At 40.8% G+C, this 144179-nt stretch overlaps 1 protein-coding gene across 2 annotated transcripts; it reads left to right on the top strand.

Annotated features, from left to right (window-relative positions):
- The first annotated feature begins 32562 nt into the window (after positions 1–32562).
- Positions 32563–101434, top strand: RB1CC1 (RB1 inducible coiled-coil 1). 2 transcript variants are annotated; one of them, XM_063130715.1, is made up of 24 exons: positions 32563–32673; positions 42047–42168; positions 44161–44290; positions 44844–44970; positions 45060–45230; positions 47987–48189; positions 49327–49762; positions 52633–52803; positions 56345–56529; positions 59930–60116; positions 60238–60319; positions 61757–61818; positions 65062–65165; positions 67950–68076; positions 71613–73525; positions 83377–83530; positions 84405–84513; positions 84611–84851; positions 87444–87495; positions 89717–89764; positions 95141–95199; positions 96935–97071; positions 98218–98288; positions 100464–101434. In XM_063130715.1, the coding sequence occupies exons 3-24, from the start codon at positions 44220–44222 to the stop codon at positions 100539–100541; spliced, it is 4788 nt and encodes a 1595-aa protein (XP_062986785.1). In that variant the 5' UTR covers positions 32563–32673; positions 42047–42168; positions 44161–44219; the 3' UTR covers positions 100542–101434. The 2 variants fall into 2 exon arrangements, with proteins under 2 accessions (XP_062986785.1, XP_062986786.1); XM_063130716.1 differs by having other exon boundaries at positions 32564–32673; positions 96935–97062.
- The last annotated feature ends 42745 nt before the right edge of the window (positions 101435–144179 follow it).

Here is a 144179-nt window from a genome sequence, read left to right as displayed (position 1 = left end):
CCATAAACCTGGATTGTCCGCAACCCCATGCAGCCCGACTTTGTCTTCCTTGCCTGCTGTGCCAATATGGAATGGCAAGAATAAATCATTAAGGCTGCAATCCTATTTTCACTTAGCTGGGACTTACTTCTAAGGAGGCATGTATAGGATTGCACTGTTAGAATGCAATCCTATATACACTTACCTAGGAGTAAGTCCCATAGAACTAAATGGGACTTGCTTCAGAGAAGCCGTGTATAGAATTGCACTGCAAGACAGCAAAACAACAATAAATATTAAAATCTAAAGGACAAGTAAAGGAGACAGGGCAAGGGAAGAAAAAAAAACATCAGAAGGGAATGGGGGGAAAGCAGGGCCGGTGCTACCATAGAGGCCACTCAGGCGGCCAGCCGCCTAGAGCGCCAAGCTAATAGGGGCGCCAGGCGCAGCACAGCACTCACTTGCGTTGGCTGTGAGCCGGCCCGGCCCGAGGATTCAGCTGGGCCTGGGTGGGCGAGATGGCACCCCGCGCCCGCCCAGCTGAAGTGAAGCCAGGGACGCTGGGGTGGGGGTGGGGTGGCTCCACGTTCAGACTTCCAGAATGCGTCCAGAAGAGAGAGAGAAAAAGAGAGATAATGTATGGGTGAATGGGGTGCATGGGGTCTTTGAGTGAATGTATATGTTCATGTGTGTGTTTGTTTGGAGTGAGTGATGCTGAGCGTGTGTGCGCGCACATGCGGGAGTTGGGGGGGATGATTTGGAGGTGACATTCATATTAAATAATGCATTTTTGACCCATAGACATTCCTTTCCAATTTGTTTGCTATAATTGGCATGATGTATTTCTTGCACTTTAAAATAAATTCAGCAGTTTCAAGTTTTGTGCTTCTTATTTTTTCCAGGAAACATCTGTTCTTAAAAATCAAAGCTGGCATTTTTGGGGCTGGGTGGGTGGGTGTGAAAGTAGCTCACCTTGCCGAGGGCGCAAAATAGTCTGGCACCGGCCCTGGGGGAAAGCAGTCCACACACACACCCTGCATTGATTTCTAGTAGTTTAGGGCTCCTTTTTCAAGCAATTTTTCTTAGTCATTATGCTATAAGTATTCTTCAATCATTTTGCCCTGCAAAGTCTGAGTACTTCATGTTAAAAACTCTTTTGAAGAGGGCTCATCATTTGGGCCATTTAGAATCAGTTCAACTCTACAAAATGTCAGTTCTGGTTAAACTTTCTTTCAGTTTTTGGCAAGGAATGCTAACAACATCCCCCAAAGAGCTGATAAAGAAATCTGCTAACCACATGGATTTAATAAATCCTCCTGCAGACCTGTACAACCTCACTATGACAGTTAGTCTGAGGAAACTCAGCTGCATTATTGGAGTTTTCCAGTGAAACGTTTCTGTTTTCTTCAAAATAGACCACCTGAACATGAAATAAAACAGGGGTGGGCAACATGTGGCCCACAGAGGCTGCCTATGGGCCCCACTGCAGGTGACCTGTAACTCCAATCCCCCCTCCCCCAACATGCTGCTTCTCACTACACAGGGTGCACAAGGAGGAGAATCTTCCCTCTGCACCGTAAGTAACTCCTAAATTGGGCTGTGCCAGCCCACCCATGGAGGGCTGTTGGGAGCCCAATTCTGCGGGAAAATGGGTGTGCAAGGAAGACTATCCTCATGTGCCTGTTTCCCAGTGGAATCAGTCCCCACCCCACCAGACTTTCAAATATCTGCATGGTGAGCTGATGGTAGGGATGTATTGCCTCATCTAGAGTATTGCGTCCAGTTCTGGGCTCCACAATTCAAGAAGGATGCAGACAAGCTGGAGCGTGTTCAGAGGAGGGCAACCAGGATGATCACGGGTCTGGAAACAAAGCCCTATGAAGAGAGACTGAAAGAACTGGGCATGTTTAGCCTGGAGAAGATAAGATTGAGGGCAGACATGATAGCACTCTTCAAATACTTAAAAGGTTGTCACACAGAGGAGGGCCAGGATCTCTTCTCGAGCCTCCCATAGTGCAGGACATGGAATAACGGGCTCAAGTTAAAGGAAGCCAGATTCCAGCTGGACATCAGGAAAAACTTCCTGACTGTTAGAGCAGTACGACAATGGAATCAGTTACCTAGGAAGGTTGTGGGCTCTCCCACACTAGAGGCATTCAAGAGGCAGCTGGACAAGCATCTGTCGGGGATGCTTTAGGGTGGATTCCTGCATTGAGCAGGGGGTTGGACTCGATGGCCTTGTAGGCCCCTTCCAACTCTGCTATTCTATGATTCTATGATTCTATGAATTTTGTTAAACATGTTCCATCTGTGTTTGGCAGATTTGTCAAGTATCTTTAGTTCCATCCTTTACAGAATTGGAGTTTTTAAAGAGATGTATGAGAATGTTGTTCTTGTTTGGTCACTGGCACACCTAGGGGTGACCATATTACACTAACATTAAAATCATTTCACTTGCTGCCAATTAGTTTCTGGGCAAAGTACAAAGTGTTGGTTATTACCTTTAAAACCCTATGTGGTTTAGGTCCAGGTTACCTTCAGGATCGCCTTCCCCCATATAATCTGCCCCACACATCCAGCCAGCCAAAACTAAGCTGACAACTGTTACCCAGATGACCTTTTCTTCTGCTGCACAAAGACTGTGGAATGGCCTGCAGGAAGAGATTCATCAACTTAACACTCTCTCTGAGTTTAAGACAGCCATAAAGACTAATCTCTTCTGGCAGGCCTACCCAGATGAATTTTAAACCTAAGAATTTAAAGATGTTGTGATTGTTATTTTAATATTGTATCAGATTTTTATGCTCTTTTAACCAGTTTTATGAATTGTATTGTTCTATCTAATGTTGTTCCCCCCTCGAGCCAGAGTGAGAGGTGGGTAAGAAATAAATATATTATTATTGTTTACAAATTTGTATTTGTGCTAATGCACAAGTGTGCATTTGCACAAATCCCTCCAAAAAAAAATTTTTTTTTTTTTAAAAAGAGCTCCACAAAACTTCTATGAGAAGATATGGTGATGGTCGCCAATTTAGTGGGCTCTAAAAGGGGATTTGACAAATTTATGGAAAATAAAGATATGGTGACTAATGGCTATGAGTCATGATGGCTATATACTACCTCCAGGATCAGAGTTATCAGGCTTCTGAACCCTAGTTGCTAGTCCTTCTGGTTGCCTTCCAAGAGGCATTTGGTTGGCCACTATGGGAAACAGGGTGCTGCACTACATATGCCTTTGGTTTGATTCTTCTTGTGTTCTAATGAAAGCTCTTTCTGATTCTGTGAGCTCCTTCAGACAGAGAGGGGAATTTGCAGTCCCTTAGCATGGCTCTGCTTCCTGCATCTCTTCTGCTTCTACAACAAGCTGTATTTACATGAGGAAGGCAGCAGGGACTACATGGCTTATACAGCCTCAATGCATTTGAATGGGACACCACCCTCTAGTGGGCATATTATGTATTTATTTATTTTATTTATTTAAAACATTTGTATCCTGCCCTATATCACTAGGATCTCAGGGCAGTGTACAGATAAAATCATACAATATAAAACAATAAATATGCACAGCTAAAAACCAAATTAAACCATTAATCAAGTTAAAACCAGTATATAATTTAAAAGCAGTAAAAACAGTTAAAACAATATGCAAGCCAAGTGAATTTAACTATTAAATGCTTTGTTAAAAAGCCAATTTTTTTACTTGGCGCCAGAATAAAGTCAGCGTTGGTGCCAGTCGGGCCTCCAAGGGGAGGGCATTCCACAGTCGGGGTGCCACAACAGAGAAGGCCCTCTCCCATGTCCCACCATATGCGTTGCATTGGTGGAATGCAGAGGAGGGATCCTCCAACAGATCTCAAGTCTCAGGCAGGCATATATAAGGAGAGGCAGTCCCTCAAGTATCCCAAGCCATTTAGGGCTTTAAACATCATTACCAGCACCGTGAATTCCGACCGGAAGCATATAGGCAGCCAGTGCACCGTATTATGTGGTGCCTGTAAGATGTGCCTGCCAGCAGTCTAGTTGCTGCATTTTGCACTAGCTGCAACTTCTGAGTCATCTTCAAGGGCAGCCCCACATAGAGTGCATTGCAGTAGTCTAATTGGGAAGTTACCAGTGCATGCACCACTGTGGCTAGGTTTAGGAAAGGGCGTAGCTGGCAGGTCAGCTGAAGCTGGCCCCAGGTTCTGGCCTCGGGTACTCCGCGCCACAGAGTCTACCTGGGCCTCCAGGGACAAGGATGGATCTAGGAGTACTCCCAAGCTACGCACCTGCTCCTTCAGAGGAAGTGCAACCCCATCCAGAACAGGTCACTTACCCAATTCCAAGATTCAGGAACCCCCAATCTGCATACAGTTTTTATAGTTTTAAAAACAGAACTCAGGGAAGCTTGGATCAAATTTTAATAACACAATAGCAATATTTTATAAAAACAAATTAAACAATAAAAGAAACAATGCAAAAATAACTCTATCCAAGTTTCAACCGTTCTTTTTCCTGCACTTCCCAAACCATTAGAAATTGAAGTGGAAAGATGATACTACTCCTTGGGCTGCAATACTAAATGCACTTGCTGGGTGGGGAGTGAGCCCCATTGAACACAGGAAGGCTTATATCTGATATGCACAGGATAAACACATGCTTTCAAAGTGATATGAAATGCATTTTCCACACCATGAAACATTTATGAAATATCTTTCCTATTCTCAAAAGTAGCATTCCAGTTTCTGCAAAGTACATGCCAGTCAGAGGATATGCCTATTCTATTCTATTTTACAAAACGTGTTCCCATTAAGAAAGGATATTAAAAATAAATAGAAACTGGCTATGGTTGTTTACCACAGACTTGCTGAGTAGCCAGGCTATTTACAGCAAATGATTTTAGGTTGTTGTTTATTGACTTCATTGATATAAAGTGCTTAATCAGCTTTTAAAAATTTGAACAGATCGCAGCTAAGGGGAAAAAACCCACTCTATTCCACAGAAATGCTTCACAAATACATTTCCCTTTTCTTATGATTTCTATCAGCCAATTCAGACTTTTATATATTACTCCCTGAAGCTGTGAGTTGCTCAATATATGCTTTCTGTTGGTTTTGGGACAACGGTGTGTGGGGTGGCATGGGGTATAAGCACAGGAAACAAAGTTAATAAGTAGGTGATATTGCTTTTCCTCATCATATCCCCATACAAGAACAAGATGAACTCTCCTCTTCAGAGGATTCCAGCGTTGGCCTTAACATGCCTGAAGATCAAGTGAAAACAGACAAACTGCCTGAGATGATCATGTAGAACGGCTATAATTTCAGGGACCTCAACGCATTCTAAGTGGTCCCACCTTCTAGTTTTCCGTATTTACTCTGAGGACAGCAGGAGCAGAAACAGAGATGGGCCTAAGAGGAAGCCCAGAGGCTCTGCAATGCTATCTATAAAGCTCATCCTTCAATGCTGAGCTACTGCTGATAAAACAGTTACTTTAGCATCCTGTAACCTGTTGGACAGCTCCTCTCCTCTTGAGGGACCCTTGCTTCCAGATCTGTTGAACAGCTCCCTGGTCTAACTGCTAAGTGAAGAATCTAAGCCACACCATAATGGCAGTGAGAATGGGAGAGATGGGGACTGACAGGCAAGACTTGGGCCGTTTCTACACCTGCCTTTTCCCCGGGATCGTTCCTGTGCATCCAAATGGCGCACAGGGGATCCCAGGAGCAGGCAGGGACGATCCCTCCATTTTCCTGGGATAACCCTTAGGTGTAGAAAGGGCCTTGGGGAAGGAAATACTGGGAAAGCTTTATGTGGGTAAAGGGCAGCCAGATGCTACTAGGAAGATGCATATGAAGTACGAGGCTCAGAGTAAGCCAGGCATTTGCAGTTGGATTTACGTATAGCATTGTCATGGCTTAAATTGAGGAAGCAACATGTTTTAACTCTACAGCCCCTCTTCCCATCATCGTATCTTCCTATCAAATAATATAGAAACAACATGAAATAATATTACAATATGTAACAACATTTCAAGAACTGATGTTGTGAAGATAAGGGTAGCAAATGCCTAGCCTAATATTTCCCTGCCCATCTTTCTAACCTCCCCACACCCACTCCAATTGAGAACAGGGGTAGTACTTGGGCAGACATTGTCAGTAACTATACTTCAGTCCAAATGTAGACAGAAGAGGATGGCTAATTCTGTTTTTCCTATCTCTATGATAAGCATAGCCCATGTGGATGCAGTCAGGAAGGGGTGAGGGGCTCCAGAAGTGGCAAGCAAACACCACTCACAGTCCCGACTCAGAGAGCAGGGTTGGCAGGCACCATTTCCCTATTGGCATTGCAAGTGGAGAATGAATCCCTAGAAATAAAACCTTGGGATAAACTAGGGCCTCTTTATTTAAACAGGGGAATTCTCCCCTCCATGGATCTGTGAGTGAACATGTGGGAATCTAGTTCATTTGACTTTAAGCAACTAGCCTGCCAATCAGGGCGAGCCACTCAGTTGAACACAGGGGTCGGGTGACCCAGCCCCTTTTTCCAACTACACTTGAATGTTTGGGGAGACCGACCTGCGTCATATCCACTCAGTGCTGTACAGCTCTGAGTAGATGAGACAAGAAGGCCCCCAAAGGCACACCATATCCTGACACAAAAGCTGCACATCCCCCGAGGAGCAGGACTTCTGGATTGCTATTCACCATAAAGGTTGCCAGAGTACTCACTGTCTCTATTCTCACTTCCCAAAATCCCCACACAACCCTGCCTCAACGATTGACCTACTGACCTCCACTTTTAAAGATTAAATCCAGTATGGAGCACGCAAAAACCTGTACATCACTAAATGATAGGGGGAATAAAAACTTGAAGGGCACTCCAGATTGTATTTGATGATTTATTTATTGAAATAATCACTTGTCTGACCATTCAGATTAAAATAGGTTTATGAAGTTGTCTTGCTTTTTATTTATTTAGAAGGGAATATATTCATTACAGAAATAATAATTGGTAGAATACAGCATAATTAATCTTGACTGTGAGTATGGCCTTACAGATTTTGGAAATTAAAATGAAAAAAGCCAATAACTTAGCAAGAAAAAGTTTTGGGGAAAATATTAGGTAATGTTCTCTTCAAGTTTTAAAAGGATCAATATATTGACACTTGTATTTAATTTTTGGTGATATTTAGAAATGCAGAGACCCATGAAATACTTACACTACTATGCAAAAAGTAATTGCCAGGGGAGTCTGTCAGTCTTCAGATTTATTATTGCTTATTCTTTCCCATTTCAAATATGTTTAAATGCAGTTGGAATCTTGAGCAAAAGATTTGCTGTTTTGCTTATCTTGCTGCTACAGAATGAATTATCTCTGGAGAAGCTTCTGCAGCAAAAAAGAATATTATTTGAGGAAGATCAACCATCACTTTAATATATTCGTTTGTTCCCCTATGTTGCAAAAAGTAAACCAAGTTTGATTGCCCAAGATCGTTGGGCAATCTTCATTTTGGAACAGAGAAAATCCTGTTTGTCAAAAGCGACATGATCTGGCAGACAGCTGCACTTATTTTCTTTCTTGCAAATCATTTGAAATGGTCACTTTGTTGAAAATATTTTCATTCGTTTGTACTTGATGGGAAGTAGGTCCAGATTTTCCAAGAGATTACCTATACTTTATGAAATATGGCCTCGGATTTCCTCTTCCCCCTCAGGTCCTTGACTGACATGCTAATTGTCTATTCATTAGACTAGGGTGGGCAGCAAGTAGATTCACATCTACTGGTAAATCTCGGAGTGATTTTGCAGTAAATTGGCCAGGCTTTCTGTCTCCCAGTTGTAAAATTGCCAGGTGCTTTTTTTAAAAGCATCTCTCCCATGGCTGACCTTGTACTAATTGCTACAGTGATCCTTACCTGTCTGCATTAATGGGTTGCCGTTGTCCTGGGCTATGTGGAGCCCTACTGGCTAGTTCTTTAAAATCCTTGATCCGTAGTGACTCGGGGCCAAAACAGACATTAGTTTAAATCTGTTTCTAGCTACATCTTTCTTCTTCCTCTTTTTAAAAACATTTTATTCTAGAGTAAGCACAGAGGCCCCAATATGGATCTTAACACCACCACCCATGCTTATTGGTGGGAAGAGAGGGACCATGGATCCAATGGCCTCTCAGACCCTGACCATGCCCACAGTACAGAGGAGGAAGTTAGAGATCCACCTAACAGAAATTCCTTTTCAGGTGAATGGGGAGGCAAGATATGCCTCTGCCATTCCTCCTCCCATGCCAGCAAGAGCCCAGCAGGGCTTCGGATGGATGGAAGCCCCTGAAAAGTTTTGTGAACTTGTTTTATGACAGCGTGCTTCCTTTTGACATGTTATTGTATTGTTTTATTATATATTTATTGTTTACCAGCCTGATATTTGATGAAGTGTAGTTTATAAATATCCAAATAAATAAGCAAATATACTGTTGCCTAAGATCAGTAATGTTCTCGCTATTAACTGATTCACTTGTAAAATCTCTCAAAGAGTTCCAGGGCAGGATCTACACTACTGCTTATAATGGTTTATAAGGGTTATGAAAACTGTTCAGGCCCAGGACACATTACATATACTGTTTTCATACTGTTTTAAAATTGTTATATCCTGCTTGGTGTAGATCAGCCTCCAGTCTAAAAAAAATTCAGTTTAAAAGAATTTCAAGTGATCTCTGTTATACATGTACATATTATGTCATTGTACAGGCTAAATTCTGAAAGAAGTCATTTGAGCAGATTAAAATTCCACCTCTGGATATCACACTGACCGACTTGCCTTTTCTAAAGTCTACCACAGCTTATTTCATAGGGTGGATAGTTTGTTTGATTTGATCAGCACACAAGGAGAGACAACATAGAGCAGCAGTGTAATCTTATGCATGTTTACTCAGAAGTAAGTCGTACAGAATTAAGTCATAATGAAATAATTGCAATGACATTTTCTCCCTGGTAACTATTTATAGGTTTGCAGACTTAATCTTTTCACCAGCTCATCTGTGCATGTCTAAGACCTTCTGGTTGTCCATTTGTTGTACACTTTTTATTTGTAAAGATGCTTAAACATCTCTGTCCAACATCTGAAATGGCAGTATCATGTCAGGGTATTAATTCCAATAGAATCATGCATCTCACTTCTGAAACTACCTTGGCATTCCTTAAGTGGCTGCTGCTGCTGCTTTGCCATGAACACCCTATTTTCTCCACCATTCTTTCAATTTCACTGCTCCGTATCTAAAATAAGTCCTCCAAGTTCAGTCCATTGGAGTCAATGTGTCCAGTCTATAAATCAGAAAGTTTTCTCTTGTTTTAGGGATTGCTGGATTAGATGGTTGAAAATATTGCCATGTCTGAAAGGCTGTGGCCATCAGAAGTAAAATGTGCTCATTCAGTCTTCTTTGTTATTTTAACTGACTTGTAGTTTCTGAATCTTATATGAAGATCAGTTGTGGTTTTGCCAACAGACTGCATGTGGCAACAAGAGCATCTACACTCGATATGTATCACAGTGTTAGATTTTCAGGTGATGTTCTGCTTAATAAGATAGATCTTTCCAGTCATTGTGCTTTTGAAAATTGTTGTTTCAGACAGATCAGAGCAGGTAATGCAGCACCTGGATGTATAATAGTGTGATCCTGTGTGATGTATATTCACTTCCTCTCCATTACCTCCATTGTCCTTTGTGGTTCTCAACCTTCCTAATGCCACGACCCTTTAATACAGTTCCTCATGTTGTGGTGACCCCCAACCATAAAATTATTTTCGTTGCTACTTCATAACTGTAATTTTGCTACTGTTATGAATCGTAATGTAAATATCTGATATGCAGGATGTATTTTCATTGTTACAAATTGAACATAATTAAAGCATAGTGATTAATCACAAAAACAATATTTAATTATATATTGTGAAATATTTATTTCTAATTACAAATAAATGAAATTTTGTCTTGAAGCATGGTGTAGCATGGGTAACACTCTTAATATAACAACAGTAAACTACATTGCTACATTTTGCGACAGTATGTGTAAAAAGCCAACGTCAGATAGAGGAGCGGTGTCTCGGTTCCTAAGACCATCGGAAATATGTGTTTTCCGATGGTCTTAGGCGACCCCTGTGAAAGGGTCATTTGACCCCCAAAGGGGTCGCGACCCACAGGTTGAGAACCGCTGGGTTAGAAGGACTATGTGAATTCATGAGTTGCTACACAGCTTTACATTTAATGGTTATGCTAGGGTTACCATATGAAAAGGAGGACAATGTTCCTGTATCTTTAACAGTTGCATAGAAAAGGGAATTTCAGCTGGTGTCATTTGTATGCAGATAGTGGCTGGTGAAATTCCCTCTTCATCACAACAGTTAAAGCTGCAGGAGTCCTGCCCTCTTTTGTATCTGGTCACTCTAATATAGCTCCTGCAGCTTTAACTGCTGAAATTCCCTTTTCTATGTGATGGTTAAAGATACAGGAGCCCTGTCCTCTTTTTCATATGGTCACCCTAGTTATGCTCATAGAACTAAAAATGTGTTTGAACTTGTGGCAATATTACTAATAAAATGTGAACTGATGCTTCAGCTGTGGACTTGCTACTCTGACCTTGAAGTTACTCGCTCCCCAGTTCTGGTAAATAATTCAACACACTTTTATAATTTAATTTTGAAAAGAAATCTCACTACTGTTGGCTTTTTGACAGCACTTTAAATTCCACAGCTACTCCCTTTAACCTGAAATGTATTACTACAAGCTGCATGAGAATGATGCTTTTCTATTTAGCTGGGGTCCGGGTGGGGTGTGTGTGTGTGAGAGAGAGAGAGCATATAATTGACACACAGGATAGCAGGATGCAGTCTAGAAACAGAATTTGAGATATCTGGATTTCTAAAAGAGTGTGTGGGCAGTGTAAAAGAAGATATAGCATTAGGGTGAACATATGAAAAGGAGGACAGGGCTCCTGTATCTTCAATAGTTGAATAGAAAAGGGAATTTCATCAGTTGTCATTTTCATACATGCAGCACCTGGTGAAATTCCCTCTTCATCACAACAGTTAAGGACTCAGGACCCCTGCCTTCTTTTGTATCTGGTCAAGTAGGAAGGGCTCCTGCAGCTTTAACTGTTGTGATGAAGAGGGAATTTCACCAGGTGCTGCATGCATACCAATGGCACCTGCTGAAATTCCCTTTTCTATATGACTGTTAAAGATACAGGAGCTCTGTCCTCCTTTCCATATGGTCACTCTAAGGGGGCATTTTTGTTTTTTCTGAAATTGCCTCTCCAGTGTTTGGAAGCTCACCACTGTGAAGGGGCAGTCCTTTAAAGATCTCAATTATCCAGCAAGAATAGGGAAGGCACAGTTAGTTCATGCCTGTCTGTCCCCTGTTCTGACTGTCTGCTTTCTCTAGACTCTGCTGGTGGTGGGCTTATCTAGGCCAGGACTGGACAGTTGAGAAAATAGCGTAGCTGAGCAGAAGGCCTAGTTAGCCAGGCCAAGGAATACAAATGTCTTCATTTCTAAACAAGCACTGAGGAATAAATGAAGATGATAGTATTGTAAACATTGACAGTTACGTATGAGGATATCGAAACCAAAATAATGGAGAGGTTTGAAAAAGAAAGAACTGTTCAAGGAAGTGTCTCAATAAAGTAAAGAAACATTAGGGCCAGCCATCCTATCAAAGAAACAGGTGTTTTTGGTTTTAAAAATACAACAAAAAAAGTAAAGTGGGTGAAAAAGAAAAAAAATAGAGGAAGGAAATCAAACAAAAAGTATAAGTGCAATTTATATGTTTTAATTAATGTTATCCAAAACGAACCTTAAATGTATCCAATACACAATGTAAACTAATGATGAAATCAGTTTTTAAAATGACAGAACATTGTACTTAGGGTTGTTGTTTATAGTTAAAAGGGCAGATGCATGAGATGTAACAAAAAGAATAGGCGCAAAATACACAAGCTATGACACTTTATTCACAGATCTAGACTTGCAAATATATATATATATATATTGCTAATGCATAGTGATATGTTGTCTCAATTCAATATATAGGAACATTTTGCTGAGATACCCCCCACAAAAAAACACCACAATTAGACATATAAGAGAGAATCAATCCTTAATTCCCTGGGCTCACATTCGCTCTCTTACAAGAGAATGCAGTTTAAGACTCAGAATTTTTTTTAGCTCAGATAAATGAACCATAAGAAGAAATGTAATTACATATAGCAGTCAGCAAAAAAGTGGTTTATGATTTTAAAAAATTCTACTTTTCCCCATAATATTTAAAAGCTGTACTAGGTTGACTCATAATTTAGTATATGGCAATGAGGACTACTGTTCTTATAATATAATTCTTGATCACATAATGTGTATTAGCATCTAGGCTTAATAACTTTAAGCACTGGAAGTATTTTTCCATCTATTTTTCAGCAGTATCAAAGAATGTGGAAGTTAACTGTTATGGCTTTGGAATAGGGGACGTTTCTCCCCACTGGTGGACCCTGTTTTGCAAAAGTTCTCAAACAAAGAAAAAAGAAAAGAATTATGATCAGCAGCCGTTGGTCAGGATGAACTTCCTGACACACTCAAGTCTGTTGAACTGTGGGACTTCTAAGCTCATCTGCTAAAGAACATGAGGAACAATTCGGGAAATTATGAAGAAAGCCATGAAATCAGGAATCTCCTTGAGAATGAGAAACACTTGAGACAGCAATAGGCAACTGGCACATCTTCATACAACTTCACATGATAACCCAATAAAGACACATTATTTTCATACGGTTGATAAAAAGGCAACTTCAAATACCTTCTCTGTAAGCCATCATGACTTCTATTTGACTTCAGCAAAGTTTTAGTCAGCAAATCTGAAGAATTGCTCACATATTATCTCAACTCCCTTGAGAAGACTAGGGCAGCGGTGTCAATCTGACATAGCTTGTCCTTTCAAATAAATATTTTTTCAAGATCCTGAAAGGCATCATCTTTAAATTAAAGTTCTGCTAGGCTCCCTGTAGATTTCTGCTGTCCTTTGACTGGGTATAAAACAATTTTGCTAGGTTTTAAGCCTCATAAATAGGCCCCAGACGTGAATGGAACCAATCCTGCTACGATATACATGCTTACCTGGGAGTAAGTCTTGTTCAGACTTACTTCTGAATAAACATGTTTAGAATTGTGCTGTAAGCCTGCTAAAATACAACTGTTTTCTGCAGTTTTCATGGAACAAAACCATTTGTTCTCCTGGATTTTTTCTTTCTTTTTTTCACTACATTTCTATCAGTTTCCTTCAAACCAGTAACCCACTAGCTCAGAGCTGGGCAACATTCAGTGTGTGAAGGTCTTCATTGGCCCACCTGGAATCCTGCATGGCCACACCCCTCTTTCATCACCAGCAGAAGTGGCCACCACCACTGCAATCCCAGTGATTCTACTGGGAAACAAGGTGCACATTGAGGGCATGGCTTGTTTCCATAACGGTGCTGGGGCATGCACACCCTATTTCCCAACAGAATCGGGCTCTCATCAGCCTGACACGCAGCTGTTTGATGGGCAGAGGGAAGCACTCCCCATCCACCTTTTCCCACCCAGCTGGAATTTCAGGGGTGGTGACAGCACTGGAAACGGTGGTAGAGGCAGGGACCAGGTAGGGACCATATGAATAGCCTTGCTGAGCTGTAGGTGGCCCGAGAGTTACCTGCCCCTACCTTAGCTTCAACTAAGCTTCTTTTACAAAGATACAGATAAGAAGATTGAAATGTGGCCAAGACGGGGTCCTGATCCATTTTATAAAGACAGTTTGTCAACAGCCTGAGACATTAAAAAGAAAATGCACTGTTCCATGTCCACTCTTGTCCCATCTGTTCCATTTACAGAGGCCTTGATGACAAACCTCCAGTCTGTTCTTTTAGACTTATGGGCATTTAAAAAGCAATGCAAGAATTTGGAAGAGGGAGCCCCTAGGAAGGAAGCTCACAATATAATTCCAGTTTATGTAAATAACTGTGCAAGCTTCTGGACTGCAGTCATTGCTTAATGAGAACTAAGTATATTAAGCCAGCAAAGTTATTAAAGGAGACTGCAGTTTATTTTCAGCAACAGACCACCTACCTATGCCCAAAATTGAACTTACTGAACTATGCCATGTATGAGTCTATTTGTTTTAATCCTGCAGTTTCTTATTGCTTTAATCTGAATCAGGGACCTCAGAAGGATGAAGATGGGAGGGCGCAAGGGAGTCCAATGTTAAATTGAACATTAAATTAAAAGTGTTCCAAACTTAACACATAATTTTCAGATACGTTATGCTGACTTCTTAATTTATATTTTTGTTTTTGTCAGGTCTTAGTTTAAGTTTATCTCATCTTCATGTAAGTATATCAAATTTATATGTTAACACATTTGTTAACATAACCGTATCATTTACCTTTCATCATTTACCATTGACAAGTAAAATTTTAAGTATACCTTTTATCTTGAATGATAGATTGACCATCCAACAAACTTCAACCTCTGACTATTGACTGTTCAAATAATCCTTTGATCCTGAGATAGATTTTTAACTCAGTCTCAGACTACAGCCATTTCTACACCTGCCTTTTCCCCCAGGATTGTTCCCTCTTTCCTGTGCATGCAAATACCATGCAGGGGATGCTGGGAGCAGGCAGGGACAATCCCTCCATTTTCCTGGGATAACCCTTAGGTGTAGAAAGGGCCTGCCTCATGCATATATGTCTACACAAGTTAGCCAGAATTCATTATGAACCTGCTTGTGTCTTTCCTACACACACACACACACACACACACACACACACACACACACACACACTTCTGCAAATTCCTAATTATTTCTCATGAGGCATTTTCAATTTTCCTGGTATTTCACTCACCTATTGATTACATTTATATCCCACCTTTCTTTCATTGTGGAACTCAAGGTGGTCACATCCGGTGCCCAGGAGGTCTCTCCCCTCCAAGCACTGACCAGACCCAAACCTGCTTAGCTTCAGCAAGGTGGCTGCTTCATGTGCCTTTTGACCATGTCATGGGTTCTGTGGCTTCCTTTTTAAAATAAGACATATTCTGTTTCTTGATTGGAGATGAATTAGTGCAGCCTTCAGTAGACATTCCCAACAATGCCAGTAAAGTTAAATCAATGATTCTCTTAGAATCCATATCAGGAGGAACACTGCAAACATGTCAGTGGATCTCCCTTTACTGGTGGAGCTGTTTCACCAGAGAACATAACTGCTGGAATGGCTAAAGCATGGCAGAGTGATGAGACATGGGAGGAGCGCACTTACACGTACCTTATGCATCATCAATTCATAGTAACTGATAGCACAACTTTACACCAGCGATTTGTCCCAAACAATTTCTCTCTTCAATGGGAAAGATGTATTTTTAAAAACCATTGCTGACTGCCCTGTCCTGCCCTGCCCTGCCCACATTACCATGACTGAGCATAGGATATAGTGTGACTCAATACCCAAATCACAGCACACTCCTACCAGTATATAATAAACCTCACACAGGGAAACCACAATGCAGAAGATAGGGTGTGCAGCATGGGCTACATCTCTCTGCCTTCATGTCATGCACACTCTGCCTCTTTTTTTCTTTTTTTTCTTTGTGTGTGTGTGTGTGTAGGATCATTCCCACCAATATTTTCATGTAGTCTGTGAGTTGCATGACAGACAACAGTGCTTTAACAGTGGCCAGATCTGCACCAAACAGGATGTGACACTTTGAAAACTGTATATGGCATGTGTCCTGGGCCCCAACAGTTGTCACTACTGTTATCACTTGAGTGCGTGATTCTGTGCTTCATGGGACAGAACTGCTAGTGTCCATTTACCTGAGCAGGATCTACACTACTGCTTTTAAATGGTTTATAACAGTATTGACAACTGTTGGGGCCCAGGACACATTTCATATACCATTTTCAAACAGTTTTCAAAGTGTCATATCCTGCTTGGTGTAGATCTGGCCCTGGCCAAATGAGTTATTTCTTGTACAGCCTGCTAATTCACTAGCTAGCCAGCCTCTCATTTCTCTGTGGGAAATGCTCTGCACAGTAGCTCTTAAAAATTTCACCCGCATAGCAGTGAGGGTCAGCTTCAGTGTCGCTCCGTTGCGCAGAAGGGTGGGACTTGCTTGAAGAGTCTGAGTTAGGAAAGGAGGTCTCCTGTTGCTGGGCAGGCCTGGCTTTCTTTGGGAAGCTTTCCAGCAAAAGAACAGAGCAAGGAAGTAATTAAAGATTCATTCTCTTTGATTGATAGCTTTCCTTAATTAATGCTACGAGGACGTCCGGGCACATGCCTTCTTGTCTGACAGCTAAAACCATGTCGGTTTTTAAGACAGACATTTATATGATCCGTATAAAACAATCCACATCTGTGAATTGGATTGGACGTTATTAATCTTGTGTGTGTGTGTGTGTTTTACACACTTTTACACAATCTCTCTAATATTGTTCATTAAGTGGGAATAAAATGCCACTGTTCTCCTCCCAGCACAATATAATCTGGTGAACCTTTGGCCAGAGTTTTTTAGATGAACAAATTACCCACCATTCGGAAAACGCATTAGAGCACTTCCTAAAGCACCCTGAAAATCTGAACATGCATTGGGTCAGAAAGGAGACACGCTAATGAATAATGCATGTGTTTGTTTCGTTGGACCTCGTGGGTCAGCCACGGTCCCAACACTAGGGGATTTGTGAGAACTTTGATTGGCTCCTTTCCTCCCTTCCCCATTACTACCCTGTTAATGACTCATATCTCTGTAATGGATGCAATATCACTGGGGAACGTAAGTGTTGTTGTTGTTGTTGTTCTGGTTGCAGTTGTTTTTGCAGGCAATTATTTTGAAAGGAAGACATTGTTATTGTTATCATTGTCTTATTCAGAGTCATAAAACAATATGAAACAGATGACGGAGTGCAGATGGAGCGGGGGGCGGTGGTGGAAATGGGACAAGTCATGCCAAACACAGCAGGGGTGCAAAACTGCTTTCACCTCAAGGGCTGAATTCCATTTTGGAGAAGCTCTGGGGAGGCTGCTTTCCACGGGTGGGTGGGGCTGAAGGGAGCAAAACTGCAAAATGCCACCATGTTTTAGCTTAAAGCTCTTATTGCCTGTAACAAAGCCTTAGGAGAGGCATTGGAACCTTTTAGAAGGGGGGGGGGGTGCAGAAAAGCTGGGAAACCCCCCAATGATTGGTGAGTGGGTGAAGGGGTGGGGCCAGGGGAAGGAGGTGTCACCTTTGTGGGGGGGCTCTGGAGGGGCAGATTTGGCTTCCAGGCGAGAGGTTCTGCATCCCTGAAACACAGAGCAATTTAAAGAGTCTTCTGTGGCAGTGGTGGTATGGAAAGGAATTTACTTCTGTACAGGCCCAGCCCAAGCCCTGTTGTTGCCTGAAGCAAGCTCCAGCTGCTGCTGCCGCTGCCCTGCTTCTTTTTCTTTGGCCACCTCATGGCCACCCTCCCACTAGCTTGCTTGGTGGCCAGCTAGCCCAGCTGGCTGCTCCTGCCTGCTTGCTTCCTGCTCACTTGACCTGCTTGAGCAGCCAACTTACACCTTTTGGTGCACGCGTATGCTTGCCCACTTAACCATCATTCCCACCCGTCCATTATTTCTGCCTCATGCGATAGCTGCGGGACGCCTGAGAGAGGTTGGCCAAAGTATCACGAGAATTCCACGGCCTCTCCCGACAGTTCCGGGCCAACGTCTTCCAGAAGCTTCATGGGTTGGGGACAAGGTCAGAGTGGTGGATTGGCTGGCAGGCAGGAGCGAGTGGCCACTTGTTGATCCTACTGGCTGGCTGCAAGGCAGGACCAAGAAGCTCTACAGGTCAGATGCAGAACCTCTGTGGGCCAGAGGATCCGCTTTCCTGGTGTGTTTATTTATTTCATCTCTATAACGCCCAATAGATGAAGCTCTCTGGGGAGTTTAGAAAAATACATCCGATCACCTGTTGTATCAGGGGATGATTCCATTTTGGATGCTACTTCTCTTCTTAAGCAGATTTAGTCAGATAATCTCAGGGCTTTGCTAGATGAAGGTTTCAGCCCGGGCTGACCCCAGGCTCACCTCTGTGCATCCAGATGATGCACAGGGGATCCCGGGGTCAGCCAGGGCTGAAACCTCTTTTGGCCTGGGCTAACCGGAACCTCTTTTGGCCCAGCATTACCCGCAGCCTTGGGCTGAGCCCGAGACTGTGGGTGTCTAGCTCGTTCCGATGCTTTTCCCGGCTACTGCACTTATTTGTGAGTAGCCGGGACAAGCAGTAGAGCCCGGGGGAGATGGGGGGGAGATCGGAGGCAGGGGGAAGGGGGCTGGCAGGCGGGCAACGGAGCTGGCGGGAGGGGGGGACTCATGGCCAGGGAGAGGGGAGCGGGGAGAAGTTTTATTTATTTATTTTTTAAAGAAAGGCCCTTACCTAAGTGCAGGAGCATTCCTGTGTCTGGCCCCTTTAAAAAAAAAATTAAAAATGGCGGACGCGATGGGGCTTTGCTTTCCCCCATCATGTCCATGTCTAGCAAGGCGTGACAGCCTGTGCTACTTGTAGCACAGGCTTGCTGCTCCTCCCGCCCGGATTAGGCAGTAGGTCTAGCAAAGCCCTAAGTGACATTACATTAGCATAGAACTGGAATAAAGAGGAAAATATCTTTTAAAGTACATTTTGCTTTATTCTGAAATGGAGAGCAAACAGGCTGCTGTTTGTTTGTTTGTTTTGCCCGTGGCTACTTGACATCAGTGCATTCAGTAAGGTCAGATATTTACTCCTCAATATGAGCCAAACATTCAGGCAGGATATTGCAGCCTGAAGCCTTCTGTGCCCATATCTATATTTGATATTAAACAAAACACAGTGCAAAGATGACAAAGCTAGTCAGCTTGTCAAGGATCATTAAATCCTTACCTGAGAGCAGAACAAAAATGCACAAATGTTAATGTTGCTGCTAGACAGTTAAATCATAACCTGAGTATAGAAGGCTAAAAAAACCTTTGCTTCAGACTAAATTAGGCCACTGAGAATTGTGTTTTATTGCCATTCTGTCCAAAAGATTTCAGCTGCAATCCTATAAACACTTACATGGGAGTGTCCCATGCAACACAATGGGGCTTACATCTGAGTAGCTATGTATAGGATTGCGCTATCCATGTGTTCCTTTAGTAAGCCATTCACCATTTTACTTCTCTCCCCCGCCCCTTCAAATTCAACAAAGAAATAACAGCGCTGCAGCTTCATTTCAGTGACGTTGGCAAAAGCACCATATTGTTAAAGATTTTACCCGCTGCTGGATTTTAATTTGTCTGATGCTATTCATGCTGTGGCTGATCGATATTTTGAACTTGCTCCAAATTGCTTTTTATTGTTTTAGAACGGGTCTTTGGATTTTATATGCAGTTCTTTGTTGCTGTCATATTGGACTTCAAGGGGTTTGGTTTTGTAAATTCTTAAAATAAACAAACCTCCTTGAATGAAAAAGGAAAGCAGAGAAGCCCCAGAGACTGCATGTACAGGCTGCTGAACATCACAGAAGCCTATCAGGACTGACCCATGTCCAGTCCACTCTTCTCCTTTGCCAGAGAAGATAAAATAGCTCAAGCTGCTCAGGAACTACTTTATATATTTTGGGAGTGGGGGGGAACCTGGGGTCCTCAAGAACAGGGCCATTTCCTGGTGAGAAGATGACAAACAGGGAGACTGCTTGGCGGCAAAATTGTGCGGATGGCAGGTGCATTGGCTGTATGGTGGTGCAGCCGTGTGCCACCACACACATGTGGTGGTGGCAGCCGGTGATGGCAGCTCTCCAGGTCCTCCTAGCTGTTACTGGGAGATACAGCCACATGCACCCCTGCTCCCAGGAAGACCATGCATGGAGTGGAGGCGCTGAGAGGTTTCTGAGTGAGGCATTGGTCCGCCTGGTGCTTCTGAGAGCTGCATCGGGTGCTCTCCCGCTGGAAAATGCTCAGCACAGCTCTCTGGAGCACCACCTGACCCATGCCTAGCTCTGAGAACTCCTTAGAGCTAGGCCCAGAGTGGGGTAGGCAATCCAGGAAGCCTCACCAGCTGCTTCCCTCCTGTGGTAAATTCCACAGCAGAAAAATGGCTAGCCAGGCTCTGCAGAGAGCTTGCCCTGCAGCAGCAGCAGCCCAAATGCCTCAGTGTCAGGGGTCCTTCCTCATGTTGAAGCATTCTGGGTGAGGTGGCTTTGGAGACAGTCTCTGCCATGGCAGCACAGGCAATCTCCAGGGCTCTCTCACCCAGACTGAGCCACTAGCATCGCCCAGAATGTGAGCGAGCGAGGCAGTCAGTCAGCTGCAGTCAGGGAGAAAGCCAGAACAGTAGGGGAAGGTCATGGCAGGGAGGGGTAGGGGAAAGGGGAAAAGAAGAGATGTCATGTCTCCCTCGGATTCATCCAAGAATGAAGAGGAAGGACAGGTGGCCGATCCAGGTGAGGGTCCCAGCACAGAAATAGCTCCAGAGCCCTCATTGCCAGTTAATGACCAGAGCCCTCTGTCTGATTCAGAGGAGCAGGTTCCATTGACCCCTGCAGAGCGAAGGAGGCTTAATGTAAAAGAGCAATGGAGAAGAGTGTCGGCCCATTTAACGGAAAAAGCCTGCCAGGAGACTGGGGACTGATTAACAGCAGCTGCTCCAGGACGCTGGAGATAAAGCTACTGGAACTCCACAGGCCGGCACTGAAGTGCAACATCAGATCAACCCTTCACCTGTTCCTAGACCTTGAACCTCACCCTATCTGGACACTGTGACGTCTTTGGATTTTGGACCCTGGACTGCCTTAGTGAATTGGCTTCGAAGACTCGGTAAACTCCCAAGCCCTGCTTTGTCTCATCTCTCTCTCTTGTCTCCCCTGGCCTTGATGGGTTTATTGTCAGTTATTGGCAGGAGATTTATGGCCATTCCTTGGAAGATAGCATTGGTCAGCTGGCAAAGCCTGACAAGAGGAGGAGGACGCAAGGAGGAATGCATGGGAAAGCAAAGAGGAGGTGATGGCGGCAGCCAGCATGGATAGGGAAGGGAAAGAGAGAAGGACGAGGAGGAGGAGGTGAAAGCAGAGAAGGCAGTGTTTCCACCTCCTCCGTGGGTAGGAGGGAGGTGGGTGGTGGCAGTAGTGACAATTGTGTGTGGGGGGAAGCCAAGAAAGAGGAAGGTAGTGGCAGTGGTACTGGTGGCAGCTGCCACCAAGATGAGAAAGGGAGTGGGGCACCAAAACACCACCTTGCCAAAAGTGCCAATGTAGGTTGAAAGGGTCCTTCTCAAGACAGCCGTCTTCTTGGGGGCATTGCATTCTCCAGGTACAATTTTTCTCTTAAGGGGCCCTTTGGAACCATGGCCCATTAAAATGTATGATGTGAACAGAATCTCCCTATAAGAGTTGTATCAAAAAGACTTGGTGGAGCTCATTGGGAATTTTGTGCACGTGCTCGATCAAGCCACATGACATCTGGCCCCAAGTCTGGCAGATATCCAAGAGTGTCATCACACATAGGAAAATTGTGTTTGCTTACTGTCACTTCTCCGCCTGCACATTTGTCCCTCATTACTTCTTTTTTGAAAGCGGACGTAAACAACTTGCACATGGCCCATTCAGTGGGCCATTTTGATTGCGCTGCTTCTCCTGCACACAGCAAGAGAAAGCAGCAATTTCTGTCTTTAAAATAAGTCAGACTTACTGGGGTGTTTGTTACGCAAAGAAGGCTTGAAGGGTTGGGAGGCGGGCAGGAGGCAGAGGGACCTGTGAAAATCTGTGAGTGCCCAGTAACAAGCGTGCAATAAAACGCTCATCTGATGGAGCTCTAAATCTGACTTCTTTATTCAGTACTTTCCCTATATCACAAGGTGTAACTCTAAATCAATATAATTTCATTTTTTGCTATGTGGTCCTTGCAGTGGCCACCTGGCATGTTCAGCATTGTTTTACTAAAGCATTTATTTGCCACCACCAGCTAAGAAGAGGGAGAATGGGGGATGTGCGCGTGCTCCCATTTAATATGGTTCTAGATTTCATGCCAAAGTTCCCTTTCCTGCCAACAAGCCCAGGGGCCAATCGGCACCAAGCAAGATATAACACTTTTAAAACGGTATGAAAACTGTATATGTAATGTGTCCTGGGCCTGAACAGTTGCCATAACCATTATAAACCATTATAAGCAGTAGTGTAGATCCTGCCCAGGCAATGAAACAGAACACCGCAACTGGGGTGGGACAAACTGACTATAGGGGACAGGCAAGATCGTGTGGGGAAGAGGTGCAGAACCTCAGGATTACAAGCCAAATCTGGCTAGGATGACCCTATGGAAAGGAGGACAGGGCTCCTGAATCATTAACAGCTGCATAGAAAAGGGAATTTCAGCAGGTGTCATTTGTATGCCTGCAGCCCCTGATGAAATTCCCTCTTCATCACAACAGTTAAAGCTGCAGGAGACCTGCCCTCTTGACCAGATACAAAAATCCAGCACTCTGGGATTCCCCAGGAAGCCACACCCCTTGCCACCAACCACTGACCACTTGGTGGGTTTTCCAGACTTTTGTGGAGTCTTCCCGCTGTTTTTTTTAAAAATGAAATGCCTCTCCTACTGCTTAGTTATGGGCAATAAGAGATGTAAACTGAAGTATGCTGGTAGTTTTTTTGTGTGTTTTGGCCCCCTCCCTCTTTGCCTACAAGTGAGCTTCCAAGAGCTTCCCTGAAATGGATTTTGGCCTTTGGGCTGAAAGCTGTTCAACACCCCTGATATAGGGGGAGATGGTCCTCAAGGTTTCCTGACCCTAAACCGTTTAGGACTTCGGAAGTGAAAACCAGCTTCTTAAATTGTGCTCTCAGATGAACCACCAGCCACTAGAGGCAGTACAAGAGACTCACTCCCTAATTTGATTCCTGCTAAAATTCTACAATGATTTTTATTTATTTTTTGTACACCTTTATTTAGAAGAATCAAGGGAGATGAACACCCAAAGCAGGTCAGAAAAGAGAGAAACAGCTTCACAGGATGCAAAATAGATTTCTTGACAAGAAGCTTCATCCTTAATTTTAAGTTTTTAATGCCAATCCGTATGGATAGGCCTTGTGGCAGTATGACTATTAGCAGAAATATGTTTTGATAGTACCACGTTATTTCATTGTACTCTATTCTATTATTAAAGCTACAGCCCCCTGAAGAAGGCCTTAAAATAAAGGTCAGGCTGAAATGCGTCAGGCTTCTTGACAATAAATCTGTTTTGCATTCTGAGAACTCAATTCTCTCCTTTTTGACCAGCTTTATTTAGAATAATATGAACATACAAGGATATGGAGAATACTAGTAGTGAGGGGAAATTATACCATTCATGCTTCTTATATAAGTTGGCTGTTGTGTTATATGTCATTTGTAACATTGCATTCAATGGCACTTGTAACATTGTATTAAATGGCAAAGTACATTTATAACCAGGTTGTGGGGGCACCTGTCCCTCAAACATGCAGTAAACAAAGAATCATTTCAACAAATTCTGATGTGTGCATTTTATCACCAGAAAAGTGTTGTTATCAAATCTTTTATATCTTCTCCGCAAATGGTTCCATTAAAACGAAATAACATGGAAATCATGGTTTGAAGTGTCCTCTGGTGGAGATTTGGAAGTGTTGCACTTTGTACAAGAAAAATCACATAATAGTTTGGCTGCAATAACTTGATAAGGAGGAAACCAAGGCGTGGATGTGGCATTATTTCCCAGAAAAGGGAGAGTCAGTTTGGGATGCTATATCTCACAAATATATTAAGTTTGTGTTCAGCACTTAAAATCAGGAAGCTTGAGCAGGGTTTAGGGCAGGGTTTAGGGCAGGGTTCGCATACCAGCAGTGGTCTGGGCCACAGCCCAAATGGATAGGACAGCAACCCCTGCTGGCATGAGCCCCCAACACACTCCCACCCCTCACACGCATGTGCTACACACACACACACCTCTGCCATACCACAAAGAGCTGGCTCAAGCAGCAGCTTACCTGGGCTGATAAATGGCAGATGGAGGAGCTGTTTTGCTCCCTGTCTCCTTCCTTAAGGGAAGAGCAAAGCCAACTGAGCTGTAGTCATGTGAAGAACTTCTTGAGGCAGGGTTCACTTTCTCTTCTGCACCCTCTCCCTTCTCTGAATTGTGACTGGGCTTTGAGGAGGGGCCTTCACAGGCTGGACAGCATGGTCTAGCAGGTCAAATTTGGCCTGTGGACCAGAGCTTCTTTATTCCTGCTTTGGGGACACTGCACTGTTGTACAACTACTGCCATAAGTGTAGATCAGGGGATGAAAAGAGAGAAGTAAGGTCTTCACAGGTTAAACTGACCAAAAACATTCCAGTGATGTCGGATACTTTGCAAGGGTATCCCATGTAAGTCATGTGAATGGGGACACTTGCTGGTGAAGACGCAGATGCTTACACCTCTGTCAGCATAGGGTTGGAATCAATTGGAAACGCCACTTGATTGCTCCAGTGCTCAAAATACAAGGGAAAAGGTAGCATAGGCTTAAAGAAATGTACAAATCCTGCATACCGACTCTTTCTAACTTTAGCCAAATCACATTCCTTTAGCTTTGTAAAAGCAGTAGCTAAGAGAGCCATCAGAAAACAGTCTCCAGTACTGGAGACATTAGGCCTGCATGGCTCTTCTTACATTCTTATTGTATGGACGGTGGAACTGAAAACTGTGTGATGTATGGGGCAAGGCTAAAGGAGCAATCCCCTTTCAACATAGTCGGCCCATTGACATTGTTTATATTTGTTTTGTTTTTTATGCTGCCAGCTGTCTTGGGAAGACTATGGTCTTGATAGGTGGCTAAGTGATTGAGTAAATAAATGAATGCATTCCTCCAAGTAACATGAGAAGAGGGCTATGGTTTTAGGTGGTCATGTGAAGCCAGCCAGCATGGCCTTTAACCAAGGTCACAAGCAATGGCTTATTTCTATGTGCAACTAAGAAAAAAGAGTGGCAAGGGAAAAACTGATCTTCTCCAGATAAATATGAAGCTGTAAGGCAACCACCTGTTCAACAACTTTAGCCATTTATTTTTTTGGAGATTTTTGCTGGCCAACTACTAGGCATGTGCTCCACTCCTATTAGAAGCGCAGAAGCAGGAGTGAATTGGCCTGCTCCGCCTTGCCCAGAGGCGGAGTAGAAGCGGACCGCGGACCCCTAGAAGCAAGGCGAAGAGAAGCGCCCATTTTTTGGAGCTCCTCTTTCAGGCGGACCGCTCCGATCGCCATCTTGAAACATTTCGCCCATAGATAACTGGGTTGTTTTTGAAGCTATTGTTCTGAAAATTCTTGTGCTTAGACAGTCGTGGATGGGGGTAATTTTGAGACTACTCTCACCTCTCTGCGTCGTGCGGGTCGCGTGCTATTTTTTTTTTTAAATCGGGTAAACGAACATTACAAACAGGGACAGCGCAGGTCAAACGGCGGTTTTCGCCCATAGGATTGCATTGCGGAAAAGAATCGGGGATAACTGGGTTGTTTTTTAAGCTATCGTTCTGAAAATTCTTGTGCTTAGACAGTCGTGGATGGGGGTCATTTTGAGACTACTCTCACCTCTCTGCGTGGTGCGGGTCGCGCACTAGAATTTTTTAAAAAGTAGGGTAAAGGCGGGAAAAAGATTACCTTTTCGATTGCTGAGGGGCAGAGTCAACTCCCGGTCATGATCACATGATCCCAAAGTTGGAGGAGGGGATAGGCAAAACGAGTAACTTGGGATTCTGGGAAACTTCTCTTTCTTAGTCTGAACGGACTTTTCCCAGTGTTTTTTAAAACAGTAGCCCCACCAAATGCACAAACACAACCTGTGAAATCATATACTAAGCCAATAATAAGAGATAGAAACACAGCACTGCTACCCACCCTAACTTTGGGGAACAACTGAAAAGATGTGGTGCAAGGGGATGAGCTCCCCTAGGGCATCTCATTGTGGACATGCCCCCACTCTCTCCTGTACTTGGAAGGCCATCAGAGCCTTCCAAAGAGAGTAACCCAATGGAGCAATGCCTATCATGAGTTGAAGTGAGTGGTCTACTTCTCTTAGTGGTGGAGCGATGCCTATCATGAGTTGAAGTGACAGTTCCACTTCTTAGCGGTGGAGCAATGGCTTTCATGAGTTGAACTGACAGCCTTGCTTCTTAAAAGACTGGTCACTACTAGGACCAGTCAAATTGGCAGCTGCTTCCCCCTCCCCCGGGCACGTCCCCCTATTACTGGTAAAAGACAGATATAACCTTTTTTTAAAAGTTCTTCTTGTTGTTTATTCAGCAACACTGCTGCTTTTAATTCCACCCCTCCTTCGTTTATTTATTTATTTATTTATTCCATTTTATATGCATTACTGGCTTATCCTTGGCTCACTTCCTTATGCCCCCAGAAATGTCTGCTGCCTGCCTGCCTTCCCTCTCTCCTCCCCTGCCCGCCTTGCAGGGATGTTGTGTGTGTCTGGCTTTGACTCAGGGGGGAGAAGTCCTTCCTGCGCTCACTTGGAGTTTTGGAAGTTCCAAATCCATTTTTCAAGTGTGGAAGAAGATTCATACTCCCCAATTCATGGCATGTTGGGATTTCCTTTGAAATGGCCCCATAGAGAGGTCTGCAGGTTTAAGCCCCGCCAAAAAACAGGGGATGATGGGACTGCCTTGAGTCTTGGCGTGCGGCGTATGTATCCCTGGATAAGCTGTCATGGTGGTGAGTTTGAGGTTTCTAACGTGCAAATTGACGGAGCTATCGAAAGGGGTCTGAATGGGGTGCCCGATTTTCAAAAATTCCCCAAAAATCAGGGGATGATGGGATTTCCTTGAAACTTGGCGTCCATGTGGACACGTGGATAAGCTATCATGGTGCCGAGTTTGAGGTTTCTAACGTGCAAATTGACGGAGCTATCGAAAGGGGTGTGACTTAGGGTTATGGGCGGTGCATTAGAGGTTAGAGCCCCGCCAAAAATCAGGGGATGATGGGACTGCCTTGAGTCTGGGCGTCCATGTGGACACATGGATAAGCTGTCATGGTGGCGAGTTTGAGGTTTCTAACGTGCAAATTGACGGAGCTATCCCAAGGGGTCTGAATGGGGTGCCCGATTTTCATAAATTCCCCAAAAATCAGGGGATGATGGGATTGCCTTGAAACTTGGCGTGCGTGTGTATACGCCCATGAGGTGTCATGGTGCCAAACGTGAGGTTTCTAACTTGAACCAAAAAAAAGTTGTTTACTTTTTTAGCTTTCAATGCAACCCTATGGGGGGGAAAAACGGAGCTCTGATCCGGATCCGGAGCTCCGAGCGGAGCGGAGCGGAGCGGAAATGGGCGGAGCGGGGGTGGGGCAAAGCGGCCCGATCCGAAAATCGCGGATCTGGAAGTGAAGCGGAGCTGGGGGTCCATGCACACCCCTACCAACTACCTTCTCTCTCCCCCCCCCCCATAAAAAAGATCCAAGTGAGAATTTTATGTCCTATTAGTATTTTCTGTTCACATAGAGAAAACTAGATAAAGAGAAAAGGACAACATTAGAATTGGCAAGCAGACGTAAAACAAAACAAAACATGCAGGGACATGATTGTCATTGGCGCTATTGCTTCTCTGTTGATTGTGTCAGCCAACAGACTTAATCTGGCAATTGCAAAACAAACAAACAAATTCCACCAGGAACTCTATTGCATATTCCCTGTACATTTGCTTTATATACTTGCTGGACAATTGCACCACAGTCATACAGAAAACAAAGTGAATCAATGCTCATGGCTGATGTATATAAAATTCATGTGCCGCTGAAACTGAGGATTACCAGAGGAACTTTGCATCATTTGAACACATCTTCTGGAATAGACAAATTGCACATCTGTTTATATTCCCATTTGCCTAGATCAACCCAGCTTTTCTGGATGCTCTTCAGTCACCTGCAGACTTGATTGCCTTTTGCCAAGATATTATTGTTGATATTACCTAGAACTAGGATATGACTGCAGACACACATGAGTAATGACCGTCTTCCCTAGCATCTGTGTAGTCCTCCCTGGCACCTGCAGATATGCATAAAAAACCCTCACCACGTGCAGCTGCTACAATTTTTTTTGCAGAAATGTGACTTCTAATATTTCATATCTTCTTCAGTGACTACTTGTATCTTTCATTTTTAGTAAACCTTTTAATCTTTGCATTATCATGTGCATCAGTGATGCTTTATTTAGAGTAAGGGTGGGCAACGCGTGGGCCGTGTGTGCCCCCCTCTCCCCATGCTGCCAAATGTATTGCCGAAATTTGGCAGCGCACTGGTGGCAAAAAAAAGCAACCATTTCTCTTTTAGACAAGGTGTGTGGGGAGTGACAATTTTGGCAGTAGCAAGGATGGGTGCAGCCCCCATTGAGTTCTGGGGATGGTGGAAACTGACCTCTAGACCACTGAAAGTTCCCCATTCCTGATTTAGAGCATTTGGGGAAAGAAAACTTTTTGACCTGGAGATTTGAACTCATTCTAAGAAATTAGGTGTTCCTTGACCATTTGTTTATCAGTCTCAAACTGCAATCCTTCCCCTTCAGCTTGTACTTCACATAGACCCACTTTTGGAAGAAGACTGAGCCAAAGTTGGCATTCAGCATTTCAGCCTTTTCTTTGTGGTTATCAATTTTCCATCCTCATTAAGCAGTTGAACCACCATTTCTTTCCCCTTTTGCTATACACATACCTGAAGAAAGCTTTTTTGTTGCTTTTAGCATTCCTCGCTAGCCTCAGCTCATTCTCAGCTTTAGCCTTCATGCCTTTCCTGCAATTCTGTGCTATGTGTCTGTACTCTTCCTTCGTAGCCTGGCATTCCTCCCACCTCCTATATGTGTACTTCTTTGTTTTCAGGTCACCTCTAAGCCTTTTGTTTCTTCTGTTGTCTTCTATCTTTTTCCTTGTTGGAATTGTTTGGAATTGTGCCTTTAAAATTTCATTTTTTTTAAAAAAAAAACCCCACCCATCTTGGACTCCTTTTCTCATTAGGGCCACTTGCCATGGGGCCTTATTATCATAGTTCTGAGTTTATTAAAACCAACTTTCCTAAAATCCAGAGTATGTTTATGGCTACACTCAGCTTTTGCTTCCTTTAAAATCAAGAACTCAAATATGATGAGTTCCCAATCTCCTCCTATCTCCTCACCCCCCTGTAGCCACCTGCTCCCTTGAAAAGTTTTTGCAGAGGATCAGGGGCTCTCTGAAGAAAGTGTGTGATGGGGCAGAAGGAAGGGGGCTGGAGGGAGATGGTAAATGTTCCCTTGAGGTCACAATCCAATGTATGTTTAGAGAGAAATCAGTCCCAAAATTCCCAGCTTTCCCCAGCTAAGTGGGAGTTGTAGGACCGATTTCTGTACCAACATGGTTAGGATTGCAACTTAAGTTATTTTGGGATCCAAGTTTGATTATTGGATGTTAAGAGGAATTGCTCCATCCCACATTGTTAAGAGGACTTCCTGATCTCCCAGACAGGCTTTTCAGAACACAGTTGGCTGAAGGGAGATTGGAGGATGGGAAATTTCCCTTATCTTAGGATCCAAGCCAGTATGTTCAGCTTATACTAAGCACTTTTTTCGGCTTTTTCTATTTTGGCATCTGTTTAGGTAAGCCTTTTATTTTTTATTTTCTAAGATGACTCTAACCCTCTGTAGAATAAGTGTGATTGTTATTTCATGGAATGAAAGAAAATGTACACATTCTTTCTACCTTTTACTTAAAGGTAATTTCTCATGACCGTAACATATATAGAAATTGAAGGGAGTATGAAACAATATTCTATTTTAGAAGAACAGACAGCATCCAGACCTTAAATAGGCAGTGCCCTTTATTTCAGGCATCAGAGTTCATAAAAGGTAATGTATTTTCATCCTTCAAACAAAAGGGAGAATATTTGCTGTAAATGAAAGGTGGGCAAAATATAAGATAAAATTTAAGGCACAAGCATTACATCATAGTAAACTCAGCTCCACTGAGCAACATCTACAATATACTATGCCCTAACCTCACACCTTCAGATATTATTCACACATAATGTAAATTGGAAACTCTCTGGACTGCGACTTTGTCACTTGAGTGGGGTGTTTTGCTATCCATAATGTGTCCCCTGCCCACAACTTCCTTATTCATTTGGTTTTTACATTGGCATATATTAGCAGCAAATCAGTTTTGATGGGACAGGCCTAAGCAGATGAGCTCCACTATCTTCTCTGTCCTGAAAACCTCTAAAGCAACACTTCAGTTTCCAATCAAACCATCTAAAAGACTCTTTCTGCAACAAAATTTATCTAGTTATTGGAACAAGTTTAAAGTAATAAAGATGATCCAATCAACTTTCCATGCAGATCAACACCTATGTACAGCCACTCACCCTTTTTGTATAAATGTTTTTATTTGAAGACAGCCAGTACTCAGGGTTGGTTTGTGTGTCTGGGTGCTTCTGGACAAAGCTTTTTTCGCACAATCATTCCGCCTCATTCATGGATGTTTATGGTGTGTGTGTGTGTGTCTAAATGTTGTTATCTTCCACTGGGAACCCTCACATTTTTCGACCACTTCTTTTTCCTTACCACAGAAAATCTGTTAAATCTGGAGAAAAACACAGAATAGCTTCTGAGTGATAGCCCTAGGACCCTTATGTCTGGAAGCAGCCTGAGGAACAAGCATTGCCCTATGACTGATAATAGCCTTCACTCAGAGTATAGTTTGACCTCCTATCCCTCTCTCACTAAATCAGACAACATGCAGTTACAGACTGGTAATCAAACCCTGCATTACATGTTGTCATTGCAAGAAGTGAAAGTGGTAACAGTGAAAAGCAGTGGCGCTAAAGGTTTAGAACAATCAGCCTTTAGACAAGAGGAAGTGTTGTTTTCAGTATGGATGGTAGAACTTCAAAAAATAACGATCAGCGGGTGTTTGGTTGACTTATAGTGCTCTTTCTATAATTATTATTTCCTGCTTTGTTCTATGATTTTGCTGTCTTCTTTAAAAAAATTAGACTGTGTCATAAACATTTAAAATAAACTCAATCTTTTAGATTGTAAGCCTGTGGGCAGGGACTGTCAAGAAATACTTTTGTAAGCCGCCGTGAGAGCCTTTTTTGGCTGAATGGCAGCATAAAAATCCTTAAATAAATAAAAATAAATAAATGGGAATAGAATCATAGAGCTGGAAGGGGACATTTAGGCCAACTCCCTGCTCAGTGCAGGAATCCAGTTTGAAGTATCCCAGACAGATGGCTGTCCAATTTTTGATTGAATACCTCCAGTGATGGAGGGCCACAACTTCCCTAGGCAGTTGGCTCCATTGCCTGACTCCTGACCATTTCCCTGATATTCAGCCAAAATTTGCCTTCCTGTAACTTAAGTCACAATCCTATGGAGACAGTAGTCAGCCCTCAAACTTGGAGGCTGATGACTATAAAGTGCAGGGTCTCCTCCATGTTTCAGGCAAATTTGCCTGTCTAGCCAAGGAGATTTGTAGTGGGAGGGAAGCTGTGCAGCACATAGGAAGCTGCCGTGGTCTCCTCCCCTCCTCCAGGACCGCCCTGTTTCCCACCTCAGCACTCAGTTTCCAAGCGGGAAGACAGGGAAGAAATGTGCTGTATGCCAGGGGGAAGGGAGCACAGTTTCTGGGAACCACAGTCAGAGGCCTGGCTCTGACCTCGGTTCCCATAAACTGAAAAATCTGATGGCAGTGTCTAGTGGTCATAGGAGTGTGCCCTTAAGCCTGTTATTTTGTGTCCTACAGTCTTCTCATGGATAAACATACCCAGCTCCTTCCATCTTTCCTCATAGGCTTTAGTTACTAGTCATCTCTGAACTGTTTCAAGTCTATTTGAATCCTTCTTAAAGTCTAGTATCCAGAGGTGAGGTTTGATCAGCACAGAATATTACTTCCCATGACTTAGAAACTATGTTTCTATTGACGCAACCTAAAATTGCATTTGCCGTTTCTACAGCCACATCCCACAGCTGACTGATATTCAGCTCGTGAACATCCCCAAGACCCTTTTCACACATACTATTGCCAAGCCAGGTATCCCCCCATCTTCTATTTGTGCCTTTGAGGACTATGGGAAGTACAGGTGTGTCGAAAGAGGCTCCTGGCCTCTTTGTGCTGCTTTTTTCCTGGCTGATACCCTTTTCCTGCCCTTCTTGCAACATTCCCCTCCAGCTGCGAGGAGCGATCCCGCCGGCATCTCAAGGCGTGAGCTGCACGTACGCCCAGGTCCCGCTTCTTCGGCGGCCTCCTTCGGTGCCGCTCTCTCCGCCCTCTCCTCTCTATGGTCGCCTACCCTCCCCGCCCGCTCATCCGGCCTGTGACTTACCCAGCGTGCACTGCGGCGGAAGAGAGTGACGACAATAACAAACAGCGGCGGCGAGGGCCGCGCGTAAGCGAGTGGGCCCCCCCGAGAAGAGCCAGGGCTCCCTGGCCGCTCCCCCCCCCGCGCCGCCGGTTCTCCCGCTCGTCCGGGGCCCCGCCGCCCCTCGCTCCTGCCGTTGGGGTCTCTTCCGCCGCCCTCGCTTCCGGACGGCAGACCCTGAAGCTGCCCCTGTGGAGCCGCAGCGGAGGGGAGGAGCTTCCGCGGCCGCCGGTCACCGGCGCGGGATGGTGCGCGGGGCCGCCCAGCTGTTGCTGCGGCTGTTGCTGCGGCCTCCTTCGGGTGAGTCGCGGGGCGGGGGGAGAAGCGGCGCGTCGAAGGGCGGAGGCAGCGGCTGTCAGCGGGGCGACCGACGCTCGGCCGAATGGGCAGGCGCGGGGAAGGAGCGCGGAGGGAGGAGGGCCTGCCGCTCTCCGTAAGCCGGGGGGCGCCTGTGGGGGCGCCTGTGGCGGAGGAAGCCGCCTCTGTCGAGGGGCGCTCTCCGCGTGTGTGGACGCGCCTAGAGACGGCGGTGCTAAAACCCCGGGCTCGCCTTCATCCCCCCACGCATCCCCCCTACGCGAGGTCTGGTGCCTCGCGTAGCCCGCTCGGAGGGGGACGGACTCTCTTCTTGAAGTTAACTCCAAGGGGGATGACTCAGCCCGTCAGCACTTTGCCAGTCCCGCCCACAACACCTTGTTATGAAAAGCAGGCAACGTGGTTTTAGGGTGGTGGTGGTTTTCCTTCTCTCCCTACTACGTGCCATCTGAGTTAAAGTTGTTGTTTCTGCGGGCGTCAGTGAGGAGTTTTCCCCAAACTTTTCCTTCCGCCTTGATCCCTTTTGCTTTGAAGGCCGTATGTGAATCCCAACTCGCACCCGATTTGTATTGTCTTCCGCCTCGGGCGGCTTTGGCCTAAACTATTTATTTATTTTATTTATTTATTTAAAGCATTTTTATAGCGCTGCCTCACCATTTCTGGCATCGAGGCGCTTTACAATAACATATAAAACAATTCCATTAAAACCCTCAACCCGCATTAAGACAATTCCTTTAAAACTAACCTCTTCCCCCCCTTCGTTTGTTTGTTTGTTTGTTTGTTTTTAGTTATGGTTAAAGCTTGCCAAAGGGTGATTTTGCACACCCTCACGGCGGAGACATTGGGGATCTGTTTACAAAATACACCCTTTTATTTCCCCCAGATGTCAACAGATATTTGAGAATTAAAAAGTTATACAGCAGAAAATAAGCATCACACAGTAAATAAATGTTTCATGATCCCTAGATACTAGCCTGTCTAATTCTGTTTGACTTCATTGGAGCAAGTTTAGGTGAAATCAGGTTATGCTGGGACTCTACAAAATCATCAGCAATTTTTGGCTGAAAAATAGGAGTTTTAGGGGTATCTCTCAATGTGATGGGCTTTTTCATTGGTTTTCTATTTAATGAGTTTTGACACTGACTTTTTAAAACCTTTCTTGTGTCCTTAATTTCCAGCCTTTGAGGTACATGTTGAACTTTAACAGATATAGAATGTGAAGATAAGCCTTCTCAACCAATGTTGAGAACTACATTTACTTCTCTGGACCAGTCCTCTACAGTGTGATGCTCAAATGAATTCCATAGTTTTTATGCACTATTTAGTGGACAGGTATTTGAATTTATAAAACCAATGAGTTTAGTACATTCAATGTGCATTTTAAAGAGAATAGTAATACAATTTTCTGAGAAATGTATCTTTTTTCTGTATTGATTAACAGGCACACTGTTGTTTACAGGATAAAAAGTAAATCTGTTTCCCCTCTGTTCAGTACTAAAATCTTAAACCTACAGTATGTTTTTGTAATTAAAAGAACTGGACCAGTTACTGTCATATACAAAGCTCCATGCTATAGTACCTTCTTAATGTAATGTAGACCAATATATAGCAGTTGCATAATTATTTGTCACTGAAGTTGTTTTAGCATTTAATGAATCTTCTTGGTATTTAGGGCAGGGGAAGTACTGAAATATTTCTTGAGCGTTGTATGTTGGTTGACAGGGGAATTATTTGCGCTGTGTGCTTATTGATTAGACTTTTTATTTTTGCATTGTAGCAGAAAATGTTATAACTGTTACAGCAATGTAGTTGCCACAATACAGGAAGGTGTTGATATAATCAGCATGAATTTGTTGCTGCACAGTTGTACCATATGCTATACTCTCTTGGTATTTACATTAACTGTGTGGATAGAGAGCTGGAAGTCTCATAGTCTTAAATATTTCTCTAATTTATGAGATATTTCTTTTGTTAAAAGAAATAGCATAGTAGTATGGAAAGCCAATACTCCATACCCATGTTAGGTAATCTGTACTCCATGTTTGTATATACTAATCTTCTCCAACCTGGTGCCTTCCAGATGCTTTAGTCTACGACTTCAATCACTTCCAGCCAATGGGCAGGAATCCTGGGAATTTTAGTCCAAACAATCTGGAGGACAGTAAGGCTGGTGTATGCTGTGGCTTTCATGCTCTTTAGTGGCAGTAAATATTTGATGAGTGTTCATGGATTCCATACATGGGTTTCTTTCATACAAGTCTTTTTTAATATCAGCATGAACTAAGAGATATTTTCATTCAAGCATATTTTACATTGATCCATAACTGCTTTTGGGGTGTTTAAAATCCCTAATATAAACAAAAGGTACAATCCTATGTTCACTTACCTGGCAGTAAGTCCCATTGATCTCAAACAGATTTTTGTTTGAGTAGAGATGTGTAGGAGCATGCTGTTAATCTCCCAATAGGTGCTAAATTTTAAAGTTAAATATGCTTTCCATTGACCGTGGCAATAGGAGAGTTTGGGATTACATATAAACATAATGTTGGCATGGGAGTGGGAGGAAACTATACCTGATCTTAAAATCCCTGCAAATGTCAGTTATTGGTAATACACCTTACTTATGGATGAACATTCAGAACACCTCCGTCTTTCTCTAACCCTCACAACAATTTTCTATGTTGGCTGTTTGCAAAATGCAAACGAGATTACAGATGATAAAATATTGACTTGCCCAGGACTAACAAATGAATTCTTAGCCTACTCACAATTTTGAAATTGATTTCTAGTTCCTGTCTTATCCATTGGACCATGTTCACCCTACATGATGAAGCATAGTCTTCTGTAATATGCTTAGTTCTTTGTGTTCCAAAACAGCAAAGCAATATTAATAGCAATGTTAATATTTTACTGTTAGGAAAAAATGGAAATTTCTTAACTACAGCATTATATTTTAGTACTTGAAATGTTAGGTACCTATTCTGTATATGCCTGGGGAAATTTCCTAGTTCCTCTCAAGAAATGCTTGGATGCATGAGATTTATCCAGCTCTCCTTGAGTTTTCATTGCTTCTATTTAGACATGCCCTCAGAACAGTGCTGGTTTGCACAATCAAAATAGGCACCGTGGGCTGTGGAGCATGCTGGGTGGGATTTGAATATTCAGTGCCCAGCCATGGCTTCTCATGTCATGGGAACCTGGGTGGGGGTTGCACGAGGGTTAAACAACTCTTTCATAATCCATGTCTGTTGTTGGGTTATGCGGGCTGTTGTTAACCCTTGCACAAGACCCACTGCCTGGCTTTGCACGATACAAGCCAGACATTGAATATTCGAAATGGCTGCCTCTATGTGCTGCAGTCCTCCGTGGTTTAAATAAGCTACAGTGGGTTGTTTTGATTGTGCAAACTGGGTAACTGTGGAGTACCTCAAAGGAAAACTTGGGACATGTCACTGCATAAGAGTAGAGCAGTGTAAAGATGAAAAGTAAAATATTTCTGTATGAAGAGCAACATTTGAAAAGATGGAAAGACCAAGAGAAAACTTTTTTTTAAATAATAATTTCTCACTAGAATTTGTCAGCAAAATGTGATTTATCCTTTTTCTTGTTTTTATTTCTTATATTAAGATATGTAGAAACTGACCATCAACTAATAATTCCTTTCAAGAAATATTGTTTCCTTTTCACCAGTGATAGGAATGGCATTTGGTCATAGATTATGCAATTAAAAGTATGCCTCTTAAGAAGGTGAAGCAAACTTTATTTGTATAAAGTTTTAGCATTATATAATTGATTGGTGTATGTGACAGCTACAGTTAAAGAACCTCGTTATCCGAACTTTAAAAATAGTTTTGCCCAAACTCTTTTATGGGATCAGATTATCATGCCATAAAGGGGTGGCATGAAACAAAAGTGACTAGATGTACGTAACCGTAAGTGTGCAGTGATGTGATACTATTGTAGTAAACTGGAAAGGGGAATGCTTGGCATGGCAATCTTGTGATCTACACTGGAGTTTATATTGGTGTAAATAGCAAGGATTGTATTATGTATTATTTTATTTAATGTATATCCCATATTTCTGTTGAAAAATGGCAATCAATATGGCTGACAATAATCTGGATTAAAAACTAAATCTTAATTAAAATATAGCATAAAAACAAATAAATTAAAAACATAGTTAAGAACACAAGAACAATGAAGAAATGGGCAGCACCAACCAAGTCGCCAAGCATTTTATATGCCAAAGGCCTGCCTAAATAGAATAATCTTTGCTTAGAGGTAGGAGGACAACAGATAAGGGGCCAACCTAGCCTCCCTCAGAAGGGAGTTCCAGAGCCTTAGAGTAGCCGTATTAATATTTATTTCATTTCTAATAGCCAAATCTCTGAGCAGTTTACAGATGTACATAAGATAAAATACAGCATAAATATACAAAATTTAAAACAATTTAGACAACTAAAAACAGTTTCAATAGAATACTAGACCTGTTTAGATGGCTGGCATAAGTGCCCCATCATATGCTGTTCAATGCTCAGGAGTAGAGGACAGTCTTAACCTGGCACTGAAAATATGTTGACGCCAGGCGGGTCTCAGTGGGGAGCTCATGGAGAAGACCTTCTTTCATGTCTATTAAATATGCCTCTGATGGTGGTGTATTGAAAGAAGGGCCTCCCCAGAAGATCTTAAAACTTGGGCAGGCTTGTATGGGAGGCCAAGTGGCTAGGAGGCCAGCATGTCTCTGTGTTTCCCTAGTAGTAACATCTAAAGCATAGTAATAGCATTTCAACCACAGGCAGTATGGCAGTGATAGAACATTGTACCAAGGAGTTGTCACCAATTGTCATTGCTCCTGATGATGCTTCTACATTAGCCATGCATGGTAGGCACCAATCAGCATGTGAGAGCAGGATCATTGAAATGATGTCACCGAAATAATTTTATATACAACATTCAAGCATGCAGCAAGGAAATGACTCGAGCAGAGTATCTCAGTGGAGAGAGGGCAGTAACTGGTACCTGCAGCCACAACCTTCTGGGGCCCCTCCCTGGGTACTCCACACATTTATTTATTTGTTTATTGCATTTTTATATTGCCCAATACCCAAAGCGCTCTGGTCGCTTTACAAGTAACTCATTTGCTGGTGGAAATTGTATTGACAGTTAGGGAAGGATAGATTGCCATTCCTTTCACAGTGGTCAGCCAGTATCATGGCCAAGTGGCTAAGAGGCCTGCATGTAGAACCCATTTGTGATATGTTGTCTAGGAAAAGGGTTAGAATCCTGCTGCAGGTTCCACAAAGACAGTTTACATATGCCTACATACAACAGGTACAAAAGAGATGTGCAAACACATAAAGCTTTTACACTTAAAGGTAGTCTAAAAATAATTTAAAGTAAAAAATAAAGAAAAAAATGTCTGTTAATGTCTGTGTGATGGGAACAAGCATTTTGCAAGGGAAAGGATGGGGTCCACAAAGTTAAACAATGCATACTAGTAGTCCTCAGCTGGTGGGTCACAACCCAAAAGTGGATCGCGAGATCAGTCCAGATGGGTTGCAGCAATGCTGTTGTCGCCACATTGTGCAATTGTGAAAGTGGTTGGTTTCCAGCTCCTTGCATTCTTAAAGAAATACTTGTGATTTGGGGCTTTTGTTGAATTTGTTCCCTAGTGAGTTCTTGTTTATTTTCTACATTTGATCAGATTTTCTTACTTTCTATTGATTACTTTTTATGACTAATATAGCGATTTAACTACACTGACTTCCTTAACATAGCTATTGCACTACTCTTGCAGCCTTTTTAACTTATTCCCATCCCATACATTTATCTGAGCTTTTATTGTAGTGATTTTAATCTGTCTCCAACATTCCTAATAGTATTTAGGTCTCCAGACTTTCCCCTTCAAGTTCCTTTTAACAAATTACCCCATGTTTGAGAACTTGCCTCTTCTGAAATGAAATGTGACTGTGCTGAGCATCCTATGCAGTTCTCCAATCATATGTATGCTGAACTGGATAGGGTTGATTATTTAAGTTTTGTAATCCTGATGTCATTAATTGGATTCCTGGACACTGCTCAGGAGTGAGTGAAAGATTACTGTTCGTCTTTGGCTGCATCACTAACAATTCCCAAATCTTCTAACCTATACCTTGAAAGGTTATCCCTTTGTCATAACCTGGATATGCATTTAATCCAGCCTACATAATAATGGTAGTGGCAGCAGTTTCATGTTTTGGCTATTTTCTTAATTTTATTTCTTAACCTCAAAATCACCAGCAAAGCTTTGGTCTGAGTCAGATTGAGGGGAGCGGGGGAATATGATTTTCCCAGTCCAATTTTCAACCCATAGTTCTGTGAATAAATTTGTTTCCCATAAGGTTTCTACTTTATTGTTCTCAATGCCCTGCATTACACACAGAATGCCATTTCAAATGACATTGCAACCGGGGTCATTGCAACCAACGCTATCCTTTCAGTAGATTTAATATACAAGAATTACTTCATCCAGTTAATTATTACCATTCCCCCAATTTATTTATGTCGTCAGCATATTTATATTTTCTTCTAATATCAAACATCTTACCCATCTGAGGTGTCTAGCATATAAAAGTCTTGATGTTCTTCTTTATATGACATTATTGCATGTTTTTTGTTCTGGTTTTGACTGTTTAGTTCTCTGTTTCCTTTCTATCTTTAGACTATGGTGGACAATCTGTGGCCCTGCAGATCTTGTAGGACTCAAGTTCCATCAGCTCAAGCCAGCGTGGTCAGTGGTTGAAGAGGGTGGGGTTTGTAGTACACATTTCCCCCGCTCCTGCTTTAGACCTTTATCCAGTTCAGGATGGTAGTTATTTAGAAGATCTGATCTGAGGCAGAGGTTTATCCCCAAGTAGCCTGTCTTCCTTTGCTTACCTGTGTGATGTGCCTTGTCTTTGCATCCTCAGTTGCAGAAAAAGAGCCAAGGTTTCTGTTGGCTGTTTGTATCTGACATTCTGAGACAGAGTACCTATTAGGCAGCTTTCCCTAACCTGGTGCCCTCCGGATATTTTGGACTGCAACTTCCAGAATTGTTGATCATTGGCCGTGCTGGTTGGGATTGGAATTTGAAGAGTACCAAGTTGGTGAATGCTGCTGTACAGGGTTTGAGATTAAAAGAATTATCCATCTGCCTGTACTACTTTGTTAGTCTTGGGTGTAAATCATTTGTGCATAGCTCTCGCTTGTGTATTCTAAATTCTCTAAACATGAGGGCAGAGTGAAGTGGCCCTGTTTGTACCTTATGAGTGCTGTTTCTTTACTGAGGTGCATATACTACTGGTGTGGTGTATTTGAATACAGTGTTAGTCAAGATTCTATATGGCTGTGTGTGGGAGGGAAAATAAAGGAGGTGTGTGTGTTCTCAGTGTCTTTAGTGGGTGTGTATTAATCGTGACAGCTGCTTTGCTGACATGACAGCAGTATAAGCATGATCTAGGCCTGGTGGAGGATAGGATGCCAACTAAGCTGGTCACTCCTCTATTCCCCACTAAACTCCCATTTTTCTGCCCATTTCCCTGGGTTGTGAACTGTATGCATTTAAAACAATGTTGATAGAAATTTCTAGTGGTGTAACAATGTCATATCATTGTATTTTCACTACACTGATATAACCTGGAAATGCGCTAGTATAGAGGACATAGCTACAATCCTATCATTATCTGGACAATATAACTTGAGGATAGAATTGCACTGGTAATCTCTTTATATTCTTTATTATGACCCTAAGCACAATAACTCATTGAATGAGTCTGACAAAGAGTGTTGGAAACGATGATGGAAGCAAAATCAGGTAATGTTGAAGACAGTGTTTCCATCATGCAGCAGAAATACATGGTGAAATTAACCATAGTTTAGGTGTGACGTCTAAAATGGAGTGAAATTTGTACTCTGAACATGGCGTAGCTATGATATTGTAGTCTATTTGTTGTATATGCTAAATACTTCTGAAAACAAATTCTGAACACTTTACAAGTTAAAAATGTTGAAGAAATGTAATAAACATACAGATTCAAAGCAAAATATTGGTCATAAATCCACATTGTGTGTAAACTGTGACTCGTTGAACGTAGTGGCAACCTATGGAATTGGGCCGTGAGTGAGCACACTACTTCCCACTCACTTGCAGCTTTGCGTCCAGTTCAGTAAGCAACCCAAGAACTCCCCCATTCCTGGCTTGTTTGTGGCAATGTCTGAACCCAAAGCTCTGGAATGTTGAGGAAGAATCAACCCAGGCTTTTTACCCAACAAAAATCATGTGCACTTGGCCCTGACTAACCATGGATTAATTAATTAATCCATGATAAGTCATTATGTGCAAATTGGGTGTATTCTGTGGTTTTAAAATAAAAGAATTTCAATAAATGTATGGGCTATGTGCTACCTCCTGAATCAGAAGCAATAAGCCTATATATACCAGTTGCTGGGGGACATGAGCGGGAGGGTGCTATTCCACCGTGTCCTGCTTGTGGGTCCCTGGTCGACAGTTGGTTGGCCACTGTGAGAACCAAGTGTTGGACTAAATGGACCATTGTTCTTATCTAGCATGCCTGTTCTTACGTTTTGACCTTAACACAGCCCAAATCATACAGCATTGCTTATGTGGTCTAAAATGATCTAGTGTTAACTTATTTTAATGTTGCCACTTTCTATAATATCAAACAGAACTTTTTCTATACTGTCACACAGATTAACAAACTGGGAATGATCAACTGTTATAATTGCTAGTTTCGTCAGAAACTTTGTTCCAGATACAGTTATGTAACCACTTTACAAGGAGATTCCATTTAGTTACCTTAGCTAATAATGGTTGGTTGATCCAGCTCCATGCAATCTTCATGAAAAATCTCTGCCTCAATCACTGAAGAACTACTTTGTCAATACTGGATGGATCTTACTGGTCTTACTAATTAGTCTTACTGTCGCTTCCTTCTGAATTCCTCTATGCAGTAAATTAGGCATAGGTATGTGTCAGCAATAGGCTGACTTACAAAGTTGAATTTGCTATTTTAACTTTGGTAAAATTGTTGCATTGGTCATGCAGTGCTGAAATAACTTCATTGATATTTTCAGTGTTAGTGTTCGTTAGTCTCCCACTTGTCACCTGTCTACTCCACCTAATGTATATTGCAAATGTTCTGGGCAGGGGCTCTATGGTACTATTTTAGTTCTATACAGCATAACAAGTTTACCATTGGCAGTAAATAAATGAGCTGTAGTAGTAGTTTCTGAAGTGTAGTGGTGTGTTGCTTATTTGAATTGTCATTGTTAACTAACTACACAATTACACACAACTGTCTTCCTTCTTTTCACTTTACAGGTCTTTGATGCTCTGCATTTAATAGAAGTTTCACTCTCTTGCCAAAGTCAATTGAGGAAAATAAGTTGTTTTGAAATCCGTCTGTTCTTAAAAACAGTGGTACCTCCATGCAGTGCCTGAAGGTAAATGTTTCACGCAGCAGAACAAAGACTTCAAAATAAAACTCATTAACATATGATTCACAACAGCTTTTTTTTTTAGGATTTCATGTTAAGTTTTGTTTTATTGTTGGAAAGTCTCAGTTGGTGTCCTGTTTCCGTATTAATTAAACAAATAATTAATTAAACAAATAATGATTCCGCCTGACTGTTTGGGCATGGCAGTGACTCTGGCCAGCATATATCAGGGATTCCTCTTAGGTCTTCAACATGTGGCTTAAGTGAACTACATGTGCCCACATTGTGGAGTGATGTTGGAAGTGTCACAGCAAGAACTACAGATAGACTAGTGTGGGTTAGAAATGCCCACAGCTGTTACTTTGTACAGCCCACAGAGTTTGGCTTGGTATACGGCAAGCATCTAGTCATGGAAAGCTAACCAATATCACCATACAGCCCATCTGCTGGGGCAAACATTGATGGGTCTGTCAAAAAGCTTTGGCTCCTTGGTGCAAATGGATATTGTGAACTGTTCCTGCAGCCTGGGAGTGTGGCCGGCATCCTATCACCTGAGCGGAGGCCTTGAGGCACACCCCAATATCGCTTAAGTGGATCTCTCGCTGGGAAACCCTTTCCATTGAATCTCTGGTATGGATTTGACCCAATGCTGCAGTGCCCATACAGAATTATCAACAATGCAATTAAATGAGGCCACCAGTGAGGGAGGAAGCAGCAGCCAGGCACCTCTCCATCGTGCCTGGGTCCAGCTCCAGCTGAGAGCCCCCTCCCTCCTGCTACCAACTGTCAACTGTAACTGCTGAACTTCGCAACTAAGATTGTAGTGCCTGAATTTGCTTTCCTTCCCCCCCCTCCTCCTCCCAATCCCCTTTCCTTTTGTGTCATGTCTTTTAGATTGTAAGCCTGTGGGCAGGGACTGTCAAGAAATACTTTTGTAAGCTGCTGTGAGAGCCTTTTTTGGCTGAATGGCAGCATAAAAATGCTTAAATAAATAAATAACAAACTGCTAATGTTGCTATCAGGAATACCCACACCCTTATGAGAGCAATTGTGAATGTGGGTAAAATTCCTTCCAGGCCCTGTCAAATAGCAGTAACAAATATTCAAACTTTGGCAGGTGGATGGCAGAGTCAGCGAGGGCAAAGTCAAAGATCTGTGCTAAGCATACTATTTATGCCCCCAGGGAAAAAGGTTCTCTCACTAGTCTACCCTGAAGCCCCACCCATAGGAGTCAACCAGTGCAGTTTGGCTGGGCAGTAATCCCACTCAGAAGGAGTAATAGGGAGTCCTCTTGCTCCCCTGCAGACCCACACATGCTGGAAACAACGAGGGGTTAATTTTTGGTAGTGGGACCATGAAGAAAGGTTTTGTTTTTGGTTTTTTATTGAGAAAATTGGTGTTATTCAACACTGTTATTAGCAGACTTGCCCAGAAAGGCAAATATGTGGAAGTAATGCAAACACTCAACGTGTAGAATCTGCTATTGGTGTGTGTGTGTGTTTATATCCTGCTTCCAACCAGCAAGGATAACACACACATGGAGCTTTGCATATACTATCCACCCCTCCCAGATGACATCTAGTTACCAGGGTCTGGGTCAGACATTGTGTGAACACAAGAGTCTAAGATGGAAGAGGCGGGATAGATTGGTAATACAGTAAAACTCTAGCTCCTATAACTGTACTGGTTTTTAGATTCAGGGTGATCATTAATACAAAAGATTCTGACTTTCCAGTTCCCAGTATGTAACAGTTGAACCCATAATTCCTATCAGAGATTACCACACACATACTGTGTCTTGGATCTATCCCCTACTCTAAGTTTGTCAGGGGCTGCATACACACACACACACACACACATTTCGCAATTCATAGCTGCACGTTAGGATTTCCTGCCCCCTGCATGAATGGTCTTGCCTTAAGTATTGATACTGTGAGGGCCTTTCAAGTTGACAATGATTTTTATATTTATGAAACTAATACTTGGTTTTCTTTGCAGTTCCTAAATAATAAACACAAAGTCAAAGGTGTAAACTTCAGGAACCTAAAGAAGTCAACATGAAGTTATATGTATTTCTGGTCAACACTGGAACTACCCTTACTTTTGACACGGAACTTGCAGTACAGAAGTAAGAACATCTGGTCTTCTAAGAGAAGCCTGTTGCTAGACTGATCATAGCAAAACTATCTCAAAGTTACAGTATATGCTGTGTCTGGGACTTAGAGCAAAACTACTGTTAGAGTGCACCTATAGATGTAGTGTGAGAACTTTTCTATAGGGCTTGGGAAATATCAAAACCTGTTGAATAAGTGCACTTTCTGTTAAGATGAGATGTCGTAAGCTTTGGTAGAACCCATCTCCTTTGTCTTTGCTTGAGCTTCTTTATCCTCTATCAATATCTCTGTAAAGCAAGGAAGATGGTGCTGTAGTTAAGGCAGGGGAACTGCATTGGTTACAATTTGTTTTTAAACAGTTGGGGTGGCTAGTTGGATAGAATGGCAATTCCAGTGGGTGAATTCTTTGGCACTGCCCTTAATTTTCTGTAAGAAACTAATGTTTGGATAGCTGAAATTAAGCATTATCTGTATTATGTATTTAATATTTAAGTATTAGTTAATGCAACTTTTATGAAAATCAGTGGAATATACTCAGACTTCATTTTGTTTAATCTTTTTACATAGTGTGGCAGATCTTAAACAGGCAATCCAAACCAAGTACAAGATTGCTATTCAGCATCAGGTACTGGTTGTCAATGGAGGAGAGTGTATGGCAGCTGATAGGAAAGTCTGTAGTTACAGTGCTGGAACGGTAAATATTCACTTCTGCTTTCATTCTTTCATTTCAAAACAAATTCTGAAAAAGACAAGGAAACAATAATATTTTTTATTTTAACGCAGGATACAAATCCGATTTTTCTCTTCAACAAAGAAATGATCTTATGTGAACGTCCTCCAGCTATCCCCAAAACGACATTTTCAGCAGAAAATGAGATGGAATTAAAAGTTGAAGAATCTCTTATGATGCCTGCAGTTTTTCACACGGTAGCTTCACGGACACAGCTTGCTGTGGTAAGCAACTTCATATATGTTTAAAACAACTGAACTTTATTAAAGCATTGAGTACTCAGTAAAATTTCCAAATAGAAAATAGTCTGAGTGTGTGTTAAAGCATAATTTCATGATACAAATATTTTACTTTTGGTGCTCTTCTGTTTCATTTTGTGAGGGTTAAATTAATAAAGTTTAATGTCTCTTAGATATAATGACAAGCCAGGGTATCATAAGACAGGTTAAACTTGTGTGGATGAAGGGATGGACTATGTAGTTGGTGGGAAAAGTGTGGTCTCATGGAATTGTGATCCTTTAATCCTGATTAATAGCAACCGAACACTGCGTCTGCACCAGTCCTTAGCAGTTCCATTTTCTTTCATAGTATCTTCTTTTCTGAATTATGTTTTTTTTTTAAATGGATGCCCACCCGATGCTTGCAATAGTGATGCATCAAAAAATGTGGGGGTGGGGTTGTGGGGAGAGGAGTGGGGAAACTGCATATGCAATGCAAATGCTCTCTGCTATTTATGGGAGTAAGAGATGCCTGGGTTGTATCAACACTATATAAGTTTTTCATGTGGTTGCAGAACTGAGAAACTTGGCTATGCATTTTACATGCTTAGATAAGAGTAGCTGTCATACATTTTTTCTTGATTGGGTGGGTAAAATCATTGGGAACAGGGTATGCAGTTCTGGATCAAACCAAAAGTCCATCTAGTCCAGCACTAAAAGTAGCCAGTCTGATGCTTCAGAGAAACTTGAAAAGCAGCACATGATGAATAGGAATCATAGCTCAATGGGAGAGACAGAGCTTTGACTGTAGAATGTCCCAGTTCAGTCCCAGGCATCTCCAGGTAAAAAGATCAGGTGATGCGTGGAGGAAACGGCCTCAGACCCTGGACAGTTGTTGCTCCTGGAGACAATACTTAGCTAGATAGAAAAATGGTATAAAGCAGCTTCCTCTCTTCCTAAATGGCCACACTCCTGTTGTTTCCCCCTGATATCTAGTAATAAAAGATTAAGCTGTCTCTGAATATGACAAAATTTCCTATGTGTATTTGTTTACTCCTTGATATCATAATGTCCTATGGCAATGAATTTCATAATTTAATTCACTATTGGAAAAGTACTTTCCCTACTTGTCCTGTGCTTGCTGCTAGTCAGTTCCATTTGCAGACCCTGGACATCCTGATTGAGAGATGATCGTTTCTCATATTCAGTGTAATCTACTCGAGAGAGCAGCTGCAAAGTAAATAAGTGGGTAGTCACTGCTTTTAAAATAAGTTTTTGAGTATTACATAGATTCATTGGTAATATGCTACAAAGTAACAAAGAACAAATAAAACATTTCCACCAGTAGCTGTAGTTGAGTTTATATTCCTATATGTGGAAATTGCTTCTCTTCAGGGTATGCCATCAAAGGTTTTTACACTGGGATGGGTATATCTGACAGCCTCTTCATTGTAGCAGAGCTTAATGTAATGTGGAATGTGTAACAACTTATAACCTTCCAACATTGCACATCAGACTTTTTTTGGCTGCTTTTTAATGATTGCTCATTTGCTATGTATTTTTTAAGAGACTGAGTTGCATCAGAATTCTTAAACGAAGATGTTTTAAATATAGGGTATCCAAGAATTTTGGGTTACTGTTATTTTCTTTCATGGCACAAAGTCCTTCAGCAAGCCCAAAGGGTTTGAAACTGTTACAAATAGCTTGCGGCCTCTGAAAATTTCTTTTTTTAAAATTGCACAGTTACTATTCCTGCACACATCTCTAACATCTTGCCTATTCCTAGTCTAATCTTTGTAAGGACAGAAGGTGGAAATGACTCTGCTTTAGTGTACTCTGTTGTTGTATTATCATGGCGTTTTTGGCCAACTTCAATTATGGGGGATGCAGGCTGCTAAGATTGACTTCAGGAGCCTGGGGTACATTTAATAGAAATTTTATTTTCTTTAAAGCATTTGTTTTCCTCTGCAGCCCCAAAGATCATTAACAAACTGAGATTGTAGGCCTGCAGGCCTACAATCTAAAAAAAAAAAAAGGCACAAAGGACAAGGGAATGGGGGAGGGAGAAGGTTAAAAAAAGAAGAAGCAAATTTAGGCACCAGTTCTAATGACCCATTAACACTCATTTGCATCCAGCAAGGTTAGTGACCTCCTTCCCAAATATGTACATGGCCTCTTGTACTGTGCACCTTTTCACACTAGCCATCTGTAGTGAGAAACCTAAATTCTTAGCATCTATATTCCCTTGCCCTTTCTTGATTTGGGGGATGGGGACACAAGTGGGAATCCTGTTTAAGATTTTGAAAAGAAATCCTGTACAGAAACAATGGAGTTCATTGTTTGTTGAGTTTGTCATATGCATATTCTGGAAGTCTTAGACTTACTAGCCAGTGGGTGAGAACCAAACCCAGCATAGACAGCCAATGGGGAAATACTCAAAATGGCAGAGGGGTATGCTTTCTTCTCATCTAATCTCTTCCTCTGCTGTTGTGTAATTAAACATGGTGGCTTTCTGAATTGTGTGTATTTTAGCATATAATCTTTTAATATGCTTTTGCAGGTCCTTAAAAGTGCACATCTTGTATAAAGTCTTTGCAGCTAAGAATCACATTCTTCCTGCTAAGAAGTATCCATTATATGATTTCAGTATTCCATATTGCTTCTTTTGGAAATGTCTGTTATTTTGCATCAGTTCCGCAACAAGTAAATATGAATGTCTGGTGTGATAACCCTTTGATATTTGTAATGTTATTTTGGTACAGGAAATGTATGAGATTGCCAAGAAACTTTGTTCCTTCTGTGAAGGTCTGGTCCATGATGAACATCTACAGCACCAAGGCTGGGCTGCCATAATGGCAAATTTGGAAGATTGCACATATTCTTACCAAAAGCTGCTTTTCAAGTTTGAAAATGCGTATTCAAGTTACCTGCAGTCCATAGATGATATTAAGCTGAAACTTACACAGTAGGTTTGCCATTAGACTCCTCAATAAGAAGCTACTTCTGCGCTGTCGCTTTACTGAAAACGAAGGTTTTATGATTTTGTACATTTTTAGTAAATTTAATTTTAACACAATTGTTATGATGTCAAGGGGGGTTGTACTAGGTGAAATTATAAATAATGCTAACAGTAATATACAAATACCTGATTCTGTAGGAATTAAGGCTACATTCCTATGTACACTTCCTTGGGAGTAAGTGTCATTGAATTCAGTATATATAGCATCACACTGGAAGAAATGCAATTTTTTCCTATTTTTTTCCTTCAATTAAGAAGCAAGTAGGATGCTTCTTAATTGAGTAAGTGTTGGCTGCATTTGTGGGCAAATATTTAGAAACCTCTTCATGTAACTGGTTGAATAAAATTACACAATGCTATATATGTCTATTCAGAATTTCTATCAGGCTTACTCACCAGAGTGTATAGGATCGCAGCCTTCACTTTTTAATTTCAAAGTGTTCTCTCAAGCAATGCACAATTCATGTTTAAGTGATTTGTGATCTACTCTTCAGATTTTTTTGTACATATTCCTTGGACAAATAATTAAAGAATAATAAAAAATAGGCTGTTGGGATGGCATCTTGAAAAATTGAATTACTGTGTATTCAACAATACTTTCTATACCATGTGTATTGACAAAATCCTGCAATGATAAAATTTAATCTTGTTCCAACTGTGCAAATATTTATAAATCACTACTTGGTTTCCTGATTTTACATATAGATATACATCTCAAATTTTTTGATAAGTAGTGTTTCTGATATGTATGTAGTCAAAACTAAGGACTATATACAACATTATGCGACTGGACTTCTACTTGTGCACATAGAATTTCTCTTCCCCTCCTTCCCTTCCCCAATACCCTAATTTGTTTTAAGAGGGTCCCCAAATCCTCTGAATAATTTTGGATGGGTACAACCCAATGTCATAGTGTAGTTGGAAATACACTTCAGTACTTGATCATATGGGAATTACTTAATTTGTTTGAATTTGGTAGACTTGAGTGTAAAATTGTAATGGAGACATGTTAGAGAGCATATTGTGGCACTGTGGTTTTGATTGTTTATACTTAATATGGGTTTCTGTGTTCTTTTTCCCAAGCTTAGGGGCTGCTGTTTCTATTATGGCCAAGATCCCACTGCTGGAGTGCCTAACCAGACATAGTTACAGGGAATGTTTAGAACGACTGGATTCTTCTACTGAACATGGAGGGACAGAAAGTGAAGACACTGAGAATGAGAAGTCTGCTGAAGCGATGCATTCTCCTGATATGCTTAAAATGAACAAGAAATCTCTATTGGCATCATTTTGCAAATCAGTAGAACACCCAGCCCCAGATGGCACACTTTCTGAAAAAGTGAATGAAAATAGGGAAGCCAGTCCAAATCCTTCAGTCCAGGACAGTGATGCTTCAGTGGAGCTTAAAGAGAATGATCTGCCTTCTTTCAATGTCTCCCTTTTAGACTGGATAAATGTTCAAGATAGACCTAATGATGTTGAATCTTTGGTCAGAAAATGTTTTGATTCTATGAGCAGAGTAAGTTAACACTTCTAAGAATGGCATTGTGTTCTCTTACAGTGTTTTGAATTATGGCTTTCCGTCATGATACTAGCTGTAACTATTTTTCTTAGAAATAAAGGGGGCTAGATCCAGTTTTTCCCTTCCATAAATGGAAAGGCTCCTTTTCTTCAAGATGGGACATAAATCCAGCAGAGCCTTTCGCTGGAGGAAGTAGGGAGGTAACTTTTGTTGATCTCCCCCCCCCCCCCCAACCGGCTGCCTCCCGAGCAACCTTCCAGTTCCAGATATTTGAGGAATACAGGGGGGTGCCGGGGAAAGGAGCAATCGGCAAAAATCACCCTCATGTCACAGGAGCATCCCATTAGCAGAGTTCCACTCACTGCTTCTGAATCAAGCCCATTGGAAAATTCGTACCTGGAGCTCTGAATGAGTCATAGTTGCACACTCCTCTTTCTGCATCTTTTCATGGAATGTATTGTGTTGTGTAACATGTTGCTGTTCTCATTAAAAAAAAAGGAAAAAAAGAAGCAAAGCTCATGAACAGAGATTGTTTTCAATCAGAGACGGTCATTTCCCTTTCACGATCAGCTGATCACCTGAGACCCCAGGTGGGGCCACTGGCTGCTATTGTTGCCATCAGAAAATGGAAGGCAATATTGGGACCACTTAAGATTTGACTATGTTATCACAACACATGAACTCCTAAACTATAGGGTTGCATCCAGATTCACTCTTCTGCCAACAGGAGGGCATTAGATCCAGCAGAGGCTCCTGCTGGAGGAAGGGTGGAATGAGATGCACTTTTTGTTGATTTTGCACACATACACACCCAGCTTCCAGAGGGTTTCCTAAATTTCCAGAAGAGTTTTTAGGGGAACATAGGGGAGCTTCTACTCCATAGTTCCATCCAATTTTGTGCTGGCAGGAGGGAGTTTGTGGAAATGCATTTCTCTGTCAGCTCCCAGAAGCCCCTGAAAATGCTGCACAAAGGATTGGAGGATCGTCCTGAATAGTGTGAGTTGTGGTGTAGGAGGAAGGGGAAACCTGAAGATTAGGGTGAGGTGCTCCCTATGAATGGGAGCTCAGCCTGCTAGTGGAATGACAGTGTTGGATGCAACCTGCTGTTTTTTATTAACCACAGTCTCCCATTATGCCCAAACATTGTTTCAGGACCGCAGTTAGAATAATTACATTTAGAATAAGCCAGTTTCCTGGCTTATGACTTCTGACATAATTCACATGTAAAAACAAACTAATTGGTTGTCAGAGATGTATGGCCCCTAGTCCACTTTACAGCATGATCGAGTCCTCCATAGGTAGCATAGCATGGCAAGCAAACCCAGGCTGCTGGGTCGTTTAGGGGTTAGGGTTAACCCCTAAACCCCAGCAGTTAATCCCTCAGCCCTATTGGAAGTTGTTTCTTGATGTTATTCGTGGGTTAACCTACTGTTACTTAAGTTAATTTTGGGTTGTTTAACCCACAAATAACCCCTAGTCTGTGCATTGTGAAACAACCTCAAATTGGAGGTTGGTTATGCAAAGTAGCAGCAGCTCACGCACAGCAAGCGACCCAGCAAATCGTGGTTTAATTAACCCATAATTTGCTGCCATGATGTGCAAAGAGGGCCATTCTCGCTGCAAAAGCCTAGCCTTTGTAGTAATGTGGCAAATAATCTAACATTTACTTTTGTTTGTGTTTTTTTCTACTCCATTTGGGGTGGGGGTAGGGGGGAACTAAAGTCTGGAAGTCAGATATCTTCCTGGATTCTTTTAGCATTTACTGAAACAAATCAAAATGTTTCTGTTTAGAACTGTAATACTTCAGGATTGTAATTTATTTGAGTGTCTCAGAGGCATTGCTTGCATGACATCTTGTTAAATGTCTTCGGTATTAATCAGGGGTAGTATAATTGGTTGTATGAGTGGAAGACAGATTGCACAACCTGTTTCTTTCCCTTTATCCCCTGAAAACCCTCTCCGGTGTGGGTGGGAGTGGAGCCTTCCTGAAAAGTAGAAGCTGTATCATACAGGCTGCAGTGCAAGTGAGGAATTGTCTGCAGTTTGATGGAGGGATATTGTGCCCTTGCACTGCAGCCCTGCACAACAGCCTGCACTGTTCAGAAGGGCCACCAAACCAGGGAGAGGAGGAAAATAGTGATTCACAAGCTGCCTTTTGTTTGGTCAGTCCCTGGATGCAACCAGTACAACTTGGAAGGTAAAAGTAAATTTTGTATTGTATTTAAACTGCCCACAGAATGTCTCTTGATGGGTGGTCATATAAATTTAATAAGTAAATTAAATAAATGCGTGGCCACAGGGCCTTCTGTGTGGTGGCACAGATGTGTATCTTTACACATAACTAACTTTGACTAAGTAGGGCCAATGCAAAACATGGATCAGAAGAGATACTATGAATCTTCCAAATCACAATCCTGGAAACTTAGGTCTGTTTTACCAGTTACTTGGGGTTGTAAAAGGCATGATGGGCACATGGTCTAGAAATGGTAAATATATGAGGACTGACTTAACCCAAAAGACCAGAAGAAATAAATATTTTAAAGAGACCATTGTTTTGTTAAAAAGAAACAAAGGCTGAAGTCCTCTGCACACTTTCCTGGGAGTAAGCTCCGTTGAACGCATTGAGACTTCCAGAAAAGTATGCTTTAGGATTACACTGTTACTCAAAGCACTAATTAGAGTATTTGTTTTTTCCTAATTAGTTTAAAATTGTTTAACATTTGCAGGCTTTCACACCATATTGTATTTTTCACAGACAAAGCCTAAATGAATTTGAAACGTTACATATATAGATTTTTTTACCTCCGTTTGTAGTATCTTTTACATTAAAAGTGATTATTCATACCATTTACCTTCTTGTTTTTCAGCTTGATCCAAGGATTCTTCAGTCCTTTTTGGCAGACTGTCGACAAACGATTGCCAAATTAGATAATCAGAACATGAAGGCCATTAAGGGACTTGAGGACAGGCTTTATGCATTGGACCAGATGATAGCTAGCTGTAGCAGACTGGTAAATGAACAAAAAGAACTTGCTCAGGTAACATTACTGATAAAAAAAAAATTAGCACAACAGGTGGAGATGCACTGTTTCTCTACATTGTGTTAAAATCTTTCTGTAACATCACAAAATTCATACTTTAGAATTAAATTCTAGATTACATCTGTTTATTCCAGGCAGTGTGTTGGTTTGTATTAGAACATGTATTTGAAGTCCCGTCTTTCTTACGGTAAACATGGGTAACCTGAATAACAGTTATCAGAAGACTAGTTAAACTAGACCTGATCGTTGGGGATGAGGGAATACTTCTCCAATGGGAAAATGCTCTTCTCTTCATGTCTGTGCATGAAGAGAAACACATTAAACAAAACACAGTGATATGCTGATATAGGAAATGTTCATTGGCAAGGAAGTACCCAGTGCGGAGTTGGAGCTTGACCACCCACAAGAGCTTTTCCATTTATTTTCTTGGAAAGACTCACTCTTTGCATTCATTACTTCATTGATTACTCAATGTAATCACAGTAACTTGGACTGGACAATAATGCAAAATAGTATGAGCGATGTCAGAGCATTCCCAATGGTGTTGTTTTAGTTCCCAGTTCTGCAGAGTACTAGACAAAGGTGGCAATCAGTTCCCTGCCCCTCCCCTCAACAACAATATTGCTTTGGTTGATTTATTGTCCTTTAGGTAGCAGTATTGTTTAACTATTTAGTTCAGAGGTGGGCAATCTGCGGCTCTTAGCCTAATTTCTTGCATCCCTTGATTTGTGATTGGTTTAGGCCTCTGACGAGAGCCATCTGTTCTTTCCTGCTTAGTGGACTGCTAGGGAAGGAAGACAGGGAGAGAAAAAAGGGGATAGCAGAAACGGAGAGAAAAGAAGGTAGCAGAATGAGCCGAGTGTCCCACCCACTTTTGGTTCTGGCCCTGCCCTCTGACAACTTGCGCCCCTTGACAGATTTCTCATGAGGAATGTGGCCCTCCACAGAAAAAGGGTTGCCCACCTCTGATTTACTTCCTTTGCAACAATGAGTTTGCACTGCATTGGTTTTTTTGTAAGCGAGGGTGGAGTTAAGATGGTCCTGCCTTAAGGCAGAAAGGAAGATTGGATGTAAACTCATTATGTACAACTTGTTGGCATTGATAAGGCGTTGTTCTCGTGATTTAAATTCTCCAATCCTAATTTCTAGTCTCAAGTTTTTTGCAGCCTTCTTTCATTCAAGTTTAGATTATTATTCTGAATGCTTGTTGACATCCCTTTGCAGACATCCAGTGTCCAGACTCAATATGCAGATAGCAGGGTGTGTGTCTGTGTGTACTTATGTATGAGAGAGAGAGAGATTTTAAGGTGGGTTTAGTAGTTGCAGTCCTGTTCCACCTCCTGCACGTAGAACATAATTTCTAAACAGGACAATGGAGGGGTGCTGTCTCACTCTTACCCGTCCTTGTTTAGTGATGCTGTTCTTTGGATGCTGGCTGAAGTAATTTTAGAGTATAATGTCGAGATATTAACTTAATTCAATGTAATAATTTAATAATAATAATAATAATAATAATAATAATAATAATAATAATAATAATAATAGTTACCCACCTCTCCCTCTGGATCTATGAATTTTAGTTTACTTAGTGATTGAAATAATTGGGGAAATGACATTTGAAATATCAGGCAGAGACCAATAATACACCTTTAATGAAAATACTATTTTCTATATAGAGATGCCAGTTGTGCATAGTTCAAACAGAAGAAAAATATATGTATACAGCGTATTAAGTCCTTATTGTATAATTAAATTTGTGCCTTATGGTTTGATTGATATGGTCAGTAGGTGGCAATACATCATAAGGCTACTTTTACTCAACTTGTAAATCTAATGCAAAGTGGATAAAAAGCCGGCGCCTTCTTACTTTGGTTGTGTTTTAATTGAAAATATGGTTATTTTGATTTTCTTTAAACCTCTATTTGTTTGAATGTATGAAATTACCTTATTCCTAGTCAGACCACAGAGTACTAGAGTATTATCTGTGACTCACCAATCTTGGGGACAGGAGTCATTTTAAACTTTTTGACTGGTAGTGCCAGGGTTTGAACCTGGGTCTCTGACCAAAGCTTCCTCCCTATTCAGAGGCCCATCTCCAGAACTACTGAAGGAGTGATAAATAAGAATAATTCATATGTCCAGTTAACAACCCGGTCATGTGTCAGCAGTCCGACCATTGTCAGCTGTGTCCGCAATTGACACACATCACATACGTTTTCAACAACCAGGCTGTTTGTGTTAATTAAAATAACTGTGTGAATGTCATTGTTGAAGAACATTGATCTTCAGCTTCATGCTATAAATATAAAATGATTTCAGATGTAGTTCTACATGTCTACTGTCCAGTGTGGATGAGTAAATTTTGAGGGAAATACTTTTCGGTGGTGGCTCCCAAGTGATGGAATGCTATCTCTCAGACACAATTTGCTGCCTTCTTTGCTAGCTTTTTGGCATCAGGTGAAGACAATTTTATTTTCCTGAGCTTTAAATTGACAATTTTATTCTCGCTGTTTTTATTGTGGGCCTGTGGATTTTTTTTTATTGTTAACTACCTTGGAAGCCTTTAGTGAGAAATGTAATTAATCAATTCTACTCTGTATAGATAAATGCTTTTTATGGCATTCAGACTTATTCATTATATGCATGCAAGTCGCTTTTCTAAAATACATTATTCAAAACAACTTAATAAAAACAAATGCTTGAAGTAAAAAGTACAATTCAAATACATGCAATAATAATTTGCTAAAACAGATTAAAGTCCTTTAAAGAGCAAGGAAAACACATGTAAATATATCTTTTTTGGTTTGTATGAGGTGATAGTATTCTTCATTAGCAATTGGCTGATTTTAATATCTTGGTTATACTGTTATTAGTTTTAATAAACCAGGCTTTTACTCAAGGTGCAGTTGTTTATTCTCATTTAACTGGAAGTAACCATGTTGAACCTAATGAGACTTATTTCTGAGTAGACAAGTATAGGATTCTTTTGAATTTGTGGTTTGCACAACATTTGTCCATTTTGCATGGAGCATTGTCCTTGTTTTGAGTGTGTGAAGCAGCTACAACATGACATTTAACAAGGTATTCATGTGACAAAGTTTGAAAGTGCCTAATTTAGATAGATTTTTATTTTTGCATACATATGACTACTAGTTTGCAGTCTCTTTTTGTCTATTTAGTCTCTGGTGGGAGGTGGAGGAGTTGAGTGCAGTAGCAGAGCTGAGGAGGAGGAGGAAATCCTAGGGGGTCTACCGTGCATATCTAGGGGTCCTGGTAGGTGTCTGTGCCCATGACTGTTGGGTGCTGGCCCCCAGTCTATTGGCATGCATTACTATATATACCGTAGAGTATCTAATTTTATATTTGAGAGCATAAAGAATTTATACTGGTTTTCTTGCTATTTGGAGACGGCCAGGTCTGAGCTGTAGGAGATCAATTAAGATTACCATAAGATCTGTGCGTAGTGATTTCATTTGATAGGAAATATTTGTTTTTATGTTGACATACCTGTGAACTTTAAAATTCTTTTTTCTCATAGGGATTTTTGGCTAATCAGAAGAGAGCAGAGAACTTGAAGGATCCTTCTGTATTACCTGATTTGTGTTTGAGTCATGCAAATCAGTTGATGATTATGTTAACTAACCACAGGAAACTTTTAGATATTAAACAGAAATGTACTACTGCCAAACAAGAACTTGCAAATAACCTACAAGTCCGACTGAAGTAAGTGATGCTCCTGAGATGCTTTATTCCCCCCGCAACATGTTTCTTGTAATTTTTGTAACTTTGTCATGCATTCAGAACTGCTAAAATAATTCACTCAGTGTTATGCCTCAGATGTTTCTATGCATTCTTGGATGGGGTTGTACAGAGGACGTGTGAGTCTTCTTTTTCACGTCCCATCACTTTAGTCTCAAGTGTTTCCTGCAAAATCCAGGAAGGAGAACTTCCTTCTTAATTATATTTAGGAAGTCGGTAGGATTGTGTTTCTCTCTGTTGTAATATCTGTTCTTGGTGAGGCACCAACACAAATAGGAAACAACTCAATACAAAAAGTTACATCTGCATGTGAGGTTTGGGTGTGGTTTCTACGGCGGGGGGTGGGTGGGGGTTGCTTCTTCAGAAAAGGTGGATTAGGAACAGTTTTCAGAGTACCGAAGTGGTTTTATTTGTGTCCCTCATGGAGTGTTCATCTTACCACTAACCTGCAACAGGCTCTTTTGACTTTCTCCTCTGCTAACTCATTTTGGCCAATATGTGAAGTTACTTTGAAATTGTAGTATATTACCACACTGTAAACTATTCATGTGTAGGGCTGCTCCACATCAAGTTTTTTACTGCCAAAGTAGACAAATATGGGAGCCAAATATGTTTATTCATGTGACAATCATGTTTACATATAAAGTAGTCTGATAGAGTGGGAGTGGAGTTTGACTAAGCAGAGGAAAATGTCAAAGGAGCCCTTTGTTGCAGGTTGATGTTAAGAGAAATGCCCTTGAAGAAGGAAGTTTGTTCTGAAACATATTTGGCATGGAGAAATGATTGTGTTACTCTGAGAACAGTTTCCCTTTTGTCTGCCCCCCCTCCCCGAATTCAGTGCCACTGCTCTCACCCCATCCTGCCCCTCTTTGTTAGTTGACCATCAGATCAGCCAAGCACTGATCAGGGGATGAAAGGCTTGAGAATTCGTCTTACGTCTGTTTTACTGCCCCTGGTTTTGTCAGTTTGAGGTCCTTGGCCTTAGCTTAGGTATAAAATGACTGCAGAATTGGGAGCAGAGACCTTAGGCCAATATTCCTCAGATCTGTTTGCCACAATCACATAACCATCAGTCACTGTCCGTGGCCTATGTTGTCCAGGGTTTTTTAAAGGTATGTTGTGTGTGTAAACAAGCAATCGCTCTCGCTGTTCACACTCTTTCGTTAGAAAGAAAATTGAAATGACAACTTCTAGCACTAGGTCATTTTGAGAGTCATGTTTTTAGACTTTTACCAGAAGGATATTTACTTGGCACGTGGCAGAAGACAGAAGAACTGTGTTTAGTCTTACTTTCTTAATCTCAGGGTTCATTTTTTAAAATTCACAGAAGCAGAATAAATTATGCAGAATAAGCAAATATAGATTTGTGGTGGTGATCCCTGCTGTATAGAACTCTTTCCCATGAGCTATAAAGCTGCTTCCATTCGTTGTTCTTGCGAGTTTTAAAAGTTTACTTGTTTCTTTTGGTTTTTAATTTAAAGGTTTTATTATATATGTTGTTCTAGTTACTGTTTCAGTTTTAAATTGGTTTTAAAATAAATTTATAATTGCATCAACTTCTAATACTGATAGGGCAGTTTCCCATATTGTCACTGTGCTCCCACTCATCCTGTTGCACCAGCAAGTTCCACAGTTAGGGCTACAGGAAGCTAGCACTCCCTAATTGAATTCTGGAAACAAGTCAAAATGCTGGTTTCTAGAACAGGCAGGTCAGTGGAGCTCCCTTCTCAAGCTGTGCTGATTGCTTTAGGAACTGGTAGGTTCCCCTTGTGCTAGCAGTAGGTTCTGCTGGTGTGCAGGCAGCATTAAGTACTGTCCATAGAACTGTGTGTTTTGTATTATAAACCATTTCTGTAAGCCACTGCAGTCTTTAAAGGCAGCCGAGGAATGCATTCATACTATAAAACAAATAAGTTAATTAAAATACAATAAATAACTTTATACAGCTATTCCCTACAGCAAATTTTTAGTTTAGTTATATCTTCGGCCAATAATTGAAATAAACGTAACCATCTAGCGATCATTATTGGGTAGTATGCAATGCAACACTACCTCTAATGTAAGCTATTTTGCGTTAGCGTAAGGGACCTCTAGCACACAGCCAAGAGTGTTAGCTGGTGCAATGGGGTTCCCCACAAAACTTATTGTGCCACTTAATGCAATTGGAGGATATTAACAATTATAGGCCGATGGCTAACATCCCTTTCCTGGGCAAAGTGCTTGAGCGGGTGGTTGCAGGACAACTCCAGGCACTCTTGAATGAAACATATTATCTAGACCATTTCAATCAGGCTTCAGACCTGGTTTTGGAACAGAAACTGCCTTGGTCGGCCTGTGGGATGACCTTTGCTGGGAGAGGGTCAGGGAGAGTGCGACCCTGTTGATTCTCTTGGACCTCTCAGTGGTTTTTGATACCATCGACCATGGTATCATTCTGGATGGGTTGGCTGGGCTGGAAGTTGGAGGCACTGTATTGCAGTGGTTCCGTTCCTTCTTGGATGGCCGACTCCAGAAGGTGGTGCTTGGGGGATTATTGCTTGGCATCTAGGCCATGGGGTTCCACAGGGCTCTATTTTATTCTCTGTGATATTCAACATCTACATGAAACCGCTGGGAGAGGTTATCTGGAGATGTGGGTTGAGGTGTCATCAATATGTGGATGACACCAGCTCTACCTCTCCTTTTCATAAAACCCAGGTGAGGCAGTGGCTGTTCCGAAACACTGCCTGAGCACGGTAATGGACTGGATGAGGGCCAACAAACTGAAACTCAGTCCAGACGTGACGGAGGTACTGTTAACGGGTGGTTCTGTCCAGCTGGTGATGTTTACCCTGTTCTGGGGTGGGTTTTTTGCACTTTGGGGGTGCTCCTGAATCCAGAACTTTCACTTCAGGCGTAGGTGGACTCAGTTTTACTCTGGTTGTACTTTTATATATTATTTTATTGTGTTTTTATACTATTGTTTGTTTTATACTTTGATGCTAACCTGCTCTACTAGTCTGATGGTTTTAACTTTTGTGAACTACCCAGAGAGCTTCAGCTATTGGGTGGTATAAAAATGCAATAAATAATTGCCTTATACTAGTACAGGGTTGGGCAACCTTTGGCCTTCCATATGTTTTGGCCTACAGCTACTGTCAGCCCTAGCCAGCAGAGCCAATGGTGAGACGTGATGGGAGTTGTAGGCTAAAACATCGAGAGGGCCACAAGTTGCCCAACCCTGCAGTATGCAACATAATTGACATTAGTGCTCATGTTGCACTAAGCTGAGAAAAGTGAGTTTTCAGGTTGAAATATTCAGTAGACAACTTTTTCTTATTTGATATGAGTTCTGTATGTTACAGTTCAATTTTATGCTCCATAGATGGTGCTGCTTTGTAATGCTTCACGCTGATCAGGATGGAGAGAAACTACAGGCTTTGCTTCGTCTTGTAACAGAGCTGCTAGAGAGAGTGAAGATTGTAGAGAAACTTAGCAATGTCCCTCAGATGTACTGTTTGGCTGTTGTTGAAGTTGTAAGGAGAAAAATGTTTGTAAAACACTACAGGGAGGTAAGTGACTTGAGTAGATAATTTAAACTTCAAACCTTTGAATAACTAAAGGAGATGTCATGGCCTCTGTGTATATGTGCATATATGTATATATTTAACATAAATATGTTTTTTCTTATAGTGGGCTGGTGCTTTAATAAAAGATGGGAAACATCTTTATGATGCAGAGAAGGCCAAAAGAGAATCTTTTGGGAAATTATTTAGTAAGTATTTAGTAAGTTTCAGGGGCGCACACAAAAATGTAACATTCGCACTAACAACACTTCTGCCCTTGAATGAAGACTAATTTATACGTTACGCCTACCACATGGAGGCTGCTTTAAATTGTAGCATGTGGTGACTATTTACTCACATTGAACCACTGGAGTGCAGTGGCTACTCAAGCAAACTAGATGTCCCAGTATCAGCCACATTTTTTCATATATCTGCTCTTAATCATGCATAATCATATACTTGAAAAAGGTGGGTAGGAATATGTAGGAACCATTTCTTCTCCCTTGCTGGACCTCCGATGGTGCCATTGCCCAGGGCACTTTTCTCCCAACTTTTACCTCACTTCATTTATTATAATTAAGCTAGGAGAAAGGTGCATGGTGTAGCAGAGCAGTGGAAGGCAAAAGTGGGTGGGTGTGCTGGGGGATGGCTGGATGGTTCGTCTGTTTTTATTTTTAAAAAAGTTGCCCCTACTTTATCAGACTACTTTATATGAACAGCACTATCACATGAATAAACACATTTGGCTCCCAGTCGTGTCTACTTTGGTTTCATAGATTAGGCAATTTTCGCTGTGCCACAGTCATGGAGCTTTGCACATGGATATCTTACAGTGACTGGGTCAAGATGAGCTTCAGTGCCCGTGGGTGCCAAGTTAAATATGCAACCTCCACTCAGGAATTGTCTTGTTGCGCAAACCTGGCAACAGTGGGTTAAACAATCCTCTATAACCCTAAAACAGATCATGGATTATGTGAGGGTTGTTTCACCAGGTTCCCATGACGTGATAACCCCCACGCGGGGGTTGCATACTGTATGCAAAGTGTATATTCACATGCTGCAGCCTGTTGTGTCATGCAAACAGCTCCAATTTGTAACAGCAACTGCAGAGTGCAATTTCAAATCAGATATTGGCTGTGTAAGCAGGCTCCTAATTTAAAGTTTTACTTAGTTATTTTTTCTACATTTTAGGGTTCATTATGTTTTAAGTACATATACTGACATCTGTTTAATGTTTATGAGAGTTTAAATAAGAATTATAACATCAAATATTTTCTTGAAACTTATTGGAAAAGGCAAGAAGGAGACCTCTAAGTGTGTAAGAAAAACATTGGGCTTGAGGGCACTATGAATGTAAACAAAATGCAGCTATATTGCAAGGTATTGGTGTAGATTTTAATAATGAAGTAAATGAATAGATTTTACACTGCTTACATGCATAGCGCTCTTGAGTGTAAAATGTATTAGCCTCTTTTTCCTGCATTTGGTGCCTTTTCACTTTTCTTCTTTGAGAATCTATTCAACTGGTAAATGAGATCTGAAGAGAATATAATTCCACATGTGAATGGCCATTGTGTCACACTTTTATATTATTAGAGGGTCTTGCAGAAATGGTTTAAAGAAGTAACATACATTTCATTGCACAGGGAAATCTTTTCTAAGAAATCGTTTGTTCAGGGGACTTGATGCCTGGCCTCCATCCTTTTGTGTGAGTATTTTATGTTCATTTTTAATGAAGACATCTAATGAGTACATAGTATGATGTAAATCTAGGAAGAAACCCATAGCTACTCTTAGTATTGACAAACTTCTATTAAAGGGGTATTTTGGTTCTTTGTGCCATAGAATTATTGCTTTGTCTTCTAGGGCAAATTGTGATCATATTAATATAAAAGACAGAGAAATACTTCAGCTGATCTGTTTATCCTGGGTCACCTCCTCTGTTCACATTTTTAATTAAATCTGTAGATAGATCATTCAGACTTGTGAATTGCTATTTACTTTGCTGTTGCAAAAAAAAAAAAAAACCTTGAAAATAACCAGACAAAAAAACTTTACATAACTTGGTTCTTGCTTCCTTAGGAATACCTGGTCAAGCAAAAATATTTGTGTTCAAGCAGAATTTGATAATCCTGCTCTCCACAGCGAGAGAGGAGCCAGGCTATGGCAAGCAAAATGAGCCCTAGACTTCCTCTGAACCTGGAGCTAAATAGTAATGAGGAACCGTTTCTGAGACCCAAAGTTCAGCTGAAGCTTCAGATTTGTTTTAGCTCGGCATTTGTTTTAGCTCAAAGCTGTAATACGCTTGGAGGTATGTGGGTGCCCAAGGGACATTCTGAGGTTGGAGTGCCTGCCGGGTGTGCAGACTCAGCTGTCTTCCACTTACTGATATAGGGAAATAGAAAATATCACAATGGTCTTGTTCTGAAACATATAACTGAAGGTTAAAGTGTCGAATTAACCTTGTGCTTCCACACTGGCTGTTATGCCAGTGGTATAAATAAAGATCAATGAAGTTAAACAAATGTAAGAATAGCAGCAGAAATGAGAGCAAATGCAACAGTGCAGGCAGTCTTCCCTCCCTAGTGGCAGGGTGTCTAGGGTAGTCAACCCTGCGCAGTCAGACTTAAATGGGAGTGTTACAAGTTTTGACACCCATTTCAGAGAAGTGCCATTATAACAGCACAGGGCATAGGAATGAGCCTGAGTGAGCTTAGGGTTCAAGCTGAGCCCTGGTCTTCTCTACTGTGCCTTCATGCTGCACAACTGCTGGTGGCCTGCTGGTGTGGCAGTTCTGTTAGCCTAATTGTGCACTGCAACAGTATAAAGGGATTTTTAAATGGTTCTATGTCCGCCTAGCAGGAGTAAGTCAGGGATTGGATCCCATTATAAGGGTCTGATGAGAAGAGCTTTTTTGAGTCAGGGGCGTTATCTCGACCAGTTCCTGTCTTTCTCACAGCAGCCAGCCAGATGCTTATGAGAAGTCCACAAGCAGTGCATAAAAGCAACTGCCATATTGCATTACTTATCCTAGCAAATGGTATTTAGAGGCATGTTGCCTCCAAAGATTTCATTTAACTTGATAGGGATATTTTTTCATGAATTTGGCTTATTCTTTTTAAAGTCCTCTAAAACAATTCTATTATCTCAATTTATGGCATAAGTTAATGATGTGTTGTGTGAAGATGTGCTTTCTTTTGACTGTCCTAAATCTGTTGTAAATCAGTATAATATAGTGAGAACAGGAGAAAAATGATTCCCCATACTATTCATTTTCTAGTCTTTTTATATAAAAACTAAAATCATAAAAGCAAACAGGAAAATCAACAAAACAATAAGAGCTTTTAATATAATGATAAATGTTACCTTGAAACATACTGTTCCATAACATAATAAAAACTGGCCACTTCTTAACAAATTTGTTTTCTGAAAGGCAGCTTTTGAGAAAAAAATATTTTAATTGTTAAAGTGATATTCCAGATTTTTAAAAAATGAGGTGCAGGCAGTTTGTGACCCTTCAAATGTGTTGTCCTACAGCTCACACTAGCCTTAGCCAGCATAGCCAATGGCAAAGGATGAGGGGCGTTGTAGGCCAAAACATCTGGAGGGTCACAAGTTGCCAGCTGTGTTTCAAATGCAGGTGTTTGTGGCAGTTAATAAACTTATTACTAGATCCATTATATCAACATCTTTTTTTCAAACAATGCAGCACATTCTTTTTAGATTTTGGATCGAGTATTCTCCAGTATTGGAAATCAATTTGAGTATGTTTTTCCAAAATGTTTGTATAACCATGAAGAAACAGAATATCTATATACAATCCACTTGTGGCACTGAGCACATCTAACATTTATCCAGTAAATTGTCGTAAATGCATTGCACTTTTATAAGGAGTTAAATACTATTGATTTATTTTAAAGAAACCTACCTTCAAGTCAGCTGCAGTCATTGTAGGAACATGCAATTTGTAACTTTTTTTTAAAAAAAAAACCACTATATTGTGTCCCCTCTCTTCTCCCCGCTTTTGTGTTGCAATCCTGCAGCCACTTTCTAGGACATTCGCCCCCATTCAACTCAGCGGAATTTACTTCTGCATAGGTGTGACTAGGATTGTGCTGCCATCTGTTTTTGTTTCCCTGTAAATTAAAAGGCCACAGATGTGTTAGTCTTTCCTCATAGGGAACTTGTTAGCCCATTTTGGTTTCCCCTTTCTGCAAAGTCCACAGCTCTACAATATACTGTTCAAGATGGGGCAGCAAGAACTGTATACAGTGATGGCTATGCTAAGAATTCTCTAAAATGAATTATGATAGTCATTGTTTTATATTCCACCTTTAATGTGGGATTTTCTGCTGTGCACTGTCAGCTTTTATTAAACTCACCACCATGACCCAAAGATTTCTTTCCCAGATAGAGCAGTTCAGATCCAATCAGAGTACTTGCGGTTACTACGTTTTCCCTTGGTGTGCATCGTTTTACACTTAAATGGATCATATTCTGTGTTAAAATATTTTTCTTGTGACTTGACTTGATCTCATCTTAATTGCATCAGTGTTGATAGCATCTAGGTTGGGTCTCATCACTTTGTGAACTCTCACAGAAAATATTTCTGATGTAGTTTTTCAGTGCTCCTCTTGAACATTTTATGATAATAGCTTGAACAGTATGATATAACATTGTAGAGAAATCTTTAGTAGAGTTAATACCTTAATCTTCATTTTTCAGTCTGGTTTTTGCCTACAATTCCTTGCATCATAACTGATGATGAATCCTGAGAATGAAAACACAATAAAGATGAAAGTATATTTTTAAACATGGAATATTATACTACTATATGAAACATAATTTCCAGTTAAAGCAATCTATTAAACTGTATAACTAATATTTATACTTTAAATGTTCAATCATTTACCTGTTTATGATATTCATATATAATTTGTTTTACATACAGACCCGAAAACCTCGCAGGTTTGATGGTGAACTTCCTGATATCTCATTATCTGACCTGCAATTCCTGCAGTCATTTTGTCCTTCAGAAGTACAACCATTACTCAGGTAAAATTAATTCCATCATATGGGGCAGGCAGAAGGTAGATCAGGATCTATTGGTAGATCCCTGAGTGATTTCTAGTTGATTAGCCAGGGTTTCGGGTTCCCACTACATAAATGATAGCATGTAAAATTGTGGAATAGTGGGTCAGAGAAAAAAGTACATGATTTGAGTCGGCTGTCCTTGTGCTAATTGCTTAGAGTCTCAGTATTCATCACCTGTACACTTTTAAATTGCTTAGATTTAAGCTGTCTTCTGTTGACAGAAGAGTTCTACTCTTAGAAGCTGCCTCTGATTGGTGCCTCAGGGACCCCCCATTTCTTCCCCCCTGCCCACACCAGTACATCACCCCGTACACACAGCTCACCTCATTCAGCAGGAACCCGGATGCTCTGTGTAGCATTTTCAAAGGGATGGAGGAGGTGCTGTTGGGAGGAGTGGGCAACATTTGCTTTTATCAGCCCTGTTGCACAAACTAAATCTGGGTCCAAGCAAGTCTTTGTGCAGCTCTGCTGGCCCAGTTTTAGAGTTTTCTGTTAGAATTCTTGATGTGTTTAAAGAAGAGGCATATTGGATCAGACTAAGGTCCATCTAGTTCACGCAGTGGCCAACCAGCGCCCAAAAGAAAACCCACAAGTAGGACATGAATGCAACAGCACCCTTCCTCTCGTGTTCAGAGAAAGAAAGCAGCTGTAACCAACTGACAAGACACATTACAGCTGCACCTTCTGTTGGAGCTGACTTTTGACACTAATACATAGATCTAGCTGTGAACATCAGAATATAAGGAGAGTGGTGCTGGTTCAAACCAAAGGCCTGTGTAGTTCAGCATTCTGTTCCCACAGTGGCCATCAAAACCTATGGGAAACCCAAAACCGGATTCAAGTGCAGTAACACCGTCTTGCCTGTTGTATTGGGATGGATACTGCTTCTGATACTGGAGGACAAAATGGAAAAAAAGGACTGTGTAAGCTGCCTTGAATTCTGCCATGCGAAGAAGAAAAAAGGTGGAATATAAATAAAATAATAAAAAATAGCCACCATGAGAAGTACCATTTATAGTCTTACCTTCCATGAAATTGTCTAATCCCCTGTTAAAGCATTTCACATTGGTGGCATCTTTTGATATCAAAATCCATAGTTTTGTGGTGTACCATGAGAAGGAGTACTTCCTTTTATCTGTTCTGAATCTCCCACCATTCAGCTTCATGGCATGACCCTGGAAAACAAGCTATAATTCCAGCTGCTATTGGAGCAGATGAATGGGACCTGAGTCAGTAATGCATAGATGTAATTATACCCTGCAGTTGCTTGTCTATGTTTAAGACAGCCTTGGTACTTAGAGTCTACTTTACAGTACATAGCATTTCCTTTGGTCCTGGTATCTAGCCTACATCCCAATACCTAGTGTTACTTGACACTGATGGTCTTGGCAGTCATTCCATGCCTCATGTTCTGGTGATCTTTTTTTATCAACAGTTCCTGTACTCTGCTCCAGGTGTGGTATTTAGTGCATTTTCTTGCTATTGGCAGATTTGGAACCCAGGTCGATTCTTGCTACTTCATGTTCTCTAATTTTATGGATTAAGTACCTAGTATTTTTCCATTATATTGACTGCATGGTTTCCTAGCCTGTACTTTGGTCCTAGTGTTACTTGATGTTGTTGGTATCTAGAGCAGTTTTTGTACATAGCCCAATCCTTGCTTCATGGCACATATGTTTGTGATTCAGTTGCAAATACATGTATGTGGAGTTAATCTTGGTATCTCAATAATCTTCAGTTGTGGTACCAGTCACATAGTCTATGGACTTGTGTTTTGCTACAGATGCTCTGTAGTCTTGCAGTTCTTGTGCCTAGTGCTTGCATACAGTTAGTCTTGGAGCCTGGTCAGCTCTCTATACCTGGCACGTTTTAGGGCTGTGTAGATGGACCCATGATCCAGGTATTTAGCCTGGGTACTGGTATCTAGCACACCAATTTAGGTATTTTTTGGGACAGCCAGTAAACTTGGTACTTGGCTAAGCTGGACTGTACTACTCCTGGTATTAAGATTTGGTAACCATGCTGTAAGTAGACTAAGCCATGGTTGTTTTCTGTGACCAACCTTTCACATTATCTTTACGACCTTTGTGCAGTCATTACCCTGATGCTTTTGGCTTCATTTTTTCATCCTGAATTGGTTCTAGCTTTTGGTATTTTTTTTATAATGTCTACGAATTCACCTATGATTTCATATGCCTGGCATATCTTGCTCTAATGGTGAATTAAATTCTACCAATTGAGTTTGACTTGTTTTGGGGGCATGGCTGCAAGAGATTGAGGAACTTTTTTTCTTAACATCTATCCCTAATTTTCTTTGGATTGGAACTATTTGCCAGTGACTGAAGATGCACTCTGGGAGTGTATACCTACATATTATCGCTGGACTAGCTTTCTATGAACAGTGGATCTATTCTTCCCAGTATGTCACCTTGGCTCCATATACGTTTCATATGTTATAAGCCTTCATCCTTTCTCAGCTTGCTTTGACCATCTTACCCTGAGTTAGAAATAGAGCCTTCCCTCTTCCCACACAACCACTTTCACACCCTGATTTAGCTGCTTCTGAAGGTCAAGGAACTTAAGAGTAGCATCTGTGTTAGTGCAAGGGCCAGTTTGGAAACTGCTGTAAGTGTATACAGGAGGTACTTCAAGTCTAAGGCTTAGCAAATAAGTGTTCTTAAATATAACCTAAATGTCATTTGTTCTCTAATAAATGTAACCCATTTAATATTTTGTATTTTTAAGGGTCCCCATACTTTGTGATTTCGAACCTCTCCACCAGCATGTACTTGCTCTACATAACCTGGTCAAAGCAGCACAAAGTTTGGATGAAATGTCACAAACCATTACAGATCTGCTGAACGAACAAAAGGTATCCTTGGGATATGCATGCGACTGTATAGAAGGGTAAAACATAACATGCCCAACCTAAGCACAATTATTTGGCATAAACTTAATTGTGAGGTGAAATCAGTGTGGACTACTTTTAAGAAATGTATTTTGGATTGAGAGGCTAAATTCTTCTTCTTTTTGTTCCTCTTAATTTCCTGATGTTATTTTTTGTCTGATGTAGACCTACGCCACAATCCTGAGAGCAGCGTCTAATAATGATCGTAATATAATAGGAATAATAATATATTATTATTAGGCACTGAACTCATAATATGATGAAGGTCTTTGGTAATAAAGAATATCTTCCCCAGAGGGTAGACCATACTGAATTCATGATCCATTGTTAGCAAGGAACTTTTAGAGTAATATTTACTCTTGGTTTTGTCATTTCCACTTCAGATTATGCATATTTCCTGAAGCCTTTAAATTGCTTTTAAGGATTGATTCTTAAATTTGTTTTGGATCCAAAGACTCTCTGTACAAGCAGGAAGTGAGTGTGTACTGGTGAAGTTGTGTTTTGCTACACCAAACACCACCCTGGGTTGCATCTCTGCTTCAGATCACCATTCCTGTGAGGTGCTTTTTACCTCATCAGTTTCATGTGATGATCTATTTGAATGATCCCTCAAGTGAGGAAAAGCAATATTCATCATGTCAGGAATTTTTTTGGAATAGCATTCATCCTGAATATGGCAAATACGCACTGTTGTATTTGAATAAACCTTGTCAGAACAACAGTGTAAGGGGAGATGTTCACCAAAAACTCAGTGTGGGAGAATGTGCCATGATTTGTAGACAGTTACACACACATACACAACCCCGTTGTGTTGATAATAGCCATAATAAAAATGGTAAAAGCACTTAAGCATCAAATATAATGAAAGCAGAATTTTAGTGGCTTTTTAAAATAGTGGGCTGAATCACACATTTCATCCGCAACCTTTTTTAAAAAAAACTCCAATCTCTGTTTTTGGTACTGCTATTTCGTGGTGGTAGGTTGATGGATTATGATGGGAAGAGTGCCTGACTGACAGCTGCTATTTATCTGTGATAAGTTGTTTTCATGTTCTTAGTTTATTAAAGGTAACATTCTGACAATAACTATGCAGCAGCATGACATTCAAATTGTCACAAAGTATACATACTGTATGCAACTATTTATGCACTGATTTTATAATTTCTGATTGTGCTCTAGAGGCTAGTGCAAGGCAGGCAACATGGCCACCCAGATGCTTTGACTTACAACTTCCGTCAGCCCTAGCCAGCATAGCCAATGGTGAGGGATGATGGGAGTTGTAGGCGAAAACATATGAAGGGAGACATGTTGCTCACCCCAGTCTAGAGCATTGTTGTTTATTCGTTCAGTCGCTTCCGACTCTTTGTGACTTCATGGACCAGCCCACACCAGAGCTTTCTGTTGGCCGTCGCCACCCCTAGCTCCCCCAAGGTCAAGTCCGTCACCTCCAGAATATCATCCATCCATCTTGCCCTTGGTCGACCCCTCTTCCTTTTGCCTTCCACTTTCCCTATCATCAGCATCTTCTCCTGGGTATCCTGTCTTCTCATTATGTGTCCAAAGTACTTCAGTTTTGCCTTTAATATCATTCCCTCAAGTGAGCAGTCTGGCTTTATTTCCTGGAGTATGGACTGGTTTGATCTTTTTGCAGTCCAAGGCACTCTCAGAATTTTCCTCTAACACCACAGTTCAAAAGCATAAAAATCAGATATCGATCTAGTCCTAAAGTCTTTCAATAATGGAAATTCCAATACAGTCATAGATCAACAGCTAACTATAACCACCTTTAAAACACTTGAATTTCTTGTTGTGTCTTGTATACCTTTGTCAAATATATGGGCAAACACCTTAAAGTCAGAAGCAATTACTTTTTAAATAGCTCAATTAACTATGCCCTAAATCTTCCTGTTATATATTTTTTCCAAATTCTGAATCTCCTTTGTCTTATTCATGTTTTCATACTGTTTTAGATTGAACAGAAACTTAATAGACATATTGGAGTACTGAGCTAAGAGATGTGTTTTCTCTGTATTATAGTTTGTAATGCTTTTAATATTGGAATATTAAAGTAGCCAAGACAGGGGTGGGCAACTTTTAATTATGAACTTCCCAGAGAGCCTTGGCTATTGGGCAGTATAAAAATGTAATAAAATAAATAAATAAACTTGCCTTCCAGATGTTTGGGCCTATAGCTCCCATTAGCTTTAGCCAGTATAACCATTGGTGAGGGATGATGGGAGTTGTAGGCCAAAGCATCTGGAGGGCCACAATTTGCTTATTCCTTCATCACAATAGTTGAAGTGTGGTGTTTAGCATATTCTGACTTCATCCCCAAGAATTTCAGGTCTACCAAATATTAAACATACTTAAGTGTCAGTTCCATATTTCTAAAAGCATATGTTGTGAATTCACTTGCTTGTCACATCATCAGGGGTCCTTTGACTATTTTTATAGCATCTTTGGCAGATGTAACATATGGAGAGACTTAAATCCAGGGGAAACTCTTAAAACATTTTGCCTTAGGAGTCTTGTAGGATTTCCTATGTTCATAATTATGCTTCTAAGAAGGAGTTTTTCTTTCTTTCTTGGACACTTACTGTAGGTATTGATTGAGAAGCATCAAATCATGCATCAGCTCTTTTCTAACAAATGTATTTATTTGTTAGAAAATAACAAATTTTCAAATTTTCAAAATAACAAATAACACACAGGATTGTAGTCTAATAACTTGATTCAGATATATATGAGCTGGTAAACTTACCCTGACCCTTAGCTTGCATCATGTATTGTGATATGTTGATGTAGATACCCATAGTACCACTCTAAGCACTTGGTTGCTTAATGCTACAAGCCTTAATCAGCCTTCTGGAGTGTGTGTTTTAAGTAGTTATAAATAAAAAAGAAATACTATAGGGAAGTCAATTTCTTTCTTAGTCATTTTTTAAAAACTTCTGAATTTAGTCTTTCTACCCTGTTTTGTTTGCCATCACGGTCTAAAGCCTGAATCAACAATTATTTTTATTATTTTATTTTGCTTTTATGTTAACTTAAGGATATATGGTTTAGTCAAGATCAAGGAAAAAATAGCACAGTTTGATCATGACTAGATTTCATGCTTATCTTTGTGCTATGAGACTTGATTTATTAAATAAAATTGTACTTCTCTAAATGCATGGGTACTGACACAATATACTAATTCTTAATGCTGCAATTTATCTTGAAAACCCTGCTATATGCACTAGTTGCAATCAGTTTATGACATAATTTTCTAGTTGTTTAAATCAGCTTGACTTACTAAGTAAAGTGCTTTCAAATAAGGTTTTGTTGGCATGCATTGGGGTTTTCCCTTCTGACAACACTTACTTCTACTATTTAATACCTGCCTGTAAGCTGCCATGAGGTTTTAGGAATGGAGCTCATTATGCTTGGTTTGGGGGCTATATTGGGAATTATTATGAAAGTATAGCATTTTAACTCTGGCCTGTGTCTTACATTTTTAGGCTTCCAACAGCCAAGCTTCACCACAATCTGTCACTACACCAAGGATGGAAAGTACAACAGGAATAACAATTGCTACCTCTCCTAAAACTCCTCCTCCACTTAGTCTTCAGGGTCCTCTGTGCCCTCCTGTGTGTCCCCCAGGTCCTTTAGAAGAATTGTCTCCAGACAGTATTGATGCTCATACATTTGATTTTGAAACTATTGCTCATCCAGGCATAGAGCAATCCCTTAAGCAAGGGTCTTTAGACTTGGACTCACTGGCAGAAAGTCCAGAATCTGATTTTATGTCAGCAGTGAATGAGTTTATAATAGAAGAAAACCCAGCATCTCCAAATGTGATAAGTGATCCACAAAGCCCAGAGATGATGGTGGAGTCCCTCTATTCTTCGGTTATCAATGCAATAGACAGTAGGCGGATGCAAGACACAAATAAATGTGCGAAAGAAGCTTCAGAGAATTCTGCTATAAATATTTATCTGGAGAAATGTAAAGATGTTGCCCAGGAATCTCGGCTAAATTTAATAAACATCAAACAAGATCTTTGCCACTTTAGAACATTTGTAGAAAAAGAACAATGTGACTTTTCCAGTTCTTTAAAATGTACTTCAATAGAAATTAGGAATATTATAGAAAAAGTAAAACTTTCTCTTGAAAAAACACTAAAAGATAAACATCAAAAAGAATTGCAATCTGTAAAAACTGAATATGAAAGTAGAATGAATACCTTAGTTGAAGATGATGAAGAGAACAAAAGAAAGATTACAAAATTGAAATGTGACTTAAAAGGTCTTGAAGATGTTTTGCATGATAAAGATAATGAATTTACAGTAGTAAAGAATGAAAAGGAAGCAGTTGTGTTTTTACAAAGTGAAAAAGACCAGAAGCTGCTTGAATTGGAATGCCAAATGAAGAATAAGAGTTGTGAAATTAAAGAACTAAGGGAGGCACGTGAAAGGGTATTAGAAAGTTTGAAAAAGCTTCATATTGAAAACGATGAAAAAATGAAACTTCTGAGGGCAGAGCTTCAGACTTTGGAGCAAGATCATCTAAAGGAATTAGAATACAATCTACATCACAGACATACCCAAGAATTTGAAGAACTAACAGCTAAGCACAATGATTGTTTAGAGAAATTAAAAAGGGAAAATCAACACCATTTTGAACATATGCAAGCGTCTCATGCTGCAGATGTCCATGAAAAAGAACAGCAGATTGAAGAATTAAAAGTCAAGGTTTCTGAACTGTCTGACTTGAGATGCAAATTGGAAGTTGAACTTACATTAAAAGAAGCAGAAACTGATGAAATAAAACTACTCTTGGAAGAAAGCAAAACACAGGAGCAGGATAATTTAAAATCCCTTGTTGACAAAGAAACTGAAATCTTAAGAAAAGAGATTGATAAATTGAACCATATGATTCAAGTTAATAATGACGAATATCAAGTGGGTTTAGCAGAGCTAAGAACTTTAATGACAATTGAAAAAGATCAGTGTATTTCAGAACTAATTGAGAGGCATGAAGAAGAAACAAAATTCCTTAGAACTGAATTGAGCAAAGTAACCTCTTTGCATCAAAAAGCTCTTGAAGCAGAAAAAAGATTGGAAGAACAAATAACAGAATTGCAAGGTAAGCTAGAAGTCGAAGTGAGTGCCCTAGAGAAGCAAAAAGAGGAGAACTTGACTCTATGTCAACAGAAGAAGAAATATGAAGCCACTATCAATAAGCTTCAAGAGGAAAAAGAACAGCTACTAGCTAACCATGAGCAGGACAACAAAGTGCTTGTAAAGAAGCTCAGTTGTGAAAAAGAAGATGCAGTACGAAATGCCCTTAAAGAATTTGAGTTGCAGAGGGAAGCTGTTGAAAAAGAACTTTTGGAAAAAATCCAGCAACTTGAGATGCAAGTTAATCGGAGGTACTGTATGAATTAAATTGCCCTGTAAAGTTTGCAATAAAATAAAATCAACTATGCTGAATATATTTTGCAGTCAGTGTAGTAAGGGAAGTTTTCTCCAACACCAGATTCTACACCTTCTCCCCTTAAATATCTTTAACCTAACACCCTGCCCTGGAAACTAATCCCTAATTCCATCACTTAATGGCTTGTACTTAAGGGGCATTCAGATTCCTTAAATAAAGACCAATTCAGACCTCCTTTAGAGGGGGGATCAAATCTTTGCATTGGGCTTCTAGTGCTTCTGTTTTCTAATGGTGATACTCTTTTTTTAGTGACTTTTATTTTTTATTGGCTCTGTTCAGAAGACACCTTAAACCATGGCTTTAACCAAGGTGAATAAAGCAAAAAGCCTTATTCATCATGGTTAAGGCTGTGGTTTAAGGGCTTATCTGAACTGGCCATTGTCTCAATATGAAAATGTTGAAAAATTGACATGTGGGGGAGAGACCTTGAAAATTCTCTTCCCCTCTAATGTGAAAAGTTGTTAAATCTGAAAGGCACTTTCAAACAAATGGTCCTCTCCCTTTGTGTAGACGTGATCCCCCTCAGTTAAGCACATTTGAATCTGCTGTACAGAAACTAATGAAAGGGGATTGCAGTAGCAATACCCAGAAAATCGGAGTCTGTTAACCCTTGACAACCTTATCTAGTTTGGTATCTATTGTCATTTGAAGTTTTTTGCTTCCAGTTGATTTTGCAGGACGTTCACATGAGGGTGGGTGTGGGTGGGTCTTAACTATTTAATAATCATTTTCTAATACAATACACACAGTATCCCCCCTCCTACCCCCTTTCCCTTCCTTTTAGGTTTCCTCCTCCCTTCTTATTGTTGAATATTTAAACTCCTTACCTAATTTAGCTTCATTGGTTCATTTCATTAGCTATGCTTCTACTTCTATTAAGTGTTTTTTACTGGAGTTTATAGCTCTTTGGTTGTTTGCTCTGTAAATATCCAATAGGTTTTAATTCTGATATCTGGGATGTGTGTTGCCTTTTCAGTATTTAACTCACTGAAAACATAATTTAAATTAAAATCAATAAATGTGGGGCTTTAAATTAATTTTTGGTTATTCTATATATTAGTATGATGTGTACCTTTGAAAAAAAATATTTTGCGTAATTGGGAATGGCAAGTAATAAAATGTAGCAAAGTTCATTACTAGCTGACATTTTCAGTTCAGTCACTGATGATTGACTTATGAGCTGTCTAATTTGAATAAAGGAATAGGCTAGTATAGATGGAAATTATCAAGATCTAACATTAAGGATTCTAAATGCATTGTTTTAAAATTGTGAAATTTGAACGTAAAATTTATTTTCATTTCATAGTGTTGGATCCAAAGATTCCCTTTCTCTCACAGATGAACAGGAGTGGTGAACTATTTTTGGTCCAAGGGCCAAAATGTCAGATGCCATATTCCAGTAGAGGGTGGGACTACTGCCCAAAGTGGGTGGAGCCACTGCTGGCATGCACCTGCTCCCCACATCATACACCTCCCAATTCACACATGCATACACACACACACACACACACACACACACACACACACACACACATCCTTCTCAGCCTCGCCCCTTCAGCTGATCCATGCAGAACAGCTGGGAGGGAGCATTTTCCCTGCCCAGTGCTGAGAGAGAAGCCCTTTCTTCTCTTTCAGCCCTGGGGTAAGGAATGGGTTTATCTCAAATTTATTACAGGGAAAAGGGCTAAAGGTTCCTCAGTCCTGCAGTAAAGGAAGGGAACCTTTGAATCCAAATAATAATCTTTATTGATTATTCTTTGCACACAGCACTATGGGATGTAATGAATGCAAGATGAAAATGATAGGCTAGTATAAGATCCATACAGCCGAGTCTTCTTGCCTTTTGAGAGGAGGATTTAAAGCGGTAAAGATTCTGAAATGGTGCTACAGTATTTCAAATCTTTAAGATCAATGATTAACTGTTGCATTTTTATGAATTGTAAACTGCCCAGAGAGTTTTGGCTATGGGGAGGTATAGAAACAATGATAATGAGCAGTAGAAATTGTTTTTGGCTGCTCACAGAGCACAAGATTCAGTGAGTTTTATAAACTGTGTTTCTGATTCATTAACGTTCGATTTTGATGGGAAAAGAGCAGGGGAAATTTTATTTGATGGTATATCAGGTGGTGGTGGGGAAAAGTATTACAGATCAAACTGCCTTAAAAATATAAGTACACAACTATGTGAGAATGCTGTGTGAGAACTAGCTGGTATGCCTGGCATTGCTCAGGTCCATGAATAATGTTTATAACATTTATTTGATAAATAATAAATTTCTCTGCAACGTATTCATCTTTAGGTTGGTTGGTTTTGTTGAGTTTGTAAATTGTTTTGTTAAGAGTACATGGGAAATTGTGTTAATAAGAACTGTATTTTAAATTAGAGTTTCATCATAAACCACATTTTTTGTTCTACCTGAAATGCCTACGCCTCCTATCATGTCTTGGCTGGAGCAGCTGTCTAAACTTCAAAAACAATCAGGATACACAACGTTTCTACCAGCTAAAAAAGATGCAAATTTCAAGTTTCTACCTGCCGTTGCTCGGGCCCCCTAAGATATATGTCTGTGAGGTAATCATCTTAAAGTAGCAGGCCAGTGCTAGGCCTGTGAATTAACTTTTAAACAAATTCAATTCATTTCTTTTTTCCCTCTTACCCTCATGACAAACCTGCAAGGTAGGCTGGTCCTAGGCCTGTGAAGTAACTTTAAAACAAACCATCAAACATTTCAGGACATACATTACACACACATACTTTCCGCTTTATAGGTAGAGATGACTACATTTTTAGACAGGAGGAGAGGATCCATTGGAGTGGAGCCTCCAGCTTGGGAACATTGCACTGTGTGGAATCTAGGTGAGAGTTTCAACACAATTCTACAACCTTTATATCCTTTTCCCATCAACAAGGAAAAAATCATAGCAAACTGCACAGAATGGTGCATTTATTTCCCACTGACCTTTGGGGAATTAGGACAGCTTTAAAAACGAAACAACTATCTCCAAAGAGGAGTTGAATGCATTGATGGGAATTTGAACAATCCACATAGGCTTCAGACATGGACTGGATTCGCATGTCATGATAAGCCATGGTGGTTCATAAGCTACTCATCATGGCTTATTGTGTCATGTTGGAGTGCTTTTCCCCAACCAGGGTGCTTATTAAGCCAATTTGGGGCGGTTCTCCTCTAATGGCATCTAATTGAATGCTTCCAAAATCTGCTCAGGTGGGTCTCCCAACCTTTCCAAATAGGTTTTTTTTTGGGGGGGGGGCTGCAGAGAAGGGAAATTACTGAAAATAGCCATCTCCCCATTCTGCCGTTGAACACCTGTCAGCAGAATAGCCAGTAGTGGATACAAGCCTCTGATGTTTATTATTACCTTGCCAAGGCTGTAATCTAAGGTATATTTAAATACTGTTGTGGTGGTTATGCATAATTTGGATTCAGGTAGAATCATAGAATAGCAGAGTTGGAAGGGGTCTACAAGGCCATGGAGTCCAACCCCTTGCTCAATGCAGGAATCTACCCTAAAGCATCCCTGACAGATGGTTGTCCAGCTGCCTCTTGAATGTCTCTAGTGTGGGAGAGCCCACAACCTCCCTAGGTAACTGATTCCACCGTCGCACTGCTCTAACAGTCAGGAAGTTTTTCCTGATGTCCAGTGGAATTTGGCTTCCTTTAACATGAGCCCGTTATTCCGTGTCCTGCACTCTGGGAGGATCGAGAAGAGATCCTGGCCCTCCTCTGTGTGACAACCTTTTAAGTATTTGAAGGTGCTATCATGTCTCCCCTCAATCTTCTCTTCTCCAGCCTAAACATGCCCAGTTCTTTCAGTCTCTTCATAGGGTTTTGTTTCCAGACCCCTGATCATCCTGGTTGCCCTCCTCTGAACACGCTCCAGCTTGTCTGCGTCCTTCTTGAATTGTGTGGAGCCCAGAACTAGATGCAATACTCTAGATGAGGCCTAACCAGGGCTGAATAGAGAGGAACCAGTACCTCACGTGATTTGGAAGCTATACTTCTATTAATGCAGCCCAAAATAGCATTTGCCTTTCTTGCAGCCATATTGCACAGTATTGCTGAGCCAAGTATCCCCCATCTTGTAACTGTGTATTTGGTTTCTATTTCCTAAATGTAGAACTTGGCGTTTATCCCTATTAAATTTCATCCTGTTGCTTTCAGCCCAGCACTCCAGCCTATCAAGATCACTTTGAAGTTTGTTTCTGTCTTCCAGGGCATTAGCTATCCCACCCAATTTTGTGTCATCTGCAAATTTGATAAGCGTTCCCTGCACCTCCTCATCCAAATCATTAATAAAAATGTTGACGAGCACTGGGCCCAGGACCGAGCCCTGCGGTACCCCACTCGTTGCCTCTCCCCAGTTTGAGAAGGTACCATTGATCTTTGAGTCCGATTCTGTAGCCAACTGTGAATCCACCTAATAGTTGTTCCATCTAGCCCACTTTTAGCTAGTTTGTTAATCAGAATATCATGGGGCACTTCGTCAGAAGCTTTGCTGAAGTCAAGATATATGACGTCCACAGCAAGATCAAATTAGTCTGACAGGATTTGTCAAATCCTGACAAATCCATGTTGGCTTCTAGTAATCACTGCATTGATTTCAAGGTGTTTACAGATTGACTTATTTATAATCTGCTCCAGAATTTTCCCAGGGATAGATCTCAGACTGACTGGTCTGTAGTTCCCAGGTTCCTCCTTTTTGCCCTTTTTGAAGATAGGAACAACGTTAGCCCTTCTCCAGTCGTCCGGCACCTCACCCATCTTCCATGATTTTGCAAAGGTAATAGACAAAGGTTCTGAGAGTTCTTCCACTATCTCCTTCATTACTCTAGGATGCAGTTCATCGGGCCCTGAAGATTTGAACTCATTCAAGGAAACTTCTGCTTCACTTTTTCCAGGGGGGTCATAGACCCACTTTTGGGAGAAGACTGAGGCAAAGTAGGAATTGAGCACTTCAGCCTTTCCTTTGTCATCTGTTATCAATTTGCCATCCTCATTAAGCAGTTGATCCACCATTTCTTTCCTCTCTTTTACTACTCACATATCTGAAGAAAGCCTTTTTATTGCTTTTAGCACCTGATACCAGACTTAATTAGACTTAATTTAGTACTTTTATATAATTATTCTCTGAAAACGCTTCAGGCTTCATTCCATTATTGCCCCGTTCACATGTAACAGTGGTAAATTGTTAAATTAATCGTAGGTTAACTGATTTGTTTAACCCATGATTAACCCATGATTAGCTCTGCGGTACCCCACTCATTGCCTCTCCCCAGTTTGAGAATGTTCCATTAGGAGTTTGAAGCCGGAGACCCTGACCTTCCAAAAACTGATGAGTACTGACAGAATTAACATGGGCAAAAGTATTGGACAGAAGGTGGGCGTGGAACACTTTCAGAAAAGCATGCATCTGACTCTTCTTTTCTTTTTTTACTTGCAAGGATCTCTGGATCGGGCCTAATCCAGTCAAAAGTTTTGACTGCTTTTTTTTCTTTTTCTTTAAGCAGCTACTACCACGCACCCACCCACCCTGCCAATATCACCATCTGTTTTGAAACTCTTCTCACTTTTAAAGAAAATGTCGTAAGAGGCTGTTTGAGCAAGACACATCAAAAGCCTGCTTGGGCTTTAGCTGCAGGAAACAGTGCCATTGGTTAGCAAGATCAAAAGAGCCCACTATGGCTTAATTACGCCACGTAGGCTTGCAGCCCATGCTGGACAGGATTTTCATATGTGACACCTGACGTGTCATGCGACCCTGCTTAAACCCCCATGGCCTGGGTTCACATGACACAAGAAACCATAGCCAGGCATTGAATATACAAAATCGCCACTGGCTTGCACCACAGCCCACAGTGGGCTGTTTGGCTCTGAGTGTGTATGTGTGCATAAGTGAGATTCAACTAAAGGTTCTTTTCTGTTGGCCTGCCAATCCAATGTACGACCCATCCTGTTTTGAAGAAACTTTGTTTGATATGGGATTTAATGAGAAATTCAACTGGTAAAGACAGGATTTATGAAATTCTGTACATTATCTCTCTCTCTCTCTCTCTGTCTTGTATTGTAACTAATCACATAGTGCAGTCTGGTTCCTTTTAATCCAAAATGTAAAAACATAAAAGGGCCCTAGACTGCCATGGGGGATTCCTTTGATCTTGTTAGCAGTTAAGCCGAGACTTTTTCAGTGGCAGCACCCTGATTGTGGAACTGTCCTATGGACAGACAGGCCAGTTTTTATGGTTTTTAGGCGGGCAACAGAAACATTTTTATTACATGAAGTTTTTAATGGTTCTTGAATGGTTTGTTAATGACTTTCTTTTATGCTATACTTTACTGCTTTCAGTTTTCACTGTATTAAGGTAATTTATGGTTGTCAAAGGCCTTGGGAGGCCTTTTGAGGTCCATCAAAAGGTGGTGTATAAATAAAATAAGACCAGCTAAATTCTAGGTGCTCTCTGGTCAATGTACATTTTTATAGAGGCATCCTCTATTAAGAGATATACCAGCAGTAGAGGTGGTATATTCTTCTCCAGGCACATGACCAAGTATTTGCAAGGGGAAGGAGTCTCAATGTTCAGCAGTTGTGAGGGAGCTAAAAAAATATTTTTTTGGTGGGAGTAATACTCTTCCTTTCCCCTCCCACAGTAAAAGGCATTTATAGCTTTTTGCTCCAGTCTGAGAACACATGACCTTAGACCAATGGATGCATGGTACCTGTTAGAGTCAATAGCTCATCTTTTGCCCTGGTATAACCAGCACACTTAGGAGGTGATCTTACATAAACATGGATGTACATAAAGCATGCATATTGTATCTCAGATTAGCACCATACACTTCTGGCATTCCTCTTTCCTGTTGTCACCAATAGGATGAGAGGATAACAGAAAAAGTCATTGAAAGTCTCAGTTGTATGTTGGATGATTCTTTGATTCACACTCTAGTCCAGGAACTCAGGGAAACTTTCATTGGACCCCTTCTTGGAGATGGCTACAACCTAGTCAGTTTTAGTCCAGGGCTTCCAGTGAGGATTCAGTTTGTAAGGTAGAACCCAGCTGTCCTTCCCTATCTCCATTCCATGATACCAAATAAATTGCTTTGCCAAGCAGCCTTTGGGAGGCAGGTGCTTCATGGATTGTTGGGTGTAGTGCTTTTGTACATATTCTGAGCCAGAAAGTCAGCATCTATGATTACTTCTGATACAGCTGCCACCCTTGTTCCTGTCCTAAAGTTGTAGCTGTCAGTGCTGGAATGAAGGCAGATGAAGCAGCTCTGAAACAAGAACCAACAGGATCAGGGACTAGCATCACCAAGAAACTCCTGAAACACTTTGCTTAGAAAGGTCAAAATATCACACTGTAAGGACAGTCCAAGATAATATTGCTAAGTAGACAAGATTAAGGTTAAAGCTCAGATAAGTCTAAGGACAGAAGGAAGCAGGTAAGAAAATGGAATGATTGGGACAAATGCTCCAAATGGAGGGGAAAACCCCCCGGAGAAACCAGGCCAAGCTACCAGTCAGGTCTGACCTGGGTGTATTTATATTCTGCTGAAGGAGGGCTGCCTGATGTGGAGGACAAAGTGTCATCTTGTGATTATAGTAATTTCCTTTTTTCCCTCTCCTCTTGGCAACTGAGTGTGTTTAACACCAGAGCCAGGTGTGAGCAATGGTTAGGATTGCAATTGCCCAGGTTCAAAGTCTTACTAAGACATAAAGCTCACTAGCTAACCTTGAGTAGTCACACATTTATATATTCATTAATACAGGTACAACATGACAAGCACTTGTGTTTTGCCACAGGGATTTTGGGATAAAATGGGAGGCACCACCCAATCTTGCCCTTGCAATAATAGGCTATTAGGCTGAAGGGTGAAAGTATGGGAAAGGCCCAATCTCTATTCTAATCAAGGTGTCTTTGTAGTATGATGAAGTGCAGTTTGTGCGTATGCGCATATAATTTACTAATCACTGGTTGGATTCTAAGATAAGTTTACTTCAGGAAATATATGGAAGGAAAGGTTTCTCACTTATGCCCACCTCCTTGATAAGTCTCTCCAGAGAATTTGGGCCTCCCCTGAACAATGTGAGAGGGAGCTCTGGGGGAAGAGGGAAGGAGGACATTCCTTCCACGAACTTCCTTTAGTTATTTTAGATCTTGGCTACTGTGTGCAAATCCTACTCTGTGGCATTGATGACCGAGGAGCAAGTTTACAAGCACAGTGCTAAAGCACAATTACTTTTCATCTAGAAATGTATACTTGGAGAGCAGCAGTCTTCGTATGCAATAACTTTAATGTTCATAGAATTTATCAGTCTGGGCATTTTAAGAATATTTTGTGATTTGTTTTTAATACTGCCATTGATAGAACTGTTAAGTTGATACTCAGGGAATCATATAACTATTCCTTGTTTCAAAAGTTTTAGATTCTGTTTTAAATTTTTTGGGATAAAGCCAGCTTGAGGCCCAGTCACATCAACATATGATACGCTTGGTAGAGCCAGGTGGTTTCATCATATTTAACATTCTAAGTGTAACTTCATTTTTGAAAACAGCTGAACTGCTTGAGAATAATCTGTAATAAGGTGCAGGATTGAACTGCTCTTGAGCAGTGGTTTTTTGTTCTTTAAAATAAATGTTTCCAAAGATAATGTGAGATGCATTTGAGAGGATGTTTTTACTGAATAATAAACTGAAGTGATTTGCACTGTGTAAAATAATAATTTGTCTCTTACCACACAGAGAATGGAAAGTTTGGGATTATTTAAGATACAAAATATGAATTACATCTTTTCAAAGTTGAATTTCTTCCTTCTAGTAAAACATTGTGCTCCCTATGTGGCCTGACTGTGTGGCAGCCTATCTGTGTTTTAATTATTCTGCAGTAGGAGACTCTTGATGGTTCTACCTGTACCACCAGAGCTCCTCTGCCTACTATTGTAGTGCAAGATCCATATAATGCTTTTAAGATATTCTGACTTTAGAGAAGCAATAGTGTACAACAAGTAGGAACTGCCAAAAAATGTTGCAGTGTGGAATGTTGCTGTTCAGGATTCCAGCCACTGCATTCTCCATTGCTCTTTCCTCTCCCCAGCCAGTCAGAATTCCATGTCCACTGAGCATGCTCAGTCCTCATTGGTCTATTTGGGAGTTCCCTTTTAGGGTTTTTTTCCTTATTTTTTTTCTATCTTAGAAAACTTGTGGCTCCCTCAAGTCTGCTGTACCTCCTTCTTGTACATGGGTGGTGCTGTTTCAGCAATGTAAGGACAGACACAGTATAGCAGTACATGCCATCCTTGTAGCCTCCTTATACTATAATATGGAGAGTAATGTATTTTGAGGTTTATACTGAATGTATTAATGCTCCCCCTGCAGACTAAATTTTCAATTTAAGTATTTTTTTAATAACTTTTTTTAATGTAGCCCTTCCGAGCTCCCTTTCTTTCTTGTGTAACTTCTGAACATTCTTCAGCAGAGCAGTCAACTGGAGGAGAGAGTGGACTTTTGGGAATTTGGCTTTCCTTTTCTCCTTTGTTAACTGCCCGCCCCCCCCCCCAGCAATACCTCATATCTAGGATCCCCACACCCACCCCCGATGCAGACTTAATAGGTTGCAATGGGCTGCTAACGTTAGCCAGAATTTCACATTTCTTAGCTATCCATACACTGGATAATGTGCTATTGAGGTTTGAGAGTTTTGCCTTTATATGCTTGTTTGGACCATGTTGGAATGTTTGATTCGATTCTGCATATTTTCCCTTTTCAAGTTCGGTTGAATCATCTGCGTCAAGCTTGGTTGCAGAACTTCAAGAAAAACTCCAGGAAGAAAAAGTTAAGTTTTTGGAGCAGCTTGAAGAACATGAAAAAAGAAAAAATGAGGAAATGCAAAACATTCGAACATCACTGACTGCAGAACAACAGGTAGAATCGGCTGTTTTATGATTTCATATTTGATACGCTTGTTGAAAATAACTAGGAGCTTCTTTGTTTCTTGCCTTCCTGTACAGCAGATAAATCATTCCTCAAATTTCCAGGATGTTTTGGTATCCTTATGTCTTCAGTAGTAAAAGGAATGATTGCCTAGATTCCTGCTGTTATGCAATCACTGTTCATTTCAGTAGTTTTCACTGAGCTCTCATACAACATCCATTACCTTACTTGAAGGTTGTGCTGTTATTGAGTGGGGGAACGACAAGGAAACAGTAAGCATCAGATTAAAAAATATGTGTATGTAGCCAATCTTGGGGGTGAGAAGGGAGGTAAATCCCATTGACACCTAATAGGTTTTGTGGTGCTCCAAAGCAAGTCTGCCAGAGCTATGAATCAAATCCGCTCTGAAATTTCTGACATGACAAATATTCACATTTGGCTGATTTCCACACTCATGTATTTAAGATGTACATAAATGGATGTGACTGCATAGCCATCTTTGTTCCTCTGATTTCAGAGGGATTTAAGAATGTTTAACTCTTATTTATACAGTATGAGGTGCAAATTATTGTTGATATAACAGAGTAATATTGCATCTGTTTCAGGCTTTTGCTTCTAAGTGTGCACTGCTATGCATGTTTAACTGAAAAATACCCTACAACTTCCAGCATTCCCCAGCTGGCTGGAGAATGCATGGGGCTGTAGGTTTTTTCCCCTGTCTAAACATGTATAAGATTGTGTCCTTAAACTTGTTAATACATTGTTTAGGATATTGAGGGATTGGGAAGTGAAGAAAATAGTCTTTGAGGGTCTTTCCCTCCTGTTCACCGTATTACCTAAAGTAATGCCAGTTTTATCTTTTCAGACTACCTTTAACACTGTTCTAACCAGAGAAAAAATGAAAAAAGAAAACATAATAAATGATCTTAGTGACAAATTAAAAATAATAAAACAGCAGCAAGAAAGGGACAAGGGTAAGCATCAATTATAAAAACACATTGCAGTTTGAATCCAAATAATTATGCAGTATATTGGAATGGTATTATTAGTAATTGACTGCCTCTCGCTCAGATCTGATTGAAACCCTTTCTGAAGACCGAGCTCGTTTACTTGAAGAGAAGAAAAAACTTGAAGAAGAAGTTAATAAGCTGAGAAGTAGCACTTTCATTCCATCAACCTATTTACCTCCTACTTCGGAACCTTCTGGAGCTTGTGCAGCTGATTTTACCGCAGAAACGGAACGATTGACTTCAGATACAACAGAGGAAGGAAGAATGGATTCCACACTGGAAACTAGCATGATGGCTGTAAAGTATGTAGAGAAGTTTTGCATTGAAATAAATACATGAGTGAAATAAGGTGCTTGGTTTAAAAGCATGTTCATATTTGAAACTGTTTCTCCCAGTTTTGATCTTTTTGAGCAATCATTCAGATTGTAAATGTTTATCTGTGGGTGTGTTTTGGATGATCATGCAGGGAAAAGAAGCCATCATGGTCCTTCCCTTGCCCCTGTGTGTGCAGCCGCCATTCACAGAATCCCCCGCAATGCAGTGCGGATTGGCATGTTGTCCAAACCCAGGTGCTGCGGGGGTGGCTTTGTACCCACCCTGCAACCTGTGCTGCATGCACAGCAATGCCTGCTGTGCTCTGTGCTGGCTTCAGACACCATAACAACCTACACTGCATCATGGGGATTATGCAATTGGTGGTCTCACACATGTAGGAATAACAATGGCTTCTTCTCCCAACACAGTAGCCTGAACCCAGTGGTTGAGTGTGGGTTGTTTGTTGAACCATGGATTAGCATGTCTGAACTTCTGCAAAGTGGCTTGTTAACCATACAGAGTGGCCACCTTGAATAATCCAACAATAAACCACTGAGTTGTTAATGTGTTGTCTGAACAGCCCCACGTTGTGTGAAGAAGCTGTGTTTAACTTGGGTAAAAACTACATAAGTTCATGTGTTTTGTTTTCGGGCAGGAAGAGATGTGTGGAAAGTCAATGTTAAAGAGAGAAATAATGGTATCTTTCTTTGGGTAGAGCCAGAGAATCAATACAAAGCTTGCATGTTAGGTTGGCACCCTGCTAACTAACTAGCTGCCATTTTTGTCTTGTTAGTTGTATTATGTGAGGATTTTGTCTTTTTATACAGGACTATGGAATCAAAATCTAGTCATATAGTATTGGTTGATTGTGGACATATTATTCATCTGTTGGTCCATTATTAGAGAACAGGAGGGAGGTGTCCTGACTGGAGGAGAATATTAAAGACAGGTTCAGCACTGGCAGAGTCAGTCAGTGGGCCCTTTGAATCTGCAGTCAGTCCGTCAGTGAACAGCAGAAGCCATGGGTTGTAGGGTCGATTAAAAGTCATTACACCTGTGCCATGTGCTGGGGTCAGACAACACAGCAACCTTCCACACGGGTAATGTGGGTAATTCCGGTCACACAACCACTGGGGGTGGAGGAAACAACTGGCTATGTTGCTTCCCCCACTGATCATCCGAACCCAGCCAGAGAGTTGAACTCTGTTGAAATAGATAAGTGGTTGTCAGCATGTCATGCACGTTTCTTTGAGTTGCCAAAATTAATTACAATTCCAAAAGTTTCAGTACTTTTATTTTTCTTTGTTTTCATAAATTGAAACTATGTAAAGGAAGTATAGCCAAGGGTAAGGGAAGATGGGAGTTGTACACCAGAACACCTGGAGGGGCCACAAGTTGTCCACCACTGCTCTAGGGCTTCAGAATATTTTCAATGAAAACTGAATTTTCTTGGGCAAATGACACTAATTTGCATTAGAACACTTGTCCAAAAAATTCCCAATTCAAATTTTTCTGAAGAACCCACATTGCTGGTGTGTGTGTGTGTGTGTGCTTATAATCACACACACAGAGAGGTCCTATTTAAATTAAGCATGCCCAGTGGCGCTATCCTGCATCATCCACATCAGCTTAATCCAGTTGAATTCTGCAGGAATAGGTAACTAATTGTTAGCTCACCATTTTCTGTCCCTATTTTCTAGAATCTTATATCCGGAGACTTCCTACATGTTGTGCATGGAGTAAGAGCCAACACATGCACAACCCTCTATTGCTTGTGCAGCCACTTCTTGCGTACCAGTTTTTGCAGTCTTTCAACCACTTTTCTAAATGACAGGTTTGCAAGAACTGGACACAGAACTTGTATGTATGCTTCTTGTCACTCATTACATCATTCACATGGTGTAGGCCAACATGCACATCTGTTGTCCCACCATCTATGCAGAACTTCTAGCTCACAATCATGCAAACTTCTTATATGTGCACCACAACTTACTTTTCAGGCCCACTCGATCAATACTTAAACTCCAGCAATTTATATTTTTATCTTTGTTAGTTGCCTGTCAAAGAGGTATTGTCAAATTGATGTGTCACTAGCTTAATATTTGGTCTGATACTAATGCATGATTAAGGCCTGTGGGAACTGAATCTCAGTTCTGATGTATTATAAATGATCTGGAGGGAACATTTCCCATATCACCACGCACCCCACAATGCGACAGCATTGTTGGTTTTTTAATTTGTTTTCTAGAGAATTTCAGGGCATAGTAATATAATATATTATTAGCACGTAGGGGTGCTTCAAGGAATATCATGCATATTTTCAGAGCTATATAAATAAATAATAATAATAATAATAACTTCTTTTGTAATTATTTAATGATGGGGAATGTATAGCTTATCAATTGCATTAGAGAAGTAGCATAGAATCTCATGATGAATGTCATATTATTGATACTCATTTTAAAGTGATAAATTAATTTACTTAAATGATTATGTTAAATTGTCAGAAAGGTTTTAATAAAGCTGCACATCTTGTTAATAACTTGTGGTTGTTTTTTGTGTGTTTGTGTTTTTTTTAGTGAAAACGTGCAGATGTCTGAAGAAAAACAGAGGATAATGATGTTAGAAAAAGTGAGTAGTTTTTCTCCTGGTACCAGCCTACTTTTAAAGTGTCTTAAGGATAGATTAGCTGTCTTCATGTATGAATGTATTGTTGCATTTTTGCTGAATTTATTAGCACAGAAAAAGGACAGCTTAAACCACATTGGAGGCCACCCTTCCTCTAATGGGTAAGCAGAGAAGAAAAAAGTGGAACTTTCAGCATTTTTGTTTTCTCTTTCTGTAGCATCCTTCCCCAAATTGTTGTTAGCCATGCTGCCTGGGGATGATGGAAATTGTAGTCCACATATCTGAAGTGCACTGGGTTGGTGAAGGCTTTTCTGGAAGAAAGCAGGACCCACTGAGACAGCCTGTTTTCTGATGGATACTACTGCCAGCCACCTTGGGGAAGGGTCTTTGCATGTCACTTCAGTTTGTCATCGTGCTTAGAATGTCCATTGGTTTTCTGGTTTTACTGGCTCAGTATATCTGATTTTTAAAATGCTAGAAAGTGCTTACTTGAGAGAATGAGAAATGAATTTATCCGTGTTCTAAAACAGTTGGTCCTATCCAAAGATAAATGCAGCATCTTTAACAGCACTGATTAATAGTTTGGACAAGTGAGGGGCCTGAGTTTCAAGGCTGGAGGACAGGCCTAGATTCTCATACACAGGTCCAAGTGCTGCCAAGTTGACATTATCAGTCATCTCTGTGACATTGCATAGTCAGTTCTCATATTAGATGCTTAGAGGTATCAGTTCCAAGTTAATACTACTCTTTTCTGTTAGGGCAATTAAACTCATTTAGCATGCCTGATAAAACGGGAAACAGAAAAGATTTATGTTTAGCTTCTGATACTTCTTAAATTTTATGTGACTGAGGGAAGGACTCATAGCTAAGTGACAGAGCACATGTTTTGTATGCAAAAGGCACCAAGTTTAATCTCTTGCATCTCTAGTTAAAAAGACCTCACACAAAACACTGGAAAATGCTTCTGTTTTAGGCTATTGAGAGCCACTCCCAGTATGACAACATTATGTGTGTTTACCTTCATAGTCTTGTTGAATGTGTGACTGGCTTTTAAACTCTTTATACACATCTCATCCAGCCAGCCATGTAACAATACAGAAGGAAAGAGGTTTTTTTTTTATTCTCACCCCCTCCAAGAAATTAGTGCTTGTGGAGAGTTTGTCTACGGCGAGGTGGGCAGCTTGTGGCCCTCCATATATTTTGGCTTACAACTTCCAGGAGCCCTAGCCAACATATAAAGAATGATGGGAGTTGTAGGCCAAAACATCTGGAGGGTCACAGGTTGCCCATCCCTGAGCTACAGAAATTAATGTTTCAGATTGCCTCCCATCCTCCTCTACCTAGGTGTCATAAACTTAAAGTATGTGTAGGGGGTGGGTGGGTAGGTTAATTCTTGGAAACTTAGCCAAATAGATTAATATGATCAAAGTGCACATATTAAATCTTGTGAGGATTTATGTCATTTATCACCATTGTTGGTTGCTCTACCAGCTAATGGGAGAAAAAAATCCTAACTTTTTCTTTAATTAAAATTGGGTTTCCAAATTATGGAGCTGTTTTTAAGGAGAAGAAAAGTCTTCAATTCAAAACACTCTCTTTCAGTCTGCTGTTCATGAGTTGTAAAGTTCACACTTGCTTTTCTAAGTCATATCAAACTCAGAGGAGGCTTTCAAAAAGCTATCTGGCACAGTAGATCAGACCTGTAGTATAGACATATTTTGAGTTCCTTGTTTTTTTAAAAAAAATTAGAGATTCTAGAAGTGCAATCCTATTTACTCAGAAGTAAGCCTCATTGAGATAAGTGGATATAGGATTTCAGGCTTAAAATATCAAAAAAGTGTATATGAAGGTATGATACTAATATATGGGAAAGGAAAGGAACCTCTCGTGCAAGCACTTCAGTCATTGCTGACTCCTAGAGGGATGCCTGCTTTCGCTGACGTTTTCTTGGCAGACTTTTAACGGGGTGGTTTGCCATTGCCTTCCCCAGTCGCAGTTACCTTTCTCCCAGCTAGCTGGGTACTCATTTTACCGTCCTCAGAAGGATGGAAGGCTGAGTCGACTTGAGCCAGCTGCCTGAGAACCAGCTTCCGCTGAGATCGAACTCAGGCTGTGGGGAGAGTTTCGGCTGCAGTAACTGCCGCTTACCACTCTGCACCACACGAGGCTAATATGTGGGAAATGCATCTAAATAAAATATCGAATGGTTTGTATTTTCTAATAGACACTGCAGTTGAAAGAGGAAGAAAATAAGAGGCTTAATCAAAGATTGGTAAGTATGCATGTTTATATGGATTATTAAAGTTCTGTTTTAGAAAACAAATATATGTATTTAAACAAGCAGCTTAACATTAAATTTTTAGTAGAAGATATGCTTTAATATGTGGCAATGAGAAGTAATTTCACTCATGTAAATATGCCTTTTTATATGAAATCATTAGGACAAACTACCCTAGGATGTAATGGCAAAAGGTTAGGCAAAAGAAAATCAAATCCTTTAAAATCGGTGTGTGTGTGTGTGTGTGTTTTAAAGTTTGAGAGGTTTTCTTTATAAACAAAACATGGAAAAGTAATATTGCTTGTGTGTGTTACATTTTAAAGAGTAGTGTGTTAAGATATAAAAATTAATGCTTTAAAATGATTTCTGGAAAGGAATTCTATTTGCTAAACAGGAGGAGCAACCTTACTAGCAGTATTCCCAAATGAGTTGCTAGGAGCAGATTTGGTCTGACGTGAGGAATATAAGTATAGTGTCATAATGAGAAAGGTGTGCCTACTTGGGGATCTGGAACCCATGATGAGATCTGGAAATCTGCGAGTGTTGGGTTTTGTTATTTTGTTTTGAATTTCTTTACACACAATTAGAAGGGTGTGTGCGATGGGGACCTGAGAAAAGCTTGACCCTTGTTGTATATTGAGCAGTATCTTTCAACCTGTACCTGGGGTTCTGCAGTGATCAATAATAGCTGATACGTTGTCCAAAAGCCATAATTACTGATCCTCCCCTACAATGCACAGCCCACCCAGGAGTGTTGGCTGTTTCTTAGGAAATGCCTGCCCACCAGGCCTCAGTGGCACACGCTGTTGTATATAGAGAATATGCCCTAGAAAGTGCCTCACGATTCTCTGCAAAATGCAACAGTTCTGCAGCCGACAGGCTAGATCCTTGTGGTTGATGGATTGAATGGCTCCTTAATGAAAGAGTGAAAGGGCAGAAAGAGTGTAGTCTAGTGGGTAGAGTAGGCAGGATTGCAAATGAAACTGTATGAAACAAACAAGCATTGTAACAACTGCAACCACAAACTTTTTAACTGCATAACTTTACTTCGTGTTAATTAAAAGTTATTTCTGTTTCATAAACTGGAAGTGGAGTCTTGGAGAACCTGAGGTAGGGTTCAGTGGTAAATGGTGGCAGCAGTGAAGGATAAGGGTGAATAGAGGTTGCTGGGCTGATTGCTGTGGGGCGAAAAATACCTGTTGAGTCACAGAATCAGTGAGCAGCATTCTTTAGAGAATTCACCCCCTTGGTTGGGATCCTTTGGTTTATACAAAATTAAAGGAAGGATCATAGGTGGTATATCTATCCAAAACTGTTGAAACAGTAATGTCTCCTTCCTGTTTGGAGGACCTTTTCTCATGTAAAACTCTTCTACATCTTCCATTGATTTGTGTTAAGTTGGTTAAAGATAACTTTTTGCACTAACGGATGTTTCATAAGGAAAAGTAATTATTCCACAAATAGGTATAACTTAAAGCCAGTTTTTGCCAGTCCTTTTATCATTATAACTGCTACATGGTTTTGGAACTACTAAGAAGCAATCAAGACCATGACTGTGTTTCTTTTCCTGATTTTCAAGATGTTACCAGCAAACACTTCATTTCATCTACGTCACCATAATAACACTCTGATCATATGTCCAATGTTACTAACAACGAAGAGTTGTGAAGTTTATTCTCCTCTCAGCTCAAGCTTCAGATGTTCTGTGAGCTCAAGGATTTCAAGTTCAATTATCCATTGATTAGGTTGCTTGTGTTATTTTAGGATCCTATTGGTTTCTGCCAGGTGCAATAAGGAAACAACACCTTCTGCCTAGGGTCACTAGAAGATGTTGTCTTTGTGGCTGAGCCCATGAAAGGCCATGCACTCTAAATGCTGTAAAGGAGAGATTCTGAAAGAAGTGGGGCTGACAAAATGGCACATACTTTCACTTGTGTGTTCCATATGAGCACTGCACATAGGGTTAATGTCTCAACATAATGCAACACAGACTGGATGCCCCGTAACCCACCCTATCATAAAATAGGACAGTTGGAAAAGTTGAAGGGTAGATTTTCTGATCTAGCATTGCATGTTTGTAGAAGTGTAAATGCCAATCTACATTCCTGATTATAAGCACATAAACAGGGATTGCAGTTAAAGCAGATGAAAGCAGAGTGAAAGGTCATGATCTAGGACAGAGGTAGGTAACTTGTGGCCCTCCAAATGTTTTGGTCTACAGTTCCCATGATTCCTGACAGTTGGCTATGCTTGCTACAACTGATGGGAGTTGTAGGCCAAAACAAGTTGTCCACACCTGAACTAGGGTATATGATGTAGATCAAGGAAAACTGTTGTTGTTCATAGTAGCATTGGGGTTTTCAGTCAGATCTGGGGCTGCTTAAAAATCAGTGCTCATAGTACGAGCATATGATTGAATAAGATAACTTAATAGTTTATTCATCGCCTAGGGCTGAGGGCTATTTTTTTCTTGATAAAACCATCCTAAAACTATCTTTTCCAAGACAACTCCTTGCCTTTATATTCAGGTATATTCAGGTACTTATTTTAAAATTACAATAGAAGCTAGGATTACAAAAGGAACTAAAAGGGTTCTTACTTTTTACTTAGAAAGAGTAAAAACTATATATTGTGTCGTATAACATCCATTCTTCTTTTCTTTGAGAATGCTGGATCACATTTTTCCTTCTTCCAAGGGTTATGAGACATCTGGATTTTCACTGAATCCTCCACAATTTATCCAGGATCCCTTCAAATTAGAACACATATGAAAAACTGCTGCTTTAAAAAATGTAATTTATTATTTCTTGCATAAATTGTTTCTGTATTATGCTAATATTTAAGTTTTATATTTGCAAATTATATAAAACTTAAATATTAGCGTAACACATTTATCTCCATTTATTTTTTTCTCAATAGTTGCATAATGAGTATTTATCATATTTATATACTGTATGTTTTCAAGTTTTTCCTTAATATCAGATTTTACTTTTATGGTTTTGCATTTTTGGGGAATTCCTTTCTGTAGAACTCGTATTCAAGGATCTCAACACTCCGGCTGAAAGCACTTCTGAGTGTGCGTCTGGTTCTTCCCCCTATCTTGCATTGCAAGCCTCCTCTGCCCAAGATATTTCAGGGCCCAAAAGACTGCAGCCAGGGAGAGGAATTGGCTAACCCCACCCCCCACCCCAATTCCCAACATACACTCCAGGGCGTTCTTCTCAAACACAGATATTTTTGGAGCCAAGCCAGTTTATAGAAAAGCCTAACAGAAACAAAGGGATGACAAATAACAACAGCAGCAACTTCATTGATTTATCTTGACTTAGGAACAGTCCCCCTCCCTCCTGCTACCAACTGTCTCTGCAGAGGCTACCAGTGAGGGAGGAAGCAGCAGCCGGGCACCTCTCCACCGTGCCTGGGTCCAGCTCCAGCTGAGAGCCCCCTCCCTCCTGCTGTCTCCTGTAACTGCTGAACTTTCCAACTAAGATTGTAGTGCCTGAATTTGCTTTCCTTTTCCCCCTCCTCCTCCTCCCTCCCAGTCCCCTTTCCTTTTGTGTCATGTCTTTTAGATTGTAAGCCTGTGGGCAGGGACTGTCAAGAAATACTTTTGTAAGCCGCCTTGAGAGCCTTTTTTGGCTGAATGGCGGCATAAAAATCCTTAAATAAATAAATAAATAAACAAAGGGATGACAAATAACAACAGCAGCAACTTCATTGATTTATCTTGACTTAGGAACAGATCTAGTAATTTGACAAACAGTTTCAAAAATCCTTGTTTGATTTTCTGATGAAATCAGAATCCATGTTAGTAATTTCTCGATGGTGGTTGGACCTGAAAATGCCATGAAATTTTATTTAATTAAAACACTGCTGAATTGCCCCTCCAGTACATGAGTGCTTGAGGTGATTTATAATAAAACATAAACACAGTAAGATACACCAGTTCCAGACAACACTAATAAAATGCATAACAGTAAAATAGGAGAACTATCTAAAATCAATGAGCACCCTTAATCAGCTTGGTGAAACAGTATAGTTTTATCAGCTGCCTAAAGGCCAGGACACCAATGGAAACCCTATCCTGTCTTCCTGCCTTGTCACCAAGTGCCCACACTCAAATCTTGGAAGATTTCTGGAAAGGGTACCTCAGGAGGGGTGGGAGGGTGAATTCATGAGAGATCGCCGTGACTCCACCTCTCTGCCCATCGGATCTGACCTGTTGTTGCATGTAGGAGCCTGATGGACAAAACTGAGTCAGATTAACACCCTCACCTCCATCTTCTCCTTATCAGGTTTCAATTATTTAAATTCTGGATTATAATATTCTTTCCATTGACTGGCCTTGAAAGATTTCTAAAATGTATTCAACAACCCTGCAGCATAGTTCAGATATACCCCTATTGCAGATGAGGGCTCTGCTGAGAAAGAGTAGTTTACAGAGTCCTGCAAATGTAGTCCTTTGTTAATATTGCGGGTCAGAGGTGAGATTGAGGCTGATTTGGATTCTTCATCAAACATCCCCCATGCTTCTCAGGTGGAAAGGTTTTTATCATACTTTAACTTGGTGTTTCTGGTTTAACTAATTCTCTTCGAACTCTGTTTACTCTTTCTATCCCCTGCTTCTTCTTCACCCTGTGTCTTGCTACAGATCTTAATCTATCTCTCCCTCCTTTTCTCCACTCCACAGCAAAAACTTTGTTCCCTCTCTCTCTCTCTTTCTCTCTCTCTCTCTCTGTTCCCACTTATCATCCCCATAAGTGGCCCGTGCAGTATGACTCACTTCAACAGGCTGGAAAAACTGTCACAAAATTACAGTATTCCTAATCCAGGGAGAAGAGGAGCTATTCAGATGTAGTGATGCACCCCCAGTTTCAAGGGCCTTTAGCAGGCCCTGGGTGCTTCTCAAAGATGTAAGCGGGACCACATGGAATGGGTAATTAAATCCCCTCAGGAGACCACAATGGGGAGAGAAAAAAGAACCAATTCTTAATCTTAAATAGTAGTTCTTACAATGACCAGCTGGAATGGAAACCGTTTGGGGACAGAAGGAGCCAACTGTAGCTGGCTTCTCAGCAGTTCCGATGGAATGGACCTGCTCTCCCTCTGCTGGAACCTGATGGAATGATTGAGATCACAGCAACTGGAGAGGGGAGTTTAACCCTTTTGTTCCCTTTTAAGCTGCAATTTGCATTGGAAGGAAAGCCTTCATTGGTCTAGTTTGTCCCTTAGGCAATACAAAAAATGGTAAATCCAAAGTCTTTTGTTTTACATCAGTATGTTCTGAGATTGACCTTGATCCTATGCACTAATATGTTAGATCACAACTTGACAGAATGGGAAGATAATCATGCTTTCTCCTTTTTGCAGATGTCTCAAAGCATGTCTTCAGTATCTCTAAGACATTCTGAAAAAATTGCTATCAGAGAGTAAGTATATATATATTGATCATTGTCAAGCAATGCTTTTCTGTTTTATTAAATTCTCTTTAAAAACAACAACAATAACACCACCAAAGTCTTACCGTAGTAGGTACTTCTTGAAAATTCCAATTTAATGCAGACTGAAAATAATATCTTTGAAGGCTGTTAAGTGGCTTGATTATCTGCCTTTGTTTATCTGAGTTTATGTAATTGTCTAAAACACTTAATTGTCTCCACTGCTTCTTTATTCAGTCTCTGTCTCTCTCTGTCTCTCTCTCACTCACACACACACACACACACTGTCACCTGCTGTTAATAATATCTTGAGTTCTCAGGTTGCTGATGTGACTTATGAAAACCTTTATATAGGGCAGGTCTGAGATCTGCATCCTTATAAAGATCCTTTTGTTTGGTTTTCATTGGGGCAGGTGCTAACGTTCTTCTTTGTTAGCATACTTCTACGGAAGAGAGTCTTATCAAACAAGCTAGCAGATCCAGTAAGGAACTATTTGCTCCTGTCGAAACAATTGCTTACAACTCAAAATTGCAATAAATCACCAGTAATAATTACTGGGCTTAGCTGGGCAGATGAACAACCCACTAACAGTTCCTCCATGTCTCTTTTATCCAGTCCAATACTGCACCTGTGCAGTTAGAATGCCCACGGCCTCACCTGGTTTTGATGAAAAGGAGAGATGGAGCTGGATGTCATCAGTCCATATCTACAGCTAACCCCACCTAGCGGTTTCATGTAGATGTTAAACAGCATGGGGGGATAAAATAGCCCTGTGGCACTCCCAGTAAGGATATGTTAGGACAGCACCATGGTTGTCATGGCAGCCATGAAGTCCTGAGATGCCCTGGATCCACTAGTCTCAGCATGAAAGTTGAAATCCCCCAGAACTGTCATCCTAAGGGCCTTCAACACCAAGTCAGAGACCGCCTCTGTCAGCTCAGGCAGGAGTCTGATGGGTAGCAGGGTAGGTGGTACACCAAGAGAATCTTTAATCTGTTTGTCAGATACTTGTATATAAGTTAATACATAAACACACACGCACAGAGAGAGAGAGAGAGAGAGAGAGAGAGAGAGAGAGAGAGAGAGAGATGCCATTATCTTTGGATCTTCATTCTCCCATATAGGCACTGTCCACTTTAGCATTGGACTGAGAACTTTGCTTCTTACCATGTTTAGGCAAGAACAAAATCAGATAGGTGTGGGTGTTCCCCCCCCCCTTAAACTTTCTTTTTGGATTTAAAAACAACATAATATTGAAGAAGGTATAATCAATAGAAATAAAAGAAGGTTATGCCACTGGGTGCGTAAATAATTATTTAATATACTATCCTTCCTCCCAAATGAACCCAAGTAGGTAAACAAAGCAGTTAAAAATGTTATTATGGTTTGGACTACAACTGTGATAAGCCCCAGCCAGCATGTCATTGTAGTCCATAACATCTTTAAAGCTCTCTGCTTTAAATCACTGCATGATCCTTTTTGTAGAACTACAGCTGATTATGTGATTCAATATAAAGTTGTGTTTTACAAGCCCACTTTGCTGGTAAAGTATTTCCATCCACATAAGATTCTACACCACCTAAAAGCTAATCTAAAATGGCATAAAGACTTGGGCTGCAATCCTGTGTTCACTTGACTGGGAGTAAGCCAAAACATAATGGCACTTGCGTCTGAGTCACCCTGTTTAGGACTGTACTGCATCTGAGCCTTGTTCTTTTTATCCAGTTTTCAGGTTGGAGATTTGGTTCTCATTATTTTGGATGAACGTCACGACAACTATGTATTATTTACTGTTAGCCCAACTTTGTATTTCTTACACTCAGAATCTCTCGCTGCCCTGGATCTCAAACCAGGTGAGTGTGGTAAGTGTCACAACGTAATACTTGAGACAGTATTCTTCTGTTATATTTAAAATACTCTTACCATATGTTAGATAAAATTTCAGTATTGTTTGTACATACTCACACATGTATATGTCTATACATATGGATATATAAATATATACACATACTCTGTTTAATTAAATTTATATTTAACTGCAATTTCAATCAATTACGTTAATTGTATACCACTTTTCCATCCAGTATATTCAGAGCAGTTCACAACAAAGCAAAGTTAGAACAAGTGCATAAAAAACATCAGTATCAAAGCAATTAAAAAATCATTTCATTATCAACAAAAATAAAATGAAGCATCTCCTGACCTATCAATTTAGACTATCAATAGAGGAATATAGACTTTTAAAGAGCTTCAAAGGGCAGCAGGGCTAGTTGCCAGTCCCAGGTATTATTAGAACAGGATGATACATAGTCTGGCCTAAAGGACAGGCAGTGGGTACTAGCACTCTCTCCTCTGGCAATAGTGGAAAAAGCAGTAGGATGAGCCTTTTTGAAGCAACGCAAAGGGAGGCAGGGCCAATCCCAAATCTTAGTGAAAAGGGTGAAATGCCCTCTGGCCTAGATGACAATCAGTAGATAGCAGAGCTCTCTCCTCTGGTGATCGTGGTTTGCATGACAGTACTATCATGCCAATTTAATTATTATTATTCTAATAGTCTTTATAGTTTATTTCAATGTATATGGCAGTATTTCATAATTCGGAACTTGCTAAATATAAGGTATTAGCTTAGACCTAAAGAATATAAATCAAAAATATGTCCCACTGATAAATGTAGACGTGCATAAGGTTTTAATGCTTTCAGTTTGAAATTTCATATGATGATGTGATGGAATCTTTGTCCATTAAGCAATATTATGAAATCTTATATGCCGACTGTGGAAAATAAATGCTAGTTTGAGATAGGAGGGGAAAACAAACATTTTGTGCTCTGTTATATGTGAATAAGTCAAGTGCATGGAGGTGTTTTGGGTGGGGGGGTGTCTTTTGGGTAATTAATATTAAAATGAAGTAGCTGCTAGACAGATGGCCTGAGACAATTTTGAGCATGTCTAGTTGGTGGAGGAACAATTTGTATATTATGCCTCTAGTAATGACAAAAATCCTTTTAGCTTCAGGTGCATCTCGAAGACCCTGGGTGTTGGGGAAAGTAATGGAAAAGGAATATTGTCAGGCAAAAAAGGTAAGCATTAAAGATTCCCCCCCCCCATGGTACATTAAAATTGGATAAGAGGGTGTCAGAACCTTCAAACTTCTTGAGTACTATCTTTACTCATAATTCTTTTTTTAAAAGTAAGTTATAGCAGTAATATTGAAAGTAATTGTCTTTAATTCATCCCTCATTGTGTTTTTGTATGCCACAAAATTGGACGAAGTTAGCTGTCTCATTAACAACTCATTTATTTATGGAAGTGCTCTTTTAGTTGAACATGGAATTGCTATTAAATCATCCATGAAAACCATTTGATAAACCATTGTAACTTATTGCAAGAAACTTTGCAGTTCAAATTGCTCATGTCGGTGTTGGGTGCCCTACATAGAAGAAGCAACCTTGGCTCCTGCTTGTCTAGTATATTTATTTATTACACTTCTATACTGCCCAATTGCAAAAACTATTGGGCAGTATAACTAATCATAAAATATAAGATGATAAAATGCAATATAAAAATTTAAAAGTTTAAAGCTACACAATAAAAATAATAACCAAATAGAACCTAACTGCAGGACATTGGTTTAAAATACAATTCGAGGTTTAAAACAAACTGAAAGTAAAATGCCTGGGAATATAAATAGGTCTTAACCTGGCATCAAAAAACAGCACAATGTGGGTGCCAGGTGAACCTCTCTGCGAAGCTCATTCCTTCACCGGAATGCTATAGAAAAAAAGGCCTTCTTTTTATTAACCACCCACTTCACATCCTTTGGTGGAGGCTCCTGGAAAAGAAACGCTGAGGCTGACAGTCTTTCAGGTAACCTAGACCAAAGCCCTTTAGGGTGTTGAATGCTAATGCCAGCACATGGAAGAGTACTCGCATAATATTATCATGTTGGCTAGTCCTTGTTAACAGTCTCACTTGCCCTGTTTGGGCAATGGATTTGAGACTCTGGATTGAGTCTCAGTTTATTGCCTTTCATCTAGTCCTTTGTCACACCCAGGCTTTGGTACAGAACACCCAATGCCTCACCTGATTTTGATGAAAAGGAGACATAGAGCTAGGCTCCATCTGCATATTGGTGACACCTCAGTCCATATCTCTGGATAACCTCTTCTAGCAATTTCATGTGGATATTCGACAGCATGGGGGATAAAATAGAGGCCTGTGTCACCCTTGGTATGACTGCCAAGGGACAGAGCAATAATTCCTCAATATACCTTCTGGAATCAGCTATCCAAGTAGGAACGGAACTTCTGCAGTGCAGTACCTCCAACTCCCAGCCCAGATAACCTTTCCTGAAGGATACCATGGTTAATGGTATCAAAAGACACTGAGAGGACCAAGAGAAACAACAGGGTCATATTCGCTTTACTCTTCTCCTAGCAAAGGTCATCCCACAGGGTGACCAAGGCAGTTTCTGTTCCAAACCCAGGTCTGAAGCCTGATTGAAATGGCTCCAGATAATCCATTTTGTTCAAGAGTGCCTGGACTTATCCAGCAGCCACTCGTTGAAGCACCTTGGCCAGGAAGGGGATATTAGCAACTGGCCTACAATTTGTTAACATCAATTAGCATCCATTAAGATTTTATTTTTTTTAAAAAAAATGTATGGCTCAAGGTTCCGTGGAGAGGTGAAACCTACTGCATTTATGCACAACCCTTGCTTTTCTTGGCTTTTAAAACTGTCAAAAGGGCAGTAGTAGGCACCTCTCTACAAGGCAGGATAGAAATCTAAGAACTCAATCAATCTTGGGGCAATTACTTCAGAAATTTGAGCTGCTACCAATATCTAATCAAGAAGCAAGTGCTTTCAGATATCATTTAAAAAATTGTGCCAAGTGCTGCTAACTTGTAAAACTGCCTGTATAACTCAAAAGGTTCTCCCCACAGTTCTATTTTAACTTGTTTTAAATATTCTAAACTTTTAGAATTCTCATCCATATTAGTTGATTTACCTGTATGACCTTTCAGAGCATTTATCTCTCTCCTTGCATTGTATATATTTCACGTGCATCCCAAAAGGATATTGTCCTCAAACAATCACAGTGAATATTTTATGTACATAATAGTGCTGGCAGAAGTAATGCAGGTATTAGTGCTACCATTATACTGTTATAAACCATTATAAAGCAGTAGTGTAGTTACCTGCTGACTATTTGTAGTCCAACAGTTGAAATAATTCTCTTTGTTTTTTTGCTTAGGCACAAAACAGATTTAAAGTTCCTCTGGGTACAAAATTCTACAGAGTAAAAGCAGTGCCATGGAACAAGAAAGTATAACACATGATGAAAACTCAACTCATTACCATTTTTCTGGCTTGGCCTTCAGTGCTCATCCATCACTCCAAGTAGCAAGCCATCTTTTTATACTGAGGTCACATGACAATGCTCCACAATATACTCTTTCGTTTTAATATGTTACATTTTAGAAGCAAGAAGTTCATCACAATGTCTGGCCTAACTGTTCCAATTTTTTACCCGGATAACTTTAGAAGTGTGGACCAAATGAGTTCATTTTCTGAAAGGGCAAATCCTGTGTATCATGGCTTATTTACTAGCCATGTTAATTGCCTGTTAAATATATATTAGTTCATATTAGGTGTTAAATGTGAGTTATCATTACCAGCATATGTCCTTTTGTGAAATCATTATCAAAGTACTTGCTCTCTTTAACAGATTCTTTATAATATGTATAAATTCATCAGCTATTTAAAGAGGATTGTTCATTGCATGCAGATAATCATAATTTTCTTCAACATGAGTTTGCCTCAGTAGATGAAAAGGTAACTACTGCGACTTGCTTCATTGCATTAAAAAGCCCTTTCATGTAAAAGAGAGAGAAAAGTACCTTGTTAGGCTGACATGAATCATTCATAGGTAAGTCTGCACTCTTCAAAAGTGTTTTTGAAGGATTGATCACAGATTTGAAGGGAAGTATCTGTGCTCTTGTATTTAAATAAAGCACCCGGACCTTCCCAAACCACAGAGAATTCTTGTATTATCTATTTAGAAAAAAAAAATCATATTGATGAAATTGTATTTCATGACTGAGGTTCAGGGTGAGGGGAGAGAATCCATTGTACATTAACTATAAAAAGGCCATTTAAGTAACAAATTATTGTATTGTAAAAGACATGTAGAATTTTAAAACAATAAAGATTTGAACCTGTAAATGTCTCAATGGTCTGCATGCTTTTTAAATGCCAGTGTAGTCTGGCAGTTCTATCCAAGACTGTTCCTGTAAATTTTAAATTTAAGTGTATAAGATAATTTGTATGAATATCACATGACTGTATTATTTCAAAAGAAACCGCATTCTGAAATTTTCAGTGTATGGTCAAACTCATAATTTAAATGATAATTCATGTTTGCACAGCAAAACATAAGTCAAATCATTGAAATAAATTGTTTGGGACAAGGCAAAATAGTGGTTTTGTTCTAACCATTTTTCTTTTAAAGTTATTTCTTTCTAGTGCTAACCTGTTCTGTTGTTCCATGGAAGCACCATTAACAGTAGAATTCAATCTAGAACTCCTAGGAGTCTTGTGAAGAGACAGCAGTTTAGGCCAACTTTGCATGTTCAGTTTTCTGGTGATTTTGTGACTCCTGTATTGCCATCTTGAGCTACTTACAGGAAGGATGGGATATTTTCATTGGCGCTATAAACGGACATTTCGTGGTGAAGACATGTGTTACTCTACTTCATGTTTTCACCACACATAATGACCCAAATCAAACATAACAATCCTCATCTGTCATTTATCAGACTAGGAACAAGCTGTGTGCCCTGGCTCCACTGAAGCCCATACCAGATTTTTTTTCTCCCAGGATTCTAAATCACTGGGGAAGCCTCCAGGGATAGAAAAGGCTTACCACTGCTGTGAAGTCATGTCTCAGTTCACAAAGGACAGTGTGTCGCCCCTTTTTGTATTGACAGTAACATATGCCTAAGGCTTTAATAATTTCTTAAACCACAATTTTCTTTGACATCCAAACTGGCAAACTGTTTTAAGATATCTCACCAGGTGAGAATATGGAACCAGGATCAGGTCCTCTTCATTATCTGAAAGAAAACTCTTCTCTGGGAGTGGAGATCTGTACCTGACATAGGGCTGTACAATTTTTGCTAAATCCATTGTGATAGTGTTTTGTGGATTGCCAGGCATCTTTAATTCTGTTGTCCACTCATTGACAGAATCAGATTTATTTATTCATTTTGAGAATTTTGTTCATTTGCAAATGTGTATTAGCTCAAATTCCCCCAGCAAGGTTTTTTTTAAAAAAAAAATCTGCAAAATCCACACAACTCGGATGAAACCAGTGCTGTGGAATCCCCAACTTAGACTCTCAGAAATCCGATTTCATATGAATCCATTGCAGATTCTTCCAACATTCCTAATCTTTTCTGCACAACATCCTGTTCATATATTACACTGAAAGTGAAAAACACACACACAGAAGCATGTAACCCTGGTGCATCCACCTGTCACTGCTTCTCATAACATTTTAATCTAGTTAAACTTCACACTTTACTCTCAGAATGGGACACAGGTCCCTGTAAATGCTAATTCTGAAAAGAGAATTTGTGCCTTGTTTACACCAGCCTCCCAGAAGAACTTTAGGAATATTAGGTCATACAATTAGAATATAAACAACCAGTGGTGGCCTTGGTTTTTCAGGAATATTTGTCATCTGTTTCATTTAATAATCTTTTTGTGTATCTAAAATGGAAATTCTGTCAAACAAAGCCCTAACATATTCAGTAATCATTCTGGACAGTCATCTGAAAAATATTTCGTTTACATACTTGTTGGATATCGCAGTCTGACTAGCTTATGAAACTATGACTGCTATGTACTGCCACCTGGTTGTTTGTTTCAATAAAACCACTTCTATATCTTCATAGTTTGGATGAACAGCACACTCAATGTGAGGAGGATGTACTAAATTACCCAGTAGTTCCTTGTCGTAATTGTGTAACCTCATATGGGGGATGTATTCTATTATGTATGTTCTTTAGTGTTACAGATAAAATACTGCTTTTCTGAAGAAGCAAGACATGGCAAAACAGAATTGAACTGGGTTCCTGTAAAACATTTGCCCATCTGAAAGGCCTGATCATTTGTGTTTAGTAATATTCACGCTTTTGTGTTATCCTGAATTTTTATCACGTATGTTTTTTCTGTTCAATTACCTGTGCGACACGCAGCCTATTTCTGCTTACTTCGTGCATTGCCATACAGTTATTTCATATTGTATTGGTTTGTCACTCATTATTATATTTTTGTACAGTTGTATGCTCTGTAGCATTTATTCATTTTTCAGTTATGCATATTTTTCATTTTCATCAGTATCTATAATATAAAAGTGGTAGTGAGCCACCTTTTGTTTTGAAGAAAAATGGTAGATAATCAGCTCATCTTTATGAATGCTTTTTATTTCAAATCAAAACAAGTAGTAAATCATTTTTCTATATTATGCAAGCATGAAGGTGCTTAGCGTAATGTTTGATCATTATTTGAAATAGAATATAAGAAGGTAAGTTGGCATAAGAACCACTGTTGCACTATATGCACTGGAAAGAAAAGTTTTGACAGTTCCACACCAAAAGTAAAACAGTTCTGCACACACATTGTCAAGTCAGGGGGTTGATCTTTATATTTGGGCCAAGGCCAAGAGGAAAAATCAGCATAGCTGAGTGAGCATCCAAAAGCCATGTGTTTAGGACTGTTGTGCATATTATTATAAGTTCAATATGGAGGCTGCTTTAAATCTCTTCACATAGCATTTGTCTCGATGTGGTAAACTTATGGTATGTAATGGCTCCCCACACAAAAGGGAGGCCTTTTGAAAACAAATCTATTCTATGTGAGGTCTCAAGCTCCAGAAGAAACTTTGCTAGCCATATACATGAAGAAAATGGAGCATCTATTCCACCTATTTCATAAGGGAAAATTAAAATCATGTACATATTTTATTAAATTTTCTCACTGATAGAATGCACATTCTTTTAAGGCAACTGTAGCAGTGTTATGTGGAAGGGAATTCATTCACGTATGTATAACAAGGATTTTTAGACCATAGCTGTGATCCAAAAATTCATAGGTGAACACAGACATTTTATTCTAGTGATGTCCCTACTAAACCACAAACTATATCTTAAATACAGTGGGAGTTGGACATGCTTCTGTAATGAAATGATATTTTATTTTTTTGTTTAGAAGTATATTTGAATGTTTGCAGGCTTGATTCACTTTAACAAATCCTTTCTCTTATAGACAATGGTAAGTTGGTGGGAGTTAGAATGTTTAGCTGTTTGAATGGTGTCTCCTGATTGGTTATTCTATTTTCAGGTGGGAGAGAGGCAGGGGGAATAAGCATCACTTGGGTTTCTTTGTGGCTTTCAGGGAATCTCGGTTATAAATTTGGCGGGTGGTGGTGGTTAGTTTTCCAGACTAGTGGAGGGATGTATATTTATTTTAAAGTATGATTATTAGGGAAGAAAATAATAAAAACTTAAAACATTAGTTTTATAAACATGAACCCTAAACTGTACTGAGGCATTTTAATCCTTGTAAATATTTTTTTAATTTTGTTTTGTTCTTTTAAACTACACCTTTCTTGGTCCTGTTTGTTACTAGTAAAGGGCTAAATGAAACCACAAAGGAATTAAGCCAAAGGTTGGTAATACACAGAGAGAGGAAAGGGGGGGGGGTGTTGGTTGGTTGAAGGTTCTCAAAAAGGAAGAGGGTGGGGGCAGCATCACAGTTTCGTTGCACATGCACAAATTCTGTTGTGCCCTATGGAGTTTTGCTAGCTAGAGAACAAAATTCCAAAATAAAAGTTTGGAAAACTGAACTTTAACAAAACTGAACCTTGATTGCAGATCCAAACAACAAGGCCACAAATGTCTGCAGTTTCTAGGTGGATTTGTGCATGTATGGATTCCCTGAACACAATTCTAAAGACCATTTCTCTGCTTCTGCCCAACAAAACATGCAGTTGAGCTCTATGTACTGTGATATAGGGAGAACTAAAGTAATGATTCTTACAAATATTGTTATGCTCGTTACAAGGCTTCCAGTCACCAAACGCAAATGGAATCTTCATAGGATTTCCATTTTAGTTTATAAAGTCAAGAATTGTATTTCTGCCATGTTTGGAGATGAAGCTTAGCTTCATAACTGTTTTGCAATTAAGTAATGCTATTAAATATCATTTTGTAACACCAGACTAATGAAAATAGTGTCAAATGATTATTCATCCTCCCCGTGTCCAGTATAATAAACATAATAGGCCATAGTAATAACATCCACATGTAAATCCACTGTAACTTACCATAAAGGCGTTATGTCATAATATTTCTTGTGTCACTTTAATATGCTTCCATCAGTCAACAATGCTGACTTGGTGAGTTCTGTACCGTTACTTATCTGATTTCTTAAAAAATGAAGCATATATTCAAAGACATCTAAGCACATGGACATGGTTAAAATTAATTCAAAATGCACAAGAAAGCCCTTCAAATGATGCTATAGTGTATTCTTCAGCAAGTACTCTTGTGGCTTACAGCAGACCCAAAGGATTTATGACGAATTTTAAAATGGTAAAGCAAATTATTGTTAGAACAACCAATTAGAAAAACACAATTTGTATGCTGTTTTCATTATAAAATACTTCTATGATATTGGAGCACTATTGCTTATATCATAATTCCGTTCTCCACCTAGAGTCAGTTGACACCCAGCCTTTGGTCCTTTCAGTGGGGAAGAGAACTTGAGGAAGAGCTGATATTTAGTTAGTTAAAATATTTATATAATGCTTCCCATTCAAATTTCAGAGTGCCGAACAGATAAAATCGAATAAAACAATAAAAACACACTAAAAATAGATTTTTTAACAAACAGTGCAAAATAAACCCTGGCTGGTCATTAAGGGAAATCTTCCTGGAAGTTCCTGTTTAGCTTGTGTCTCCCATTGGTGGGCAGCCTCAGTGGGTGTTATGCCAAAGAGACAGCACCAAAGGCGGCCATCCCAAGGGCAGGAAGGTGCTAAAGCTGTTCAATTTTCAATACTGGCCCCTCCCCTGGTGAGTGGACAAATAGGTGGTGTTGACCCAGGTAAGAGCTGGGAGGAGCAGTTCTGGGTTCTCCCTTACTATAGAAGCTACTCAAGAACCTCCTGCATCCAGGGGCCAGAATCCAACAGCACTAGTTGCTCCTTTAAAGGGAGGAGCTATTTTCCCACCCTCTCAGACTGGCCCTCCCTATTGGCAACACAATCAAAAGAAGAAGAAACCCTGATGATCTTCCAGTCCAGTCAACATAGGGATGGGGCACCACACACCTCAGATCTAGAGAAAGATTCAGCAGACCCCCCCCCCCCCCCGGAAAGGCTTTCCCTCTGGTACACCTCACAGGTCTTCATCCACATGCACAGAACTCTCCCACCACTTGTCACAAGCTGCATAGTACCACTTTTTACAAGCCGCCTCCCTCACCACAGGGCAGACATCATAACAGTGATACATGATTATGTGATATAACTTATTTTACAGGGGGGGGGTGTATGGTGATGTTGTGTGATAGTCATGTAATGTATTTTACAGGTTGAGATAAGGTCAGTGAATATGATAAGTGAGTTAAGGGGGAGGGGGAGAGAGCGAATGGCATGTTGGTGTGCTGGTGACTGGTGGAGAGCAGGAGGTGACAGTGGGCCTATTCAGAAGATACCTTAAACCACAGCTTTAACCACAGTGAATGAGACTTTTTTGGGTCGGGGTGTAAGCTTGCACTGTCCTTCACACACTTACTAGAAAAGAATCAAGGGGATTTTCTTCTACACAAGAAGAGTCCTGGTGGATCATTTTGAAATAGGTCCATTTAATCCAGCATCTTATTGCCCAACAATGGGTGGCCAGATGTTTCTGGGAAACAGTCTGCCTGCCCCAAAGCAGTTGATATTCAGAGATAGACTGTATCTAAACATGGAACTTCTATCTAATTGTAGTTAAGGCTATAAGAAATTACCTGGTTGGATCACACCGAAGATCCATCTAGACCAACATTCTGTTTCCAGGAGATGTCTCTCTGCCTCCAGGTAGTCCACAAACAGGGAATAATGGAACAGCAATCCTTCTTTGCAGAGGTGGATACGAGAGAGGAGGTTCTGTCTAGTCATGTCCAATAATTTCTCGTTGATATCCCCTGTATGAATTGGCTGAGTTTTGTTTTTAATGGTCATCTAAGGTAGTGATATTAGTCCTTCTCCTGTCCATACTCTCACTTAAATAGCTAAAAGGAGAAATGCTTTAAAATTGCTTTATCATTTCTTGGATAAGTGTACTTTTCTAATCAGGCATGTTTTCTGCAGCTTTATTCATATGGTGGATGTTTGAAAGAGAGAGAAAGAGGGATTGTATCTATCAGGTTAATATGCTCTGCAGGATGATTAAGAGGTAAGATTCTTTTCTGGGATTTTAGTTCTTGAAATTTCCATTGCATTACATGTCGTTTTTATTGGACTTATCTCTGACTAAGATCTTCAGACTGGCCTTTACAAGAAATGATACCCTGAAATGTTCCATTGACTTCCAAACATTTTCCATTTGCAGTAAAAACCTATCACTATTACTTAAATCCAGGAAAATGACATAGATCCTACATATCTCACATCTACACTTTAATTGTGTTCCCTTGCATTTATGCCTTATGTAGTCTTTAATAACATTGTGCCATATTAATTTGATATCATCCTCCGTCTTATGTATCGTGGATAGATTACCATGCTGACATTGGTTGTTACAGGGCGGAAATGCTTTTGTACAATCATTTTGTACGATCATTTGGGGCAGGCAGTCTGTTTCCCAGAAACATCTGGCCACCCATAGTTGGACAATAAGATGTGGGATTAAATGGATCTGCTTCAATTCCTATGCTATGGATTTGGGTAACCGCAATGATTGGTGCTTGTACATACTGTTTATACTGTTGTTCTATACTTTGAATGTTTTTAATTTTTGTGAACCGCCCAGAGAGCTCCGGCTATTGGGCGGTATAGAAATGTAATAAATAAATAAATAAATAAATAAAAATGTTGCGGTTGCAACATGAAGCCCTATCCTTGTATATTTTTTGTCTTGGTGGCAACCATGTGATCATTCTAACACAGCAATTGGGTCTAGTTCTCAAACAGTGAGACCAATATTTTTTCCCTCTCCAATGTTCAGCAACGCTCTCCTCTCATTGTTTCAGATTCAGACTTCGAATAGACTCACTAAAATAAATGGAAGTTAGTTTTGACTAACTTAAGTCTCACTGATTTCAGAGAGGCTACTCTGAATCCAACCCATTGTTCAAAGGCCGGTGTATAGAATTGCTCATGTTCATGGTAGGGGTGATAAGTCTCCAGCCACTCTATCCCAACCTTTTCCTTCCTATTGAAATTCCTAAGGCTTTTAGATAACAGTATTAGCATGTCCTGTTAATCTCTGTGGTGGCACCAGGGTTCAATCTTTGTCATGAGTGCTCTGCTCTGATTAAACCTGGAACATCTCACAAAAATAATAGTCAATATTAGTGGCAAAACCTACAGTGGTTTGTGAGATATGGTTAAACTGAACACACAAAAGCTGGGAAATATTTTTTTACAACCATATCTCCAGCCCCCTTTCAAACAATAATGTGACTTGGGCAAAGGGACTAGCACATGTGTGGCAAGTGATGAAGGGCAGGAGGCCATTGGGATACACATGTGACTATTGAACCACTGGGCTCTGGGACCTATTGGTCAACAGCCTGACTACTCAGACGTGTGAGGTATTATGCATGCCAAGTCAGAGTTGCCCCCTCATTTCATGTTGATTTAACATCTCTGGGTGTCTGCTTCTGTAGTCTTCTCTTTACCTGATCATCAAGCTGCCTATAGTCCTGTAGCAATGCCGGCTAGCAGAGAGGAAGTTGGAATAGAGAGAGAGAGAAATCCAGAGACCAGCAGGACACGGGTTAACCATTTGGCCCCCATTGGACTGCACTGCCACTGCAGGCATTAATAGCTGCTATAACCTACACTTCTCAACTGCTCCCTGTTTTCCCTGCTCTCCCAATTTTGTGCCATCAGCAGAAGCTGCTAGAAGCATGTAGTATTGCAGGGGCAGAACTAATTGTAGCTGCTTGCCACAGATGTGCTGGTCCCTTTGCCCAAGGCACCTTGTGGCTTGAAAAGGGACTGGTATTATGGGTGTTGTTGTTGTTGTTTTAAAAAAACCCACCAGCTTTTGTGTGTTCAGTTCAATCATAAGCCATGAACCACCATAGGTTTTGTTGGGAAAGTTTTTAAGGCCTGTCCTGCTTCTCTCTTGCCTCCCCACAAGTATTGAAGCCCAAAGGGGTGTGTGGAGACTCTAGTGTTTAACAACACTAGAGTCAAACACCAGATTCCCCCACTTTTAGAACGTGGTGATACACCACACCACCCACCCAAATGGGTTTGCTTAAGAAGAATACTGTAATCACAATGGATTCCCCTTCCAAGCCCTAGTTCATGCGGGGGACAGGTGCCTGGGGGCGAGGGCTCATGCCTGAGGTGGAGGTCTGGAGGTAGGGGCTCCAGGCTTGAGGAACTCATGCCTGGGTCTGCATGGTGGGGGCTAATGGTAAGGATGGGTGTCTGGGGTCAGGGTCCATGCCAAGATGAATATCAGGGTGGGGTGTTGTGCCGGGGTTGGGGGTTGGGGGGAGCTGAAGGAGCGGTTTAGGGGGTTCATACCCAGGTCTCTGGATTTGGGGCACATGCTTGGGTCTGCATGGTAGGGGCTCGGGGAGGGGTGATATATGGGGTAGGGCCAGGGGTATGGGTCAGGTGGTCCAGTTCATGGGGTTCTGTGGGGGAAGAGGGCACATCCCACCCCCATCCCCAGGTTTCACCCTTCTGAGCATCACCGTGCAGTCCCAGGCATGACCTCCCCTAACTGCTCTCTGAGCCCCCACCTGTAGACACTCACCCCCAGCGCAAACTTCCCCTTCCAATCCCCCACCCCAGACACCAACTTCCATACATCCACACTTGGTAAGAACCCCCATTGTTTCAAGACTCCAACTCCTGCATGACCCCCCCCATCCGTGAGCCCCCTACACAGGCATCACCCATCCTACAGACCAAGGCAAGGACTCCCTATACCTGCACCCAGCCATCCCAGAGCCCATCCCTCCACCCCCTGGCATAACCCCCTCCCTGATTTCCACATCTCCTGCTCTTTCTATTGCAGCCTTTTTGAAAATACATTCCTTCAGTAAACAAAAAATGTGAATCAACCACTTCTTGATTCTCTCTCCATACTTTAAAACTTGATTGAGTGACCTGGACCAAGCAGCTTTGCCATGGGGCTCCTGGGGGGGGGGGCTTTAAATCCCCCTCCCCCGTCTAGCTGCATGCCACAGCTCAGCTCGAACATTCTGAAGCCTTCAACTGACTTCCCTCAATACAAACATATGGGCTTGTGGGTTGGGGGGGGAGTTCATTTCTCTCCCAATCATTGACCGATCTTGCTGGCTTTCTACCTTTCTCATAGTTGGCCCATTCTCTCCCAGCCTGGCAAATTTGGCCGACTTCCATTCATATTTCACACAACGGGGTTGGTCATGCCTTTTCACTTTTCTCTCTCAAATTTTCACACTCCGTTTTCCTCCCTCTATCATAGCCTATGTAGTAGAACTCCCCATGGACTCATATCTAAGAGGTCTAACGTCTGTCTATGAGGCCCTACTTTTCCCTATAGCATCCCACAATAGCATTGTAACACACCCAACCTAGCTAAGCTGATGGCAAATTGCCATAGCTATCTATGTGCAAAATTTGGGGCAGATTGGACAAGGGCAAGGTGACTTTTTGCCCTTATGGGAAAAACAACCAAAATGGTGTTCCCAACCATAATTATGGGTGGTCCAACCAGACCACCCATAATATGTTAAAGACTTATTTAAAATAATTGAAATGACTATGATTATTTTATTATTAGGTTTAGAGTACCCAATCATTATCCTATTCAACTTCATAACTCTGTTAGGCTTTACTGGTTGAAGAACTGAGAATGCCTTGGAAAAGCTAGAGCTTACCTGGCTTTAGAACTAATCTCTGTATTTTTGTACCAATTGATTTTCAAGGAGGATGAGTAGTTGTTTGTCTGTGCATCATGGTCTATGACTCACATGAGTAGCTAATCACAAGGCAAATTACTCAGTTGCCCTTTCTGGGCTGTCATCTCACTATTTTAGAAAGGATCTTGTTCCTTTGTATTGAATTTAGTGCACCTATTTCCACATGGAATTCTTGTATCATTCATTTCACAATTCATTCCATAAGTACAGTCTGTCTTGGAGCATTGAACAGCAGGCATAGGTGTAGTGAGCTCTCCAAAATTCTTCCTGGCATCTTGTAAAGACAAAGTGTAAGTAACCTGAATATAGGGTGTTGTTGACCTCATGTCCTGCTTGTAGGTTTCCTATTGGCAGCTGGTTGGCCATTGTGTGAACAGAATGCTGGACTAGATGGTCCCTTGGTTTGATCCAGCAGGGCTCTTCTTACATTCTTATGGGCTCTTCCCCTTTGAATACCCTAACATCTACAATTCATTCCTTGAATGCAAATCATCTTCTGAGTTACATGAAGTATAGTCATAAGAGCACTCCACAATTTATCCTGTTACCACTTAATAGGTGTTGTTATTCTTCCCTTTTTATAACCTAACTTCATTTGAAGAGTAGCCACCTTAAATTGATGTGGCAGAATAGTATGGCAGCACATGGCACTTAAGACGATGGAGAACTCATATCCTACAGGGGACGTACATTATGGATTGTGTAAAAATCATCCAGTTAACATAGACCGATCTAGCACAAAACATGTGTGAACCCACGCACAGAGCCCATACGGATGACCAAATTATCATAGGAATGCGCGCTCTCACACTTGGTCATCTGTAATCCTAACACATGGTAAGGAGGATTTGTCACACATCTAGTGCAGATGTGTGGTAAGATGATTGTCAGGACCCAGATTTAGTACACAAATTCTTTCATTCATTGTATTGGTACTGATTTCATTATTCTTGCTTGTACTCTTTTTACACTGTCATGAAAGCACTTCCTGATTTTCACTATGTAGTAATCCTCAACATATTTGGGGTAAATGCCTCGTGATTGGAACTCTCAACATTTTTTTATTATTATTTCTGGGCTGTCATCTCACTATTTTAGAAATTATTATATGTTTGCGGTGTTGTCCTTTTTAGGATATGTAAACTTGCATTTTAGATGTCTTAATTTTGATTATTATTATTATTATTATTATTATTATTATTATTATTATTATTTCCCACCTTTCCCCCCAATACTGGGACTCAAGGCGGCTTTAAAATTAAAACATGTTTAGTTAAAACAGATAGAGATATACAGAAATTAAAAAATAATCACGCTACAATATTAAAACTTTAAAAACATTTAAAATATGAATAATTAAAAATTGAATTTTCTAGTTGCCTTTATAAAGAGACACATCTCAAAATACATTGGGGAAAATATTAGCTGTCTCTTTGAACTAGTTTTTGGCTTTTAAAGTTTTATCCTCATTGTTTGCAAATGATTGGGCCCTTTCCCCTTATACAATGCCCCTAAACTAAATTGAAGTGACTTTGAGACCTTTAGGAAATGGCCAAGTAAAGCTGTACTACATATGCAGATGTGTTAAAAGCTGCTGTCATCGTCAATGCTGTGTGCTGTTGTGTTTCCTTTCCAATATTTTGAGTTGGCCATTGCTCAAATCTGCTAATACTGAAGCATGGGACAGCACGCACAGTCTTATGCAGAGATAGGGCCAGACCTTTTCGAAGTGTTTCTTATTTTTGCCAGCACATACCTAAAATTACTTGCGACAAAATTAAATTGTAACATGATTTGTTTACAGACCAAACTCATTTTCCTGACACGTAGCAGGTGTCCGAATGTCAAAATAAAATCAGTTTTATTTCCGCCCCATGCCTGTTCTAATGAATATTTTATTTTCCTTTGTCAATTGCACCTTGTATGCATTCCATGAACACATGCCTTCCATAGCCAGGGCTTTGTTTTTCCAGATATTTGTCTGAGAGTAGATTATATAATGAATAAAATACTTCTGTTCCAGTGGAATTGAAATATCAGTTGCTATTTTCTTATGTTCTTTTACTTTGATATGTTAAAGACCCATTTCAATATACCTTCTATTTCTTCACTTGCCCATGTGTGCAAGTTGCTGAGTTTGAATTTGTAGATGATCACTTAGGCTGAAGAGAGGCAAGATTTTTAGAGGAGTGAACCCCAAATTGAAAGTATTGTTACTGTGTTCAATCCAAATATAACTTTCCATTGCAAGACAGTTCTGCAACTTTGCAGGAGAAATTGGCTGTGCATAGCATTGATTGGCTAGCACCTGTGATGACACCAGGAACCTCTTCTACCCTTTTAATCTCCAGAATATTTTTGCCTTTTTGAAACAGCATCTGTTAATAGATGAATTTATGTATAGGCAATGCTGAGAAAAACAAACACAAATTGGCAGCCCTCTAGTAACATGGAAGGAGTTGCGACTGAAGCAACTCCTGGGTTTCCTACAAAGGGTGAGTATTTTCCCATGAAAATCCTGATTCTCTCTGGTTAAATAGAGAGTTCTATTTCTAAACAATGGCTGGGTTTGCACGATCGAGAAAGGAAAATAAACCACCATAGGTAGAACAAGGCATGGGTTCTGGGGTGGTTTGTAAACCCACCTGCCATGCACCCTCACCAAGTTTGGATGATCAGACAAACCGTGTGTGGTGAGGGTAATTATGGTAATGACACTTAACATGATTGGCATGCTCATAGCAGGAAAATAAACATGGTGGCTTATTTTCTTTCTCTGCTCATGTGAATGCAGTCAGTTTCTTCCTTCACTCTTCTGTTGTGACACCCTGAACATAAAATGTATGTGCAGCATGATGTCACCCAAATGCTGAAACAATGGACATATTTAATGGTTATGTGTTTAATTGTTATGGTTAAATTCCTCCATGCCAATTTTGTATGTTTTCCAAGAAGTCTTTCAGGATGGTGGTTTGGTTGTGTATGGAAATCCAAGAACATCAACATAATGTAGTCAAACCATATTCTTACTTGACTTCCAGCTGTCCAACATTTCTTTCCAAACAACTCCTGTCAAACCATTCAAAATTCAAATAATTTATATATCTGCTAAGGATAAATGAATCTGTCCGTTTCACCTTCTCTTCATTTCTCGTTTTTCAGATCTTAAAGTTGTGTTTCTTCTGAATATTCATGAGCAATTTTGTGTGCATTTCTCCTAATACATGCATTTTATATGCATTTTTGCCAATATACACATTTTTGCAAGCAATTCTAATACACTGTATTTTTAATACACACTATTTTAGAAGATATATGCATTTTCCTGTGCCTTTCCCCTAATATATGTATTCTTGTACGCCTTTTTTAATTGGAGAAATACATTGCAAAATTCAGAAAAGTGTAAATTTCAAAGGATCTCTGAATAATAATTGATGTATTTTTTTCAAAAGTACATTTGGTAAGATCACATTAAAATGTAAATCAAACAATTTTTCTCCTATCCCTAATATCTACTTTTGATAAAGCTTAAAGTCAGCCCTTTATAAACTAATGCTACAGACACATTTTTCTATGACAAGTTTGTCATATCTATGCAATTTACGTATTAGAAAATGTACTTTATGAACTTAGTTGAATTGCTACATTTAATGTTGCCTATATTTTCTAGGAAAATTAACTCAGTTTAAGCACTCACTTGTGTAATAATACTTTCCTGTATCATGAATTTAATAATGCTCAACACAACACATAACAACATGCTGAAATTCCATTCCAAGAGGAAATTATTACAAAATTTGCAAAGGAATGGCATACATCAAAAGCCTGTTTATAGGCTGCTATTTCAGTAGGGTAATATCTTAAACACTGTACAAATCCTGCAAGGAATATTTTATGACATCACAAAGGAATCTCTTTGTTTATTTTAAGGAAACTGCATCTAAAAGAGTCCTATCGGATTCTTTAAAATTCATGATCTCACTTCACTCAAAAAGCTTCACTTCACTTGAAAGGATTGAAAATGCAATTCTGTCCTTAATAGTATAAAAATCACGAACAGATTATCTTTTTTAGATATATATTTATGGTCAGAGCTGATGACAACTTACTCTGTAGGTCTATTGGATTAAAGAGGAGGCATAAACTTTTATGCAAAATCTTTATATTTTAAATGTTGCCAATAGATAGACAATACTGAATCAAAATGTGTTCTAAAGTTTTTTGCCCAGTAATTTCATCTGAAATGATAGGTGACTAAAAGCAACACTGGACAACATGTGCTGCTTTGTTGGCTGGTGAATACTGGGAGTTGCAGGGTTGGCTGGGATTTCTGTCTAAACATGCATAGGATTGCACCCTATGTAGCATGTATTTGCTGCTTGTGAACCTGCTTTCAGTGCTAAATCATGGGAGCTCTAGTATGAACTCTTGCTCCTTTTTTTAGCTGGTTACTTCAAGGAAGGAAAAATTCGATTGTGAAGCTTCCTTGTGACTGTGACTCAACCTCTCAAAAATAAATGTTCCGGAAAGCCTTTGTGGGAGGTCCTATGAGAGAGCCTTCAAGGAGACCTTAAATAAATTACTTCACAATGGGGGTGGGGGTGGGGGTGGATGGACTGGGTTTAGCAGCACTCTATCATATTCTTGATAAACTTGACATATTCTGGGGAGATGATGATTTCCATCTCTAGAACATTCCAGGGTGATGTGTATTTACAATGGGAACCAAATACAACTACAGTGAATCTGAATGAAAACTAGCAGTGAACTCCTTAACTCAGGGATGGGCAGAGTTTAGGCTTGTGGGGGTCTACTTTGTGGTGTGTGTGTGTGTGTGTGTGTGTGTGTCTGTGTGTGTGTTTGTTTGTTTTACTAGAACCCCAAGATTCACCAACTGGAGGCTGGTGCAAAAGAAATGTTGATTCCAGGAATTTGTTTTGAGTTCCAGAACTGAATGGAGCATACAGCCTTTGCACACACAAAAATCACTCCTGTTTACCTCAATCTTCCTTTTTTTTAACAGTATACGGTAGAGGGCTTTATCCAATGTTAGTCTAACCTAGGTCCCGTTCATTTCAATGGTTCTACTTGTAGGACTAACATTGGATACAACTCAGGGTGTGTGTGTGTGTGTGTGTTTTGTGCGAGGGGGATCCTTGCTGATCTACTGTGAATCACTCAGATCTACCATTAGCTTATGACTGACTTTCTTTCCATCCCTGCCTTAGTTAATGTAAAAATCAACCCTGAAGAGTTACTTTCAGACCACAGCCACTTAAGCGTCTGATGGGCTATCCACTGGGTGGGTGGGGCACCATCAAAGTGTAAATAGAGTAGATGCAATGAGAAATCCAAGACAAGCCATTTGTTGTCCACATGTTCTGGAGGTTTGCAAGCAGGGATATAAAAACTTACTTGGATTATATGAAACAGACCCTTCTTGACCACTGAATGCAGCATTATTGCTACAGTGCTTAAACCCTTGTCCATCACATGCCACATGGGTCAACTGTCATTCATATAACAAACCATGGCCAAAGATAGCCTTTGTTCTCAGTACAAAATTATTCACCAAGTGTGGATATTTGTTTATTGACAAAGTCCAACTTTTTAATTATTATTTACAAGCCTAATTCAAGGTGCTGATGCTCTAAGAGTGCAATTCTATATAAGTTTAGATAGAAATGTGTTCTACAACTCGCAGCATTCCCAGGACTTTTATTTATAAAAATAAATAAATAAAATAAAAATAAAAAAGAGGTGGGGGGAAAAAGAAAAGCATAAAGAGAAAAAAAAACCCCACAAAACCACCACCAAACAAAAGCAAAAAAACAACCCAAAAGATTACTTTCCCTTAAGACATCCTCATATAGTTGTGTACCTTCAGAGAGGACACAACAAAGCAAAGGCAATTCTACTATAATCAAAAAGGGGAAAAACAAAAGCAGAAATCGACATTATGGATGGAAAGGAGTCCCTAGAGGTAGTGACCTGCAAAGGGTGTGCAATGTTCGTGTTTCTGCCTGAGCTCAACATGGCGTATACCTGCAACAAGTGCAAGCTGGTGGCACTTTTGGAAGAAAAAGTGAGGGGACTTGAGCAGCGAGTGTCCACCCTCCAAGGAATAAGAGAAGTCGAGGAGTTCTTAGACCGAACGGTGGAACTGCAACAGCAACAAGAAGCACATGAGATTGAAGAACAACAGCCAGCTGAAGCAGAAGTGGAGTATGCTGAGGGGAGGAAAGCCAATGAAGAGGAAACTCCCTGGAAAAGAGTGACAGTTAGAAGAGGAATTAGAGGGCGTTCTGCACCGGTGGAGCCATTGCAGTTAAGCAACCGCTTTCAGCTTCTGGAGAATGAGACTGAAGGACAGTTTGCAGAGGAAGAAGTACAGGAGGCACCATGCAACAGTGACCAAGAGACAGAAGGTAGGTCAACCAAGAAGAAGCGAAGAGTAGTCATTGTAGGAGACTCCCTGCTGCGTGGGATTGAAACCCAAGTATGTCGTGAAGACCCATGGACTCGCCAGGTGTGCTGTCTCCCTGGAGCACAGATTAGAGATGTGACTGAAGGGTTACCGAAGCTCATAAAGCCCACGGACACATACCCCTTTCTTCTCATCCATGTGGGAACAAATGATGTCGCCAAGCAGAGCTGCAAAGAAATCATTTCAGACTTTGAAGTTCTGGGAAGGAAACTGAAGAACTTTGGGGCCCAGGTAGTTTTCTCATCCATCCTCCCGGTTCTTGGAAGAGGATTAGAAAGGGAAAGAAAAATACTCCGGATGAACGACTGGCTTCGAAAGTGGTGCCGTCGTGAGAGTTTTGGATTCTGGGACCACGGGCTACGCTACTTGGAACATGGACTGCTGGCAAGGGATGGGTTGCACCTCACAAGGGCTGGAAAGAATGAGTTTGGCCACAGCATGAAGAACTTCATCAGGAGGGCTTTAAACTGAATCTTGTGGGGGTGGGAGACGTAAATTTTGAGGCAACAATGGATGAAGGCCAAAGCACCACAGTACAGAGAACAGCTCCAACAGAGTCCCAAAATAGTGTCTGCAACAAGGTAGGAACAAAGCCAGACTATAAAACACATGGTCTTCGATGTCTATATACTAATGCCCAGAGCATGGGAAACAAACAGAATGAACTTGAACTCTTATTACATGAAGGCAAATACGACTTGATAGGTATAACTGAAACTTGGTGGGATGACTCCCATGACTGGAATATAGCAATTGAAGGATATAACTTGTTCAAAAAGAACAGAAGAAATAGAAAGGGAGGTGGAGTTGCACTATATGTTAAAAATACCTATCCCTGCACAGAAATACAGGCGGATGAGATTGGGAGCCCCGTCGAGAGCGTCTGGATTAAAATAAATGGGGCTAGGAATAAAAAGAATATGATAATCGGAGTCTACTACCGACCACCCAATCAAGGAGAAGACGAGGACGAAACTTTTGAGAAACAAATTGCCAGTGTTTCAAGGAAGTGTGATGTAGTAGTGATGGGGGACTTCAATTACCCTGATATCTGTTGGGAGACCATTACTGCCAAAAGCGGCCCTTCCAAGAAATTCCTGACATGTATGGGTGATAACTTTCTCCTACAGAAAGTGGTGGAAGGAACTAGAGGGTCAGCAATCCTTGACTTGTTATTGACCAATAGGGATGACTTAGTGGATAAAGTGGCAGTTACGGGAACTCTGGGGGAAAGTGACCACGTCATACTTGAATTCTTGATTATGAAGGAGACAAAAGTCGAGCGTAGCCATACACGTACTCTGGATTTTAGGAAAGCTGATTTTAATAAACTCAGAACTATAATAAGTAAGGTCCCGTGGCAAGGGAGCCTAAAAAGAAAAGGAGTGCAGGATGGGTGGGAGTATCTAAAAAATGAAATTTTAAAGGCACAGTTACAAACAATTCCAACAAGGAGAAAAGATAGAAGACAACAGAGGAAACCAATGTGGCTCCACAAAAAGCTTATTGTTGAACTGAAAACAAAAAGGGATACATATAGGAAGTGGAAGGAAGGCCAGGCTACAAAAGAAGAGTACAGACAAGTGGCGCAGAAGTGCCGAAATGGCGTCAGGAAGGCTAAAGCTGTGAATGAGCTGAGATTAGCGAGGGATGCTAAAAGCAATAAAAAGGCTTTCTTCAGATACGTGAGTAGTAAAAGACAGAGGAAAGAAATGGTGGTTCAACTGCTTAATGAGGATGGCAAATTGATAACAGACGACAAACAAAAGGCTGAAGTGCTCAATTCCTACTTTGCCTCGGTCTTCTCCCAAAAGCGGATCTATGACCCCCCTGGAAAAAGTGAAGCAGAAGTTGAGGGGGCAGGATTGCAGTTTGAGATTGATAAACAAATGGTCAAAGAACACCTAATTTCCTTGAATGAGTTCAAATCCCCAGGGCCCGATGAACTGCATCCAAGAGTAATGAAGGAGCTAGCGGAAGAACTCTCAGAACCTTTGTCTATTATCTTTGCAAAATCATGGAAGACGGGTGAGGTGCCGGACGACTGGAGGAGGGCTAACGTTGTCCCTATCTTCAAAAAGGGCAAAAAGGAGGAACCTGGGAACTACAGACCAGTCAGCCTGACATCCATCCCTGGGAAAATTCTGGAGCAGATTATAAAGAAGTCAATCTGTAAACACCTTGAAATCAATGCAGTGATTACTAGAAGCCAACATGGATTTGTCAGGAACAAATCCTGTCAAACTAATTTGATCTCATTTTTTGATAGGATAACCTCCCTTGTGGACTGTGGGAATGCTGTGGATGTCATATATCTTGACTTCAGCAAAGCTTTTGACAAAGTACCACATGACATTCTGATTAACAAACTAGCTAAAAGTGGGCTAGATGGAACAACTATTAGGTGGATCCACAGTTGGCTACAGAATCGGACTCAAAGAGTACTTATCAATGGAACCTTCTCAAACTGGGGAGAGGCAACGAGTGGGGTGCCGCAGGGCTCAGTCCTGGGCCCAGTGCTCTTCAACATTTTTATTAATGATTTGGACGAGGAGGTGCAGGGAACGCTGATCAAATTTGCAGATGACACCAAATTGGGTGGGATAGCTAATACCCTGGAAGACAGAAACAAACTTCAAAGTGATCTTGATAGGCTGGAGTGCTGGGCTGAAAACAACAGAATGAAATTTAATAGGGATAAATGCCAAGTTCTACATTTAGGGAATAGAAACCAAATGCACAGTTACAAGATGGGGGACACTTGGCTCAGCAATACTACAAATGAGAAAGATCTTGGAATTGTTGTAGATCACAAGCTGAATATGAGCCAACAGTGCGATATGGCTGCAAGAAAGGCAAATGCTATTTTGGGCTGCATTAATAGAAGTATAGCTTCCAAATCACGTGAGGTACTGGTTCCTCTCTATTCGGCCCTGGTTAGGCCTCATCTAGAGTATTGCGTCCAGTTCTGGGCTCCACAATTCAAGAAGGACGCAGACAAGCTGGAGCGTGTTCAGAAGAGGGCAACGAGGATGATCAGAGGTCTAGAAATAAAGCCCTATGAAGAGAGACTGAAAGAACTGGGCATGTTTAGCCTGGAGAAGAGAAGATTGAGGGGAGACATGATAGCACTCTTCAAATACTTAAAAGGTTGTCACACAGAGGAGGGCCAGGATCTCTTCTCGATTCTCCCAGAGTGCAGGACACGGAATAACGGGCTCAAGTTAAAGGAAGCCAGATTCCGGCTGGACATCAGGAAAAACTTCCTGACTGTTAGAGCAGTGCGACAGTGGAATCAGCTACCTAGGGAGGTTGTGGGCTCTCCCACACTAGAGACATTCAAGAGGCAGCTGGACAACCATCTGTCAGGGATGCTTTAGGGTGGATTCCTGCATTGAGCAGGGGGTTGGACTCGATGGCCTTGTAGGCCCCTTCCAACTCTGCTATTCTATGATTCTATGATTCTATGACTTATTTCTGTCTAAATATGCAACAGATCGCACCCTTAAGGGTTTGGGATGCAAATACCTGAAGGACCACATCTCTCTTTATCAACTGCCCATTTGTCAAGTTCTTCAGAAGGGACTCTTCTCTGGGCACATTTGACAAAGGGCTCTTGTTGAGCCTTATCTCTGGAATGCCCTCTCAATTGATGCTTGACTGGCACCACCAACACTTCTATCATTTGGGCACCACCAGGTTAAAACAACAAGAAGAACACCCCAGCCCTACTTATTTGCCCAGGCATTTGCTTGTAATCATTGGCCTGTGCATTCACTGAATAAAGAGCCCCAACACACTAAAACAAAATGAGCATGTCCAGAATACCATCTGGTATACTACCGATTCAGCATAAAGGTATGGTGGATTTACTTGTGTGAAGACTTTACAATCTGGATCACCTCTGACATAAGCAGCCACTTTTGAAGAATGTCACTAGCATGTTTTGCCCACATGCCAACCCTGCATAGCTGTCCTTTATTGACAGATTCTTCCTATCCCCCTCTCTGTTTTCTCCCGTTTCTTACCCTCAGTTTTCCTTTACACCTATTGGCTTCCTTTCTGCCTGACCCTATTCCAGAGCATCACAAAATGAATGAGGCACCCCAATATGCTATTTGCTTCCCATAGTATTGCACTATGAACAGACATGAAAATGAACAGGCCAGTAGATACAATGCAGAGATACTGCATCACCGAGTTCTTTCTGAAAAGAGGGCATCTCCCCCCCACTCCACACACACACTTTTGTTGGATTCCTCTTTGGGAAAGATTCATCCATTTTCTTCTAAGTGACATTAATTAAATGTGAAAGGTTAGAAATAAGTAACCCAAATGGAGGTCTTATGATCAGATATGTTTGAAGTGAGTGCTCACATGCTAGCATATATTTCACAGTTAGCAAGGGCTTTCCTATTTACACTTCCCTGTGCCTGTTTGCATTCTCTTTCCCTCCTCATTGTTTACTACAACTTTAAGCCTATGCGGCAGGGTCTTGCTTTTTACTGTGTTATCTGTACAGCACCATGTAAATTGATGGTGCTATATAAATAAATAATAATAATAATAACAGCAAAGTATTGATGTTAGGGTTTTGTGGGAGGCAACAGATCAGCATTTTATGGATTTGACAATTCAATCAGTCCTCACATATATTGTTTCTATCAATATCTTCTTGGAGTGAGCCATTGACAGTCTCACCATCTGTGCTTCCATGAAATCAGTGGTCAGCTAACATGTCATTGTGTCCTGCAAATAATCATCCTATCAATAGACCAACACAGAAGATGTGTGTGACCTTGCTTTTATGGATTTTGACCCCCGACATAGGATTGTCACTTCTGGACCTTCAAGTATATTGAAGCAGCCATGATACTTAAATTACAGAATCACATGTCTTCTGCACAGTGTTTCTGGGACAGAGCACATATGTTGCATGCAGAACTTCCCAGGTCCAATCTCTGGCAGTTCCAATGAAAAAGACCTGGTAGTAGGGAATAGAAAAACAAAACAAAAAACCTCCACCTGAGACCCTGGAAATCTACTGCTGCCAGGCAGAGTAGATAATATTGGATGGGATGGTCAAGTCTGACCTGGGTAAAATGTAACTAGCATGTATCATGCAATCATGGAAACTGCTGTTTGCAATGTAACTCCTGAGACTCTTACTGTTTCTGAATCTTGAGAAAAAAGATGTGAAAACTGATGTGAAATGTCCAGTTGCTGGATCAAAAATGTTGTCGAAGATGGAGTAAACTGGAGAGTCTGTACCCCCCACAATGTCTCGCCCTCTACGTCATGGTTGCTAGGTCAAGACATTGTGTATGTTCAAGAGTTGCATAAAGGAGACATTCACTAGGTACAGATTTCCAAGCAGAGGGACTGCAGTCATGTGTGAGAATGCCAGGCCAGTTCCAGTATCCATTTTTCCAATCTTCTTGCTCTGCCATTGTAATAGACTAGATGTACATTCAACAATTTTAGTAACGGACTGAACAGATGCACATATGACACTACCTTCCACTGAGTCAGACCATTGCTGGTGGTAGCAGCTTTCCCTGATCCTTTAACTTTGGGTGCGGGGACTTACACCTGGATCTGCTTTGAGCTGGACTTGCACCTGTATCCCTTTAAGCTATGAACCCCTTCCCAAACAGCTTTTTTTAGGGTCTACAGGATCTACAGATGATTTCCTATTCTTTGGGCAGAATTCAACAGGGCACTTAGGGCCATCAATACCTTTCCACCCTTCTGAGTCCCTTCTACAAGGGATGGATCCCACCAATCTTGTTGCACAAGCAAGGGAGATTTAGCACTTCCTAGGAGAAGCCCCGAAATAAGCAAAAAGTCCTTTCTGGAAGGAAGCAGGTTGGTAGAGCTCCCTTATGAGAGCTCCATTGTTCTGCTTCCTTCCAAAAATGAGTGTTTCTGATTGCTTCAGTTGTCCCAGAAGTGCTAAATTGCTGCTGCACAAGTGGTGGTGGGGTCACATGTGCAACAGAACTGGTAAGGTAGGAAATAATTGGTAGGGCTAGAAGCACCTCATTGGATTCTGCCCTTCGAGAAGTAAATAATTAATCTATTTTTATTATTCTGGAGGTGCTTCAAGATAAAGGGATCTAGTGCTAACCCTCAGAGGGCATTGTGTAGCTATTCTGTTTTGCTTCTTTTTTCCTTAGCAATATTCTGCAATAAGGAAAAAGACAGAAGTGGTGGAGAAACAAAGGAAGATCACAAATGGAAGATGATGGGCTCCATCACACATGGGAAAACATGCTCCCGACTGTTGCTTCTCTGCTCCTGGTTTCATTGCTCAGTTACTTCCTGTTTCAGAACAGGAAGTGAACAATGAGCACAAAGGCCCATTCAGTCAGGCGCTCTAATCACGCTGCTTCTCCTGCACACAGCAGGAGAGAGCAACAACTTCCGGTTTTAAAAATATTTCAGACTTTCTGGGGGTTTTCTCGTGGTGCAAGGAAGGCCAGAAGGGGTGGAAGGCACACGGGAGGCAGACAATGTCATGTGAGGGACCTACAAAAAATCTGTGAGTGCCCAGTAACATGTGTGCAATAAAACTCTCGTCGGATGGAGTCCGATGTCACCTCCCCGTAAAAATCTGTGAATGAGGCAGGACAATGACACAATGAAAGTCTCATTTGGAAGCACCCTGCATGCAGAACCAATATGGACTTTCAGTGCCCTGCACTGGTTCCTCATGCCACCATGCATAGTTCTTGACAGGGAATTTAGAATTTCCTTACTAAATAAACAATTTGGGGGCATCTTAAAGATGATCAAATTTATTGAGTGTGAGGGCTGAACAACATTTGAATAAGAAAAATTGAAGCCTATCTCCCTCCTTATTTTATTTTAGGTAAATGATGAAAATAGACTAAGCTTTGCCCATAAGGAATTCATATCAGAATCCAAAAATTCCAATAACTCTAATAGACAGACATAGAGCGAAAGATTAATTTTAATCTGTTTTAGCTACACAGAAGTCTATTAATAATATCAGCAATCCTTCCAAATATGTGGCATGCATTGGAAAAAAAGGCATCTCTTGTATATCTTTTTTCCATTGATACTGTTTATGCTAAGCATGTCATCATGACTAAACTGTTCCATTTCATTTGTGAAGAAGGTTTTCTCCCCTTTTAAGTACTGTTGAATCTAAAAAAATCAAGTTGGAATTATTCCCCAAAAATGTGCTATTTTTAGTAAAGGAATTATATCTCTTATGTATAATGTACAGTTCAATCTATGTGGTGGATGTCTGAAGAGCACCATTTCAGGAACTGGTCTTTAAACACTTGAACAAAGTAGCTTTTTAAAAGGGTACTGAGGAACATCAAAAAGAGGTACGTTTTTCAGCCTGATATATTGAATAGAAAAATCTAACACAGAAAATCAATACTTCTTCAGTTGAAAATTGATTTATGGCCCTGCATTTATTATCTGTACGCCACCCTGAGGTCCTTGTGATATAGGGTAGGATACAAATGTTTTAATAAAATAACATAAATAATAAATAAATATTAGTGAATGTATCTTAAAAATGATTTGCAGTCCAATCTTAGATGTGTATACTCAGCAGTACACTCCACTGAGTTCAATGGGACTTACTCCCAAGTAATGGGTATAGGGTACTGCTTACCTGGGAGTAAGGCCCATTGAACTCTGTGAGGCTTACTTCTGGATAGAAAGTAGTCTCTATTTGGCCTTTGTATGATTCAGAAGAGAATAGGACTTGTGTAGCTTGTGTGAGGTCTATTTTGGTACGAGCCTTTTGATTTGTACAATCTCACTAGGAACAGTTCAACCATGGAACAGAGGAACCTGTCTAATACTGATCAAGACCATTGGTCCATCTTGCCCAGTATTTTCTCTGAGATGCAGCCACTTTCCAAGGCCTCAGGCAAGGGTCAGTCCTGACTTGTGTTACCTGAGATCTGTTAATAGGAGATGTCACAAACCTGAGCTCTTCACCTGGAACCTTTTCAGTGAGCATCCAGGCAGTGTGTTTCTGGACCAGTTTTCACAATCAACATACACTTTTTTTTTTATTCACACATTTAGTGGCTGGCCCTTTCTAGGCTCAGTTCAAAGAATTGGATTGACCTTTCAAGCTCTGAATAGCCTGCGAGCAGAAGATATCAGAAATTGCTTCTTCCATTATGAATTTGCCTGACAATATTGCACTATTTACATTTTTTTTAAAAAAAGCATTTATTTCCCTCCTTTCCTCAGAAAAAGCTCAAGGTAGCTAATAAGGATCAAACTATAATCATTTAAAACATTGCTACAAACATTAAAACATAAAAAATAGAAGCAAGAAATAAAATCACAGCAATCACAGCAAAGCGCTAAACGGCTTGGGGCCAGCTTATTTGAAGGAACGCCTCCTCCCATATGTACCTGCCCGGACCTTAAGATCATCTACAGGGGCCCTTCTCCGTGAGCCCCTGCCAAAGGAAGTGAGGCAGGTGGCTACTAGGAGGAGGGCTTTCTCCGCTGTGGCACCCCGGCTGTGGAATGAGCTCCCCAGAGAGGTCCACCTGGTGCCTACACTGTACTCCTTTCGTCGCCAGCTGAAGACCTTTTTATTTTCTCAGTATTTTAACACCTAATTTAACTTAAATTTAAACTTTGCTGTTTTAATTCAGTATTTTAACCTATATCAATTTCTGCTGTGTGGTTTTATCCTGGTTGTGCTTTTTATATTGTATTTTGTATCTGTGTTTTTAGATTGTTGGTTGTTTTATTATGCTCTTCATGGTTTTAATTTTTGTGAACTGCCCAGAGAGCGTCGGCTATTGGGAGGTATAAAAATGTAATAAATAAATAAATGTAATAAATATTGTGCTGTTTATTTTAATATATTATTCTATAGTCTATTGTTTTAAGCTTAGCAGCTTCCCTGAACACATTTTGCTATAGAAGGGCAGAACAGAAATAACTGTGATAGATGATATGGAGCGGTCATTAGTCTTTGGCAGTTGACAGGTTATGAGATTTCATATTCTTCCAAAATGAAAACCATTAGGAGATGCTAAGAAGTCTAAAGTATTTGCATGCTGAAGAGAGAGAAAAGGGGGAATTTACTTTCAAATTTAAAATTATAAAAAATCTACACCCCCACTTCATTTAAATTTTGCATGGAAACAAATGAAAGATTCATAGCATTTAAAATGCTTGTGAATATCTCTTGCAACTTTAACTGACATAAATCAAGGTGCTTGTTTGGCTTCACCCCACTCTCTGATAGAATTGTTGTAATGGATAGGTAGTGTCCATTCCCAGGTAGTGCTTCAGAGCTTCACAAGACAGAGGGAAATCACACTTCCCTCCCGTTGCTTCTCCACCCTTGTTTCTGTCACACAATACTTCCTCTTTTCTCAGGAGAAGGAAGAAGAAGTAAACAACAGCCATGTGGCCCATTCAGTGAACATTTTTATCGCACTGCTTCTCCTGCACACAGCAGGATACCATGGCAAGTTCTGTTTTTAAAAATAAATCGGATTTACCGTGCTAGAAAACGCTCATCTGATGATCTGTTGTGTCAGTTCTCAGGGAAAGTAGAACAGCAACAATGGAAGCACCCTATTTTAGCACTGTCCTGGTTTGAATCATCTCATATGGACTTCATGCTTCTTGCAAATCAAAATGGGAAATGAGTGGAAACCTATCATAGAATCATAGAATAGCAGAGTTGCAAGGGGCCTACAAGGCCATTGAGTCCAACCCCCTGCTTAATGCAGGAATCCACCCTAAAGCATACCTGACAGATTATTATTATTATTATTATTATTATTATTATTATTATTATTATTAACATTTCTATACCGCCCAATAGCTGGAGCTCTCTGGGCGGTTCACAAAAATTAAAAACATTCAAAGTATAAAACAACAGTATAAAACCATAATATAAAATACAATTTAAAAGCTCAACCAGATAAAAACAGCAGCAATGCAAAATTACAAATTTAAAACACCAAGTTAAAGTTTATTTATAGATGGTTGTCCAGCTGCCTCTTGAATGCCTCTAGTGTGGGAGAGCCCACAACCTCCCTAGGTAACTGGTTCCATTGTCATACTGCTCTAACAGTCAGGAAGTTTTTCCTGATGTGCAGCCGGAACCTGGCTTCCTGTAACGTGGTAATCCTCACCAGTGCCCATGTTTTAGCCTAAAAGGGATTCCATTCTGCAGAAACAAGTGCTCTGTATCCCAGAGATTCCTCTGTAAGACCCTGATGTGCCTTCAAAGGTTAAAAAACAAACCCTAACACATTATTTTGACAAGCTTTTGCAATTCTTCTGGTACTTTATTCTAAGTGCCAAATCGCAAATTTAAAGTGTTGCATGACTCAGCAAGCCATCTGTAGGATAACAGCCTTTTAACCACAGTGTTTGCTTGCCTTGAATGCGTGAACTGGAAGTGCCAATCGTATGGGAGCTGCTCATAAAATAAACAGACTATGATGCTGCATTTTTGATCCTAAGGGCCATGGTCCAGTGAGCTTTATTATATAAAATATGCCCCATGGCTCAGCTGTAGCTCTACACGAGATTCCTATCAGATATATATATTTTTGAAAAGCCCCTACTATTCAAAATCTCAGGCTAAAACATCCAAACCACTATCTATTTATCACTGGCCCTGTTCATAAGACACCTTAAACCACAGCTTTAATCACAGTGAATATGGCAATATGCCTCATTCACCATGGTTAAAGCCGTGGTTTAAGGTGTCTTCTGAACAGGGCCACTATCAGCTTGCTAGGCTTGAGTCCCTAAGATGTGGCCGCTATCTCTGCAAATTTCATCAAATTTTGCCAAGAAATTAAAACAGCTATCAACAGTTCCCTTTTTTTTTAAAAAAGTAAAACTATCAAAGGTGCATAGCACAAAAACCCTGCACCTATTTTTCTGCTATTTGGCAGACGTAATCCACTTCTATGGAGCTATTATGCCTGCAAATATCATCTAGTTGTAAGAAACGTATTTAAAAAGCTATAGCTGTTACTAAAATTTCCCATGATAGTCAATGGGAAGCCAAACACCTTGCATTTCTGATTCTCGACTCAGCTTGACCCAAGTCAAAGTAGATGATCTCCAAATTGGTCCAAGCAGGGATTTGGAGTGGCAAGTGGGAGTATGGTGTTAGCAGCCCAGTTGAGGGGAAGAAAGCATCCTCCCCACCCACACAGGGAAGGCTGCAACAGCAGCGATAGGCTGGGTGAGTTGAGGTGGTAGTATTTCTCCTCTCCCATATCTCCTGGTGAAGGCATGCAGTAATGAGGAGGGGCCGACAACAACAGCCAGTCCTGTGGTCAGAAGGCAGAGATGGATGACTGGCAGTATGTCCCCATCACCCACCCACTCCCCCTACAGGGCAAGGATGGCAGGGCCTGAGGGTAGGGCCAAAGTCCCTCAACAGGCCCACAGAGCACAGCAAAGAGAGAGAGCTCAGAATGGCTGCCTTCCTCCATGGTTCGGAGAGCCCGTGGTTCAGGGATAAGAGGACAGGCCTTATGGGTAAGGCCGAGGCCCCATCCTCAAAAGGCAAGGGAAGAAGAATATTCTTTTTTCAGGCATGTTGACCAGAAGTGAACACAATATTTCTAATGTAGTTTCCCCATAAGGCTGAATAAATAAGTGCTAGATGTTTTAAGTTACTCGTAGCTCATTTGTTCTATGGATTTCATGACTAACTTCAGCCTGTGAGAGACTCAAGGATAGAAAGACAAGGCTTGTGGCAACACCCAAACCCCAGCCTCAAAAGGTTTAGTCTCTACAACCAGCCCTTCCCCACCCCCATAGCATAATTTCAGGGAGAGCGCAAGCGAGAGGGGGGTGTAATATTTTTACACACACACACACACTAGACAAGACAATCAAATCCAATAAATAAACCAATATAGAAGTATATTAATTAATTTTTTGAAAGAAAGAAAGAAAACAGCATAGCGCTATACAGACTGGGGCATTTATGGCTCATGTCGCGCTTTTCCCAAAAGATAACCCAGAACCATAACAACATGTAATTAATGGTAATAATAATAATAATAATAATAATAATAATAATAAGAAGAAGAAGAAGAAGAAGAAGAAGAAGAAGAAGAAGAAGAAGAAGAAGAAGAAGAAGAAGAAATAATTCTGCGACAAGCAGGTGCACTTCTGGTGCAACGTCAATTGGGAGTCAGAATCATTAATAACCACACATCACATTCAGACAGAGTCATGTTGCTAGTCAGGAAATTTGTGATGGTGTGCTTGTCAGCCAATAACCTGATTCCAGCATGACATGTCCTGTGCAACAACCAGAATCTTTCCTCCTGGAATTGAAACAGGTCATCTGGAATCTGTGCCTCCACCAATCCTATTCAAAATTAATAAAATTGTGGCCAATTTAATAACCCATTTAATTTGATGTCTCTGGTTTGTTCCATTCACTGCATGGGCACAATGAGATGCTGTGCCTCACAGTTGTGTAACTGACAAACGTTCACTTGCATGGTAGAAGAAATCAAGCAGACTGCTGCCATGAAAGGTCTTGATAGAATCAGAGACAACCTGTAAATGTCTCCAAACCTTGTAGATGACATTGTTAAAGTCCCATCTTTGTTCCCATTCTATGGGCGATACAATTAGCAGCACTTCCAGGGAGGTGTAGTTCAAGGACCTCAAGCACACACAGTTCAGATGTACAATCTTGCCCATGCATCTGGATGACTTCATTTTAAAGCACATTTAATCACTAGATGGCACCATGGAGGCTTGCTGTTGCAGGTCCAACTGTCTATAATCGATGAGCATGCTAATAAAGAAATGGTTCAGGAAAAGAGGAGTTCTCAATGTGCTACTGAACCAACTGAGGAAGTGCTGGACTTTTCCCCAGAATCCTATGTAATTCAAGACAGTGATCAAAAGGACAGCAAATGCAAGAGTAATATCCAGGGAAGGAATGCAAAGCATGTACAAAGTCTCCTATTCGGTAATGTTGACAATAAGGAGAAGGTGAGCCAAGGAGGCCTATTGACGATATGTCAGTTGTCCAAACTGCAACAGTTTGTATACAGCCAAAGATGTTCGTGGGACAATCCCAGCAGAAGATCTGATGCATTGGACAACAGAGATAAAGACAAATGAGCGGAGGAGATGGTTAATGAAAAGAGGAAGATGTAAAAATATGTTTCCTATCTATGAGCTAAGTCAGAGTAGCTGCGCTTGAACCTCACCCAAGCCAAACTTGGACTGTCTATTGGTCTCCTGAAAAATCAGACTAGCTCTAGTGAACAAAACATTAACCATAGTTGAGAGCACATGTGTTTTTGATTTATTTGTACAAATAATCTGTGTGGGATACTGTAACAGTGAAAAGTACAAGGGGGTTGTTGACCACAGTGATGGATTCATTCTAGGCAAGTTAGTAGCAGACATCAGAAGGAAGGGAGTGTCTGCTCATAAATGTAAAAAAAGGGTAAATATTTTTGTTGAATATATTCCAATGCAAAATACTGCCATGTGGTATTGCTAAAGTCAGCTGTGAAATTCCAGTGTGCAGCTTAGTGCCAATACTACGGGCAAGTTTTTGTAAGTGTGAAAAGAAACAGCAAATGTTCAGAAGCTGACTGTCCTGAGCAGAAAAGGGCAGAGTAGAACTGAGCAGTGTTCATTGTGCATCTACCAGGTCAGGAACTGGCAGGACTGGAGATGTTGCTGGTAAAGGTCACACAGGAGAAACATAGGCCATAGCTAGATGGGATGAAATCCCAGGATGATCCCAGGGATCGTTCCTGTGCATTCAGATGATGCACAGGTGATTCCGGGATCAGGGAGGGATGATCTGTCCCTTGCCCCGGGATCTCACCCTCTTCTTTAGGTCCAGTTTTTTCGCAGTCTCGGGCTAAGCCTGAGACCACGGAATGTGTGGCGGGGCGCCGTGGTTTGTCCTGGCTCCTCGCAATTCCTCGTGAAGAGCCAGGACCCGCACACGGGGTGCTGCACTCCTCAGGAGCACTACGCCCATCAGGGGTGGGGTGGGGGGAGCGAGGGAAGTATTTTTTTTAAAAAAAGTAACTTACCTTTTGTGCACGAGCATTTGTGCGCTGCTGGCCCTTTAACTGTAAAAAAAAAAAAGGCAGGCGTGACGCCTCTCCGTCTGAGGTCGTTGCGCACGGTGTGTTAACAGAGGGGGGATCTTGCAATAAAACCATCACGATATCTTCACCCCTCCGTCGCAGACTAAGAGGTAGGTCTAGCTAAGGCCATAGTCCCTGCAAACAGAAGAAGTCTGCTGGAAGAAAGTCAGTGCATTGCGATGGTATGGGAACCAGGACTACAACCATGAGTGGAAGCCACCAGTATGTAGATGAGTCTGCTTCAGTGTGTGGTGTGGATTGGGAAGGTAGTTTGTATTCTTAGAATATGGCTACTTGGGGGACAAATCTATCAGCATGAATGTCATGGGACACATTTATTTATTTATTTATTTATTTATTTATTTATTTATTTCATTTCATTTCATTTCATTTCATTTCTATACCACCCAATAGCCAAAGCTCTCTGGGTGATTCACAAAAATTAAAGCCACATGGGAGAAATACAGTAACTTAAGCCACAAGAAATCAATATCCAGAAAAAGCAAAGAAATTGCTGCTATTGTTCTTGCTGGTTTTATTGTTAGTTGTATTATTTCTAATTGCTATTTTATTTTTATTATGTTTTTAATTATGTTTATGTACCTGTGAGAGATTGGTTCATATAATACATGTCTCCATGAATCCTGGCATTTGGAGGCAGCTTGGAAAGGACAGCATGGAGACTGCTTGCCAATGAGAACTGGCCTCCAAAGTCTTCCAAATCTGTGTCAAATTAGGGCAGTAACCACAAGTGGAAAACCACACTTGTCCTTAACAAAAAAACACTGAATTACTGCAACAGAGTTAAGGAACAGTTTGCAATCCTCGATAAATGTTCTTTGGACCTCATGGTTCTGTTAATAGAAACCACTAGGGAAGAGATTACCAAAATTGACCAAGAGGTAGTAGAACTTAAAGAATCCATAAAGAATCATATAGGAGATACAAGGTTTCAGGAGAAATCAGAAAAGTTAGAAAAACAATTGGAAAAACAATATTGGGAGCTGAAAGACAGTAAATTACATAAATTTCAAAGGGACCTTTCAGATTATGAACAAAACAAGGTATATTTTGTTACTGAATTTTCATTCAGTATGAAAACCCAGAAAATCTGTCTCTTTCAATAGTAATGTGGAAGATGAACAGGCTGAGGATCATGAAGTTCTTAGTTGTCATTCTATAGACAGTTTGTTTTCAGGATCCTCCTTAGTTTAATCAGAGCGATCTTTTTTAACCACTTATGAGAAATGAAACATACCCAAGGAATACAGAGACACTCACAAGAGAAAAATGTCAAGGAACAATTGGTAGTCAATCTGTCCCCCTATTCTTTTAGTACAGTTGAATTGAAAATACTACAGAAAGGTCTTTCTTTTGTCCCCACTCCCAGGCATAATGCCTTTAACATCATGGTTGAATTACAAAGTTTATTTAGAAAAATCAAATTGGCTGATCTCTATAAAGATAAAGATGCATCATTGTTTTGGTCTTTGAGGACATAGTCCTCAAGTAAGTTAATAGGAATGAAGATCATCAAGTTAAAGTTTGGCATAATCTTAGCAGAAAGGAAAAAGAGGCCTTGGATAGATTAAAAGCATGGCAAGATGTGTTTTTAAAACCTGCAGATAAAGACGGAGCAATTGTTATCTGGGGGGAAAATGAGTATCTGGCTGAGGCTCACAGACAGTTAAATAACACCAACTACCACAGTATATGTCCAAGAGACCTAATAAACATTATTCTGAAAGAAATTGTTGAAGTTGTAGAGAAGACATTATGTGGATTAAAAAAAAATGACTTTTTCTTTTTTTTACTAAATTCAAAGGGGAGGATACCTAGGATGTATCTTCTACCAAAAAACCATAAGAAGATCTTCCCTGTACCAGGGCATCCTGTAGTAGGGCTGTGCATGGATCCCCCGATCAGCTCCAGATCTCGATCTGCAAATTCCAGATTGGGTCCACTCCACCCTGCGTCAATCTGCCTATGGTCCGCTCCGCTTTGCTGTGGAGCTCCGGATCTGAATCGGAGCTCTGTTTCTCCCCCCCATAGACTTGCATTGAAATCCAAATGCCTATAACTTTTTCTCTGTTAAAGTTAGAAACCTCAAAATTGCCACCATGACAGCTTATCCATGTATGCACCTTCATGCCCACTTGGAAGGAAATCTGAGGCTCCAGTGATTTGGGGGGGGAATTTTTGAAAATCCCACACCCCATTTTTAGAAATGGGATTTACTCTGACAGTTTTATAGATACAAACTTGCAAATGGGCACTCTCACAGATGCCACCTAGGTCCACATTCATGGCAAGTTTCAAGCCAATCTGAGCTTGCCCCGATTTTAAGCATTTTTTTTTACGTTATAGCATCAGCCCCTCCCCAATTCACACCCCTTTCGATATATCTGTCACTGTAAACGTTAGAAACCTCAAAATAGCCACCATGAGAGCTTATCCTTGTATCCACCTTCATGCCCAGTTGGAAGCAAATCTGGCTCTAGTGATTTTTGGGGAATATTTGAAAAAAAACCACCCCATTTTCAGAAATCCAAATATCTCAGGGATTTTTAAAGCTGCAGACAGCTAAATGGGCTTTCCTTATTCATGACCATTTCAAAGAAAATCCCAACATGCCATGAGTTGGGGAGTATTTAATGATAAACCTAAATATGAATCTTCTTCCACACTTCAAAAATTTACTTGGAACTTCAAGAAGCCTAAACTGGGTGAGCGCAGGAAGGACTAATCCCCTGAGTCAAAGCAAGACATGCACAAACCATCCCTGTGAGGTGGGCACAGAGGAGGAGAGGCAGCAGCAGACAGTGGCTATGCCCTGGTCTGAAGCACTGAGAGCAAGCGTACAAGTGGCTTGTGGGGTTGACCCACACAGCCCATCTACATCTCCCAGGCACCAGGAGGGCAGAGAGGTGCTACACACACACACACACACACACACACACACACACACACTGTGCCATAGATCTATGGGGAAGTAAGTCCCAAGCAGCAGATCCCAATAGCCCACAACGACAGCACCCAGGCGGAGGCGGGAAGGCGGGCATGCAGCAGACATTTCTGGGGGAACAAGTAAGTGAGCCAAGGATTGTTTCCACTTTCCAGGCCATCAAAGCCAGTAATGCAAACCAGCCCTGTGAGGTGGGAACAGCACAGAGAGATGTTTTTTGCATCCCATAACTAATAGGGGATGAAGAGGATAAGAGTAAAGCTTTGTCTTCCTTGCTTCAGAGTTGATTGACTGCACTGTGATCACACAGCCATTAGTAAACAATAATAGTAATGTTAATAATAGCAGTACTATTAATATTAATAATAATAATAATCAACAACAAGAAGAAGTTGAACCACAATAAAAGCCTGCCTGACTTCACTGAAGAGGGAAAGCCAGGAGAGCTTTGGCTATGGGGTGCTATATAAATTTAATAAATAAATAAACAAACACAGGAGGGGTGGAATTAAAAGCAGTGGTGTTGCTGAATCACAACAAGAAGAAGATTTTTTTTTTTTAAAAAAAAAGCTATGTCTGTCTTTTACCAGTAAGAGGAAAGTGGACGTGCCCAGGGGGAGGGGAACCGTTGTGCCAATTTGACTGGTCCTGTCTAGGTACCAATCTTTGAGAAGCTGCATCACACTTCAACTCGTGGTGCTCCTTGGCTTCTCCAATAGCTAACCTTTGGAGGATTCTGACGACCCTCCAAGGGCAGGAGCGTGCATTGGGCACATCCACATGCCCTATGGACATCATCCTCTTGCATCACATCTATTCAGTTGTTCACCAAGGTTAGGGTGGGTAGCAGTGCTGTGTTTCCTACCTGTTATTTATTTACTTAATAGTATATGATTTAAGGTTTTGTGAACCGCCCAGAGAGCTCCGGCTATTGGGCGGTATAGAAATGTAATAATAAATAAATAAATAAATAAATAAATAAATAAGGTTGTGTTTGTGTGTTTGGTGGGGCTACTGTTTCAAAAAACACTGGAAAAATTCCGTTCAGACAAAGAAAGAAAAGTTACCCAGTATCCCAAGTTACTAAGTATCCCGTTTTGCTTATTTCCCCCTCCAACATTGGGATTGGAGGATGCTTCATGAGGTGATCACGATTGGGAGTTGAATCTGCCTCTCATCGCTTAAAAAAAACATTAGCCCCTCTCACTTTTAGCCATTCTAAACAAATTAATAGCAAGCAAACCGCATGACGAAAGAGTCTGGAAATCGCCACAAATGACCCCCAACCACCACTCTCTAAGCACAGTGAGTTTCAGGGATGTGGGTTTAAAAACAAAAAAGTTATATGCTAATATTTTCTGCAATGCAATCTTATGAGGAAAAATATCCAAAATGGCAGGCGGAATGCTTCACGAAAAGCGGATCGGTCCGCTTGTGGTTGCTTCTCTTCGCTAGCCCCCCAACTCGCTTCTCCTCCACCTAAAATGGAGGCGAAGCCCCCCGCTTCACTACCGCTTCTCCAAACCGAAGAGAAGTGGATCACAGCCCTATCCTGTAGTGTCTGGCTGTGGTTCTGTTTCAGAACAATATCTGAATATGTTGATCACTATCTACAACCTTTCATACCTAAGATTCAATCTTATATTAAAGATTTGAGCGACTTAAGAATTATTGCTGGTTACAATCGATGTGGTTTCATATATACCACAAGATCAAGCATTAGAGGTGATTGAAACCACCCTCAATGGCAGGGAGGATCTACAGTATATAGCCCACCAATCCATTTTATTTGTGTACTTGCTGAACTGGCCTTCAAAAAGTATTTCTTTCAATTTCAGGACAACTTTTATTGGCAAACCTCAGGCACAGCTACGGGTTGTAAATTTTCCCCCTGAATTGGCCAATCTCTATATGGTCTGGTTTGAATAGACACATATTGTCAATCATGATAACCAGTTGGTTTGTTTTTGTAATATTGTTTACAACAGATTTCTGGATTATATTTTTCTAATTTGGCAAGGTTCAGAAAACAAATTGTTAGTATTCAGGGACTTTATAAACACCAGACATGACTCTATAAAATTTGATATGACTTACGACAAATATGCAATACACTTTTTGGATGTCATCTATAGGAAACCAACTGACATTAACTCCTTCTTAGCCTATGACAGTTTCCACCCAAGGCATGTGAAAAAAGAATTTGCCTTATTCACAAATGATCAGACTCAGGAGGAATTGCAGCAATGAACATATTTTTATGAGACAGGCCAGAATTTTGATGCAAAAGCTCTTCAACAGAGGTTATCCCAGGAAGATCTTTAAACAAGCAATGTACAGGGCTAAAACAATTAGATAGAAAAGCACCCTTCAGATCTAAGGTGAAAAAGGGAAATTGAAACTGTTTCGTTATTCCACTTACCTTTGATGGACATACTGGATTGCTCCAACAGGCCATATTGAAGCATTGGCATCTGTTGGAAGACATACCTAGATGCACTGAAAGGCCGCTATTTACTTATAAGCGGGCACGTAATCTAAGAGATATGCTGGTTCACAATGCCATATAATAACAGCAACCGATAGGGGACTTGCTTATCCATCTAAAGGATAATCCACCTGTGCAATCATTATAGTGTCTATTATTATTATTATTATTATTATTATTATTATGATTATTATTATTATTTCTTACCCGCCTCTCCATTTTGATCAAGGCGGGGAACAACAGTAAACGGTAAAATACATAAAACTGAATTAAAACATAATATGCATTGTTAAAACATCCTAAAAAACATTCTAAAAACATCTTAACATTCCACTGGATAGGCTTGCTGGAAGAGATCAGTCTTTATAGCTTTCTTGAATGCTAGTAGACTGTTAAGTTGACGAGTCTCCTCCGGCAGGCCATTCCACAGTCTGGGAGTGGCAGAAGAGAACATCCTCTGGGTAACAGTTGTTAATCTAGTTTTTGCTAGCTGAAGTAGATTTTCCCCAGAGGACCAGAGTGCGTGGGGCAGATTGTACTGGAGAAGGCGATCCTGCAGGTAGCCTGGACCCAAACCATGTTGGGCTTTAAAGGTTATAACCAACACTTTATACTTCGCTATATTGTAATAATTGTGTAAAACTGAAAGATTGTGTAAACTATAGAGATCGGAGGAAATGTGTACTAAAAGGCTTACAAAATAAATATAAAATGTCCTTGCAGCCTTCTGCATGTCAGTATAACTACCAGGAAGATCATGACAAGGATTTGTGAACATGAAAGTTGCATGAGAAACAGCAGAATGCAAGGTCCACTAGTAAATCACTTTGTGGGAAATGGCCATAAGGACAGTGACTTGAAATTTTTTGTTTATTGAATTGCATGGCTTTTTTTGCAATGGATGACTTGATATTATACACTTGACAACCAAGCCAGGGGCAGCCAGGATTTTCCACCATGTCAGTATCTAATATAAAATCAAAGCCAGGGTTATGAGTTCATATCCATTTTTAAATTAACTGAGAAGTTATGCTCTCTATGACTTGCAACTTGATGACACTCATTTGATTTTTTTTTTAGTAGCCAGTATCAGAAGGAGATAAAAGCTTTTAAAGAGGACCTCATGAAAAGGAACCATTTCACCTTTTGTGTCTGTGTTTGAAGTTTTGTTTTGTTTTTTCAAACGGAAGTGTATTTGTTTTGCTTTGTTGTTGTTGTTTTACTTTTTGTCGTCCTGAAATGTTCAGGGAATGTACAATCACAAATTTCTGGCACTAGAGAATTTCAGAAAGATTGGTCAAACCATTTTGATTTATAAAGAGTAAAACAACACACCTTGGTCATCATTTAATAGGGTGGAATGCTTAATTTACTGATGGGCCTTAACATTACCATCACTGCTGTGAGGGTAATAATATATACTGATAGTTATTCCATGAATATGTAATTGAATAGATTTATAGGCAGGCATGATTTATTTCAAAGCCAATTTTTTTCATAAGTCTAAAAAAAGATTAAGGGTGTGCTTCGCCTCAGACCTGAAGCCCGAATCTGAGTCAAAGCAGGCCGATTCAGCCCACCCTGGCTCGAATCTGGTTCAGGACCAGATTGGGCTGCCTCAGTCAGAAGCAGGTAAAATGCTTCAGGCTGATTTGGCCCAATGGCCAGCCGCTGCCCTCTGCCCACCTACCCATGGGACTTACTTGAAGCCTCCACTCGCAAGTCATTTCTGGCTGCTGTAGTTTACAACAGTAGCACTATGACAGGCCAGAGTGGCTCTCCTGAAGGAGAGGTGGCTTGCCGGTGTGAGCAGAGACTTCGAGCTTCATCACACCAGCGTTATACTGTGCAATCACTGTGAATTGCGTGCAAAGGACTCCGATGTTTTCCAGTTTATAATCTGCTATTACTGTGAAGTACGTCCGTGCATCCTGGTTTAATTGTGCTTCTTAGCCAAAAGAAGTGTTGTATTTTGTACCCCTTTAAGAACAAATCTTTTGTTGTTCTCCAGGCAGCCACTGGGGGTGCAGGAGGATGACAAGAGCAGAGTCGCCCAGCTGCCTCCCTCTGCAGCTCCCAAGTGAGTGCCGCGCGGAGCCCTCCATACTGAAAAGTAAGCATTCTGGCACTCAGGAAGGTGCTTACTTTCGAGTAAAGATGCTAACAGCTCAATCCTATCCCTTGCCAGTCACAGAAATAGTAAGCTCTTTTCAAGTTGTGTTTGCTGGTGTGTGTGCATGTGCTTAGTCTCGAGTAAAAATGCACACAGAAAAAGCAGAGGGGCCCTGAGGGAGTGTCTCTCCTTTGTCACACACACACACCCCGCCCTCCCCATAAAGAGATCGTCTAGCTGGCACAAACTTTCCTTCCTCTTCCTCCCCCTCTCCCTCCACAGGTGGTGTGATAGGGCTAACAACAACAACAATAACTACAGCTTTCATACGCTATGGGATAATTCGAGGGAAATGGTTAGGTGTGATGAAGGCCTTCAGGTAAGTCCTGCAGGCAGGGGGCAGCAGCTCACCAGGATCGAGGGGGGATGAGTGGAAGGGTAGGAGGGTGAGGAGGAGGGAAGGAGCTGAGCATAGAGGAGATCAGCCTTGTGCCCTGGAAACCACAATAGCTGGCCTGCTTCAGATTTGGAACCGAACCTGAAGTGGGCCAGGGCATTCTGAGGTGCCCTAAGTCGAATCAGGGCCAATTTGGAAGCTCCAAATTGGCCTTCAAGACAAATTGAGGGTGGGGAGGGATGTTCATACCCCTAGAAAATATGTGTTGGCTTTGGATCAGAGCAAAATATGTAAGTGGCTGCCTACTTTGAAATTTGTCAAGTTGCACAAATCAGGAGAGAGAGAAAAATTAGGCATGGATTCCTTGTAGTTAAAGAAGACTGAGAACAGCTAAAGGGTGCAGATGCCAGTGCATCAATCTCATTGGGCAGAAATGAATTCCAAATGAATAGCTGAGTTAGACTCATACAGCAAAAGCAAAGAGTCCTGTGGCACACTTCAAAGCTATGAGAATTCTTGTGGCACAAGTCTTCATTGACAACATGCAAAGGCAGACCTGGTAACAACTCCAGATTGTACTGCAATGAGCACAGAGGATGAAGCTAAAGTTGCTATTATGAGCAAGTCAACTAGATATAATTCACCATGTCCTTTGCTGTCCATTCATATTTAAACACCATTTCCCATGGTAGGTTTTTCTAGTCTGGTGGAGAAGGTCACTAGAGATGTATCCCAGCTCTTCAATGTGTTCACCATCCTAGTCCCCATACCCTCTTTGATTTTGTTCAGTTTCCATTTCCTACTGCAGAAGAAAGCAAATGCCCAGGCAAGTTAATTTTTGTGAGAGTCAACGTGGTGTAGTGATGAGAGTATTGGACTAGGATTGAGGAGACCTGAACTGAAATCCACACTCAGCCATGAAGCTTCCTGAGTGACTTGGAACCAGTTATACTCTTTCCCAGCCTAATCAATTTCATAGGGCCTGTTCAGACAACACACTGCTGACCCTTTTGCAGCAAATGGTTAGTGAGTGGGTTCATAACCATTGTTATGTAGCCACCAGGATTAGGCATGGCTCACATGACATGCTAAGTCATGGTTCAGTTGACCACAATGGCTTAGCGTGTCATCTCAACAGGGTCACTAAGTTATTGTGAGGAGAAGAGAAAAACTATGTGCACTGTCCTGAGGTCCTTCAAAGAAGGCCAGGATTTAAATGTAATAATCAAACAATAGATTTCAATCTAAAATTATACATTTAGAGATGTATTTGTATGTGACTTGACTTTGAGAATAAAGAAAGCATGTGTTTTTGTGCTTAGTTCAGCAGGCAATAAATGAATCCAGGTAGGGTACATTGGATCTCTGCTACGTGATGAAAACATGGATAGTTTAGGGTGGTCAAAAGAGGCCAACAATTTAATTTAAGAATGTATAGATTGTTCCAGCTTATCACTGATCATCTACTGTGAAACTTTGGGCTAGATTTATTGTGGTCAAATTTGGAAGACTAATCCAGCTAATTTCAAAACCTTGTATTAGCTGGCCATTTATGTCTTAATGTGCAGAACTAGCAGTCACCCTATTTCATTATAGCAATAAAAATATATGTTCTGTGATTCACTTGCTTCCTGGAAGTCTTTGACTAATTGTTAGAGTATGTTCTTGCCAGTTGTTTTCCATCTGTTCAGTCTTCACATCTAACGTTCCTTATATGCTTATGGTACTTACCTAATAGTTGGATGCTTGTCAAAATTACATAAAGAGATGGTTTAATTCAACACAATCTTTTATAGTTGCTGTGTTAACCCAGGGGGAGATGGCAAATGCTGCCATTTTGAATTACTTTGGTTGATGTACCCACCTCATCATATTGGCTTGATGGATTCAGAACCATTTTGTGTGCCTCTAGAACATGAGAGAATGAAGTGGGCGACATTATTGGAAATTACTATAAATACTGACTTTCTCACTGTGGAACACATTTCTGAGAAATTCTAGGATTCCCTGGAACATAGTGTGAAACCACTGCCTTAAAACATTTAACCATTGTAGGGCAATACAGAATTGTCTGTGGACAATTGATACTAATCATTTGAATTTCCTACACCTGTGAACACATAAAAGGGCTTCATTGATTAGAAGAATTTACATTTCATTTAAATGACAGATCAGGGGTGCTTCACAGGATTCCCCCCTCCTCTCCTCACAGCTGACCCTCGAATATGGCACAATCTTAACTTACCGGTGCTGCTTCGCCCCATGATGATGCTGTAGCTGCTGATGCCGCCTTGCCCTGCGTACTTTTGCACCACACCCCTGCTGCCACCAGTGGGAGCATCAAGCTGGAGGGAACAAGCCCGGACAAGGCCAAGCTGCTCACATGGGGTGCAATAGGGGCGCAACGATGCTGGTGTGGCCTGCTCTGATGCCGGTGCTGCTTCTGCTGGTTCCCCTCCTGCTGCTGCTGGTGGGTGCCGCTTCCTTCTCATTGCGGCCTCTTCTTCTCTCTTCTTTCTCTCCTCTTCTCCCCTTCTCTGCTGATGTTGCTGATGTTGCTGGTGCTGCTCCTGCCACCACTCTCGTGGTTGTTCTTGTTGCTGGTGTGGCTCTGCCTCCAGCCCTGCAGCTCCTGCCGCCGCCGCTCTCATCATTGTTGCTGTGGCCCTGGCCCTGCTGCTGCTGCTCCTCCTCCTTCCTGCTGCCTCCGCCGATAGCCAGGGTCTTCTGTTTGGCACGTATATGCATGCCCCTCCCTGCCTTTCCCAGGACGCTCAACTCTCGCGAGACACCTGGGAAGCTGGGTTTCACGAAAATTGAGGCTTTACTTCCTAGTTTTTGATGGTGCGTCCCAGGCTGAGACTGCGAGGGATGGCAGCTGGTCCAATTTCTGTGGAGGTTTACTCAATAGAGTAAAACTCCATCCAGAGGCCCAGATCTAGACTCCAGAACTGGTCAAACTGGATTTTCCTGGAGCAGTTAGTCATGCTAACTGGGCCCTTCCCCTTGCCTCTCCTTGCACTGGCACCAACAAGTGCCAGTGCGACGAGAGGCAATGGGAGGGGCTCTGTTTTCGCTGCCCAGCTGCCCAGGGCAGGCAGTGAAAACTGAGCCATCTAGATCAGCACTGGGGGCGGGGGCTGGGAGACGCGTTCCTGGAAGTATGGAATGCGTCTTCCAGCTCCTCCCCCCAGCGCTGATGCAGGCCTTCTCCTGCATGCTGGTGCGATGGTGCAAGCATGCAGGAGAAGCCTTGAATGGCACTGGGGGGAGGAGCTGGAAGACGCCTTCCGGACTTCTGGAAACGCGTCTCCCAGCCTTTTCCCTGGTGAATTGGGCCCCGGAGGTCTCCATTTTTCTGGAGGTCTCCAGGGTTTCCCGGTGCATTTGGTCACCCTAGCTTTGTGGAATTTGGATTAAGATGAGAAAGCCTTAACTTCTGGTCTTTTAAACCGGCAGGTTTTTTGATGATTGAATTTTTTTTCTTGTTCAGTATATAAGCCCTTGAATCATTGGTCGTAACTGCTTCCTTGGTAGGAACAGATTCCACTTTAATGGCAGCTGGCAGGCTGCCAACAGCAGGCCTCAAATAAAAAGGTAAACTGCCAACACTTTTCCCTCATTCAGTAACCAAATGTGTGTGTGTGTGTGTGTGTATTAACCTTCATTATAAATTTATACCACATTCAACTTTTACCTCACATTTCACTATTCCCGCATAGGCCTCTAGTAGGCCACCCAGGCACTTGCTAGTGCATTGCTAACATAGTCCCAAGACAGATGGAAGTGGCAGCCCCTTTGCTCATTTGCTTGAATTACGTATTTTTCTCTATTCGCAGCAGAAGTATATAGGAAGCTGCCTTGTATACACAGTGATGAATAAGGAGATTAGGTGCAAGCATTAGAATGAAACAGGACCACAGCTTTATTTATTGTAGTACTTAATTGGACCTGCAACTAAGGTCCAATTAACCTTAGTTGATTAACCAACCTTAGTTGGAATCCACCAACCTTAGTTGGTGGATTCCTGCATTGAGCTGGACTCGATGGCCTTGTAGGCCCCTTCCAACTCTGCTATTCTATGATTCTATGCAACTATCAACAACTTTTCCTAAGTAGGAGAACAGTGTGAGCTATCTTAATAAGGGATCACAATTTATTGGGCAAGAT

The sequence above is a fragment of the Elgaria multicarinata genome, chromosome 7 (genome assembly GCF_023053635.1).
Source record: "Elgaria multicarinata webbii isolate HBS135686 ecotype San Diego chromosome 7, rElgMul1.1.pri, whole genome shotgun sequence".
In the NCBI taxonomy this organism is placed as follows: domain Eukaryota; kingdom Metazoa; phylum Chordata; class Lepidosauria; order Squamata; family Anguidae; genus Elgaria; species Elgaria multicarinata.
The sequence above is the reverse complement of the archived record's forward strand: the minus strand, read 5'-3'. Positions and strand labels throughout refer to the sequence as shown.

Bases quoted from the DNA above. Each gene is read 5' to 3' on its own strand.
- RB1CC1 (XM_063130715.1), top strand. From the start codon at position 44,220: ATGAAGTTATATGTATTTCTGGTCAACACTGGAACTACCCTTACTTTT. The intron at 48,190-49,326 runs GTAGGTTTGCCA...CTTTTTCCCAAG, and splicing joins ATTAAGCTGAAACTTACACA to CTTAGGGGCTGCTGTTTCTA. The intron at 68,077-71,612 runs GTATCCTTGGGA...TTACATTTTTAG, and splicing joins ATCTGCTGAACGAACAAAAG to GCTTCCAACAGCCAAGCTTC.